Below are 111581 nucleotides of genomic sequence, written 5' to 3' on the forward strand. Positions count from 1 at the left end.
TTTGCTCATCCAGCGGCCTTGCTAACTCTGGAGCCATTGATGGAGGACACAACCAGGTTGCGATCCCAACACCATCACTGAGATTGCTGCCCATGGAGTTTCGAGACCATTGTTTTTTTCTCCTCCTGTGAATTCCACATTCTGTAAATTTCCAGCCAAATGCACAGCACTTTACCTGATTACAGACCTGTGCCAATGTCACACTGACTTTCCCTCTGATATTTTCCCTGTGAAGAAGTGACAGGCCTTCACTCAGCTTTCGTCTGTAACACAATCTTACATTCAGCTGACATTGAGGGGTTTTCATATCAAGGCAATGACATCTCATCAATACAAAGTGATATGTGTCCTGTCTTGTTTCCATTACACTTCCTGTTGTTACTATTTTATCTGCATCCACTGAAATTTGAGGCATTTGGTCATGTTGCATTGGAAATAGCAAAAGTGTCAGTGACATGCTGTTATCCTCAAAGTGTCTTGCCTCATTAGGCTAGTTTTCCCCTCTTATGCTGGTTTATGTAAAACCCAAAGGGCAATGATCTTGGCCACACTGTTATCTCTCCCAGGTACTTAGTGTGGCAACTGTCAGTGAGCAGGATCGCTTCCCTGGATGAGTGTTCAGTTCCTCCACCAACAGCAGCAGTGTGTACGAAATACAAAACGCACTACAGCAAATCATCAAGACTCCTTTGACATCACCTTCCAAACCTGTGAGCTCTACCACCTAGAAGGGCAAGGGCATCACATTGGCACACCATCACCTGCAAGTTCCTCTGCAAGACACACACCGTTCTAATTTGGAAATATATCGCCATTTCTTCAGTGTTGCTGAGTCGAAATCCTGGAACTCTCTTCCTAACAGCACAGTGGGTGTACCTACACCACATAGACTGCAGCGGTTGAAGAAGGCAGCTCACCACCACCTTCTCAAGGGCAACTGGGGATGGGCAACAAATTCCAGCAACTTTCACACCCCACGAACAAATAAAAAAATGTTAACACAAAAGATTCCTCCTGACTTCTGTTAAAGCAGTTACCCTCACAATCACAACAAATCACAGTTATACAATACCTTTAATGTAGAAAAATGTCCCAAGGTTCTGCAGCGGATGGTGGGGGGTGTGTTGGGGGGGGGTTGTGGGGTGAGGGGGGGGTTGTTTTCTGCAAAAAATGGCTGCCAACTCAAAGAAAGAGATTTTAGGAGGATTGACTGAAAGATTGGCCAAAGAAGTTGGCTTTTAGGTGGGCTTTAAAGTTGGTAAGAGAGGAGTGAGGTTTAGAGAGGGCCTAGCTAGCTGAAAGTACGGCCCCTACTGGTGGGCTGAAGGAAGTGGGTGATGCGAAGTGGCCAAAGTAAGAATGCAGATTTCTGGGAGGGTTGTGATGCTGGAGGGGTTCACTGAGAAAGAGAGGGGTGATGCCATTGAGAGATTTGAACAAGTACAAACATTTTAAACTGGTGGCATTGGGGGACCAGCAGCCAATGTAGTCAGTGAGCAGGGGTTGATGGATGATTGGGATTTGGTGTGGGGGAAGGAATAGGCCACGGAGTTCTGGATGAGCTTCAGATTGTGGAGTTTTGAGGCCGACAGGGAGATCATTGGAAAAGATGATCCAGAGCAGTGAATTTACACTAATTTTCTTACTGTACAATCTGATGCTTTGCTAGATGTCAGTCATGGCTCAGTGGGTAGAGCTTTTACCATTGATTCAGAAGGTTCTGTGTTCCGTTCCCATTGCAGAAACTGAACACGTCATTTATTTGACACTTCAGTGAAACACTGAGGGAGTGCTGCACTGTCAGATGAGATGTGTAATTGAGACACCATTTGCCCTCTCAGTTGGACATAAAAAATCCCAGGGTGTATTTAGATGAAGGGCAGGGTGTTCTCCCTAGCTGTCATTAATCCTCAAACCATCATCACTGTATAAAATATAGATTATCTGGTCATTGTCACATTGTGGCATCATGCTGTGTCTTTAATCTCTTACATTTAATCTTATATGTATGTCTCTTCATTCTAGACCCATCAATCACTGAAAGAGAAGTCTCCATCTGCATCTATTTACAATTTTAGTCTCTGCAATCAAATCATTCCTAATATCTGCTCTGTTTTAATGAAAACAGCCCCTGAATGAAAATAATCGAGTTAGCAATTTGGCTTTTGACCAATGCGCGAATTTAGTGCTTTCTGAATGACTAGTCCAACAAACTAACCCCTCCGCCACTGCACCCTAACAATCATTTAACTGTCCATTGTAAAAGCACTAGATTCATCTATTAAATGATGGACAATTGCGAAATAAGTCGTAATTGTTCCTGTCAGCAGCATTTGTGTTCTTGCTTATAGACTCCATAAAGTTCAAAAGCTCCAAGACTAGTTCAATGGATAAAGATAGTCTCCCCCTAGAATATTTCCTCTATAACAACTGCAGAAATGTGGATGAGCCAGTGGCCATATGTATATAAAGCCATCATTGGAATGGCACGACTAGTGTCTGCAGCATTTGAACCAGGACAACAGGTCCATACAAAGACAAGAAGATCTATACAGTTGCACCTCCGACATTTGGAATGGATTCAAAATATCTTTATGGAATGTTAGTGGAAAAGCTTTAGACACCACTTTTGCCTGTATCAATGTACCACCTGACTTCCTGTATGTTGCAATTCAGATGCACAGTTTAGGATTTTTAGAATATCCAAGAATCCATTGGAAGGATGTGTGCTTCTCCCTAAACTGGCTCAAAAATGGCCAGACATTTCAGTATTCCTGGAGTGACACCAAGGTTGGTTTTATGCTCAAACTGTTGTCATCCTGGTGTTAAGACAGTAGTTACAGTTACATCAGTATTAGTGCACTCAGCACCCAGAATGGGCCATCAATTAAAACATTATATCTCATGGTGTTGTATCTGGATGCTTTTTGCTGCATTACTGTCTATCAGCCTAACTTGTTGGCCTCAAATCAGTTTCTAAATTTTGCACAGGTGGAAGTTAGATTGAATTGGCCAGGGGTGATCAGTGATGGGGTTGTCTTGTAAGAGAAAAAAAAGGGATTTGAACCCTTTGGAGGATATTACAATGACAGTAATTGCAATGAGAGAAGCTTTGGGCTGTTCCATTGGTGGAATCTTGGTGAGGCATCGGGGGTCTTGCCTGCCGGCTATAGAGACCTGCGCTGCCTCTTCTTGGGAAGGCCCGCTGATCCACAAGCCAATCAGGCAGTTGGGAGGACACTGGCGGTCCTTCCCCAGGGATTAAGACCCTGGGGGCAGAAGCCTTGCCTACTGCCAGATGCCAGCCAATCAGAGGCCAGCAGCACTTGTGCTCAGCAGCGCCACAGAAGATGTGGTGGCTGCTGCAGGAAAAACACCTACTGGGGTCCCAGGATTGTGGAGCGACCCAGGTCACAAGTAAGTAATGTCGGGGGGGAGGTTTCGCAGGATGGGCGTTGAGGGCAGAGGAGTGTAGGGGGGTCGGCAGCAAGGGCCGGATGGTGACTCTCAGCGGGTCCCCTCCTTTCTGATGTCCAGTCCCTCAACCAGGCACTGAGTGCCTTTGATCGAAGGATATCTCTCCCCGCACTCCCGGAGTTGACAAGCTGACTGCACGGTTTTAGCTACCATGCATGCCACATGGTGACAGGTCTGCCAACTGAAGCTCAGTTAATACCAATGGCAGCAGGAAGAGGCCTCTAACTGGTCAGTGATTGGCCAATTAAAGGCCTCAATAGGCTGTGGGGTGGGAAGGTTGACCACAGGCCTCCCCCCACCCCCAGAACTTAATTCTGACAGAGGTGGTACGTCACCATCCCACCTAATTACATGCGTTACCCACCTCCAAGCTCACCACCAGCGAGAGCAGAAGATTCTGCTCATCGTGCCCACACCAGCTGAAAGCAATAACTCTGCAGCGAAAATGGCACTGGGAAATGAGGGAGAGATTGACAAGACTACTGTTGATTTAAAAAACATTTGGCATTTTAAAAATCATAATGGAAAAATTTGACATACCACAAATATAACGTTAGCTTCTCAGGGTCGATGAAAGGATTCAGTAGTAATTAAGAAGTTAGAACACAGTTAAAAACCCAGTTACACCTCATTCAAAGGGTGTACATTTTTCAAGGGTTTTTACAATGGGATTATCAGCGTGAGAATTGAGATTCTTGTCAGTTCAAAGATTTCCCTTGGGTAGCAATCTGGGGGATCTCAACAATACACGAACATACCAACATACGAACATTTGAAATAGGAGCAGAAATAGGCCATTTGGCCCCTTGAGCCTGCTCCGCCATTCAATAATGGCTGATCTGTTTGTGCTTCCAGTTTTACATTCTCATCTACCCCTTTTGTGTCAAGAATCTATCTACCTCTGCCTTAAAAATATTCAGTGACCCCGCTTCCATTGCGTTCTGATGCAGAGAGTTCCAAAGTCGCAAAACCCTCTGAGAGAAAGAATTTCTCCTCACCTCTGTCCTATAAGGGCGACCCCTAATTTTAAAACAGTTCTGGTCCTTCCCACATCCACCTTGCCAAAACCATTCAGGATCTTATATACTTTAATCAAGTCACTCCTCATTATTCTAAACTCCAGTGGAAACAAGCCCAGCCTGTCCAACCTCTCCTCAAAAGACAACCCGCTCATTCCAGGTATCAATCTAGTAAATCTCCCCTGAACTGCCTCCAACGCATTTACACCCTTCCTTAAACAAGGAGACCAAAACTGCACACAGTGTTCGAGATGTGGTCTCACTAATGCCTTGTATAGTGAAGCCTCTGGAGAAGTCTAGAATCACTCATATAAACTTTGGGGTTTCTGTGTTATTCTGTGTATGTGTGGACTCCCGAAATTGTTGTCAGTTTCAGTTGAGTAATGATGGCAGATGCTGACAGTTCCACTGTAATTACTGCTGCAAAATCCGGGTCATTATATGAAGGCATCCATGGCAAGCTTTTGATATAGGTACTCAAAACTAGAATGTTAATACATGAGTTGGATCATCTGATTTCCTTCTTTCCACACCTCAGTCCCAACGGGCTACCATTGTACAGGATTCAAGGCCAGAACTTTCTAGACCAACATCCTATCACTTTCTAAATAACTGAACTATTTCTCCTAATGTCGGGAAGAAACATAGGACCAGCAGGAGGCTCCTCAAGCCTGTTTCGGTATTCAATTACATTATGGTTGATCTGCTCCTTAACTCCAATTGATGGTCTTTGATCTACATTCCTTGATACCTTTAGCCCAACAAAAATCTATTGATGCCAGCCTTGAAAATTTCAATTGAGCCTCTCGGGGAGAGCGTTCCTGATTTCCATTAATTCAAAGAATAGTTTATCCTGCCAGGTTTGGAGACTGATGCATTAATGTCAAGTGAACACACAAAATGTGATGTCTGTGTCCAGTGTTGAACACAACATTCCTACTGTCCAGCAGACCTACAATTCATGGCTATTGCACAGAAGTCATTCTCGATCAAACAGACTCCTGACTTTACTTATTCATTTTAGCTGTGCTGCAACCTGGAAAATGGGGACAGAAGAGAAAACAAGCAGATTAATAGAGTGAGGGATAGAAAGAGAGAAAAAAAGAAGGATGGAGACTTTGTTAAGTGAGGAGAAAGAGAGATCCCTGAGGGACCCTGAAGAGTAGGGGTGGAGGGAGCTGTGGAGACTTAGGGACATTCCATTGGATATAGGGCGGGAGGAGGAGACAGAGGTAGAAAGAGACTTTACAGACCTAGATTATGATCTCATTGGATGGCAGAACAGGCTTGAGAGACTGAATGATGCATTTCTGTTCCTATGTGCCCCTCCTACTTAAATGAGACACACACCTCCCTGTATTGTTGGCTAGTATGTTCCACCATTTGATGGTCAATAAGTTACAATCTGCCCCTTTCTTTCAAATCAGAAGGGTGGCGGCTACTCATCCATTGCAAATATAAGTCGTGGCCCCCAGTGTCATTCGGGAAGAGGAAATTATAATCTGCAGCCACAGACAGCTGTAACTGATTACAAACAAATTGAATCCAGAAGCTGAAACTGTCCCAAATTCAGGGCTTCACAGAAATGCCGGTATGACGCAGGGCTCCCCAACAATGCCTTTCATCCTTATTGTACTCGACCTAAAAATGATACTTAGAAAGAGAGATCAGTGTAATTCAAACATTTGTCTGCATTAAAACACAGGCAGCCAGAGAGTGGCAGAAACAACCATGAATCAAATATGAACAGATCAAATTGCCCTTCTTTTTTTACCAGTGCCTCTTTGTTTGAAGACAAGTTGGTCACATCAGCACAGATCATTTTGGTAAAATACCCTCCTGCGTCACTAATGATTGCAACTGATCTTACAATGAAAATGGCAGCTGAAAGCAGCATCAAAATTCTAACAGGGAAACATCACACGTGTACAGTGAGATTTGAAACTCCATCGGTGGTTTCAGTTTAAACACTGTTCACATCGCTGTCTTAACCCAGCCGTTGATGCTTTCCTAATCAATTTTACAACACGGAAACCATTTGACTCAACTGTTCTGTGCTCCACACGAGCTTCCTGGCACTTTACTTCATCTCATTTTAGAGTAATATCGCTTGGAAATTACATAAATAAATGCTTTTCTTGCACTCTTCAGTAACTGTAATGCTGAGCAGACAACTTGGTGAACTTTTGACACATAAGACAAAATGCCTTCAAGCAAGGTTGTGATTGGCTAAAAGTGACGTCACCAATTAAAAATACTGGCGCTCACTTTTTTGGTTGTTTTGTTTGGCAGAAATGGAACATAAGGAGGTCCTGTCCCTTTCTGTTAATATTTTAAGTGGAATTTAGGAATTATGGCTTTCCAAACCAGATCCAACACAACAGTTTCAGGCCTGTTCTCACAGTAACTTTCACAAGTGTTTTAAAGAAGTAACTAGCCCTGTTTGAATACAAGTGATAATAATAGTTCAACATGGACAACTAGCACAGGATCATTATATGGCAACAGCAAAGGAGGTACTGTGGCATAATGGTCATGTTGCCAGGTCAGGTCTGGATTAATGATCTGGAATTGAAAAGCTAGTATCAGCAATGGTGCCCATAGAACAACTGGATCTGGTTCACTAATGTCCTTTAGGGAAGGAAACCTGCCATTCTTACGTGGTCTGGACTACATATGACACCAGTTCCATAGCGTCGTGTTTGGCTTTTAACTGTCCTCTGAAATGGCCTAGCGAGTCAATCCATTGCATTCTAGAAGATACTCAAGGGCAATTAGGGATGGGCAACAAATGCTGGCCCAGCCAATGATGCTCACATCCTGTGATTTAAGATAAGGGCCCAAGACTCTGGGGGTATAAAATGAGGAGGTTTTTTTTTTAACATATTGATTTGTTGTGATTCCTATCTGTCCGAAAAGGTGATTGAAGCAGATTCAACCGTAACTTTCAAAAAAGAATAGGATACACGCTTGAAAAGGAGAAATTTGCAAGAGTATTGGCTGTAAAGCACTTTGAGATGTCTGGTGGTCATGAAAGGCAATATATAAATGCAAATATTTCCTTCTTTGTTTATGGAAAAAGGTATGGGGGATGGGACCAATTGGATAGCTCGTTCAAAGAGCTGACATAGACATGATGGACCAAATGGCCTCCTTCTGTATTGTATGATTCTATGAGAAACTGGGGAGAACTCCCCTAACCTGTGATAAAATAGTGTCACCTGAGAGGGCAAATAGGGTTTGATGTCTCATGCAGAGGACAGCGCCTCTGACTGTGCAGCACTCTCTCAGTGCTGTAGTGGGTGTATCAGCCTAGATTTTGTGCCAAATCCCTGCATTGGGGCTTGAATTGGGGCTTGGTTCCAGGAATGAGAAACTTCAGCTAGGAGGATAGATTGGAGAGATTAGGACTGTTCTCCTAGGAGAGAAGAAGGCGAAGAGGAGATTTGATAGAGGTGTTCAAAATCATGAGGGGGCTGGACAGAGTAGATAGGGAGAAACTGTTCCCGCTCATAAAAGCATCAAGAATGAGAGGGCACAGATTTAAAGTGATTTGCAAAAGAGTGGTGGAGTGCACTACCTGGAAGTGTGGTGGAGGCAGGTTCAATCGAGTCATTCAAGAGGGCATTAGATGATTATTTGGTTAGAAACAATGTGCAGGGGTACGGGGAAAAGGCAGGGCAATGGCCCTGGTTCGTAATGCTCACTTGGAGTGCCGGTGCAGACACAATGGGCTGAATGGCCTCCTTCTGTGCCTTTAAAATTCCGTGATTCTGATTCTGTGAATCCATGACCTTCTGACTCAAGAGGTGAGAGTGCTACCCATTGAGTCACGACTGACTCCGGAATAGTGATTCTGTGTTGGCTGTTGTGGGTGTATAAAGCAAGACAGCTTTTGTTTATTTAAACTTGTAGCTATGTTCCAGTGTTACAGGCCAGTCACTGCAGGCACTCCTGAACAGACAATGCAGTTTATCTGAGAATACTTCATTCTTTTTTTTTTGTCAGCTTTGTAGAAAGGTAGGATTTCGGAATTACTGAACTCAAAATAAAATGTACTCAAAGGTCTTAGCAAAATACCTGAGGAAGAAACTTCAAAGGAAAGAATATAACATTTCTCTTTATGCACTTTTGTATAAATTAATCCAGTTGTCACAGTCAGGAACATTGTGGGCACCCAGAGGTAGCTTTGACTCTAATAATGGCCATAAAATAAACTGAAATAAAACAGAAGTGTATTATTGTAGCAGTGAATTCCCACTAATATCTAGTCTACATTGGCTTTAAGTGGTTCAATGGTGGATTAAAATAGGTAGGGATTACTTCCTCACTGACAGATTGAACAAAAACAAATTACTCATCATTGCTAATGAAAGAAAATGAGAAGAAAGTGTCCTTTTGAGGAGACTGATGGGCGTGGTCGATGAGGGCACAGTGCCAGGCATTCAGTCCCTCTTTCAAATGTTGGCCATTAGTACTCTCAATGCCACCCTTGTTCACTTTATTCCAACACTGAAATATACTGTAAACCTGCCTTAATTTAAGAAACATGGCAATTTGGGAATCCAGATGTGGCTAATTGAATTTCTGATGAGTATATAAAAAAATGAGTAATCGAGTCTGTCATTGGGCCTATCATCTCAATAATCATATTCGTACCGGGTATGTGTGTGAACTTTAACCTTTTCTTGGATTTGCTGATAAAATGGAAAGACGAAAACCAGAGAGTGCAAGAGTTTATGATTGAATTCTTTACTTCCTTGGTTACTGAATGACGACAGGTATTTGCTTAGTAAATATATACATGTGAAGTATATTTACCTGTATTGTGGGTAAGGCATTTCCAACTAATGAAAATGTTGGAAATGGTGTCATAGCTACACCTGGGGTTAGTCAGCAACTTTTATTGAACAACGCTGATTTAAAAGAAATTTTTATTTATTTATTTGTTCACAGAATGTGTGAGTGTCACAGGCTAGGCCAGCATGTATTGCCCATCCCTAATTGCCCTTGAGAAGGTGGTGGTGAGCTGCCTTCTTGAACCGCTGCAGTCCATGTGGTGTAGGCACACCCACAGCGCTGTTAGGGAGGGAGTCCCAGGATTTTGACCCAGTGACAGTGAAGGAACGGCGATATATTTCCAAGTCAGGATGGTGAGTGGCTTGGAGGGGAACTTCCAGGTGGTGGTGCCTCGAAAACTAACTCAAAAAGCTGCTCCATTTCCCTCTGCCTTGAATCTAAAAGTTCACAATTGCTGAAGAAACTAAGTCAGCCTTTTTCCGTCCTCACAGACTCACCTGGACTGAACAAGTTGTAAGTTGCTTGTCTGTGGTTTCTTCAGAGGTGAAATGCTGAGCTTTGTCAAGCAGGAATTGCACACTCTCGCCCCATGCACACAAACATCGTAGATCCCAGCCCGCACCCTAAATAAACCCTGAGGTATTCAGACCATTGAAGGGGCTTCACAGAGCAGAGGCTGAGATGCTGTTTCCCCTGGGTTGAGAATTTAGAACTAGGAGGTCATAGTCTCAGCCATTTAGGACTGAGATGAGGAGATAATTGTTCATTCAACAGGTTGTGAATCTTTGTAATTCTCTCCCCCAGAGGGCTGGTGGAGGCTCAGTCATTGAGTATGCTCAGGACAGAGCTCAATAGACACTAAGGGAATTAAGGGATATGGGCAGAAAGTGGAGTTGAGGTAGAAGATCAGCATGATTTTATTGAATGGTGGAATGGGTTTGATGGCCTGAATGGTGTAGGCCTGCTCCTAATTCTTTGATTCTTCTTAACCGTGGTACTTGTGTCACGTGGGACCCACTGGTCCTGGCAGGCCAATCACGGACAGCTGACAACCAAATTCTACATGTGCATAAACTCCTTATTTGCTGGCTTGTCCTGTTCAAATTCCAGGACTTGGAGAAAGGCTGGTTCCAGTTCTGTTGCCTCATTGATGGATAAATTCAACAGTGGAACAGCAAGGTCTGTTTACATCCGCAGCTTGTTACACCTGGCAAGAAAGATTTATACAGCACTTTTCACAGCCTCAGGACATCCCAAGGCATATCACAGCCAAAGAAGTACTTTAGAAATGTAGACACTGTTACAATGTAGGGATATACAGCAGGCGATGAACACACAGCAAGTCTCCACGAACAGCAATAAGATAATCTGTTGGTAAATGCTGTTGGCTGAGTGATCAATGTTGGCTAGGAGAAGTCCTCTCTTCTTTGAAATATCACCTTCTACTACATCTATGTCAGAGGGTAGAAAGGATGTTTGTTTAATATTTCCACAGTCAGTACTCCCTCAACACTGTATTGGGAACGTTAGTCTGGGTTGGGCACTTGAGTTTCTGGAGCAGGAGCTCAGCCATAAACCCTCTGACTCAGGGGCAAGAGTGCTGCCCACAGAATTATTACCAGTACCTTGAAAGTGTCAGTTTAAACTTGGTACATAACTTGGTGAGGCTTCATGGCAAGCACCTGGACTGAACCACAAGTCAAAACACTTTTCCCTGGTTAAAGTCTTGAATTCCCAACCTGCCCAGTACACTGGAAAATAGGAATTTCCATTCAAACATTAACATTCAGGAGCAGAACTGAAGCCTAAGGAACCTATATCAGGGCAGTTGGTAACCCTGATGAGCACTTACTGTATTGAAGAGAATAGCTTCCTAGATAAAAGTACCATGGATAAAAGCCAACATTGACACAGGGCTATCCAACTCCAAGAAACTAATTCCAAATCACTTTCAACATTTTCATTTATTCTGTAAAATATACCGTAACATGGAATATTTATAATTTCTTCAGATATTCACCAACGACTTGTTTCTCCCAATCAAAATTTTCTAAAACCATGTAAAACCACTTCTTAACATTACCCGAAATATATTGAGTAGAGGGTAATGCAGAAAATAATTTATCTCATTCACAAGGCCTTCAGGAAATCTTCTGATCTCCCTTGTATCCACTCCAGGTCAGAGTGCATCTGTGGAGACGGCGCATATTGAGTCCAGTGGCTGGGGCGCCTATCTGGCTTAAGAACATAAGAAACAGGAACAGGAGTCGACCATTCAGCCCCTCGAGCCTGCTCCGTCATTCAATAAGATCATGGCTGATCTTCTTGTGTTTTGATTTCCACATTCCCATCTAACCCCAAAATTTTTTAATTATATATATATATATATAAATAATCTTTAATCAACAAGAATCTATTTACCTCTTACCTTAAAGGTATTCAATAACCTTACCTCCACCACCTTCTGAGGCAGAGAATTCCAAAGTCACACAACCCTCTGAGAGGAAAAAATTCTCCTCATCTCTGTCCTAAAACGGCAACCCCTAATTTTAAAATAGTGGCCCCTGGTTCTGGACTCACCACGAGAGGAAACATCCTTTTGACGTCCACCTTGTCAAAGCTGTTCAGGATCTTGTATACTTCAGTCAAATCACCCCTCACTCTTCTAAACTCCAGTGAAAACAAGCCCAGTCTGTCCAATCTTTCCTCATAAGACAATCCAATCATTCCAGGTATCAATCTAGTAAACCTCCTTTGAACCGCCTCCAATGCATTTACATTCTTCCTTAAATAAGGAGACCAAAACTGCATACAGTATTCGAGGTGCGGTCTCACCAATGCCCTGTATAACTGAAGCAAAATATTCTTACTTTTATATTCAAACCCTCTTGTAATGAAGGATAGCATACCATTAGATTTTTTAATTACTTGCTGTACCTGTATACTAACGTTTTGTGACTCATGTACTAGAACACCTAGATCCCTTTGCACCTCAGAATTATGCAGCCGTTCGCCATTTAAGTAATACTCTGCTTTTTTGTTCTTGTTGCCAAAGTGAACAACTTCACATTTTCCCACATTAAACTCCATTTGCCAGATCTTTGCCCACTCACTCAACCTACCTACATCCATCTGCAACCTCCTCATGTCCTCTTCACAACATACTTTCCTACCTATCTTTGTGTCATCTGCAAATTTAGCTACCGTGTCTTCACTCCCCTCATATAAGTCATTGATGTAAACCGTAAAAAGTTGAGGCCCCAGTACAGACCCCTGTGGGACGCCACTAGTCACATCCTGCCAGTCAGAAAAAGACCCATTTATGCATACTCTCTGCTTTCTGCCAGCCAGCCAATCTTCTATCCATGCTAATATGTTACCCACTGCACCCTGCGCTTTTATTTTCTGTAATAATGTTTGATGTGGCACCTTATCAAATGCCTTCTGGAAACCCAAGTACAGTACATCTACAAGCTCCCCTTTATCCACTGCGCATATTACTCCTTCAAAGAACTCCAATAAATTGGTTAAACATGATTTTCCTTTCACAAAACCATGCTGACTCTTCCCAATCGCCTTGAGCTCTTCTAAGTGCCCAGCTATAACCTTCTTAATAATCAAATCTAATAACTTCCCCATGACAGACGTCAAGCTAACTGGCCTATAGTTTCCTGTTTTCTGCCTCCCTCCCTTCTTGAATAGAGGGGTTATATTTGCTACTTTCCAATCTGATGAACAAAGGGATTCCACATGAACATTATTGGTATATATGAAAGAACAGAAGGAAGCCATTCAGCCCACTGTGCCTGTACTTGTAATAATAAAGGTGACACTCAGAATTTATTCTCTCCTGTAATTTATAATGCAAACTTTTTAAGATAGGTACCCCTTTTTTAATGTACATGGGATGAATTTGAAGTAAGCTGGGCACTTAGAAGTGCACTCAATAAGATAAAAGCAAAAAACTGCGGATGCAGGAAATCCAAAACAAAAACAAAAATAAAAATACCTGGAAAAACTCAGCAGGTCTGACAGAATCTGCTGGAGGAACAACACCTCATCTTCCGACTAGGCACTTTACAGCCTTCCGGACTGAATGTTGAGTTCAACAACTTTAGATCATGAACTCGCTCCTCCATCCCCACCCCCTTTCCGATCCCCCTTTTTTCCAATAATTTATGTAGATTTTTCTTTTCCCACCTATTTCCATTATTTTTAAATGTATTTCCATCCATTGTTTTATCTCTACCTTTTAGCCTATTTTGATCCCTTTCCCCCACCCTACCCCCACTAGGGCTATCTGTACCTTGCTCGTCCTGCTTTCTACCCTTAATGTCACCTATTAGCACGTTTCTTAGCTAATATCACCACCGTCAACACCTCTTTGGCCTTTTGTCTATGACATCTTTTGGCAATCTCCACCTATCACTGGCCCTCTATCCAGCTCTACTTGTCCCACCCCCCCTTAAACCAGCTTATATTTCACCTCTCTTCTATTTTTCCTTAGTTCTGTTGAAGAGTCATACGGACTCGAAACGTCAACTGTGTTCCTCTCCGCAGATGCTGTCAGACCTGCTGAGTTTTTTCCAGGTATTTTTATTTTTGTTTTTGTTACCAATACTCAATGTTCATGTGAAGTCCCTTTGTTCATTATTTGAAACAATTTGAAACAAACATCCAGTCCTCATGATCTTGTTGCCATTCCAGATAAACAAAGTGCCTGAGCTATTTTCTTTCAGAAGGAGGGGAGAGCCTTTCTGATGGGGTTTATAAGCTGCCAGTGGTTCACTGGCTCCACAGACAGTGGATGGAGAACACCCCAGAGTGGAAATATAAATGGTGGACCGTGATCACACAGGAAGGTGAATCTGGGCGTATCTGAAATATGAAAACACCATGCCCAGGAATTTACATAACACTTTTTCCTGAAACGAACTTCTGGTTTTCAAAGTAATGTCAGTCTGCCACCTGCTGGACTAATCTCACAGTTTTTTTTCCATCAGAATGACACAGAGGCCCAGATCTGCCAGTCTTTGGATCGTCGGAGACTGGATGTACCTCCCAAGATGCATCTTGGCACCCCGTGAAAGTCCCAAGTCACTGACTCTGTGGGAATTTCTTGGGAAGTTTGAATATCCAATGGGCAATTCCCCTGCCCCCCCCCAGACCCTCTGAAGTAGAGTCATAGTTTTACAGCAAGGAAAAAGGCCCTTCGGCCCATCATGTCCACACCGGTCATCAAGCCCCTATCTACTCTAATTCCATTTTCCGGTGCTTGGCCTGTAGCCTTGTTTGCTATGGCGTTTCAAGTGTTCAGTTAAATACTTCTTAAATGTTGTGAGGGTTCCTGCCTCTACCACCCTTTCAGGCAGTTGTTCCAGATAATCCCCACCCTCTGGGTGAAAAAACTTTTCCTCAAATCCCCTCTAAACCTCCTGTCCCTTACCTTAAATCTATGCCCCTTGGTTATTGGGCCCTCCACTAAGGGGAAAGGTTTCTTCCTATCCACCTTATCTATGCCCCTCATAATTTTGTACGCCTCAATTAGCTCCCCCCTCAGCCTTCTCTGCTCCAAGGAAAACAACCATAGCCTATCCAGTCTCTCTTCATAGCTGAAACTCTCAAGCCCAGGCAACATCCTGGTGAATCTCCTCTGCACCCTCTCCAGTGCAATCACACCCTTCCTATAGTGTGGCAACCAGAACTGCACACAGTACTCCAGATGTGGCCTAACTAATGCTTTACACAGCTCCATCATAACCTCCCTGCTTTTGTATTCAACGCCTCAGCTAATAAAGGCAAGCATCCCATATGCCTTCTTCACCACCTTATCTACCTGTCCTGCTGCCTTCAAGGATCTATGGACATGCACACCAAGGTCCCTCTGATCCTCTGTACTTCCTAGGGTCCTACCATTCATCGTGTACTCCCTTGCCTTATTAGTCATCTCAAGATGCATCACCTCACACTTTTCAGGATTAAGTTCTATTTGCCACTGCTCTGCCCATCTGACCAGCTGATCTATATCGTCCTGCAGTCTAAGGCTTTCCTCCTTGCTATTTACCACACCACCAATTCTTGTGTCATCTGCGAACTTACCGATCATACCTCCTATATTCATGTCTAGATCATTAATGTACATTACAAACAGCAAGGGACCCAGCACCGAACCCTGTGGTACATCACTGGACACAGGCTTCCATTCACAAAAACAACCTTCAACCATCACCCTTCTGCCTCCTGCCACTAAGCCAGTTTTGGATCCAATTTGCCAAATTGCCCTGGATCCCATGGGCTCTTACCTTCTTGATCAGTTTCCCATGCAGGACCCTGTCAAAAGCCTTACTGAAGCCCATGTAGACTACATCAACTGCACCACCCTCAACTACACACCTAGTCACTTCCTTGAAAAATTCAATCAAATTTGTTAGACTCCAAATTAAGTTAGAGTCGGAGACTTTGGATGGTTCCAACTTACTAACCTGGATAGTTACTGAGGAAATGTTAGACAGAAAAGAACCTAGCCTAACTTACATTGAATACCCCACAACAAACCTTCAACTCTCCCGACCCCTCAACTGGCCCCTCACCCACTGTCTACCCCGGCCCCTCCCTCAAACCTGACTTCCTGATTCCCCTTTCAACCCTTGACTCCCCAATGAACCCCTGACTATGCCTGACTCTCCTCTCAACCCTCCAACTCCATCCTGATCCCTCAAACCCACACCCCCACCGGACCTAACCTGACTAGCTCCCACCACCTGAATCCCTGTCCAACCCGACCTGGTCCGATCTCACCAGCCTACCCGGCTACCACGCTACCCCCTTACCTCACCCACCCTGCAACACCCAATTCACTAACATATTGAAAAGCTGTTTAAATGTCACAAAGCTTTCAGTTTGTTAGTGAATACCTACCAGAATACAGCAGCTGGTGCTGTCAAGAGGAAACATCGGTTCCGAGTGGATTCCCGTTGCTGATGTCCCTGAGGTTTCCTGCACTGACTCAATTCTGCAGAATCCTCCATTGGACGATTGGCCAGAAAAATCGGAGGGAGGTGATTGGATACTTTTTTGTCTGATCAGGGTTGGAAATAGGAGTTTCCTCCCTGATTGGAAGTTATGAGACAGTATTTACATTACATGGTACAGGCCAATCAGCCCAACTGTGCCAGTGTTTATTTTTTTGCTATTTCAATTTCAACAGTTTCATTTTGGTTAAGCAAGTACATAAAATGGAAAAGCATTTTTGCATCAGTGTTCTTAGTTATGTTATGCGCTTACATTAAAAACTTAAGTTCAATCCAGTCTTCATATTCAAAGATGCAAATCAAATCAACATATGCAGCTACAGATGCAAAATACTGCAGAAGCTGAAAATACTCAGGTCAAGCCGCATCCGTGAAGAGCAAAACAGAGTTAATGTTTCAGGTTGCCAACTGAAACATTAACACCACTTCTCTCTCTTCACAGGTGCTGCCTGACCTGAATATTTCCAGCACCCTCAGTTTTTACAACATATACAAGTCTAATTTCATCTCAAAGACACCTTCAGCGCATTGGTCTAAAGAATATATATCACCCACAGCATCCAAACAATACTGATTCATTTAATTTTTTTTATTATTAGGAATTGTATTGTGAAAATGGCATACAATAAAATTTGTTCTGTTGTGTCTACTCTATAACACAATCCAACTCTGTTTATTGTGTATCAAAACTACCTTCAGCAAAAAAAAACCTTTTATAAGGACGTGGAACCATTTATATTTTTGGGGATTGGTGGGCAGTTTACAAATAAAGGGCATGTGGGAGCTAAAATATACCCATCTGATAGCCAAGCATATCCGATTTGAAAAAATTAGGCCATAGATGAGACCTTATGGTTCTCCCTACAAAAGCAGCAGCAGTGATATTCTGCCAGATTCTCTGAGACACTTTCACTCCTATTTTGAACATCAGCATTATTTTCGAGAGCAGTTTAAAATTCTGGTTCGACATTCAACTTTCAACTATATTTGTAGTCAAAACAGCCTCTAGAACAGGAATTCTGTAATGTAATGGATAGAATACAGCTGAATACATTTGGGGAAAATACAAAACATTTAATATTGGATCTCCATGGTTGCATGTAGTGTGCAACTCAACGAAAGGTAAATTACATTATTCCCATAATTAAGCTAACAAATAACTAACTTGTGTATATCAACAGATCCATACCTTTGCCCTTGATGTCTTATTCGTTATATACCTTCCTCATGTTCGCTCATGGATGTTTTTAAGCTAAGCACATCAGCAAGGAATTTCAGAGCCTCTCACAGTCAATGTGTAACAGGCATCTTCCACCTTTCCTAGACTTTGTTTCAATGTGTAAAGCTTCTTAGAAACTTCATAAGGTCCAGTGTTACCAATGTAAGTAAACCCATCGTGGATAGCATGTAGAAACCGGCTCACCTCAAAGGGTGTTTCAATATCCCCATTGCCTACGCTGGTGATACACATGCACATCAATTCACCAGTCAAATCTGCAACCCCCAACAGGTAGTCTGTGGGAGTCACCTGCAGACAGAGAAGTTGTTTCTGTTTCCCATTCTGTGAATTGGATAAGGCCAAGTCCTCAGAATTCTCTGCTTCACCTTTCTTTGCAGCAAAGACTAAACGCCTATTAATCTCGTCAAGGCCAATCAGGCTTCTGGTCCGAAAGAAATGTTGGAATGAAATAGCTTCCACATATTCCTGTAATCCTGGAGAAAATGCACGGTGAAATTGGCACATGTCTTCACCAATCAGTTCCTGGGAAATTTGCTGGATCTTTAGTCTAACATCACCAAATTTGCCCTCAGATTCATTTAGTAATTCCTCAATGTCACTAATCCTGGTTACTCTGTGCAGAAGAAAAATAATCCGTTTGCTTTCAATAGTAATATCACGACTGAGTTTTACTAGCCTCTCATATTTATCATGCTTTGCTTCTAGCTCCTTTTGAAAGACAAAGCTTCTTCCCTGTAAACCACAGATTATCATTACGATACACCTGTGAAGGGGATTGGTTAATTAAGTACTTTAAGCGCAAATAAATAGGTGACAGATGGGAGAGGAGAAAAGGGCTGTATAACTGAACAACGCCAATAAACTCTCTTGATAAAGAAAAGCTCTGTATCTTGGTTTCTACCTCACCAATTGGCTTGAATCCTGTCAGCACTCCCAGCCTACTTCAATCACTATCGCCATATTCTTCCGCACTCAGTACTTATCAAGCTTCCCCTTAAATGCATCCATACTATTGACCTCAACTACTATCTGTGTTAACGAGTTACACATTCTAACCACATACTAAGTAAAGAAGCATCTCTTCAGTTCTTATTGGATTTATTAGCATCTATTTTATATTTAAGGTCTTGAGTTTAATCCCCACCCTAACCTTCTCTACATCTATCCTATCAATCCCCTTCATAATCTCATAGACATTTATTAGGTCTGTTAACTTTTATTATGGTAATTAAAGGAAGAGATTCTACACCAAAAATAATAAATATTTCAACTGTCAAGTCTTTCACTTTCACATTCTGGAAGGTGTAAAAGCGCTCTCAATTGAGAGAATAATATATTGCAGTTAGAAAATCTAATTAGCAGTTAACACTCAGCTGTAATAGTTTGGTGTCCAGGAACCCCTTCTATTTATCATTCTGAAAGTGAGTACAAGCACTGGGTAATTACTGTCATGTCCAGGTATAGAGGATGTTAAATTATTGACACTGTACTCTAAAAGCGATTTGCACTCTCTAATGAAAAGTTTTTGAAATGTGGCAATGTAGGAAATGTAGCAAGCAATTGGTGCACAGCAAGATCCCACAAACAGCAACCTGGCGAACGACCGGATAATCTGTTCTTATGATGTTACTTGAGGGATAAATATTGCCCAGGTCACCAGGGAGAACTCTTTGTTCTTCTCCGAACGGGGCCGTGCACTTGCACCTTAGAGATAGGAGATTGTAGGGTAAAACCCTACTCCAGAAACTTGAACACAAAAAAATCTAGGCTGACATTCCAGTACAGTACTGAGGAAGTGCCACATTGACAGAGGTGCCACCTTTTGGATGAAATATTAAACCAAGGTCCCTCTGAGATGGACATAAAGATAGAGGAAGAACAGGAGTTCGATATGTGTCCTATATTTGTCCCTGAATCAACATCACTAAAAGAGATTGACTGGTCATTATCTCATTGCTGTATGTAGGAGCTTGCTATGTGCAAATTGGTTGCTGCATTTCCTATATTACAACAGTGACCACACTTCAAAAATACTTCATTGGCTGCAAAGCACTTTGGGATATACTGAGATCATGAAACTTGTTATATAAATGCCAGTCTTTCTGTTTCTTTGTGTCATTGTACTTTGAGTCATAAATCAGTGGCTAACACTGGATTTGCTGACTTTTTTGCCTGACCCTTTTCCACATCAGGATTTGGTCCAGTCAAATGTTTTTGTTACAGTTCCCTGTTAATAAGTTGTTGGACAGGGACTGGATGGGGATGGGCACTGGGTGAGGAATGGGCACTAGATGGAGATAGGCACTGGGTGGGGGATGGGCACTGGATGGGGATGGGGCTGGGCACTGGGTGGGAGATGGGCACTAGATGGAGATAGGCACTGGGTGGGGGATGGGCACTGGATGGGGAAGGGGATGGGCACTGGGTGAGGAATGGGCACTAGATGGGGATGTCATATGCCTTTAAGAGATAGCAGTATGACACCAATAGAAGAGGTGTGTCATGTGATCCAGTCTTAGTTTCACTTTTGCTTTGAGCAGAGCATACACACAGTTTCGATACCTTCAAGCTTACCTATGCATAGCTGTTCTCATGTGCCCAGTCTTAATAAATGAATTAACAATGTATTTATTAAATCCCTTATGAGCGATTGGTGCCTTGTGCCTTTTACAGTAAAGAAGCCCAAGGTATTATATCATTATTATAACATGACAGGTGGGGGATTGGCACTGGGTGAGGGCCATGGGCACTGGATTGGGACAGGCATTGGATGTGTATCATGGGCATTGGATGGGGTTGGGCACTAGGTGCGGATGGCCACTGGATGTGGACAGGCATTGGATGGGATGGGAGAAGACTGAAGAGACAAAACCAATTCAAGCCATAACCAGAGAGACTGCAAAATGCTGCACTTCAGAGGGATCTGGATGTCCCTTGTACATGAATCACAAAAAAGTCAACATGCAGATATACAGCAGGAAGACAAAAGGAATGTTTTCCTTTAATACAAGGAGTATGGAGTACAAAAGTAGGGAAGTCTTGCTGCAGCTGTGCAGAACATTGGTGAGACCACATCTGGAGCACTGTGCAAAGTTTTGGTCTTCGGACTTAGGGAGGGATGTACTTGCATTGGGAGCAGTTCAGAGAAGGTTCACTGGGTAGATTCCTTGAATGAAAGGGTTGTGTTATGTGGAAAGGTTGAGCAGGTTGGGCCTGTACTCATTGACCTTTAGAAGAATGAGAGGTGATTCTAAGATTCTGAGGGGGCTTGACAGGGTGGGCACTGAGAATGTTTCCCCTCTAGAACTAGGGGGCACAGTTTCAGAATGAGGAATCTCTCATTTAAGATGGAGGTGAGGAGGAATTTCTTCTCTGAGCGTCTTGAATCTTTGGAATTCTCTCCACCAGGGAGCAGTGGAGGCAGCAGATCATTGAATATATTTGAGGCTGAGTTAGACAGATTTTTGATTGACAAGGGAGTTGAGGGTTATGGGGGACAGGTAGGAAAGTGGAGTTAAGACCACAATCAGATCAGCCATGATCTTATTGACTGGCAGAGAAGGTTGAGGGGCTGAATGGCCTATGCCTGCCCCCGGTTCTTATAAGGCTGAGGCTATCAGTTGGCTTCTGCTTCTGAATCCATAGACCTCACTGGACATCCATTTTGGCCAAACCACAGCATGGGCAATTCTGTTTGACATGCAACGGGACATCAATTCCTTCATCTGGAACATTGCCAATTCTGCGTCTACCTCACCACACAGCTGCTGAAATATTTATCCAGAAAGTCAAGCATTTTGACGCTCCATTTGCTGAACGATCCTATCATTGCTATTCCCCAAGCAGTGTGCTGTTAACATGATTGCAAATTGAAGGTCATCTGTTGGACAGAACTAGAGAGCCTTTAATGTGTCACATGACGTTGAATTGGAACAGTCAAGAGCTGTTAGGAAGGTAAATTATGATGCAGTGCACAGCAAGACTGGGAGAGACAATAAGTGTCATATTTGAAGATTTTGTGACAATTTCTAATGAGAAGTAGAGTTAAACATTTAAACTGAATCTGATTGAATGTCAATTTTTTTGATGTCGAATTTACAGCACAGGAACAGGCCATTCAGCCCAGGCAGAGGGCCCCCCCATTTAATATCTCACTTAAAGAATGCCCATCTTGAATGATCTCACAGCCCCAATGTTGGATGATGTGCTCAAGCCATGGTAGATGAAGTTCAACACAGAACATTGTGCGGTGATAGGGTGAATGAGGAGAGAGATGACAAGTTAAATGGTTCAATTTGAAGGGGTTGCATGAACAGACAGACCTGTGGGTGTAAGCTCACAAATATTTGAAGGGTGCAGCACATGTTAACAAAGGAGTTAAATATCTATTTGGAGCCCTGGGCTTTATAAATAATGGCATGGAATATAAAAAGCAGGAAGTTATGCTTAACTGATATAAAGCACTAGTTCAACTCTACCTTCCATTCAGCTCAATAAAGACATTGGAAAAACTCAGTAGGTCTGGCAGCATCGGCGGAGAAGAAAAGAGTTGACGTTTCGAGTCCTCATGACCCTTCAGCAGAACTGAGTAAAGTTAGGAGAGGGGTGAAATATAAGCTGGTTTAAGGTGGGGGTGGGGTTTGTGGGGAGAGAAGTGGGGGGGGTGGGATGTGGTTGTAGGGACAAGCAAGCAGTGATAGGAGCAGATAATCAAAAAATGTCACAGACAAAAGAACAAAGAGGTGTTAAAGGTGGTGATATTATCTAAGAGAATGTGCTAATTAAGAATGGATGGCAGGACACTCAAGGTACAGCTCTAGTGGGGGTGGGGTGGAAAGACTAACAGGGCATAAAAGGTATAGATTTAAAAATAATGGAAATAGGTGGGAAAAGAAAAATCTATATAAATTATAGGAAAAAACAAAAGGAAGGGGGAAGAGATGGAAAGGGGGTGGGAATGGAGGAGGGAGTTCAAGATCTAAAGTTGTTGAATTCAATATTCAGTCCGGAAGGCTGTCAAGTGCCTAGTCGGAAGATGAGGTGCTGTTCCTCCAGTTTGTGTTGGGCTTCACTGGAACAATGCAGCAAGCCAAGGACAGACATGCGGGCAAGAGAGCAGGGTGGAGTGTTAAAATGGCAAGTGACAGGGAGGTTTGGGTCTTTCTTGCGGAAAGACCGCAGATGTTCTGCAAAGCGGTCGCCCAGTTTACGTTTGGTCTCTCCAATGTAGAGGAGATCGCATTGGGAGCAACGAATGCAGTAGACTAAGTTAGGACTGAGGACTCGAAACGTCAACTCTTTTCTTCTCCGCCGATGCTGCCAGACCTGCTGAGTTTTTCCAGGTAATTCTGTTTTTGTTTTGGATTTCCAGCATCCGTAGTTTTTTTTTCAATAAAGACATTATTGTGTCTAAATCTGTGTACCACACATTAGGAAGGATGTGAAGACTGTAGAGAGAGTGCAGAAAAGACTGAGGGATGATGGATTACAGTTATGTGGATAAGCTGGAGAAGCTTCAGGGCGGAGGAGGTTAAGAGGAATATGAAACCAAAATACTGTGGATGCTGGAAATCTGAAATAGAAACAAAAGTGCTGGTAATGCTCAGCAGGGCAGGAGGCATTGATGGAGGGAAACAGAATTAACATTTCCGGTCGATTGGCTATCATCAGAACAGAGGTTAAAAGGAGATTTGATAAAAGGCATTCAAAATCATGAAGCATTTATACAGAGTAAATAAAGAGAAACTTTTTCCCAATGGCTGAAGAGTTGATAACCAGAGGACACAGACTTAAGGCAAAAGGACCATGGGTGACTGGAGCCAAAACTCTTTTTTTTACATATCACAGATTCACAGAATTTTTACATCGCAGAAGGAGACCATTCAGCCCATTGTGTTTGTACCGGCTCTCCAAATGAGCCTAGTGCTATTCCCCCACCCGTAACCCTGCACATTCTTCCTTTTCAGATAACAGTCTAATTCCCTCTTGAATGCTTCAGTTGAACCTGCCTCCATCACACCCTAAGGCAGAGCACTCCAGACCTTAGCCACTCGCTGAGTGAAAAAGTTTTTCCTCGTGTCGCTTTTGCTTCTTTTGCCAATTACTTTAAACCTGTGCCCTCTCATTCTTGATCCTTTCATGAATGGGAACAGTTTCTCCCTATCTACTCTGTCCAGACCCACCATGATTTTGAATATCTCTATCAAATCTCCTCCCAGCCTTTGTTACAAGCTCAAAGACTACATTCTTTCTAGTGTAATGTCTTTATTGAACCGAATGTAAATGGCTGCCTGCAGGGAGTCCCTCATAGCAGAGGTCACATAACTACAGCATGCCAGATAGGACATGTAATAAGGATTGCATTACATAACCCAAACCTTTTTATAACAAACAAAAGACATGCTTGAACGCATTCTCATATGTAACTGTGAGTTACCCAAGTTACCCACTATACCACAACTGTTCTCATGCATTAACAAACTGTTCATTATTCTAGTCAGTCTCTGCACATGCATTGCATACATAGTTGTTAAATCGCACAGGTCTCTTAATGGTATGCGTGCATGTTGTCATTGGTGTTCATCTGGGCGATATTCCCTTCCCGGGGAGTGACGTTCCCATGGCATTTGTTTTTACCATGGTTACTGTTGTTGTTCTATTTCCATTGTTGGGGACCGGTTGGCCTCTGGAAGTGATGGTTGTTCTGTACTCTGTGCAGCTGGTGAGATCCCATCTTCTTGATTCGCTTCCTGCAGTAAAGGAACAGCTTCTCTAGTTGTTTGTATATGCCTGCGGCTGCACTGGTATCTTTGGTCACTCACTCCCATCGTATATGACCGAGGTGACAACTGCTCTACACATGTTGGAAATTGCCATATGGACTCACTCCTGTTGAGAGCCTTGAAGGTTTCTACCGTGACTGGCTCTCCAATGCTCGACTCTGGTATTGGTCTGGCAATCTTGTCAAAATGGAGTTTGGCTTTCTGCCATTTCACCTTGATTTTTTTCACACACGCCTGTTACTACTTCTGGTTTCAGTAGCTTTTTTGCTATTGGAAGAGTAGTTTGGATGCAGCGGGATATTAGTCTTCATACTGGACTACTTTCCATGTCTTCAGTCGGTTGTTTCTCCACTCAAGGATTGTTCTGTATACATCTGTGCTAGATTTGCTCCATTTCTTGATGATTTCTTTAGTGATTTTCACTGCTGCCTCAACCTTTCTATTCAACTTGGGATAGTGCGACAATGATGTGTACTGTTCAATTTTCCAATCCTTTGTGAAGTGGCTGAATTCTTCACTCATGAGCTGGAGGCCATTATTACTCATCACAATGTCTGGAATGCTGTAATGACTGAAGTGTGCTATCTCTCTTGTTGTCATTGAAGTCAGCTGGTCTACCTCCCAGAAGCCAGAATAGTAGTCTACAGTGACAAGATGATCAGTTCCTGCGATAGTGGAGAGGTTTACTCCCAGCTTCATCCATAGTCTGTTTGGGATGTCATGCGTCATTACCAGCTCTCTAGCTTGTTTAGCTTGGTGCTCATTACAAGCACCGCACTGACCAATGTGGCCTTTAATTTCATTGCTCATGTTTGACCAGTAGAGCATTTCTCTTGTCTTCCTCAGACTTGATTCAATTCCTTGATGTCTTGCATGGATGTGTTTCAGCATCTCTCCTCTCATCTTCTGAGGGATGATGATTCTATTTCCTTTGTACAAGATTCCATCTTGGGCTGTCAATGCATCTCGGTATGCCCCATATGCTTTTATGACCACAGGTGTATCCTTGACGTTCTTAGGCCATCCTTTCATCACTACTTCTTACAGCACTTGGACAGTTGCATCGTGTTGTGTAGTTCACTTGATTTAAGTAAGACACTTGTCTGTCAGATTAAATGTCTCTGCTGGGTTGATGACTTCCAGAGCATGTCGAGCTGCTGCTTCATGTTAAATCTGGAAGGTTTCATATTCTGTTGTATTATCTTCAATTTTCTTCATGGGAAGTGCTGCTGTCAACAGGCTGTCAATCATGTACATCTGTTTCCCTTGCTTGTATGCCACATCCAGATGATATCTCTGTAAACAAGGTAACATTATTTGCAGACACTTTGGAGCAGATAGTAGCTGTCTGAGAAGCTGCTTTGAAGTGTCTTGTGGTCGGACACCACTGTTACTTTGTCTCTCCCAAGCAGCTATTGATCAAAATGTGCACAAGCAAAGGCAATAGCCAGGCATTCTTTCCCGATCCGAGTGTTGCATCATTCAGTTTGTGTTAGTGCCCTGGATACAAATGCGACTGGTTATCATTGCTGCATTAGGGTTGCTCCAAGACCTGCCTTACTGGCGTCGCACTGCAAGGTGACTTCATCATTGACATCACAGTACTTCAGCACTGCCATTGTCATCATTCGCTGTTTGATTTTAATGAACGCTGCTTATTGTTCTGTGCTCCAATACCATTGCGCATCCTTGGCAGTGAGCTACTGTAATGGTTCACACTCCAATGGCAAATTGGGCAAAGATTTTGCTAAATAGTTCACAAATCCAACAAATCATTTCACTGCTTTCACATCTGTTGGTCACTGCATCGCTGCTACAGCTCTGACCTTGTCAGGATCTGGGCAAAGATATTTTGCTGTCAGTACGTGACCTATATACTTGACATCAGGCATCTTCAATTGCAATTTTTTCTTGTACAGCTTCAGGTTCATCTCTCTAGCAGTCGTACTAAATTCTGATCATGGTTCGCTCTGGCTTCTTCCATTGTGTCTCCACGTCCATAGACTATTAGATCATCCTCAATGGCTTGCACTCCGGGAACATCACTGACTATCTCAAGCTGCCAGTGTTGATACTCTTCTGGAAGCTGTGGAAGTGCCAAACGGTATTTGCAACTACCTGTATCTCCCGAACGGCGTCTAGAATGTAGTTAGAAAGCTGCTGATTTTATCCAGCTTCACTTGCCAGTAACCATTCTACGCATCTAGGGTAGTAAAGATCTTTGCCATGGCAAGTTGTGGCAAAATTTCTTCAATGGTTGGCATGGGGTAGTGTGATCTCTTCAGCGCTTTATTTAGATCCTTTGGATCTAAGCATACTTAAGCTTTCCAGGTTGTTTCACTGCTTCCATGCTGCTAATCCAGTCTGTGGGAGTTGTCACTTTCTTGATTAATCCCTTCTTTTCCAGCTCTTCTATCTTGTTTTTAGGTTTGACTAGAGGGCAGCTGGAACTCTTCTCAGCAGATGCTGAATAGGTCTTACACTCTCATCTACTTCGAGATGATATTCTCCAGGAAGACATCCCATCCCTGTAAACACATCTTTGTACTCCTCTAGGATCTGTTTGGCAGTCAATGGTTTTATGTGCTGTAAATCTCTCAGGGTTACCAGTCCAAGCTTTAGACTTGCTCCAGCTGAGATGAATGGCTGTTGTGTACTGTCTATGATCTAGAACTCCAGATCTTCATTCTTGCCATTGCATTGAGCTGTCAGATTTATTTATCCTCTTGGTATGAGTATTGTGCCATCATCTAGCCTCAACCTTACTTTTGAGGGCTGCATTTTTGGATCACTATGTTGAGCCACTTTGCACAGGTCTGTGAAGGTCATAATATTGCATGACCCACCAGTGTCCATCTGACACTTTATGTTCACTTGATGCTCTCCTTCTGCGGTCATCATTCTAACAGTCACAAACCATTTATCACCTATAGACTTGCCAGAGCCAACCTGTTGTATCGTGTTTAGTGCTTCATCAGACTCTTTTGCTGATATCTCTCCAGTGGCCATCTGTATAGACTTGTTTGCTTCTTTCTAGCCAAACACTTGTGTGCAAAATGATTTGGCTTCTTGTAGTTAAAACACTGCTTTCCACACGCTGGACAATCTTTCTTTTCCTTTGTATGATGTCCTCCAGTATTTGGATCCTGCCCTTGGTTGACGATTATTCTGCTGTTTTGGCCTGGAATGTCTCTCAGCATAATGTATCTCCTGGTCTGCTCTGCCATACATGTGCACTAGCTGACGTTTTACCACCTCCATATTTCTGCACATGTCTGTCGCTTTCTTGAGAGTGAGTTTCTCCTCTCTCAGTAAACTTGATCTCTTCTGCCGAAGGCAATTCTGCCTTTAATAAGATCCTCTTTTAGTTGCCTGAATTCACATGATTCTGCAAGCTGTGTTACAGCAGTCACATCCTGATCAATGGACTTTTTTTCACCTTGACCCCTAATGTTGAACACATACCGTTCATAAATTACGTTCACTTGAGGTTCAAAGCTTGCTTTCAAGGCTTTCAAAATTTCTGCACTCTGTTCCTTCTGTTCTTCGGATAGATTTAGGGCGGAATACAATTTGTAGTAGTCCCTACCCAGCAACTTAAAAGTGTTGCTAATCGTATCGGCTCTGGCTTGTTAATTAAACTGGTGCAATCTTGTAGTTTTGCCACTGCAAGTGGAAACATTGCCAGGTCTGCCACAGATCCCCTTTCATTTTGACCGAAGTTGGGAATGGAAAATTTATAGCCATTTTTGTTTCACCTAGTATTTTACTTGCAGCCTTTAGTTTGTGTTAGCCTGGATTGACTAATTTCCTCTTTTCTTCCCCCCACCCCACCCCACCCTACCCTTCTTCCCCACCCAAAACCTACCCTTCTCCCCCACCCAACCCTACCCTTCTCCCCCACTACCCCCCCATCACCAACTTGTACTTTCTATTTCATATGGCCATTTTTGGTTCCCACTCCCCTACCGCCCCAAACCTGGCACTGTGGCAGCCTCCATTTATGAGCGCTTGGAACAGTTCAGTGTTCCTCTTTCAGTAGCTGTGGTTTCTTTTTTAGCTTTTCAAAACTCAATCTCAGCTCCACTTCTGACAAAATGTTACAAGCTCAAAGACTACAGTCTTTCTAGTGTGATGTCTTTATTGAACTGAATGTATGATGGCTGCTTGCAGAGAGGTCATGGCAAAGGTCACATGACCATGGTAAGCCAGATAGGACATATATCATTGATTGCATTTCAAAACCCAAACAGCCTTTTCTCCAAGGAAAACAGTCCCAACTTCTCCAATCTATCTTCATCTCTGGAACCATTCTCGTGAGTGGTTAGAATCCATCTGAAAGCTGGTGGAAGCAAATTTAATGGTAGCTTTTCAAATACAATTGGATAAATACTTGGAATAGAGAACAACTGTAGAGATATGGGGAAAGAGGGTAAAGGGGGAGTAGGACTAACAAGATTGCTTTTTGAAAAAGCCGCAACAGACTGGAAGGACTGAATGTGCTGAACTGTTTTATGATGCCAAACGCTGCATTGGTTCAATGGGGAGAGGTACCTCCTCCCAACTGAGCCAAGCTGACAGTGGGCAGTAGTGAAGCTCCCCGGCCTCCAGGTGGCGCTGAAGCTCCCCTGCTGCCGAGGAGAGGGTGTCGTTGCTCCGCCGCTGCGGCAGGTGTCGCTGTGCTGGAAGTGCAGTCGCCGGGGAGGGGAGAAGAGGGCCGCTCTTGGCCGGGGGAAAGATCAGGATCGGGATCGACTGGTGCCTTGGTTGTGAATCAGAGTCAGTCAGTCAGTGTGAGCGAATCGGAACGGAGAGGGGAGAGAGTCGGACAGGAGACGGAGAAAGCGGATTCCGTCGGCGGCGGGACATGGAGATGCGGGTAATGAGGGAGAGTAGCGGAGACCGGGTGAAGTTTGGGCGCTGCGGCCGCTGGACGGACAACAATAGCTGGAGGTGGGCCGGGTTGTCCCGGCAACGGCCAACGTTCTGTTCGGTGACGTAACAATGGACAAAAAAATGTTCCGTTCCCGCTTGTGACGTAACAATGGCCAACGTTCCATTCCCATCGGCTAACGTAACAATGGGTGACGTCCCCCCCCCCCCCCCCCCCCGGGGCTGTGTGGATCAGCTGGTATCTCAGCCTCTGGGACCTGGGTGGGGACCTCAGTTGAGATCCACACCCCCCCCCTCTTTGTGTTTTGCCACCTTGCTGTGCACAGCCTGATCCCAACGAGCAGCCCCCTAGATTGACTCATTTCCTCTTGTCTTCCCCCCCACCCCATCCCACCCCCCCTATCCCACCCCAACCTTCCCTTCTCCCCACCTACCCCCCGCCCCCCCATCACCAACTTGTACTTTCTCGTTCACATGGCCATTTTTGCTTCCCACTCCCCCACCGCCCCAAACCTGGCACTGTGGCAGCCTCCATTTATGAGCGCTCGCTCGAGGAAATTTGCCAACCCAAGGAGTGCAGCCAGTGGAGAGAGCTTTCCTTGGTTTTTAGCCCTCTCGCCTTTTTTTTGTTTGTGTTTTTTCACGGGATATGGGCATCGCTGGCTGGGCCAGCCTTTGTTGTCCATCCCTAATTGCCCTTGAGAAGGTGGCGGTGAGCTGCCTACTTGAACCACTGCAGCCCATGTGGTGTAGGAACACCCACAATGCTGTTAGGGAGGGAGTTCCAGGATTCTGACCCAGCGACAGTGAAGGAATGGCGATATATTTCCAAGTCAGGATAGTGAGTGGCTTGGAGGGGAACTTCCAGGTGGTGGGGTTCCCATATGCCTGCTGCCCTTGTCCTTCTAGATGGTAGTGGTCACGGGTTTGGAAGCCCCATTCCAGTATGTAATCTAGTGTGACATTTCAATGCAGTACAGAAGGAGTGCTGCACATTTGGAGGAATGTTCTTTCAGATGAGATGTGAGACTGTTGGTGTTATTTGAAGAGGAGAAAACCAGCCAACATTGTCTAATAACGAAATCATGGATTGTTCATCTTGTTTCCGGTTTATAGTGCCTGTCTCTATGTATATTGGTTTGTTATTGTATTCCAAAAGTGGTTTATTAGTTGTGAAATACTTTGGGAAGTTTTTTTGCCCTTGTGAGATGCACTTTGCCTTGGTGCATCATGTGATTGAGTCACTCCTCTGGTGGGATGTGTCATATGATCACAGCACAATACACAGTGAAACGGGGCAACAGAAAGCAGTGTTTTGAACAGAAGCTGGCTGCTGCAGACAATGAGTCAGGTATTAAATTACTTTCCTGCCCTCTCTCTGCTGTGCATGCCTTCCTGGGATATTTAAAACTGTTGAACAGCTGAGCTGCTCGTTTGATGCTGCACCAGGTCTTATCAAATGAATAACAACAGTCAACATATGACTCTCATTGTTTCATTAGTTATCTTCTGGAGGTGTTCTGGACTTTGGAACATCAGGACAGGAGGAGATGTTTCAGCTCCTGGAGCCTGTTCCGTCATTCAGTTAGGCCATGGCTGTTTTGTATCTTGACTCCATAATAATGTGTATTTGTATAATGTAGTCAAGTATCCTAGGATGCTTTACAGGAATGCTATCAAAAAAGCATTTGACACCGAGCCACAAGCGATACCAGGACACATGACCAAATGTATTGTCATAAAGCTGAGTTTTAAGGAACTTGTTAAAGGAGGGGAGAGTGTTAGGAACCTGCCTTGCTTTCTGTAACCCTCAATCCCCTTACGGACCCTAAATCTCCGTTTTGGCATTTTTAATTAACAACACCCAGCTCTGCCGCCTTTTAGGGGAAGAGAGTTCCAGATTTCTAACTCCAACCCTTTGTGTGAAGAAGTGTTTCCTGACATCTCCCCTGGAAAGCTGAACTATTAATTTATGCTTATGCCCCTTTGCTTTGGACTCTGTGATTCCCCCCACCCCCCGGCCTTCCCCACCTCCCCCTCAAGGAAATAGGATCGACAGAGAGAAACTGTCAAACTCCTTTCATTATCTTAATCTTTAATCTTCTGTAGCTAAGGGAATACAAGCCCAGTCTGTGCAGCGTAGATAGAATAGGGAACATTATGTTGGGGATCTGAGATCCTCTCTCTCTCTTTTACAGCGCGTTGTCATATTGCCTTGGGTGAATATCCCAAGGGGAAAACCAAGGCGAGCCCTGGATTGTTTGGTGAAGATGCTTTTGTTCTGGACTGTGTTTGGAATTTAATAAGGGGGCACCACACTGGAGGTGTGGATGGGAAATACTGTTGGAGCGTAACCAGGAAGCAATTGTGGAAACCATGACCAGATTGTGTCTGTTTTCAATTACTTCCCAGGAAGATGCCAGTCTTCTGTGATCCACTAATTACAATTAGTATGCCCCAGTCCAGAAGCTCTTGGTTTTAACCCCTAAATGACATTTCCTGCTTTGCATGTCATTCGGTACTCTGGGCAAACCCTGATTGACACTGTGGGACTGAAAAGCAATTTTCATCTCTTGAAATTGCATTTTGTGTGTGTGTGGTAACAAACCTTTTCAAAGTATTTCTAGGATTTCCGCTTTGTTACTTTCAAACTAGACTCTTAACGAGAAGTGCTTTTGAAAAGAAATAATTCTAGCTATTTGATATGTTTTGCTTCTTGCCAAAAAAAAAATCTCAAGGGTTTAGCACTTGTCAATCTTATTCCTCCTTCTCCCCACCCCTTGCTCATGGTTACTGTGTCTCAGCCATTCTGAGCTTCTCTGGTCGCTCATCTCTCCCTGTGTCTCTGCTTTTGGCCTATGAGAAAGAGGTATGATTCACCCCCCTGGGATTCTCTGCTCTGCTCTCAGTAAACATAACTTGCACATCACCAACTGTTTCCAGAGGTGCTGACCTAAGTCTCCGCTTCTGAACCTCGAGAATAAATATCGTCTTTGTGTTTGCCTGCAATGCTGAAAATCCAGGTATGAGAGAGACACCACTGCACACTGATCTTTGTTTCTGCTTCTTACCCTCCCTGATGTAGTCCTGACTGAATGGAGAAATACACAGTTCAAAGTGGTAATGCCTTTCTTACTTTCAGTGCTTCCCTGCTGGAACCCCCCCCACTCTCTGTAAACTTCAACTCGTGTAAAACTCTGTTGCCGCTATCCTACCTTGCACCAAATTCCCATTCACCCATCACCCCTGCTCTCATTGACTTACATTGGCCCCCACCAGTCGGGCAGCGCCTCCAGTTTAAAACTCTCATTGTTGCTTTCAAATCTGCCCATAGCCCTCACCCCTCCCTGTCTCCCTAATCTCCTGCAGTGCCACGTCCCGTGGAGATCTTTAAGCACCTTTTCTGGCCTCTTGAGCATCCTTGATTTTCACCGTTTCACTATTTCCTGCATTGAAAATGCTGTATAAATCCACATTGTTGCACTTGCTTCATTTTAAGTATCTGAAATGGTGTTGTTGAAAGTTGATTTGCCAGTTTGCGAGAGTAGGGTTCATGTTTCATCACCTGCTCGAAATAAAAGTCAGATCTGGTTATGTACTAAGTAGCTAGACCTGGTTCAGTCAATTGCACAAAAATGTTTATTTTCTTATTTCCTCAGTTTTCTCCTCTTATCTCTTGACCATTGCTAGCAAATAAGGAATTGGAGACTTTTTTAATTCTTTCATGGGACGTGGGTGCCGCTGGCTAGGCCAGCATTTATTGCCCATTCCTAATTGCCCTTGAGAAGGTTATGATGAGATATAGTTGAAAAAGAAAGGTTCTGAGGGGGCTTGATAGGGTAAATGCTGAGAGAATGTTTCTCTAAAACTAAGGGGCACAGTTTTGGATTAAGGGGTCTCCCACTTAAGATGGAGATGAGGAAGAATTCTTCCTCTCAACTCTCTTATCCCAGTGAGCAGTAAAGATTGGGACATTGAATATATTCAAGGCTGAGTTAGACAGATTTCTGATTGACAAGGGAGTCAAGGGTTATGGGGGACAGGCAGGCAAGTGGAGTTGAGGCTAGAATCGGATCAGCCATGACTTTCTCGAGTAGTGGAGCAGGCTCAAGGGGCTGAATAACCTACTTCTCTTATTTCTTATGTTCTTATGAAACATTTGCAGGACCTGAGGAACAGGGGATTGGTCCAATTGGATAGTCCTTTCAAATAGCTGACACAGACATGATGGGCTGAATGACCTCCTGTGTTGTAGGATTCAATGGAATAGTTCCACTCTATTTTCCAGAAATGGCAATTCTTTACTGAATGTTGAATTTGGGAGGCTACTGGGACATATTGTCAAAAGTAAGGAATTGAATCAGGTTTAATTTCAATTTTGAATAATACAAAGATATAGTGGCCAGTAATAAAACATTCACTCCCTCCACCACGGATGCACAGTAGCAGCAGTGTGTTCCATCTACAAGATGCACTGCAGCAACTCACCAAGGCTCCTTAGGCAGCACCTTTCAAACCTGCAACCTCTACCATCTAGAAGGACAAGAGCAGCAGCTACATGGGAACACCACCACCTGGAAGTTCCCTTACAAGTCACTCACCATCCTGACTTGGCAACACATCGCAGTTCCTTCACTCTCGCTGGATCAGAATCCTGGAACTTCTTTCCTAACAGCACTGTGGGTGTACCTACACCACATGGACTGCAGCGGTTCAAGAAAGCAGCTCACCACCAACTTCTCAACGACAATATAAATTTAAAAAAAAATTTATTAACAGGATGTTGGCTTCGCTGGCTGGGCCAGCATTTATTGCCCATCCCTAGTTGCTCTTGAGAAGGAGGTGGTGAGCTGCCTTCTTGAACTGCTGCAGTCCATGTGTTGTAAGTACTGTTAGGGAGTTCCAGGATTTTGAGCCAGTGATAGTGAAAGAATGGCGATACGTTTTCAAGTCAAGATGGTGAGTAACTTGGAGGTGGTGGTGTTCCCACCTGTCTGCTGCCCTTGTCCTGTTGTCCTTTAAACTGGAGGCGCTGCCCGACTGGTGGGGGCCAATGTAAGTCAATGAGAGCAGGGGTGATGGGTGAATGGGAATTTGGTGCAAGGTAGGATAGCGGCAGGAATGGGCATTAATTGCTGTTCAAGAGTTAAATAGGAACAGTGCTTTGTGCTTGGCTGGTAGAATGCAGTCACTATGTCACTGATAAGCATGTTGCCAAAGTGACAGTATAATTCCCAGACTTGGGTCTCAGTGTAACATGCAAACTTGGCCGTGTGACCTCCTTGCCTCTCTGTGCATGTGTGTAGATACAGATCTGCTTATATATATCTCTGTCTATATATCTGTATGTCAATTTATCCAATTCTCTTTTGAAAGTTATCTTTTGAGTCTGTTTCCACTGCCCTTTCAGACAGTGCATTCCGGATCAGAACAATTGGCTGCATAAAAAAATTCTCTTCATCTCCCTCCTGGTTCTTTTGCCAACTAAGTTAAATCTGTGTCCTCTGGTTATTGACCCTCCTGCCAGTGGAAACAGAATGAATAAGAAGAAACTATCAAAACCCCTAGTGATGTTCTTATTCTTTCCTTTAGTTCAGGTGTCAGCTGTGCTTTAGTTGGTAATATTCGCACTCCTGATTCAGAAGGTTGTGGGTTCAAATCCCACCCTAGAAACTTGAGGGCAAAATGCAGGCTGACACAATAGTGCAGTCCTGACGGAGTGCTGCACTGTCAAAGGTGCATTTTTTGGATGAGATGTTAAATGGAGGCCCTGTCTGCCTTCTCAGATGGCTGTTAAAAGAACACAGGCACTATTTTAAAGAGGAACAGGGGAATTCTCGCTGGTGTCCTGACGAATATTTGTTCCCCAGTCAACATCACAGAAAAACAGATTATCCGATCGTCATCACATTGTTGTTTGTGGGAGCTTGCTGTGCACTAATTGGCTGCCCATTTTCTACATTACAACAATGAAGACACTTCATTTCAATAACTGTAGAGCGCTTTGGGAGGTCCTGAACTTGTGAATAGCGCTGTATACATACAAGTCTTTTATTTTTTCCCTTTTGAGCAGTAATGCTTTATCAGCCTCTTGTGGGAACAACGCTGGCCTGAGATACATGGGAAATATCCCTTCAGATCAGGGACGTACAGCATTGTTACTGTCATTATTGCTGGCAAATGATTATCTGGTTTCTCTGTTCGAGTTGTTGACACCAGTGAGAGATAGCTATCTCCCACCTGGAGTGGAAAGTATGCAGAGAATTGACGTGATCTGAAGTTGATTCCAGCAGCGGCAGAGTTTGCTGTTTGTGCACGATTTAATTTTTAATGCAGTGAAAACAGGTCTGGGCTTGTGAAGACTGACCGCAGCATCTCCTCATCGATTTGAGAGCATTTGATTCCAAGTCTGGGCTGTTTGAAAACATGCCCTTTGCATTGGGGCTGCAGTTATACTGCAGCTGTTGTGAGTCTGGGCTGTAGCGCATCTTACCATGAGTGATTCCCTTGGGGTTGGGGGTGGTGGGGGGAATAGGGTTCTTAGTTAGTCATCTTCCTCCCATGTTCTCCCCTTCCCCTTCCTCCCTTGGATATCGAGTGGGGAATTGGCACTAGTATTGTACCAGTGTTCACATGGAGGCATTTTGTACTAATTCAAGGCTGGCAGCATAAACACTCCCCAGTTAGGGGGGAACAGGAAAACTGCCAGAGTTTCTGTCAAGAAGTTGAGTGGACGAAGCAAGTAGAAACTTATTTTCTAAAACCCTGTTTGAGGCTCTCCTTCTGTGGAAAGCTGATGAACAATCCTGAAACGAGTAACCCAGAGTGCAGTGCTATTCTCTGATTCTGTGAACTGTTCATTTGCAGGAGTTAATCTGCGAACGCACAAGTGCGATAAGGAAGAAACTTTGAATTGTAAGTAAGAGCATTAAAAAAAAGATAAATGGAGGATGACATGTAATGGAGTATTCTGCTGCTAAGATGACCAGATGGCCAGCAGGCCCAAGTGTTAGGTTAGAAATAGTGTCTGGTCAGTCAGAGTGTAATTGTTTGATGAAGGAGTTGTGAAAATTTGACAGCTTGTAAGCTTCAGACTTCAAGATAGGAACAAGCATTATGACTGGGATAAAAGCAAAATACTGCGGATGCTGGAAATCTGAAACAAAAACAGAAAATGCTGGAAAAACTCGGCAGGTCTGACAGCATCTGTGGAGAGAGAAATGGAGTTAACGTTTCAAGTCTGTATGCTCTGAAGAAGGGTCATACAGACTCGAAACGTTAACTCTGTTTCTCTCTCCACAGATGCTGTTGGACCTGCTGAGTTTTTCCAGCATTTTCTGTTTTTAGTTCATTAAGTGACTGGCTTGCTTTGCTGTTTGGGACCTGTAAGGTGCGAGCTATGGCATGTGAGAGGCTGAAACATTGCTGGACATGTTTTATACATGAATCTTGGTTCACTAAACTTGTAATTTTCCATTTTGACTTTGCTGAAATGAATTACTTGACCTTGATGTTCTGAATTTTCACTTCACGTATACTTTTACACTTAACTGGACTTTTGACCTTGTTTTGGGTAACTTAGAGATAAGTTATGAGGACAGATTCCATAAGTCTTTTTTTATTCAATCAAGGGATATGGGTTTTGCTGACAAGTCTCTTGCGTATCCCTAATTGCTCTCGGGAAGCTGGGAGGATGGTGTTTTCTTGAACCGCTGCAGCCCATATGGTGTCGGTAAACCCACAGTGCTGTTAGGGAGCAAGTTCCAGGATTTTGACCCAGTGGCACTGAGGGGACAGCGATACAGTTCCAAGTCAGGATGGTATGTAACGTGGGAATGTGCAGGTGGTGGTGATTTCGTGCATGTTGCTCTTGTCCTTCTAGGTGGTAGAGTTTGCGGGTTTGGGAGATTCTGTGAAAAGAGGTTTGGTGGTTTTTTTTTGTTCATTCATGGGATGTGTGCTTCACTGGCTGGACCAGCATTTATTGCCCATCCCTAATTGCCCTTGAGAAAATGGTGGTGAGCTGCCTTCTTGAACCGCTGTAGTCCATGTGGTGTAGGTACATCCACAGTGCTGTTAGGAAGGGAGTTCCAGGATTTTGACCCAGAGACAGTGAAGGAATGACGGTATATTTCCAAGTCAGGATGGTGAGTGACTTGCAGGGGAACTTCCAGGTGGTGGTCCTTCTGTGGCCTTCGTCCTTCCAGGTGGCAGTGGTTGTGGGTTTGGAAGCTGCTGTCTAAGGGTCCTTGGTGAATTCCTGCAGCGCATCTTATAGATGGTACACACTGCTGCTACTGTGCGTCAGTGGTGCAGGGAGTGAATGTTTGTGGATGTGGTGCCAATCAAGCGGACTGCTTTGTCCTGGATGGTGTCGAGCTTCTTGAGTGTTGTGGGAGCTGCACTCATACGGGTAAGTGGGAAGTATTCCATCACACTCCTGACTTGTGCCTTGTAGATGTTGGACAGGCTTTGGGGAGTTAGGAGATGAGTTACTTGTCGCACAATTCCTAGCGTCTGACCTACTCTTGTAGCCACAGTATTTATATGGCTAGTCCAGTTCAGTTTCTGGTCAATGGTAACCCCCAGGATGTTAATAGTGGGGGATTCAGTGATTGTTATGCCATTGAACATCAAGGGGAAATGGTTAGATTCTCTCTTATTGGAGATGGTCATTGCCTGGAACTTGTGTGGCATGCATGTTACACTTGCCACTTGTCAGCCCAAGCCTGGATATTGTCCAGGTCTTGCTGCATTTGGACATGGACTGCTTCAGTATCTGAGGAGTCGCGAATGGTGCTGAACATTGTGCAATCATCAGCAAACATCCCCACTTCTGACCTTATGATGGAAGGAACGTCACTGATGAAACAGCTGAAGATGATTAGGCCTAGGACACTACCCTGAAGAATTCCCTGGAGCTGAATGACTGACCTCCAACAACCACAATCACCTTCTTTTGTGCTAGGTATGACTGCAACCAACAGAGAGTTTTCCCCCTGATTCCTATTGACTCCAGTTTTGCTAGGGCTCCTTGATGCCACACTGGGTCAAATGCTGCCTTGATGTCAAAGTCGATCACTCTCACCTCACCTCGGGAGTTCAGCTCTTGTATTCATGTTTGAACCAAGGCTGTAATGAGGTCAGGAGCTGAGTGGCCTTTGCGGAATCCAAACTGGGCATCAGTGAGCAGATTATTGCTAAACAAGTGCCTCATGATAGCACTGTTGATGACGCCTTCCGTTACTTTACTGATGATCGAGAGTAGACTGATGGCGTGGTATTTGGCCGGGCTGGATTTGTCCTGCATTTTGTGTACAGAATGTACCTGGGCAATTTTCCACATAGCCAGGTGGTTGCCAGTATTGTAGCTGTACTGGAACAGCTTGGCTGCAAGTTCTGGAGCACAAGTCTGCAGTACTATTGCCGGAATATTGTCAGGGCCCATAGCCTTTGCAGTATCCAGTGCCTTCAGCAGTTTCTTGACATCATGTGGAGTGAATCCATTTGGCTGAAGACTGGTACCTCTGATGCTGGGGACCTCCAGAGGAGGCAGAGTTGGATCATCCATTCGGCACTTCTGGCTGAAGATTGTTGCTAATGCTTCAGCCTTATCTTTTGCACTGATGTGCTGGGCTCCTCTATCATTGAGGATGGGGATATTTGTGGAGCCTCCTCCTCCAGTGAGTTCTTCAATTGTCCACCATCATTCATGACTGGATGTGGCTGGACTGCAGTGCTTAGATCTGACCCGTTGGTTGTGGGATCACTTAGCTCTATCACTTGCTGCTTATGCTGTTTGGCACACAAGTAGTCCTGTGTATAGCTTCACCAGGTTGACACCTTGTTTTTAGGTATGCCTGGTGCTGCTCCTGGCGTGCCCTCCTGCACTCTTCATTGAACCAGGGTTGATCCCCTGGCTTGATGGTAATGGTAGAGTGGGGGATATGCCGGGCCATAAGGTTACAGATTGTGTTCGAGTACAATTCTGCTGCTACAGATGGCCCACAGCACCTCATAGATGCCCAGTCTTGAGTTGCTAGATCTGCTTGAAATCTATCCCATTTAGCACGGTGGTAGTGCCACACATCACGATGGAATCCTCAATGTGAAGGTGGGACTTCATCTCCACAACGACTGTGCAGTTACTCCTACCGTCACTGTCATGGACCGATGCATCTGTGGCAGGCAGGTTGTTGAGGATGAGGCCAAGTATATTTCCCCCTCTTGTTGGTTCCCTCACCGCCTGCCACAGACCCAGTCTAGCAGCTATGTCCTTTAGTACTTGGCTAGCTCGGTCAGTCGTGGTGCTACTGAGCCACTCTTGGTGATGGACATTGAAGCCCCCCCACCCAGAGTACATTCTGTGCCCCTGCCACCCTCAGTACTTCCTCCATGGAAAGCTGAGGGAGGGTGGTGTGTGGTTATCAGCAGTCGATGTTGAGGACTCCCAGGGCAACTCCCTCCCGACTGTATACCACTGTGGGGATGGTGATGGGACATTATCTGTGAGGATGACTGTGTCAGGCTGTTGACTGGTCTGTGAGTCAGCTCTCCCAATTAAGGAGGACTTTGCAGGGTGGACAGGGCTGAGTTTGCTGTTGTTTCCGCTGCCTAGGTTGATGCCGGGTGGTCCGTCTGGTTTTATTCCTTTTTTGTGACTTTTGTAGTGGTTTATTGCAACTGAGGGTCAACCACATTGTGAGTCATATGTAGAGACATAATGTCCCTTCTCTAAGGGACATTAGTGAATCAGTTGGGTTTTTAACAACAATTAACAATGGTTTCATGGTCATCTTCCAGATCTTTTTATTATTAAATTTAAATTCCACCATCTGCCATGGGTCCCCAGAGCATTACCCTGGGTCTCTGGATTACTAGTCCATCGACAATACCACTACGCCATCGCCTCCCCATGTTGCAGTGCATCTTGTAGATATATGCATTACAGCAACTGTGCACTGGTGTTGGAGGGATTAAATATTTTGAGGTGGTGGTTGGGGTGCAGATTAAGTGGGCTGCTTTGTCTTCAATGGTGTCGTGTTTTTTGAATTTTGTTGGACCAACACTCATCCAGGCAAGTGGAGAGTATTCCATCACATTCCTGACTTGAGCCTTATAGATGATGGACAGGCAATGGGAGTCAGAAGGTGGTTTACTTGCTGCAGATTTTCCAGCCCGTGACCTGTGTTGTATTCAGTTTCGTTTAGAAAATTGAAGGGTGATCTAATCCAGACCAATGCCTGTATAATTTCAAAATACATCATCACAAAAAGCCTGCAGATTTATTAAAGTGTAGATGTGATATGTAGTTATGGCAACACCCGAGATTGCCTACAATGCTGGCATAGAAGGTCTGTTACAGCCAGCTAAACTCAACTACTTCCAGATGCCTCCCTACTCCGTCTCACAACCTATGACTATGTTTGACCTCATTTGCAGCTGTTTCTCGCTGCACTACTCCATGGGCAGCTGCATACCATTACCATTTAGCCACTTCCCATACCAGTCCCTCTCAGGATGCCTCTAGTCCTGTGAAATGTGTTCCAGCTAGAAAAGAGGAACTAAGCCTCCAGTCCAAACGAATCTGAATGTAAGCATTGCGTGACCAGGCCAAGAAGCAGACTGCACATGACCTCTTAACTCCATCCCTTTCACTGCCTTACAATGTTAGCTGTTTTTTAAACTGCAGAAATAGCCTAAAAGATAGAATCTGTGGTGTTCAAAAGTTTTGATAGAGTAAATAAAGAGAAACTGTTTCCAGTGGCAGAAGGATCGTTAACCAGAGGAAACAGATTTGAGGTAATAGGTGTTACCGTGAGCGCCAATTGTGATCTGGAATGTGCTGCCTGAAAGGGCGGTGGAAGCAGATTCAACAGTAACTTCTGGAAGAGAACTGGTGATATACTTGAAAAGGAAAAAAATTGCAGAGCTGTGAGGAAAGAGTGGGGTAGTGGGGCTAATTGTATAGCTCTTTCAAAGCTGCCATAAGCATGATGGGCTGAATGGCCTGTGCTGTACGATTCCATGATATGTAATTACTTTGCATAAAATGGATTTCCCTTCTATTTCTCAATGTTAATCTCTAACAAAATACCTTTACACAGCCTTGCAGGGATCTTTCTTACTGATTTTACAAGCCAGCATCCTCATGGAAAGACGCCAGTAATTGTTTCTCAGAGAGAATTGTGAAGGTTAACCCTGGCGTAGGGAAATTCTGAAGCTTTTTGTTTTGTGTTATCAGGTTACTGTCTTCAGTGGATAGTTCTGACGAAAAAAAGCCCCTTCCTGTCCTTGCGCATGATGTAATGTGTTACTGTCTTCCTACCACATGTGATGTGTTGGACTCGGGCCCAACTTGTGTAACACACTGTTGTGCTGGCTTTGGCTTTTTTAACTGCTGGAAACGTGTGTGTGTCACTGGAGCAGTGGAAAGAAAAGGGTACTGAGGAAATCGCAAGCTTCTGCACCCATTTCAAAATGTTCAAAAAATGTTCATTTTTCTTTGAAAATGTAGTTTGCTTCCCCAGCTAAAATTGTAAAACAGCACATCTCCCTGGCGTTGTCCAAGATAATTCAGGTTATGGGTATTATTTGTTCCACACAAGTACTAGGCAGTGCTTGCATCCAAAAAAATAAAGCCCAACCACATCCCCCCTGACTGTCAACTGTAACATCAACATCAAATTGCCCATCATCAACATTTTGGGGATTGCCACTGATTGGGGCTTAACCATTCATATCAACACCCAGACTACAAGAGCAAAGTGATGGGTGGCTTCCTCCATTCTGCTGGAAGGCTGCCATGATCAAGTTTGGAGTGTAGTTGAATAATGCTGCTTCCTCACTTGAATGGGTGTAGCTGCAACAATGCTGGAGAAGCTCAACATCACCCAAGACTGGGCAATTCACTCACGAAAGTGACTCCCATTCCCTCCATGGCCTCGCTCCTCCCCATCTCCGTACCCTCCTCCAAGATCTCTGCCCACCTCCAGTTCTGGCCTCTTGCACATCCCTGATTTTAATCGCTCTACCATTGGTGGCCTTGCCTTTGCTGCCTGCATTAAGTTCTGAAATTCCTTCCCCAAACCTCTCCACCTCTTTCTCAAGAGGCTGCTTAAAACCCACCTCTTCAACCAAACATTTGGTCACCTGCCCTAATATCTCTTTTTTCGGCTTGGTGTCGAATGATGTTTGATAACCCTGTGGCGAAACATCTAGATATGTTTTGCTATGTTAAAGGCTCTATATAAATGTAAGCTGGTAATGTGGCCTTGATGGTGACACAACCTACAAATTGTGAACTAACCATGGCCTCTGGTCAGCCAGAGTCTGAACATTCTTTGCTGAGGAACCTGTAGTAGATTGGAAAATATTTGCAAGTTTCAAGGCAGAAGTGACCAGCATAGTAGGTGGTTTAATTTCTCTGTAGGGGCTGGTTTGTGTTGGTAACCCTGCTCCCACACAAATAAAATATGTAAAGAGTTCCTGATAGTCATGCTGGACTCCTGATGTGGCAATTTAGTAACGTTCTAGTCAAATCAGGAATGTCAAGAGATAACGTCTAAATTATAATGGTCACTGAGCTCATCAGATGTTTACTTTGATTCCTGGTTAGGTGTTGTAACCTTAGAAAGACATCTACGTTTTGGCAGAGGGTTAATATGTTGAGGGCCATTTTAACCCCTGGTGGGTTATGATGGTGGGTTGGGGCCAGCTGGGATGTTAATTTTTAAAATCTCAAACTTGCCTCCAAATTGCCCATTTCACGTTTTAACAGAGGCGACCAGAGCAAGCAACCCACTGCCAGGAGCTAGGTTGGCCCATTAAACTTTAGGATGAGGCTGTGTGCCTCCGAATTTAACCTACTTGGAAATAAAGGACACAAATTGAGGTGTCTGAACCCTTCTTCCCTGCGAGACCCACTCCAGTCACGATCGGACCTTTGTGTTTCATCTGGTAGAGTTCTGAACCTCTAAAACGTAACCTGTCTGCCATACTTTGCATATTAACTGGCATTTGTTAGTAAAATCAATTGATGCTACATTGAGCTTGTATTTGCCATCCTGACACTTCCCTGTCCCTGCTTACTGCTATTTTCCATCACATTTTAAATGTATATGTCACAATTCCAGACGGGGAAATGTTTTTTCTTCAAAAAAAGCAAATGCAGTCATCTGAGGCAGAATGTTGCGATCATTTCCTGCCTCCGCCCCTCCCCCTGTGCTCTCTCAACGTTTACTCTTGTTTATCCTTTAGAAAAGCGAAGACGCTCTCGATAGGTAGGGTGCTGTCGAAACATAGAGTGTTATTGCAAATCTGCAGTTGAATCAGTTCTGAATGGATGGGTCCAGGGTCCATGGAGGATAAATGGTGTTTGCTGGGTCCACCAGAAGTTTTGTACCATTGTGAAGGTCCTTTTCATGGTAGATTTCAGACTCTAACAGTATGAAGGCTGATAAATACCAGAGGGTGGAATGGAAGCATGTTCACTTTCCAAATTTGTAAGAGGTGGCAGTAGCTGCCTTTCAGAATTTCAGATCTTCCGAAAGCAGTATACAACCAATGAAATACTTTTGAAGTGTAGTCAATGTTGGATTGTAGGAAACTTAGCAGCCAATTTGGATACTGCAAGCTCCCACAAACAGACATGTGATAATAATCAGATAATCTGTTTTAGTGATGTTGGTTGAGGAATAAATATTGGCCAGACTACTGGAGATAACTTCTCTACTCTTCTTAAAATAGTGTCGTGGGATCTTTAATGTCCATCTAAGAGAGCAGACAGGGTCTCATCTCATCCCAAAGGCAGCACCTCTGACAGTGCAGCACTTCCTCAGTACTGGCACTGGAAGTGTCAGCCTTGATTATGCACGCAAGTCTCTGGAGTGAGGACTTGAACTCACAACTTTCTGATTCAGAGGCATGAGAGCTACTTGCTGAGCCATACCTGGTAACTCTGTGGATCTGAAGTTACCAGTGACCAGTCCAAGGGGGAACTTGGTAACTCACATATGAGAGAAGCTATGCTCCCCTTTACTGTGTTTTACAGTCGCTTCCTTAACTAAAGCAGATTGAGATTTGGCTTGTGAAAAGCGTGAAGCAACTGTGAACAGGGTGTGCAGAGTGAAGATGTACTTTTTATATCAGATAATCAGATATTCCATTCCTTATAGCCTTTGCAGCAGTAATGCTTGCTTAGCCATAAAAATATATTGCAGAGACACACAGATGTAATCATCAGGATCATTGTGCGATGGACTCTTACATAATTAAGGGCAGCAGCTGGTGCAAAGAAATACACAGAATGTTGGTGGGTTATTGCGAGTGGAGCTGTGACTAAGAACGTTATGTGGGTATATTGGTCATCAAAATAGTGGTTAAACAGAGGCCTCTGCTATAATGGAGAAATGTTCATGTTTTGCAGTGACTGCAATTATTGTTTGTAAACGTTGCTTTCAATCTTTCTTCTGTCCTGACCAACTTCCAGCTCTCACAAGCTCTCCCTGTTTGTTGTCTCGTGACAGGAATGTGCTGAGATGGGTTTTTATTGGTCTTGCGTTGGTATTTAATAAAAATTTTAAAGGAGCTTTTTATTTATTTGTTGGTGGGATGTGGGCATTGCAGGCTAAGCAAGCATTTATTCCCTTTCCTTAATTGCCCCTGAGAAGCTGGTGGTGAGCTGCTGTTTTGAACTGTTGCAGTGCATGTGGTGTAGGTACACCCATAGTGTTGTTTGCATATTCTTAACCTCATTTTGACATTTTTTTTGGCTGTGCTGCCCTACAGTTCCTGCATGTGGGTTTCTATTCCTTGGCCTCATTCCTTCAGATGCAGTCAGAATGTCCAGTGGCCAACTAAAGCATTCTTGTTTTTTTGTATAAATTTTCTTCTGTGCGGCCCAGAACTGCAGGTTACCGGGCTTGACTCCAGGCCTGTGCGGAGTTATGTGCCAACGTTTGGGGTGCTCCAGTGGGATCCAATGTCTCGTAGCTACACATGCAGCCTGAATTTCTCACTCAGCATGGATAGATAGTAGCTACTGTTGAATACTGAGCATTGGGTGAGAGCAGAGCAGAGCAGACCACAACTGGAATTTTCCCCATAAAACCTGCTTGTTGGCTGGTCTTACTACAACAGCTTATACTTATAGAGCAGTTTTCACAGAGCAAAACACCCTGGGGTGCTTCACAGGAACAATTATCAAATACAATTTGACACCGAGTCACATCCAGAGATATTAGGGCATGTGACCAAAAGCTTGGTCAAAGAGGGAGGTTTTAAGGGGCATCTTGAAGGAGGAGAGAGACCTAAAGAGGTTTATGGAGGGAATTCTGCTTAGAGCTTAGAGCCTAGACAGGTGAAGGCACAGCTGCTAACGGTTGAGCGATTAAACTCGGGGTACATAAGAGGCCAGAGTTAGAGGACTGCAGATACCCCTGAGGGTTGCCGGGCTGGAGGAGATTAGGGAGATGGGGAGGGGCGAGGCCATGGACGGATTTGAAAACTAGGATGAAAATTTAAGTAAAGGCGTTGTCAGACCGAGAGCCAGTGTAGGTCAGCAAGCACTATGATGATGGATGAATGAGACTTGGTTCCAGTTGGGATGCGAGCAGCAGAGTTTTGCCTGAGCTGAGGTTCAACCAGAAGAGCATTGGAATAGTCGAGTGCAGAAGTAGCAAAGGGACGGTTGGAGAAAATACACGAAGTATGACTACTTTTTGTATAAATATGGCTTGTTCCTAGAGCATAGAAGATGGTGGGGTGATCTGATCAAGCTGTTTAACATGTTAAAAAGGTTCAGCAGGGTAGAGGCAGAGAATCTGAAGTAATCAAGGCATGAAACGATCATAAAATGAGCACTGTGCCTTCAGGAACACAATCAGGAAGCACTTTCTCCACATGAAGGGGAGTGGGAATCTGGAATTCTCGCTCCAAAAGGCTTTGGATCGGGGTGGGTTTGGCAGGGTTGGGGGGTGGGGGGGCGGAATTGTCACACTCAAGACAGAGAGGGGGATTTTTATTAGGTGAGAGCAGCCAGGTATATGGAGCAAACGTGGGTAAGTGGAGTTGAGATACAAATCTGCCTTGTTCTTGAATGGTGCCTGTCTGTCAAAGCTCGATCACTGTGTGGAGTTTAGGATAACTTAATTGAGAATGTACAGTCATTAACATTGCTGCTTGTTGTTTTCTTTTGCAGGAGACGCTGGATCTGTATAGAGAGACAGTATGGCTGTATCTTGGAAAGGGGAAGAGTTATGTGAATGCACGGTGCCAAGGCCTGGAGCCCTGGCAAATTATCGCCATTACTGCTCTGACCACACTGCTGGTCGTGTGGCTGCATGGGTTCATATTCCAACAGCAAAGTAAGTTTATAAGGACATGTTTTCTTTTAAATTTGCATTTATTTGGCATCTTTCACAACTTTAGGACGTCCCAATACATTTTACAACCAATGAAGTACTTTTGAAGTGTTGTCACTGTTGTAATGTAGGAAACTCTGCAGCCAGTTTTCACACAGCAAGCTCGCATAAACAGCAATGTGATCATGACCTGATAACCCATTTTTTGGTGATGTTGATTGAGGGATCAATGTTGGCCTGGACAATAGGGAGAACTCCCCTGCTCTTCAAAGCAGTGCCATGGGATCTATTGCTTCCACCTGCGAGGGCAGACAGGGGCTTAGTTTAATGTCTCATCCAAAAGAAGGCACCTCCAACAGTGCAGCACGTCCTCAGTGCTGGCACTGGAGTGTCAGCCTAGATTTTGTGCTCAAACTTCTGGAGTGGGACTTGAACCCCCAACATTCATACTCTGAGGAGGATGTTCCACTGAGCCACAGCTGAAAGCTCATTACAAAATTTTTCTGCATTTGGGTTACGTGAGGTTTACAAGAGGAATACACCAGTGAATGAAGCTTTTTTTTTGGCTTGGAAGCAGTGTGGGATTACAGGTTGATCTGTTTGTATTTGAGGTTAGAGTGAAACATCACAGGGGTGTGTTGGACTCCAGAACGCATTATAGAAGATCCACAGGTTCACCTTAAAGTATTTCAGCCATCCCTGAGTAAGTCATTTTGTGATTCGTGTTTATTTTCTAACTTCTGACATTTAAACATTTTACAAATCTCTCCACAGGTATTTCCTCAAGACTTCAAAAGTTCTTTTTCAGAATTTTAAGGAAATTGCCATTTCTGGCTGTCACAGTGAGTATGCTTTTCTGTTTAACAAGCTATATTTATTTTCAATAAGCCAGGGATAGGGAGTAGATTTTCACATTTGAACATAGGAGGATGAATTTCCTCTGTACATCTTGTGGCTGCCCCCCTGTCATACCCTCCTTCCCTGCTGAGGGGACCACCTCCCTCAGTTCCAGTTGGATTTTTTGAAACCTTTTACAAGTTGACTTAATCCGGGATTATTATGAAAGAAAGACAGACTTGCTTTAATATAGTGCCTTTTGCAACCTCAGGACATCCCAAAGTGCTTTACAGCCAATGTAGTACTTTTAATGTCGTGAAACACAGTTGCTGTTTTGTGCACAGCAAGGTCACACAAACCTTGTTTGGAGGCAATGCTCATTAAAGCTGTTTTAGTGATGTTCATTGAGGGATAAATATTGGCCAAGTCACTGGGGAGAACCCTTCTTTGAAATAGTGTCGTGGGATCTTGTACACCCACTGGGAAGGCAGACGAGGCTTTGGGGGTTAATGTCTTGTACAAAAGACAGGCCCCTCTGACAATGCAGCTCTCCCTCAGTACTGAACTGGGGGCGTCAGTCTTGATTTTGTGCCCCAGTCAACGGAATGGGGCTTGAATCCGTGGCTTTCTGACTTGGAAGCAAGAGTACTACCAACCAAGCCACGGTTGACACATTTTTAAAAACTCAACCCTCCTTCCTATGGCCAGAATGTCTTACTAATCCTGGTTGAGCTCGAGATGTGCCACTTGCCTCGTATCTGATATGCTCCTGAGTCACGTCGTAATGCATTGTTGGGCTTTTATTTGGGATGGTAAAAGCCTAGAGGGAGCTGACAGTCTTTGTGGAAAGATAAACTCTCCTCAGAGCCTTTGTGCTCGATGCCTTTGAGGGATCCAAACTCTAACAAAGCCTCAATTGAGCTACAGATGTTTTGTTTGTCAGTGAACAAGAGGGTTTCAAAAATATTTTATTCATCTTTGAATACATCAATCTCCTGTACCATGTATCTTTCTCTTGTGGATTGTTTGAACATTAAGAGGATATAACATTAAACTGTAATGTTAAAGTGCATTTCTGAATAATAGTTGGATGTCTGCAGCGGGGTCTTTGTTGTGGGCATGAGCACATGAACAACAGGATTATTGGCAACTACAGGAGGCAGGAAGATTGCTCATTCTCAAGCTTTCTGGACATCCTGGCTTTCAGCATGATAACTTGAATTGTGAAGTTTGTCGCTGCAGATTGTACATTTGATCAATGATCATATGGCACAGAGGGTACCATTCAGCCCACTGTTCCTGTGATGGCTCTTTTTAAAGAGCTGTCCAATTTAGTTTTCGCCCCATCCCCGAGCCCCAGCTCTTTCCCCATAATCCTGCAAATTAGTTCTCTTCAGCTACACATTCAATTGCTTTTTAAAATTTCCAATGGTATCTTCAGTAGAGTGTGTTTCAGATCTTAACAGCCTTCTGTGTGAAGAAATACCTCATCATTTCCCCTCCAGTTCTTTAATTAATTATTTTAATTCAGTGGCCTCTGGATACTGACCCACTTGCCACGGGAAACAGTTTGAATCCCTGTATTAGGTCTCCCTTAACTTTCTCTGCTCTAAGGAGAACAATCCCAGCTTCCCCAATCTCCACATAAGTGAAGTGGCACATCCTTGGATAAAAGCAAAATACTGCGGATGTTGGAAATCTGAAACAAAAACAGAAAATGCTGTAAAAACTCAGGCCTAGCAGCATCCATGGAGAGAGAAACAGAGTTAACGTTTCGAGTCCGTATGACCCTTCTTCAGAGCTCTGAAGATGAACTGAAAAAGATGCACAGGTCACCTGGCCTATCGCATACTGTACAATAGTGACATCTTGTACATCATTATACAGAGACTCCTCAACCACCTGGAGCCAAGTGATCTCTTGGGAGAGGTGAGAAAACAGATTTTAAAAAGTCAATTTGGGGTGGAAGACAATTTGGTAAATTCCTCTCTCAGCCCCTTAAAGCAATTGAAACTAGTTCAGAAAATCACCTTGATGCTGATTAATGTTACACAGCACCTTGTACCAGGCTGATCTCCGCCCAGCCAGAAACCAGCCTAGCTCTCACTGAGAGGGAAGGAAGTCAGTGTTTACTGCATGAGCAATGTGGGTTCAACGCAGAGTGAAGTTTCCATTTTCCTGAACCCTGATCTTCTAACCTGTTGCCATTTTGACTTTTCTGCTTTGCACACTAGCAATGGCTTGAATCACCACAGTTTCCAACACAACAAGAGGCCTGTTGGTACATCTGAGCCTGTAGGGACTTTTTACGAGAGCAGTCTTGAACTAGCTCCACTGTTGTAATCTCTGCCTCAGCCCTGTATCTTCAAACCCTTCAAATGCCTATCCACTTCCTTTCCTTAAAAGATGCAATGTTCTCTACTCTAAACACTTGCTGTGGTGAAAATTTCCAGTGCTCTATGTAAAGTAACTGGCCAGGAACATCACGGTTGTGTGTTTGCCCTATTTTTTTTCAAGCTGTGACTGTGCCCTCTATTTTGAGGGGGGAATAAATCTTTTCTTTTGGAATTTTAGCTGATGGATCATACAAAGGAGTTTTCGTTTAACCGTCTCTGATCAACATGATGACAGTGTCATGACTGTATTTTTAAAAAAGGAAACAAAAGATCATTATCTCAACTGCTGGTGTGGTTGCTCCTGGAACGTTTGCTGAAGTGGGGTAGAGGACATTGTGGCTTTGGCTGGCTTACAAATCCGCATTTCTGTGTCTGTGGATTTCACTCTGAGCTGCAACGCTCTGGCTTTACTCTTGGAGCCTGTCCAAGTCTGGATCAGGGGCAGAGTTTGGAGCCGAATCCTGAATTAGGCCAGGAAATACTTAATACTGATTAGTGTTTTTTTTAAATTCACAAATGCTTCATCGCTGCAGAGTGATTTTTTAAAAAAAGGAGCACAGTTCAACTATGAGCTCCCAAAACTTTGCTACAGGAACACGATACTGAGAATCATTTTTGCTTCTGCTTATTTTGATTTTAAATCTACAAACATCCTTAACCCTTTGTGCTGGCAAAGTCAGTGGTGAAAGGGAACGGTTTTGACTCATGTTTTTTTTAAAAAAACTCAGATCAAAAACTAAGCTAACACTTGTACCCAAAGAGCTTCATTCTCGTAAGCTGGTCAACTCCTGCTGGTTAAGTATCAGCTGAGCACAGGGATCAAGGTTAGCAGCAACTCTGGCGAAGTGTGTTGTGTTTGTGGTGCATGTGCCTGAATTTTGCAGCACGTTTAATGCTTTTGACGCATTCCCATCAACAGATTCAGAAACAACTTAATAAGGCCCTGGATGACCTCTCCACAAGCGTCTTAACCCTTAAGGATGGAATGACGTACATCACGTCTCTGCCTGCACATGGGTTAGCAGAGTCTGAGCTGCTATTAAAGCTTAAAGACTACAGCACAATGGGTAAATTAACATTATTGTATTTTTAAAATCTTTACTTATTATTCTTCCTTACATATGAAATAGAAGCAGAAGTAGGCCATTCGGCCCCTTGAGCCTGCTTTGCCATTCAATAAGATCATGGCCAATCTGTTTGTGTTTCAAGTTCCACATTCCCATCTACCCCCATAACCTTAGATTCTCATTCGGCAAGGGATCCAATCTACCTCAGCCTTAAAAAATATTCAGTGAACCCGCTTCCACTGCCTTCTGAGGCTGAGAGTTCCAAAGTTGCACAACCCTCAGAGAAAAAATTCTCCTCATCTCTGCCCTAAAAGGGTGACCCCTAATTTTAAAACAGGGCCCCTGAGTTCTGGACTCACCCACAAAAGGAAACATCCTTCTCACGTCCACCTTGTCAAGACCGTTCAGGATCTTATATACTTCAACCAAGTCACCCCTCACTCTTCTAAACTCCAGTGGAAACAAGCCCAGCCTGTCCTACATTTCCTCATAAGACAACCTGCCCATTCCACATATCAAGCTAATAAACTTCCTCTGAACTGCTTACAATGTGTTTACAATTCTTCCTTAAATAAGGAGACCAAAACTGCACACAGTATTCAAGATGCGGTCTCGCCAATGCCCTATATAACTGAAGCATAACATCCTTACTTTTATGAAAGCAAAATACTGCGGATGCTGGAAATCTGAAACAAAAACAGAAAATGCTAGAAAAACTCAGGTCTAAGCATCTGTGGAGAGAAAAACAGAATTAACGTTTTGAGTCTGTATAACTCCTTCTGAGCTAAGCATTTAGCTCTGAAGAAGAGTTATTCAGACTCGAGACGTTAACTCTGTTTTTCTCTCCACAGATGCTGTTAGACCTACTGAATTTTTCCATCCTTTTATGTTCAATTCCTCTCGTAATAAATCTAGCATTCCATTAGCCTTCTTGACTACATGCTGTACCTGCATACTAACTTTTTGTGACTTGTGCACAAGAACACCCAGATCCCTCTGCACCTTGGAATTCTGCAGTCATTCTCCATTTAAATAATACTCTGCTTTTTTTATTCTTCCTGCCAAAGTGAACATTATTCTCCCCATAATACTCCATCTGCCAGATTTTTGCCCACTCACTCAACACATCTATATCTGTCCACAAATTTCTTATGTCTTCTCCACAACATACTCTCCTACCTATCTTTGTGTCGTCTGCAAATTTAGCTACCATACCTTCGCTTCCCTCATCTAAGTCATTGATATAAATTGTAAAAAGTTGAGGCACCAGCACAGACCCCTGCCAGAATCCTGCCAATCCGAGAAAGACTCATTTATGCATACTCTGTTTTCTGGTAGCCAGCCAATCTTCTTTCCATGTTAGTATGCTACTCCATACACCATGAGCTTTTATTGTCTAAAATAACCTTTGATGCAGCACCTTACATAATGCTTTCTGGAAATCCAAGTAGAGTAAGTCCAAAAGGCTCCCCTTTATCCACAGTGCACGTTGCTCCTTCAAAGAACTCTAATAAATTGGTTAAACATGAATTCCCTTTCACAAAACCATGTTGACTCTTCCCGATTACCTTGAGTTTTTCGTAGTGCCCAACCTCTTTAATGATCGACTCTAACGACTTCCCAACAACACACATCAAGCCAACTGGCCTATAGTTTCCTGTTTTTTGCTCCCTTCCATGAATGGAGGGGCTATATTTGTTACTTTACAGTCTGATGGAACCTTTCCAGAATCTAGGGAATTTTGGAAAATTAACACCAATGCATCTACTACCTTACTAGTCAGCTCTTTTAAGATCCTAGGATGAAGTCCATCTGGACCTGGAGACTTGTCTGCCCGCAGCTCCATCAGCTTGCTCAGTACCGCTTCCTTCACAATTGTAATTTCACCAAGTTCCTCTCTCCCCTCCAACTTCCAATTTACAGCTATTCCCTACCATTGCGATCCGTTGGTATACGTGAAAATTACACTTGGAGAGTTCTGCTGACATGTCTACAATGGATTAATTAAATCCTGGTCTCTTTGACATTCAGTGCTGCACTATTGGTGGCCATGCCTTCACTTAGCTTGGCACTAAGCTCTGGAATCCCCTCCCTTAACCTCTCCACCTCACTCTCTCTTCCTCTAAGACATTCCAAGCTTTGGACTAGCTGCCCTGATATCTCTTTACTTGGCTTGCTGTCCAATTTTGTCTAATAAAAGCTCTTGTGAAGCACCTTCGAATGTTTTTGCTGTGTTAAAGGCACTATATAAATGCATGTTATTGTACAGTGCTGGTTCTCGTTCCTGCATTGCTTTGGAACAACCTGTTTATTGCACTGAAACTCCTAATCACAGCCCAAGCAGATTCTAACATTTAGTTAGTGATGGCAGAGTTGAGTGTTTCCAAGCTACAGCACTTGGGAATGGTAGCATAGTGGTTATTTCACTGGTCAAGTAATCAGTAGACTTGGACTAATGACCTGGAGACATGAGTTCAAATTTCACCGTGGATGCTGAGGAATTTATAGTTCAGTTACTTAAATAAATCTGGGATAAGAAGCTCGTCTCTGTAATGGTGACCATAAAACATGTGGATTGTTGTAAAAACCCATCTAGTTCACTAATGCCCTTTGGGGAAGGAAATCTGTCAACCTTACCTGGCCTGGCCAACTTGTGATTCCAGACCCACAGCAATGTGGTTGACTCTTAACTGCCCTCTGAAATGGCCGAGCAAGCCCCTCAGTTGTATTCAAGAAGGCCGCTCACCACCGCTTTCTCGGTAATTAGGGATGGGCAGTAAATACTGGCTTTACCCTCAATGGCCACATCCTGTAAATGAATTTTAAAAAAAAGCCTATTTTGTATTCAGACTTGGCCTTGGTGCAAATTCCCTGTTCTTCAAGTCGTACATTTAGTATGTTCTTTGATTAAACGTGCTGTTCTCCAGTGCACAGGTGCTATTCTACCACTTTCCATTGCGAAAAGGACTCTGTGCCAGTGGAAAGATCTGTGATCGCTCAGAATTACCACAGGCTCTTTGCTGCCTCAGCTCAGCTGATTCATGCAGTGAGTAGCTTGTTCCACAATGGAATCCTAGATATGTCCTTGCTCAGCATTATCCAATCATGGACTAAAAAGCTGCAGTGAACAATGAAACCTTGGTGGTGAGAGGCATGTGTCTGATTTGCTGAATCTGCATCTTGTATTTTGTAGGAGAAGTACAATGGGAGAAAGGGCATGTCTCTGGGACAGTGTACAGTGGTGATGAACAACTCACAAAACTGATGGTGCAGGTAAGAAGTGGCTTTATGTGAATTTATTACAACAAAATGATCAATTTTGATTTACAAAAATTCTTGTCTCAACCTGTAATTTTATTTTTAAGCCCATTCCCTGCCTTTTCCTTTTCATTGGCTAGCGTACATCAGCTGTCTAGGATGGATGGGAGTCCCTGTACTGTGGAGGAACCTCCAACCATTGTGAGATCTTGCGATTGGCAACGGAGCATTGGCAAGATACTAGAATGACAGAGCAGTTCAAAGGAAGCTGATTCCCGGGGTGAAGGGGTTGTCTTACGAGGAAAGATTGAGCAGGTCGGGCCTATACACATTGGAGTTTAGAAGAATGAGATGTGATCTGATTGAAACATAAAGATTCTGAGGGGGCTTGACAGGGTAAATGCTGAGAGGATGTTTCCCTCGTGGGGACATCTAGAACTAGGGGCCACAGTTTAAAAATTTAAGACTGAGATGAGGAGGAACTTCTTCTGTCAGATGATCGTTAGTGTTTGGAATTCTCTTCCCCAGTGGAGACTGCGTCATTGAACGTATTCACGCTCAGTGAGACAGATTTTTGATTGACAATTAAGGGAGGGCAGGCAGGAAAATGGAGTTAAGGCCACAGTCAGATCAGCCATGATTTTATTGACTGGTGGAGCATGTTCGAGGGGCCCAATGGCTTTCTCCTGTTTCTTATCTGCCTTATCTTATCTTATAACCATTTTGCCTCTTAATCCTGGTATCTGTTCTGGACCATTAGCACATAATAAGGAGGAACTTGGAATCATTTTAATAGTAACTTCGGTATTTTTAGTTTCCATAACGCGTATCCTGGATTGAGTTGAGAGTAACCTTGTGATTCTACACCACTTCCCACATTCTCAACATTCCAAAGCACCTTTGAATCACTTTTGCAGTATAGCCACTGCCGATTTGTGCACAGCAAGCTCTCGCAAGCGGCAATGAGATCAAGGACCTGAAACTGTCTCTGAAACACCTTGTGTTATCCCAGGTTAAAACTCAGTGTCCTGAAGTGTGACACAAGCCTCTGAGAAAGGTAGAGCATTCTGACATTGCGTTGGGGATTCGGCATGTGGCGGAACACCGAATCCCACAGTTTTACTATGTTTATTTTTATTTGCTAGGTTCAAGGATGCGAAGGGCCCAATTCTTTCACTCCATTGTGCTGAGTTTGTCTTGTGACTCACTTTGGTGCCATGTTTACCGTCTATTCCTGTTGCGTGGGGGAAACCTTTGCCTTAAATTACCCATTGGATACAAATTAAATGGAGAAGCTGTTCCACCACCAAAAGAAGAGGAAAATAATGTACATCACTAATTAGAGGGCACGTCAGAGAAAAGCACAGAGAAAAGTCTCTCTTTTGAAGGATTATTTATCAGTGAATGTACTAGAGGGGAACAAAAAACAATTTTAACAAAATAGTCCAGGAGAATTTTTTGATTGCAAAGTTTCAGTTTGGGTCCAGAGAGTTCTAATTAAGAGTAGGCTTTTTACTCATTATAAATGAGCACTGAGGCGTAGTGGTTATATTAGTGGGCTTGTAATCTGGAGGACATAATCCAAATCCCACTATGTCATTTAAATTCAATTTTTTAAGGAAAATAAATTTTGAAGTTGAGAAGCTGGTATCAGTTAAACCATGAAATTGTTGGATTATTGTTAAAAACCCAACGGTTCACTCTAATGCCCTTTAGGGAAGGCAACCCATTGTCCTGACCTCTTCTGGACCCAAATGTGGTACTCCAGTCAAATTGGCCCAGTAAGTCGCACGGTAATATCAGACGTCGCAAATGGAATGCTGCAGAATGTTAATGGATTCCTGACTTCAGTCAAGACCCTTGCTATAAATTTTAAACTCTGAATAATGTAAAGGATAGAGATAGGGAGAGGAGATGGAAAACCAGCTGCAGGAGTCCTAATGAAATTAGGAAGGAGAGCCACCACATAAGTATTGCGCCGGTGAAACAACAGAGCATCAAGAGTTGGGAAGGATGTCCCAAAGTGCTTTACAGCCAGTGAAATACTTTTGATGGGCCTTCACTGCAGTAATGTAGGGAAATGTGGAAACCACTTTATGTGCAGCAAGTTCCCACAAACAGTAATGTGATAAATAACCAGATAACCTCTAGTTGTGTGTCAGAAAGCTGTGGGTTCAAGTCGTGCCGCAGACTTGAGGATATAATCCAGGCTGACACTCCAGTGCAGTACAGAGGGAGTGATGCACTGTCAGAGTTGTCATCTTTCAGATGAGACATTAACCCCAAGCCCCGTTTCTCCTCCCAGGTGGACGTAAAAGCTCCCATGGCTCTATTTGAAGGAAAGCAGGGAGTTCTCCTAGGGTGTCCTAGCTAATATTTTATGGATTCAAAGGGAAAGTAGATAAGCACATGAGGGAGAAAGGATTAGAAGGATGTGTTAATGGGGTGAGATGAAGTCAGGTTGGAGGAGGCTCGCATGGAGCATAAAACATGGACGTGTTGGGCCTAATGGCCTGTTTCTGTGCTGTAAATATTTTGGCAACTCAGTAATAAATTATTGCTGAAAAGAGTCATGCCTAAGCTTTTTGTCTTGCAAGGACACTTGCAAGAATACCGATATAAGGGAGGAAAACAACAATTTATACTGTTTGTGAAGAGAGTGCTGATTACTATGGAGAATGCACCACTGATGGTGACTGTCAGTTAACTGCCAAGCATTGTCTGAAATTTAAACCAGGCCGCTTGACCCTGATTGGAATTGTTGTTTTCCCCCTTTGTCCTGATGAGTGCAAGATGAAAAACTTAGGCACATCTCTCTTTTCCAGCAATACCCAAGTTCTGTACTACCAAACGACCATTAGTAATAAATTATGAGGTCTGCTAACCTGCTTGCATTTTGTTTTAAGGTTTATGGAGACTTTGCTTGGAGTAACCCACTCCACCCAGACATCTTCCCTGGTGTGAGGAAGATGGAAGCAGAGGTCGTTCGGATGTCTTGTACTCTCTTTCACGGGGGGCCAGACTCCTGTGGGACGGTAGGTAGATCCCGTGCGTGTCGAAGATGTCGCCTCCCGGACTTGGGAATGTAGGTGGCCATTCAGCCCATCAGAAATGCTCTGCCATTCAAAAAGCCAGTTTTCACAGTGCAGGCAATCAGTGCCAACAGAGCAGAGAACAAAGCAAATCGAGTGTGGTTCAGAATAAGGGAAGGCAGGTAACATTGACATTATACAGGTGGTGAAAGTGTGACGAACTGAGATATCCCATACATTAAGACGCCACCAATATTCCACCAGATAAATTTGTATTTTCAAATGGAAATTATAAATGGCAGAGTAAATAGACCACATTTATTCTTGGAGTTAGAAAAAGTGACTTTTTAGAAAATGCTAACTGTTCAGGAAGAAATCTCTGGAGTTTAGGGATAGGATTTGGCCTTTCGAGACTGCTCTGCTTTCAGTTGAATCAGGGTCGATCATGCCCATTTACCTGCTGCTACTGCATTTCCCTTGATACCTTCACCCAACAAAAATCTGTCGATCTCAGCCTTGCAGGTTCTAGTTGTGCCCCAGCACTTTGGGGCATGGTGTTCTAGATTTCCAGTACCCATATCCTTCTTGTTCCTGAATTCCCTGAACAGAGAAAATAGTTTATTCTATCAACCTGATCGGATCATTTTAAGCACTTTGATCAAGTCACTCCTCCATCTCCCGACTCTAGGGAATATACACCCCATGTGCACTGGACCTCCATCCCTGTCATGATAATAGCTGCTTGTGGTAGTGAACTCCAGTATTAGATACTATACGGTACCCTGTACTAAATAGGGGCTCACCTGACCTGGAGATTGAGGGTCAGATAGCACATGTTGGAATCTGTTTTGAAAGAATTCAGTTACTGCCGATATGTGTTCATAAGAACATAAGAACTAGGAGCAGGAGTAGGCAATTCAGCCCCTCGAGCCTGCCCCTCCATTCAATACGATCATGGCTGATCACATTTTGGCCTCAACTCCAATTTCCCGTCCTCTCCCCATAACCTTTCAAACCGTTACTAATTAAAAATCTGTCTATCTCCTCAAATTTATTCAGCGTCCCGGCATCCACTACACTCTGAGGTAATGAATTCCACAGATTCATGACCCTTTGAAAAAAGTAATTCCTCCTTATCTCTGATTTAAATCTACTACCCCTTAGCCTAAAACTAGAGCCTCTCGTTCTAGAATGCCCCACAAGGGGAAACACCTGCTCCACGTCTACTTTGTCTATCCCCTTTAGCATCTTATATACATTAATTAGATCTCCTCTCATCCTTCTAAACTCTAGCGAGTATAGGCCTAAACTGCTCAATCTCTCCTTATATGACAAGCCCCGCATCTCTGGAATCAATCTAGCGAACCTCCTCTGAACCGCCTCCAATGCAACTACATCCTTCCTCAAGTAAGGGGACCAAAACTGTACACAGTACTCCAGGTGCGGTCTCACCAATGCCTTGTACAGTTGTAACAAAACTTCCCTATTTTTATACTCTATTCCTTTAGCAATAAATGCCAAAATTCCATTTGCCTTCCTTATATCTGCTGTACCTGTATACTAGCTTTCAGCGATTTATGCACGAGGACACCCAGATCCCTCTGCACTGAAGCATTCTGAAGTTTCTCTCCATCTAAATAATAAGTCGTCTTTTTATTCTTCCAACCAAAATGGATAACCTCACACTTATCCACATTAAACTCCATCTGCCAAATTTTGGCCCATTCACCCTAACCTGTCCATATCTATTTGTAAATTTCTTATTTCTTCATTGCAACTTACTTTCCCACCTATTTTGGTGTCATCTGCAAATTTAGCTATAGCACCTTCTATCCCTGAATCCAAGTCGTTAATATAGATTGTAAATAGTTCAAGTTAGGAAAATGTGTTATCAATAAAGTTAACTCAGCTACAATGTTGATGGCCTGTGTGCATCACCGAAATAAAAAACAAGACAATCCCAATGATCATTGTGATTTCTTGGCTCCAATGCCCCCCTTTCCATTTTTGCACAATGGTATAGAGGCCAGAATTAATTATTTTAAAATTCATTCATGGAATGTGAGCGTTGTTGGCTAGGCTCACATTTATTGCCCATCCCTAATTTCCTTCCCAAGGGGCAATTGGTGATGGGCAATAAATGCTGGCCTAGCCAGCGATGCCCACACCCCATGAATGAATAAAAATTAAATTAATTCTGACCTCTATACCATTTGTGCAAAAATGGAAAGGGAGGCCATACCAATGAAGAGCTTGGATCTCACCGTGTGTCAGTGAGAGATTGAGCCACAAATTGGACAAGAAGAGATAATAAAACTTTGTGCTTCTAAAACAAGAGAATTGAATTTGAATTGTGGAAGCTACTGGAAGTCAAGAATTGAATGAGTGTAAACAGTTGCTGGGCCTCACTGCGATTGACTGTGTATGAAACAGTGATAAGAGACTCTTATTGAGGCAAATCTGGTTCTGCCGCTTAGGGCAGAATTTTTCCCTCATCGGGCGGGCGCGCACCCGACCACAGAATCACAGAATCAGAATCACAGAATTGTTACGGTGCAGAAGGAGGCCATTCAGCCCATTGTATCTCTGAGCATTTTAACTTAATGCCAATCTCCTGGCTTTTCCCTGTAACCCTGCACACTGGATGATTATTTAAATAGAAACAATGTCCTCTTGAATGCCTCAATTGAACCTGCCTCCACCACACTTCCAGACAGTGCATTCCAAACCTTAACTACTCGCTGTGTGAAAAAGAATTTTTTGGCATTTTTCGGCATTTGCTCCTTTTGCAAAACATTTTAAAACTCTGCCGTCTGGTTCTCGATCCGTTTACGAGCGGGAACGGTTTCTCCCTATTTACTCTGTCCAGACCCCTCATGATTTTAAAAACTTCTATCAAGTCTCCTCTTAGCCTTCCCCTCTCCAAGGAAAACAGTCCCAACTTCTCCAAACTTTGCTCATAACTAAAGTATCTCATCCCTGGAACCATTCTCGTAAACCTCTTCTGCACTATCTTCAATGCGACCTGAATGAGAGTAAAACAGTGCACAATGACGTTGGGCAAGCGCCCTGACATCATCATCATCATCATCATCATCATCACTCTCGCGATATTTCGCTCGGCAGACATGCACGAGAGGCGGCAGTGCGCCCACCGACAATTAAGAGACTTAATAAGGCCCTTAGTCAATGAATTAAATCAGATTTTTTGCTGCCCATCCAACCGTTCGATTGGCGGGCGGGTGAAAAGGCCAAGTGACCTTTTTGATTTTTGAGGAAACCTCATCCACGGGCGGGATGAGGTTTCCAATGTTATTTAAACATTTTTATTTTACTTTTAATTCTCATTTATAACCTGTCCCTACCCACGTGACAGAGTCACATGAGGGAACATGTTTACCTTATTTTTTTAAATCTTTATTTGTAATGTTATAAATCTTCAGCTCCCTGAGGCAGCTCTGTGCCTTCAGGGAGCTTACAGTGCGCACACCCGCATGCATGCGTAAACCTCTGTGCTCACTCTCCTCCCGCCTCCCACCCCGGAGCACTGAGCATTGCAGCCGTTATGAAATCACGGTTGGGGCCCGATCGTCGGGAGCTCCTGGCCTGCCCCCCGCACCCGCCTGACGAGGTAAAAACCCTGACCTTAACGCATCTCAAACTGAAATTCTGCTAAATTTCAGAAGTTGGAGATGAGAATTTATAAAGAAACATATTTAACGTTAATTTCAATTTGGACGCTGGTAAGTTTAGAATGGGTGTCGGCAGTTTTGAGGCAGAATAACACTCTCTTAATTTGTCTTTATTTCGCTAAGATTTACCAATTTCCGTCCTTTCCCTCCATCCACCCTACCACTCGATGCATTCAGGCTCAGTTATCTTCTTAGTTAATCATGACATTGATCACTGGTCAAAGGTAATGTGCCACGTTGCAATTTTATATTTTATCAGCATTATTTGCTTGATAATTTTTATCTTTCAAGAACCAGTACTTCATAATTGATAGGATAGTCCAAAGGCTGCATATCTCTTCATATCCTCTTTGTCAAGCCAACAACATCTTGGCTATAGCACTGAAAGCTTATGCTCCAAAATTAGCCACGCGCTTAGTAAAGCTGTTCCAATACAGCTACAGCACTGGCATCTACCTGATAATGTGGAAAATTGCCCAGATATGTCCTGTCCACAAAAAGCAGGACAAATCCAACCTGGCCAATTACTGCCTGGTTAACTCTCAATTATCAGCAAAGTATTGCAAGGGGTCATTGACATTGCGATAGTGTTACTAAGCAATAACCTGCACACCGATGCTCAGTTTGGGTTCCACGAGTGCCGTTTGGCTCCCGACCTCCTTTCAGTCTTGGTTCAAGCATGAATTCCAAAGGTGAGGTTACTTAAGTTGCTTAAAATCAAGGCAGCATTTCACCAAGTGGGGCATCAAGGAGCCCTAGCAAAATTGAAGTCAGTGCGAATTGGAGAAAACTGACCACTGGTTGGAGTCCTACCTAGCACAAAGGAAGATGGTTGTGGTTGTCAGAAGCCAATCACCTAAGCCCCAGGCCATCGCTGCAGGAGTTCCTCAGGATAGTGCCCTAGGCCCAACCATGGTCAGCTGCTTCATCAGTAACCTCCTCGCCATCATTAGGTCAGAAGTGGAGACGTTTGCTGATGATTGCACAGTGTTCAGTACCATTTGCGACTCATCAGACATTGAAGCAGTCCATGTTCTTATGCAGACCTGGACAACATTTAGGCTTGGGCTGATAAGTGGCAAGTAATATTTGTGCCAACAAGTGCCAGGCAGTGACCATCTCCTGTAAGAGAGAATCTAACCATTTCCCCTTGACGGTCAACAGCATTACCATTGCTGAATCTCCCACAATCAACATCCTGGGGACTACCATTGACCAGAAATTTAACTGGAACACCATGCAAATACTCTGGCTATAAGTGCGGGTCAGAGGCAGGTATCTACAGGGAGTAACTCACCACCTGACTTCCCAAAGCCTGTCCACCATCTAGAAGGCACAAGCCAGGAGTGTGATGGAACACTCTCCATTTGCCTGGATGAGTGCATCTCCAACAACACTTGAGAAGCTCGACATCATCCAGGACAAAGCAGCTTGCTTGATCAGCACCCCATCCACCATTTTAAACATTCACTCCCTTCACCCAGAGCACATTGGCAGCAGTGTGTACCGTATGCAAGATTCATTGCAGCAACACGCCAAGGCTCCTTTGACAGCACCTTCCAAACCCCTGATCTCTACCACCTAGAAGGACAATGGCAGCAGATGCATAGGAACATCATCACTTGCAAGTCCCTTTCCAAGTCGCACACCATCCTGATTTGGAACAATATTGCTGTTCCTTCATCGTCACTGATTCCAAATCCTGGAACTCCTTCCCTTACAGCACTGTGGGTGTACGTACACCACATAGGCTGCAGTGGTTTGAGAAGGTGGCTCACTACCAACTTTTCAAGGGCAATTAGGGATGAGCAATAAATGCTGGCCTTGCTAGTGAAGCTCACATCCCATGAACGAATAAAGAAAAAGCCACAATTACCCTTGTCATATTCATTCTGCAGAACGATGTGATAAATTAAAGGCATTTTCTACAAAACAACTTGCATTTGTGTAGTGCCTTTAACATAGTGAAACCGCCTGAGGTGCTTCACAGGAGCATAGCCAGATAAAATTTGAGAAGCCTGAGATACTGGGTCGGATGACCTAAGGGTTGCCGAAAGAGGTAAAGTTTTAAGGAGTGTCTGAAAGAAAGGGAGAATGATTTAGTGAGGGAATTCCAGAGCTTAGGACCGTTTCAGCTGCTAGGCATGGCTGCCAAAGGTGGAGCGAAGGAAGTTGGGAATCACGAGGCCAGAACTGGAGGAGCGCAGAGATCTTGGAGGACTGGAGGAGGTGGCAGACAGGCAGAGAAGAGGGGCTGCCATCAGTCATTATAATTCCAAGATTCCATGGCAGAACCTTGGGGGTCTCAGTTAATCCCATCTGGCATAGAAAGGCTGACATAATCCAAACAGCATTGAAATAAGAGCAGCACAATTGTCTTGATACAAGAGGAAATGTGCTATTCAAGGGCGTCCCCATGTCTAAAGCCAAAGTATAGTTGAGGTGTTTATTTGCCAGAGATGCAGAATAGAATTGTAGAAACCGAAAGGAGGCCACTCAGTCCATTGTGCCTGTGGCCGGCTCTTTGAAAGAACTGTTTAATTAGTTCCCCTCCTCCAGATCTTTCCAATTAGCTCTACACATTTTTCCTTTTACCATAATATCACCTGTTGTTTCAGCGTACACATAGAGAATCCATGCTGTGATTATTGAAGTCCCTGAACCACCTTGGTGCTGACTTGAGATTCCAACACCACATTGTGTATTAAGCATGGAAGTTTTACTGTAAACAGCTACTGTCTGAAGGCTGTTCAAGCTGCCTTGGTACATTTGGCCACTGTGGAATCACAGTGTGATGCCTGGCTGTAAAAGCATTATCAAACTTTGTTTCCATTGAAAGTATTGATTTTTCATGCATGCTGTCCTTCGCATTTCAAACTAGGGATCTTAAACACAGCTGCTGTGGTCAATTGCTGCTGTTCAGCTAGTTATAATGAAAGACGTCTACCTGGGAGCGATGGTCGGTGCAATGTTATATAAGTCCAATCATTGCAGACCAGCAGCCAATAATAACAGTGTAATTAAATCAGTAGAATACAAGTCTAAGGCCATCATTGCTGAGAATAGGTTTTGCTTCTAGTCAGGTCGTACAGTTCTTGTCACTGGGAATGTTCCAGATGTTTGCAGATTCCGCTGACTGCACAGAGACGCTTCAACCTTTTCAAGAACCTTTGAGAGCAGAAGGTGCTCACCATTACAGGACCGTTATTTAAAGTTCATAAAAGATACAGGACATGGGTACAAAGGTTTTTACCGGAACTGAGAGAGGCAATGATGATCAGGAAAGACTATAAAGCCTGGGTGTCTCTTCTCTGGAAAAAAGAAGGCTTAAGGTGTGAACTGTTGGAGGTCTTCAAAGGGTTTGATTTGACAGGGGTGCCATCAAAAAGTTGTTCCTATTTTCTGGGGGAGAAACTTCTTTAGCCAGAGGGTGGTGAGAATGTGGAACTCACTACGACAGGGAGTGTTTGAGGTGAATAGTGTAAAGATAAAAGTTAGATATAGATAAAGTTAAAGAGAAGCTGGGTAAAAGCATGAGGGAGAATAGAATAGAAGGATATGCTGATAGGCTGAAATGAAATAAGATGGGAGGAGGCTTGGGTGGAGCATTAACACTGATATGGATCTGTTAAGCCATGCTTCTGTGCTGTAAATGTGATTAAAAGTGGTTGAAAATGTTTTCATGGCTGATGCCTGGAATCAGTTTTCCACCTAAAGTGATTAACATTTAGAATCTGGTTAGGATACTGGAGGCAAAGAATTCAGAATCATAACACAACACACGAAATAGAAGCAGGAGTAGACCAGTAGCCTGATGGCTGATGTTGACCTTCAACTCCATTTTTCTGCCCGCTCCCCGTATCCCTTTATTTCCTGAGACACCAAAAATTTGTCTATCCCAGCCTTAAATGTATTCAACAATGGAGCATCCACAACCCTCCAAGGTAGAGAATTCCAAAGAGTCACAACCCAAGCAGATCAGCCATGACCATGTTGAATGGCGGAGCAGGCTCGAGGGGTCGAATGGTCTACTCCTGTTCGTAGTTCTTATGTTTTTATGAAGTAATTTCTCCTCATCTCCCTTATCCTGAGGCTGTTCCCCTGTGTTTTAGACTGCTCAACTAGTAGAAACAATCTCTCAACGTTTACCCTATCAAGCCCCTTCAGAATTTTGTAGGTTTCAATGAGATTGCTTCACGTTCTTTTAAACTCCAGACAATATAAGCCCAATTTACGCAGCCTCTCAACAGAGGGAGACGTGATGATGTAGTTATATTGTTGCTGGACTAGTAATCCAGAGACCCAGGGTAGTGCTCTGGGGACCCGGGTTTGATGGTGGAATTTCAATTCAATAAAAATCTGGAATTAAAAGTCTAGTGATGACCATGAAACTATTTTCGATTGTCATAAAATCCCATCTGGTTCATTAAAGTCCTTTGGAGAAGGAAATCTGCCGTCCTTACCTGGTCTGGCCTACATGTGACTCCAGACCCATAGAGATGTGGTTTACTCAGTTGTATCAAACCGCTACAAAGTCTCAAAAAAGGAATGAAACTGGATGGACCACCCGGCATCGACTGAGGCACCGGAAACTACAATGGCAAACTCAGCTCTATTGACCCTGCAAAGTCCTCCTTACTAACATCTGGGGGCTAATGTCAAAATTTGGAGAGTGGTCTCACAGACGAGTCAAGCAAAAGCCTGACATAGTAAAATTAAAGCGCATGGGACTGGGGGTATTTTATTGAGATAGATAGAAAACTGGTTGGCAGCCAGGAAACGGAGAGGAGGAATAAACGGGTCTTTTTCCGAATGGCAGGCAGTGACTAGTGGGGTACCGCAGGGATCAGTGCTGGGACCCCAGTTATTCACAATATACATTAATGATTTAGATGAGGGAATTAAATGTAATATCTCCAAATCTGCAGATGACACAAAGCTGGGTGGGAGGGTGAGCTGTGAGGAGGATGCAGAAATGCTTCAGTGTGATTTGGACAAGCTGAGTGAGTGGGGAAAATGCATGGCAGATGCAGTATAATGTGGATAAATGTGAGGTTATCCATTTTGGTAGCAAAAACAGGAAGGCAGATTATTATCTGGATGGCTATAAATTGAGAGAGGGGAATGTGCAATGAGTGTCCTCGTACACCAGTCGCTGAAGGTAAGCATGCAGGTGCAACAGGCGGTAAAGAAGGCAAATGGTTTGTTGGCCTTCATAGCGAGAGGATTTGAGTACAGGAACAGGGATGTCTTGTTGCAATTATACGGGGCCTTGGTGAGATCACACCTGGAATATTGTGTGCAGTTTTGGTCTCCTTATCTGAGGAAGGATGTACTTGCTATAGAGGGAGTGCAGCGAAGGTTTACCCGATTGATTCCTGGGATGGCGGGACTAACATATGAGGAGAGATTGAGTCGGTTAGGATTATATTCGCTGGAGCTCAGAAGAATGAGGGGGGATCTCATAGAAACCTATAAAATTCTAACAGGACTAGACAGGGTAGTTGCAGGAAGGATGTTCCTGATGGTGGGGGAGTCCAGAACCAGGGGTCACAGTCTGAGGATATAGGGTAGACCATTTAGGACTGAGATGAGGAGAAATTTCTTCACCCAGAGAGTGGTGAGCCTGTGGAATTTGTTACCACAGAAAGTAGTTGAGACCAAAACATTGTATGTTTTCAAGAAGGAGTTAGATATAGCTCTTGGGGCGAAAGGGATCAAAGGGTATGGGGAGAAAGTGGGAGCAGTCTATTGAGTTGGATGATCAGCCATGATCATAATGAATGGCGGAGCAGGCTCGAAGGGCTGAATGGCCTACTCCTACTCCTGCTCCTAGTTTCTATGTCATCCTCATGGAATCATATCTCATAGATAATGTCACAGACACCACCATCACCATCCCTGGGTGTGTCCTGCTCCACCGGCAGCAGAGATCATAAGATGTGGGAGCAGAAGTAGGCCATTCGGCCCATTGAGTCTGCTCCGCCATTAAATGAGATCATGGCTGGTCTGATAATCCTCAATTCCACTTTCCTGCCTTTTCTCCTTTACTGATTAAAAATCTGTCTATATCAGCCTTGAATATATTTAACGACCCAGCCTCTACAGCCCTCTGTGGTAAAGAATTGCACAGATTAATTACCCTCAGAGAAGAAATTCCTCCTCATCTCTGTCTGAAATGGGCGACCCCTTACTATGAGAATAGGCCCTCTGGCCCTAGACTCCCCCACAAGGGGAAACAACCTCTCAGCATCTACCCTGTCAAACTTCCTAAGAATCTTTTATGTTTCAATAAGGTCACACAGAATCACAGAGTGCAGAAGAGGTCCTTCAGCCCATCGAGTCTGCACCGACACGTGAGAAACACCTGACCTACCTACCTAATCCCATTTACCAGCACTTGGCCCATAGCCTTGAATGTTATGACGTGCCAAGTGCTCATCCAGGTACTTTTTAAAGGATGTGAGGCAACCCGCCTCCACAACCCTCCCAGGCAGCGCATTCCAGACTGTCACCACCCTCTGGGTAAAAAAGTTTTTCCTCACATCCCCCCTAAATCTCCTGCCCCTCACCTTGAACTTGTGTCCCCTCGTGACTGACCCTTCAACTAAGGGGAACAGCTGCTCCCCATCCACCCTGTGCCCCTCATAATCTTGTACACCTCGATCAGATCGCCCCTCAGTCTTCTCTGCTCCAACGAAAACAACTCAAGTCTATCCAACCTCTCTTCATAACTTAAATGTTTCATCCCAGACAACATCCTAGTGAATCTCCTCTGCACACCCTCCAGTGCAATCACCTCTCATTCTTTTATACTCCAATGAGTACAGGCCCACCTACTAAACCTCTCCTCGTATGAAAATCCCTCCATACCTGGGATTAACCTAGTGAACCTTCTCCAGACTGCCTCCAATGCCAGTACATCTTTCCTTAGATAAGGGGACCAAAACTGTTCACAGTATTCTAGGTGTGGTCTAACTAGTGCCTTGTATAGTTTTAGCAAGACTTCCCTATTTTTATACTCCATTCTCTTTAAAATAAAGGCCAACACTCCATTTGCCTTCCCTGTTACCTGTTGAACTTGTATGCTAGCTTTTTGGGATTCATGCACGAGGATCCCCAAATTTCTCTCTGCTGCAGATTTCTGCAGTCTTTTTCCTTTTAAATAATATTCAGCTCCTCCATTCTTCTTGCCAAAGTGCATAACCTCACATTTTCCTACATTATATTCCACCTGCCAAGTTTTTTGTCCACTCACTTAACCTGCCTATATCCCTCTGTAGACTCTTTGTGTCATCCTCACCACTTGCCTTCCCACCTATTTTTGTGTCATCCGCAAACATGGTGCTAATACATTTATTTCCCTCATCCAAGTCATTAATATAAATTGTAAATATTTGTGGCCCCAGCACTGATCCCTGTGGCATTCCACTAGTTACAGGTTTCCATCCTGAAAATGCCCCCCTTATCCCAACTCTGTCTTCTATTAGTTAGCCAATCCTCTAACCATGCTAATATACTACCCCCAACACCATGGGCTCTTATCTTATTAAGTAGCCTTATGTGTGGTACCTTATTGAACGCCTTTTGGAAATCTAAATATGTTACAGCTTCTTTATCTATCCTGCTTGTGACCTCCTCAAAGAATTCTAATAAATTTGTCAGGCATGATTTCTCCTTATGAAGCCATGCTGATTCTGCTTGATTATATTATTCATTTCTAAATGCTCTGCTATTACATCCTTTATAATAGACTCTACCATTTTCCCAATGAAGGATGCTAAGCTAATTGGCCTATAGTTAACTGTTTTTTTGTCTCCCTCCCTTTTTGAATAAGGGTGTTACATTGGCAGTTTTCCAATCCTCTGGGACTTTTCCAGAATCTAAAGATTCTTGGAAGATTATTACCAGTGCATCCACTATCTCTGTAGCTACTTCCTTTAATATCTTAGGATGCAACCCATCAGGTCCAGGGGACTTATTGGCCTTTAGCCCCATTAGTTTCCATAATATTTTTTCTCTAGTGATTGTTATTGTATTTATTTCCTCCCCCCCTTCCACCCTTTTGCCCCTTGATTATTTAGTATTTTTGGAATGCTATTAGTGAAGACTGTAAAGTATTTATTCAACTCCTCTGCCATTTCCTAGTTCCCCATTATTTCCCCAGCCTTATTCTCTAAGGGGCCTATGTTCACTTTGGCCTCTCTCTTCTTTTTGTACATTTAAAGGAGTTCTTACTGTCCATTTGTAGGCTTACAAAGCAAAAGGATATGGCAGCATTGCAGGGCAGCTATTTAGGCAATGATACCCAGAATGTGACAGGAAGGGACAGAGTGTCCAAACATCATAAATCAGCAGCAAATATGGTCAAAGGGGGGAAAAATGATTAAAAAGGCAAAATTAATGGCTCTTTACTTAAATGCACGTAGTATTCGGAACAAAATAAATGAATTAACGGCACAAATAGAGGTTTTCTAATTCCTTTCTATTATTGCACAGTAATTTAATGTCAATTCAGACCTCTGAGATGGTGGTGTAGTGGTCATGTCATTGGAATAATAATCCAGAGGTCCAGGCTAAAGCTCTGAGGACCCAGGTTTAAATCCCACATGGCAGCTGGTGGGATTTAAATTCAAGTAATCAATTAGAAAAAAAATTTGAAACTGAAAGCTAATCTCAGCAGTGGTGACCATGAAACTACCATCAATTGTCATAAAAACACATCTGGTTCAGAGATGTCCTTTGGGAAAGGAAATCTGCTGTCCTTACCTGGTCTGGCTTACAGACCTGGTCTCCGGACCCACAGCAATGTGGTTGACTCTTCACTGCTCCTCTGAAATGGCCTAGCAAGCCACTCAGTTCAAGGGCAGTTAGGGATGGGCAACAAATGCCCACATCCCATGAAACACTTTTAAAAAGAGCACAAGATCTTGAACCGATAAGGGGAGAAGAGATGTGCTGATGTTTGGTTGGAGTGGGGGTGTTCACTATGATGTTGGTTGTTTTAGCAATCAATCCCTGGTGTGGTTATAAAAAAAACCCCCTCCAATTTGTACAGTTCCATTCCCCTTCATTATCAGCTAATTGACCTTTCACAAAAGACAGACATTTTCAAGCAGTTCCTGGCAAGATGTCAGACCTGCTTGGCTTGAAATGACACTTCATGACTGATGCATAAACACATCAAGTAAATAACCTAATCCTCTAATATAGTGCTGCCAGGCAACATCCACTCAGTATGTTCTTTTTTTCTCCCAAGAATAATTTCTAATGGGTTTCATGGCATCCAACTTTGTTTATGCCACAGTCTAGACTTTGTGTCTTGTGGGATTACACAAGGTTTTCCAAATTCGGACTCAAAGCCCGTAATGGAAAAGAAGTGTAGTTCCAGGAAGTCTGACATGAAAGGGGACTGGATGCATACTTGGAAAGGAAAACATTTACAGGGCTGGGGAGGAACACCAAGATGGGGAGTGGGACTGATTTGGATATGTCTTTTTCAAAGAGGCGGTATGGTACGATGGGCCGAATGACTTCCTTCTGTGCTTTGCGATTTTGTGAACATGCATCCAGTTCCGCTTCTCATTATCACTGGGTTAAATCATTTCGAGAAGCCGACAGCAAATGCGGAGTACGCTGGCTATTCATTAATCTTTTCTGTTAGGCGTTGAGGATGGTGCAAAAATGAAGGAGCACGTTCGGAGAAATTTCTTTATGAAGATGGTTAATTCGACCGTGGATCAATGGAACAACGGTAGCTCTTTAAGAGCAAAAAATAACACAAGCATGATGGGCCAAATGGGCACCTGCTGTGCTGTAAAAATTCTACCGCTATGATGCATTATCCCATTAAAATTGATGACCATATTACTTCTGTCCTTTAAATTATCAGTCTCACCATATTTTCCCCAACAGAGAATTTCTTCTCTAGTGCTGTTTTCAGAAGGTTATGTTGAAAAAAAAAAGTGTCTGATTTGGGAACTAAGAGTCTCCCACCCTGTATAGTGAGCATGTTAGTGTGAGCGTGATTTTGTTGCTTTACGAGGCACAGAGTGAAACCAAATAGCAAAGTAGCAAATATATTTTAAACAAAACAGGACATCTCACCGAGCAGCTCCCCCTCCTAATTGTTAATAGTTACATCCAGAAACTCATCACTAAATTACTCACACCGTAACCAGGTGTGAACAGCTGGTTGAAACTGCTCAAAGACCCAAGTTTGTCTGAAATCAGCAAAACCTTTGAAATAGATAAGTACGGGGTAAAACTGAACTCATTCAGAATTCTGCTGTTCATATTCTAACTCGTGCTGAGTCCTGTTTACCTTCATTGGCTCCCACTTCAGCAATGCCTCAGTTTTGAAAATCTCATCCTTGTTTTCAAATTCCTCCATGGCCTCACCCATTCTTATCTCTGCTCTAGTCCTACAACCCTCACAGATTTTTGCGCTTCTCCAATCCTGGTTTCTTGAGCAGCCTTGAGTTTAATCGCTCCACCATTGGTGGTGATGTCTTCAGCGTCAGCTGCATTGGGCCTAAGATGTGTAATTCGCTCCCTGAACCCCTGTCTTTCCTGCTTTAAAGCTTCCTCGAAACCTACCTCTTTGACCAAACTTTTCCCTCCTGTCGTAATATCATCCAATGTGGTTCAGGGTCAGGTTTTGTTTAACATTCTTGTGAAGCTGGTTAGGACCCTTTACAAGGTGCTATATCAACGCAAGTTGTTGTTTTAAGTACTTATTAAAATATCAGAAACAGTTGCTGCACTTTCTGAGTTCTACATTTGGGATTGACCCCTGGAGCGATCACAAATGGTTAGTGCCATTTTCCCAATATAGGAGGCTGTGTAAGTGCTGGGGATTGTACAAAACCGTCTCCAGGGAGCAGCCAATTTAACTTGGGCAGCACATGTGTTGCTGCTGCAGCATGTGGGAGCTGCTGGACACCAAGATGATCCAGATTGAACACATCTGTAGTAAGTGTTTGCAGCTTGAGGAACATCGGATCCGAGTTGAGCTGGGGTCCGATCTGCAGACACTGTGCTACATTAGGGAGGGGGAAGTTACCTGGACACTTGTTCCAGGAGGCGGTCACACTCCTCAGATTAGGTAATTCAAATTTGGTCTGTGATCAGGGATAGGAGGGTGTGACTGCAGGTGAGGCAGGTATGGAGACCCAGGAGGTAGCGTTTGAGGAGCCTCGGCCCCTGCAATTGTCCAGCAGTTACGGGGTTCTTGCACGTTGTGTGGACAAGACCGCTGGCTGTGGGAAGAATGAGCGAACTGACCGTGGCATGGTGTGGGGAGCCATTCAAGTGGAGGAAGGAAATAGGAACATAGTAGTGGGAGGGGAAAGTATAATTAAGGGCATAGATACTGTTCTCTGCAGCTGAGCATGAGTCTCGAAGGCTGCGTTGCCTGCCCGGTGCCAGGGTTAAGGATATCTCCTCAGGGTTGGAGAGGAACTTGGAATGGGAGGGGAGTGATCCAGTTGTCGCCATCCACGTTGATACCAACAACATTGATAGGACTAGAAAGGAGGTTCTGCTGAAAGAATTTGAACAGTTAGGAGCTAAACTAGAAAGCAGAACCTCCAAGGTTCTGGGATTACTACCTGAGCCATGGGCAAACTGGCATAGGGTAAATAAAGTCAAGGAGTTAAATCATGGCTCAAAGATTGGTGTGGGAGGAATGGGTTTCAGTTCATGGGGCACTGGCACCAGTACTGGGGTAGAAGGGAACTGTTCCTGTGTGACAGGCTTCACTTGAACCGTGCTGGGACCAGTGTCCTGGCAAATCGAATAACTAGGGCTATAGAGAGGGCTTTAAACTAAATAGAGGGGGGAGGGTTCTGGAGAGGGGATACGTGGGGTTACAAAGCAAAATGATATGGCAGCATTTCAGGGCAGCTATTTAGGTGATGATATCCGGAGTGTGACAGGAAGGGACAGAGTGTACAAACATTAAAAAACCCAGCAATAAATAGGATCAAAGGGGAAAAAATGATAAAAAGGCAAAATTACTTTGCCTTTACTTTACTTAAATGCATGTAGTATTCGGGAACAAAATAAATGAATTAATGGCACAAATAGAGGTTAATGGGTATGATCTTATAGCCATTACGGAGACATGGTTACAGGGAGATCAAAGCTGGGAATGAAATATTCATCGATATGTGATTTTTCGAAAGGACAGGCAGGAAGGAAAGGGTGGTGGGGTAGCTTTGTTAGTACGAGATGGAATAAGTACAATAGCGAGAAATTATCTTTGATCGGAAAGATGTAGAATCCATATAGGTGGAGGTAAGAAATAACAAAGGGAAGAAGACACTAGTGGGAGTCAGTTTATAGGCCCCCTAACAGTAGCTATACTGTAGGACAGAGAATAAATCGGGGCATGTAAAAAAGGCAGTGCATTAATAATTGACTTTAATCTTCATGTAGATTGGGAAAATCACAGAAAGCTAACATGCAAGTTCAGGTAATAGGGAAAGCAAATGGTACGTTAGCCTTTATTTCAAAGTGAATGAAGTATAAAAATAGGGAAGTCTTGCTAAAACGATTCAAGGCACTAGTTAGACCACACCTAGAATACTGTGAATAGTTTTGTTCCCTTATCAAAGGAAAGATATACTGGCATTGGAGGCAGTCCAGAAAAGGTTCACTAGGTTGATTCTGAGTATGGAGGGATTTTCTTATGAGGAGAGGTTGGGCCTGTACTCATTGGAGTTTAGAAGAATGAGAGGTGTCCTTATTGAAACATATAAGATTCGTAGGGAGCTTGACAGGGTAGATGCTGAGAGGTTGTTTCCCCTTGTGGGAGAGTCTAGGACCAGAGGGCATAATCTCAGAGTAAGGGGTTGCTCGTTTAAGACAGAGATGAGGAGGAATGTCTTCTCTGAGGGCAGTGAATCTGTGAATTCTTTACTGCGAGGGCTGTAGAGGCTGGGTCGTTAAATATATTCAAGGCTGAGATAGACAGATCCCTAAGGGATCAAAGGTTATGGGGAAAAGGCAGGAAAGGAATTGAGGATTATCAGATCTCATTTAATGGCAGAGCAGACTTGATGGGCTGAAAGGCCCACTTCTGCTCCTATGTCTTATGGTCTTGTGGGTGTGTTATGGACATAATTCGAATGGTTTAAACAGTCATGTTCTCTTATTTGCTGTGTTGACTGTCAGTAGCGTCATAGTTCAAAGGGCGACTGTGAAGCTGCTTGTGACATTCCTCCTTACACCAGGATGACTGTACAGACCAGTCTTTCAGTAGGTGAATTGTCACACATATACTTTGGGCTGCAGCCTGAGTTCAGGCTCATCTACACTTTCCCCTAGAGTGGGCACATAATTATTGCACACATTGCCTTGCCCTTTACCTTGGAGTTGACCATCATCGCTGTTCAAATGGGAGGAGCTTGTGTTTAAGTCACCATAGTGACTAAGTGCTGGGCTGTGATGCAGTGAATCTAGATTTGGCCATTGTGCATCTGTTACAATTTCAAATTAGTGGTTCCCTGCGGCTGCCTTGATGGCAATTTAACTCCCGTCTTGTTTTGAAATCGATGCTTTGAACTGTTCATTGCTGCTTTTAATGCCTCCGTCCGGCTAAGTGGGAAGGCAGGTGACTGACGAAGCTGAAAGGTTATTATCTGTTATGGGGACTGTGTCTGTGCTGTAGCATTTTATTCAATAACAAATCAACAAATAATGCAGAGAAACAGGAACTGCAAATCCTGGCTTTGAGATATCAAGTTCCCTTGCTAGCAATGCCCACATTCCACGAATGAATAAAAAGAAGAGTTTTGTACGTGTACAGCAGTCCAGTGAATTTTTGAAGGAATTTTCCACATCAAATCCTATAGCATAGAAGGCTGCCATTCAACCCATCGTGCCTGCTCCATTCTTTGAAAGAGCGACCCAATTATTCCCACACCACGTTGCTCTTTCCCCATAGCCCTGCAGGTCCTTTTCCCTTTTCAAGTACACAATTCCCCGACAAGACTCAAAGTTGGGTCTTCAAACATTTTCAATCAGCTCTTTGCACCTTGTTTAAGCACAAGGAGATCCTGGATTCAGCTGCTGACAAATAGGAGAGACTGATGCTTACTGAGAGTTCCTGTATCTTAAAAAAGTTTTACTTCACTATTTGGTTTCACTGTCCACTTTATTTAGCAGGCAAATCACGCTCACACCAATGGTGGTGACTGTCATTTGCAAAAAAAAAAAAATTGCTTTCTGTCCTTCACAATCTCCTCTGAAAAATGTCGTCCTCTCCTCCTTGACTCATCCATCACTGGAGTCTCACGCCCGCTGCTCTTCAGACTCAGCTGTAATGGACTAGGGACAGTGACTTTATGAATCGGAACTCCTGCCCAGAGCTCACTGCAACATTTAGGTTCCTACATAGAAGCGGATCAGAGCCGTGGGGAGGTGGTGAAGGATAAATCAGGAAAGACTAATTTGGGAAGAGGAGTGGAGGGGAGGACAGAGCAGGAAAGTCCCTGAAGAAACAGAGAGGAAAAGTGAATTGGTAGGAACTGGAGGAAGTTTGAACAAGAGTGACTCCATAAACTGGACAGGGAAGGGCAATAAATTGTTTCATCGAATGTTAAAATGTTTAAAGTTTCACACCAGTAAACTACTGCATCTCTTTTTAAAAAATATATAGCCTGGGATTTTTTAAGTCCATCTAAGAGGACAGGTGGAACCTCAGTTTAATGTATCATCCCAAACATCATTGGATAGTGCAGCATTCACTCTACTCTGTATTGCACTTCAAAGTGTCAGCTTAGATTATGGGCCCAAGATTCTGGAGTGGGACTTGAACCCACAACATCTAGACTGAGTGCTGTGCTACCTACTGAGCCATGGCTGGCACTTGAAAATCAGTAATTGTGAATGCATTTTTAAGATCAGCAGAGTGGGATTATTTGAATAGCTCTTTGGAAGAGCCAGAACAAGAATGCTGGGCTGAATGGCCTCCTTTTGTGCTGTGTAATTCCAAGATCTTGTTATTCATCAAGTATAAACGTTGCTCAGTCTGCCAAAGCGCTTACGTTGTAAGTGCTGACTTATGTAGCGTACTGAAAGGTTCCTTGGTGATGAGAGATGTCCAAGGATAGGAGAATGTAAAGGTCGTAAATCCTGAACTGGCCTTGCTTTTGCAGGTGACGTCTGGTGGGACTGAAAGCATCCTCATGGCTTGCAAAGCTTACAGAGACCTTGGGGCTGAACGAGGAGTGAAATATCCCGAAATGTAAGTTACAAGTGTCTTCCATGAAGAGGATGTGGGGTTATTTCCCTTTTATTACTAATGGATTTTTGAATATTCGATACTGTGAACTGTTACTTCGATTTTAAATTGTGAACTATTTCGATGCCTCTTTGGATTGATAAGTACGTTTGATTCATTGGACGTTTAATGACTAATTTTTCAATCCAGTTGCGCTCTCCAAGCTGTGATGCCACTAAGTTCATCGTGATTTCCTTCGCTGCATCATCGGTGGCTGTGCCTTCAGCTGCCTGGGCCCTAAATTCTGGAATTCCCTCCTGACCCTCTACCTCTCTCACTCCTCCTTTAAGATGCTCCTTAGAACTCACCTCTTTGACCAAGTTTTTTTGGTCACCTGGCCTAATATCACCTTTTGTGGCTCTGTGTCAGATTGTGTTTGATAACGGTCCTGTGAAGCGCCTTTGGGCGTTTGACTCTGCTGAAGGTGCTTTATAAATGCAAGTTGTTGTTGTTGTAAGTTGGAAAACAGACATCAGAGTTACTTCTTACTTTGCGCAAGCAAAAACTGGTATATCCCTGTCATTAAAGACCGAAGTATCAGCAATCTGATGAGCATGAGCATGGCACTGGTGCAAAATAAGGAGTAAATTGGAATAACAAAATGAAATAAAGAAAAGGCAAAAAGCTTGGGGATGAGACACTAAATAAATAGTGTCTTATTGTATAAGAAAGAAAGTTGCGATCTGGAATGCACTGGAATGAAAGGCTGGTGGACACATGCAGTATTAACTTTCAAAAGGAAATTGGATAAATACTTCAAAAGGAAATATTTGCAGGGCTATGGGGAAAGAACAGGGGGTTGGATAATTGGATAGCTCTTTCGAAGAGTTAGCACATGATGGGCTGAATGGTCTCCTCCTGCTTTATTTGATTCTATGAAGTACCATGGAGGTGCTGAGTGGATAAGTTACCTGTTTTTAAAAAAATTACAAGTTGATAGTCCCTGGAGAGCCTCGGTATAACTCAGGTTCAGAGAATCTCCTTTCAATAAGCATCCATCACCTTTTGAGTCTCTGTAAATGGCTCCAATTTAGTCGACACCTGTGGGATCTAAATAAATGATCACTTTAGTGCTTACCGTAGATTGAGTGACAATACAAAAGGTTTCTGTGTGAGGCTTATTAACATGATCTGTATGGCCTGGAAAAGCTAGTTATGCTAACCATATGGAGTGGGTTTATTGAGCAGAGGAAGGGTAATTTCAGTTACTCACTGATGTGTGTAATGTGTTGCTGAAAGCTGGTGTCTGTATAATAATCCAGAATGTGTTGTCACAATATGTTGGATGTGTCAGTTATAGAATGGTGAAAACTGTGAAAACGTGTGCAACATGCACAGCCTTGCCATGTGTCGCATTTAGGATAATAATTTCTCATGAGACCTACTTTGCTTAAAGATAAATATTTCCAAAAGATTTAAGTGTGTGTGTCATCTGCATCACACTCATCAACCATGAATGAAGGCAGGGACAATGACCTTGTGGGGCGGGGACAAATTGGGTTTATAATCAGGTGGGGCTGGGTTTGAACACATAACTCTCATGAAACTGTATCCATCGTCCGAGGGACATTTGCAGGCCTCGGTGTGTGTGGGTCGCTGTGCTGGCTGTTCTTGGGGTGTTAACAGCCTAGCCCGCAGCTGACCGAGGGAGATACTCCGTGTTTCATGTTGCCTACTGATCTAGCCTGAGGAGACAAGTTGCGACTATTAAAGGAAGCACTATCTTAATGTGAAAGTGTTTATCAAACCTTTCCGTTAGGCTGCTGGTCTCTCTATTGTTAAGAGGTTCTTTCATCGACCAGTATCCCTGTAAAAATGTAAAGTGAACAAAACTTTTTGAAGTGTGTTTATGTTTTAAAAGTCACTGCCTTTTTTAAAATTGAGATTTGGCTTTTGGTGAGAAGATTAAAGTTCCTTCTCCCTCATAAGGCCTTGCTGGACATGACTGTAATACTGTGACTTCCTGCAGCACTTTTCCTGACACACGTTGTTACAATGTTGGTAACTAAGGGAGGGTAAGTGGGTTGCTTTTAAGGCCTTGTTTACATCAGAGCTTGAAAGAAAACTTCTTTTCATCATCCGCGAAAATTTGGAAATGTGGGAAGGGAGAGTTTTAAACAAACTCGCATGGATACATCGCCTTGATCACGTCTCAGAAATTCACTAAAGTGCTTCTCATCCAACTAATTACTTTGAAACAAAAACTGAAAATGCTGGAAAAACTCAGCAGGTCTGACAGCATCTGTGGAGAGAGAAACAAGAGCTGATGTTTCGAGTCTGTATGATCCTGCTTCAGAGCTACAGAGAAGTGGAAATGTGATGTGATGAAATTTATACTGTTTAAGTGGGGTGGAGCGGGTGAAGCTGGATAGAAGGCCAGTGATAGGTGGAGGCAAAGGAGAGATTGCCAGAGATGTCATGGACAAAAGGACAAAGGGAGTGTTAATGGTGGTGGTAAGGGCTAAAAAAGGTGCTGATAGCGGCAAAGGAAAGGAAGCAGAATGTGATCTACTCAGAACATGGGTAAGCGCTCTGAAAAGAACAACATGAACAAGTCACAGATGGCTCTTGTGGGGGTGGGATGGGGGGAGGGGGAGGGGGCGGTGGTGGGGAAAAAGGATCGAAAATGGGATTAAAAAAGGGGGGGGGATAAAACAATGAATAAATGAAAAATAAGTGGATAAAAATTAAAAATGAATTTTGAAAAAAAGGGGTGAATAACTTTGAAATGCTGTTCTAACGCGGGAAACCTGGTAGCCAGTTAAGCACGGCAGAGAACTAGGCCACAGGGAAGGTACTTGTAACTATTAAATAAGATCATTAAAAAATATAGGAGCAGGAGTAGGCCATTCGGCCCTTGAGCCTGCTCCACCATTTAATAAGATCATGGCTGATCTCATCGTAACTTTGGGCCTAAACTTCAGAGGGAGCGCTGAGCTGTTTGCTTTGCTGTCTTCCAGATGAGACTAAGGTCCCATCCGTCTATTGAGGTGGATGCAGAAGACTCCATGTCAGAGAACAGCAGTGTCTCGGCCAGCATTTATTTTGTGGGATCTTGCTGTGCGCAAATCAGCTGCCATGTTTGCCTACAAAAGAAGCATTTCTTGATTCTTGACCACGTTTCCCATTATAAATTGCGATGGCAACATTTGCCACTCATTATTTTTATGTCGACTGTAACAACGTAGTTACAACCTGTGGTCACTAAGTGGCCCCAGGTTTCTGAAGTTTTCCCCACGCCATCACCCTCTTCCATTTAAGAAAAAACCGTATTATGCAATTGATCTTGAACTCGGCCACAGGGAAGGTACTTGTAACTATTAAATAAGATCATTAAAAAATATAGGAGCAGGAGTAGGCCATTCAGCCCCTTGAGCCTGCTGCACCATTTAATAAGATCGTGGCTGATCTCATCGTAGCTGAAACTCCACTTTCTTGCCTGCCTGCCCACCACAACCCTTAACTCCCTTGTAGTTCAAAAAATCTGTCTAACTTAGCTTTGAATATATTCAATGACTCAGCCTCCACTGCTGTCTGGGGTAGAGAATTCCAAACACTAACATAGAGTCATAGAGTTTTACAGCACAGAAAGAGGCCCTTTGGCCCATCATGTCTGCGCCTGTCATCAAGCCCCCATCTACTCTAATCCCATTTTCCAGCACTTGGCCCATAGCATTCTATGCTATGGGGTTTCAAGTGTTCATCTAAATACTACTTAAATGCTGTAAGGTGGTTCCCGCCTCTACCACCCTTTCAGGCAGTGAGTTCCAGATACCCCCCACCGTAACAACTCTGAGAGAAGGAATTCCTCCTCGTCTCCATCTTAAATAGGAGAACCCTTATTTTTAAATTGTGACCCCTAGTTCTAGATTCCCCCACAAGAGGTAACATCCTCTCAGCATCTACTCTGTCAAACCTGCTCAGAATCTTATATTAAGATTAATCAATAAAAATGTTTCTGTTTGTACAGTAAAATATTGTTTTTTATGTCCTTTGGTTACCTTGTTGGAGGTGATGTGCAGAGGGCATTTATATAAAATGTCAGGTGGTTAGATCCAGTGTGATTGAGGTCGTTGAGTCCTGTGCTTGACTGACATATTTGTAGTGAAGGTGCATTAGTTGGGTTGGTACAGTTGCAGATGAGCAATGTACCTCCTGGCCTGTAGGAATTGCAGAGACGAAACGACTGCACTGGCTAGTTGTCCTATTGTATGGACTGCACGGCTCAGCTTGTTGTCCAAAACAGTCAATACCAGTGTTAAATCCCGTGTGTCTCTTTTCCAGCGTCGCTCCCATAAGTGCCCATGCTGCTTTCGACAAGGCTGCTCAATACTTTGGGATGAAAGTAGTACACGTACCATTGGACAAAAGAACAATGCAAGTGGACGTGAAGGTAGGTGCCCGATAAGATTCCTGCTCCTGAAATTGCACTTATAAATGCTGCTTTTTACTGAGATGTTGTTGGAGTTCAGCACTGAACTTGATCCTTTCAGCAGCCATTAACTTTGGATTCATGACTGTTTTGCTTATGCAAATGATGAGTCTGGGTAGAATAACGTGGAAAATCTGTATTGAATGTAATGTCCATCAGCAGGAGTTCTTGGCTTCCCCTTCCCTGCCCGTCACCCAGCCTGTACAGTAAGGTCAAGTGTAAATATTCACTCTCTTTCTCCTCCTTTCATGGGCATGCTTTTTTAAAACTCTAGGACAACCAAGGTAGATACTTCCTGGCTTCACTTATGGCTCCCTGTGGATCTTGCCAACACTGAAACTGCTCTGCTGCCCTCTGTGCCTTGAGGCTCCATGTCTTTCATGAATGCCAATTTTTCATCGTTGCAGCTCAGTGGTATTGGTGAGACAGTTTAAACCTTGTGGCTGCTACATGTGGGTTCAGGGGGTGCTGTGTTGGGGAACGTGATGCTGTTCAGGATTTGCACTTCCCATAGGCAACCAGTAAACCCTGACGGAAGTGGGTATACATTGAGTAAGGAAAAGGATTGAACGCTGCATTTTGCAGTCAAATAGCCAAATACTTTGCTCTGTGGAGACTCAAGTAGCAATGATTGCCATTCGAGCCTGGTGTCTTAGGGTGGCCAGGACACGTGGGGTTGTATCCCAGTGAGGAGTCGACAACTCAGGGGAATAGAGGGGAGAGAAAACAGCCGCTGCTAAAACTCAAACTGGAAAAACCAGAGAGTCAGAAATACAAGTGTGAATAAAGCTGAGTTGCCTGGGCACCGTGGAGTGGTTTGTCAGAGTCTGAGTTGGGGGGCGGAGAGGGGTAGGAGTATACCTTGGCCATTCCTCATAGTGATGGAGAAAAGGTGTAATCTGTAGTGATGGGTGTAATATCAGCTGTTTGCTAACTGTAAGCAGCCTGACCTCTCAGAAATGAGGACGGGAAGCCCAGGGGAGGCGTCAGTTGCTTTTTACGGGCGTTTAATCACAGAAAAAACCTGGAAAAATCTGTTAGCTGCTATATCATAGAACCATTGAATGATACAGCACAAACAGAGGTCATTCGGCCCAACCTGCCTGTCATATGTGGCTAGGTAACAGCTTCTATTATTTGGAAAATAAAACTCCTCATTTTCTCTTTTGAAAATATCTCCCCAAACTGCGCTACGATTATAAACGCTTCATTTAAATATTTGCATGTCCTGTCCCCGACAGGTCACCCAGCGAAGGATAAATTACCTCGATTTTTCAATATGCATTGTTTACATCTGTCCTCTTCTAACTGTCTGATTAAAGCCTAAAAATATACTTTAAAAATACACACATGGAACATCACAGGCACATGGGGCTGTATTTTACGTGCCCCTGCCAAGTGTGTTTTACTTGGGGCGGGGGCGGACACACAGCCCGCTACCTTCATGCCCACCCTCATAATATGGGGTTTGGGGACGGGCACTGATATTGGCAATCCGGAGAAGGCGGGAGAATGGGGTTGAGAAACTTATCAGCCATGATTGAATGGCGGAGCAGACTCGATGGGCCAAATGGCCTAATTTCTTCTCCTATGTCTTATGGTCTATTCAAATAGCGGGCGGCCTGATTTTTAAATAAATAAGTTCTTCAAAGAGCAGGAAAGAAATGGGTGGGGGGTGGGGGGAAGGTTTGCTCTTTTGGGGCTGCCCTTGGCCGATCGTGGGGTGGCCAATCAAACACCCACCCCTTCCTTCCTACCCGCCCACAGCCAGTTGGATTGGCCAGCAGCTCCAGAGCGTGGGATTTCCTCCTCCGCAGTGAGAGGCTGAAGTCCCTCTGGGCCCTCCTTTAGCCGCCTTGCAGCGCTTTATGGCTGGGGCACATTGGCATGGAGCGAGTCGACTCCACAGTAACTTTACTTTCGGGGTGGGGCGATGGGCAGGGAGAGGTGGCGAGTTGTCTTCCCTCCACCCCACCCCCAAACAGTGGTATTATTCAGCCTGTAGTTAACGTTAATGGGATAGAACTTGAAATGACATTTTCTTAAATATTTGCCTACGCAATGTTAGATCCCAGATGTCCACCTTTTAATCCAATGCATTCTAATACTGTGGTTAACCTGCCAATTTAGGTGCATACTAGTCATGCAATCATTAATATTGTTTACAAAAATAAATGGTAGCTCACCATCACCTTTTCAAGGGATTAGGGATGTGCAATAAATGCTGATCTTGCCAGTGATGCTCACATCCCATGAAAGAATTAAAAACAAAGTATTTTCTCAAATATAAACAAGGACAAGCATACCACACCCTATAGTGCAGTCTGGCTAAGAGCTTCACTTGAATGCAAATAGCCCGGCTGATTAAACATTTGTCTGTGTTTGCACACTGAATTGTAATTTAATCTATTAATGTGCCATTCACAAATGGGACGCACCATGTTTATAAACCAAGGCTGCGGTGAGCAGGAGTTCTGTGTGGTCAGTTTTTTGTCAGTCTGGTTCTGCTATTGCTCTTCATGTCTGGCTGAACCATAACAAGTGCCCTCGGTCTTCATTGCTCTCTGCCAGAATAACCCAGGTCTTCATCCAAAAGAGCAACGATAACTCCCAATGCTAAACATTTCCTTAAAAGCTTCTCGTTCCCAGCATCTCCATTAACAAGTGCAAGAAGCTCAGGGAGTTTTTATTCATTTCAAGTGAGACCATCTGTTGGCCCTATTCTCCCTTGTGTACTAAGCTAGACTGTGGTCCCCCCCATCACCCCCAGGAACCCCCTGCCTTACTCACACCTTTCTCTAGTTTCTCTCTTTATGCCCTCTCTGAATTTCAATTTTTTGTGAAGCGCACACACACCTTCTGCCTCCTTGATCACCCCCCCATTCCTCCTAAACTACTGACCCCCAGATTCCCTTCCTGATTCCCATGCTAGTTAATGTTGTAAATGGGTTCCTTTCCTCATGAAATGACCCTGCCCCTTTCAAAACCATCATTATTGACCCCCCCTCCTCAAAATAAATCACCCTTCCATTCTTGCAAACTTCAAATCCATCGTCAAACACCCCTTCCCTCTGCAAGGTTCTTGAACGTGTTTCACCTCCTAAATCCATGCCCATCTGAACTTGGGTTTGAATCTGATGTTAAGATTCCTGGAATTCCTTCCCAAAACCTCTCTTCCTTTTTAAGAAACTTCCTAAAACCTTCCTCTTTGACCAAGCATTTTTGGTCATCTGCCCTAATATCTCCTTAATGTGGCTTGGTGTTACATTTTATTTGATAATCGAGCCTGTCAAGAGTCTTGGGATGTTTTTCATCACGTCAAAGCTGCTATGTAAATGCAAGTTGTTGTTGTTGGTTCAACGAGTGGAGCCTGTGATTGCTAATGCAGGCGTTCCAGTTTGCTTTCGGAAGTGGTTGGACAAATGAATCTTTGAGCTTCCTGAAGCTAACTTGACTTTGCCTCTGTCTCCAGGCCATGAAAAAAGCCATCTCCAGGAACACAGTGATGCTGGTTTGTTCTGTGCCACAGTTTCCCCATGGTATTATGGACCCAGTCGAGAAGGTTGCCAAGGTACTTTCCTGGTCCATTTATTAACTTGGTTGCTGTGGAGTGACTACATTGGGAACTACAGGATTTATTTGACAAAGTTAAGAACCTTTTGGTGGAGGTAGAAGATGGGAAACTCTCTCGATGCTTTGTTTTTCCATGTCTTTTGTACAGTTTAAATAAAAATAGTAGTTGAAGGAAAAATACTTGAGGTAGGGTGCTCCAATTTTGTAATTGCTTAAAAGATATGTCCGTCCAGAAGCCTTTCAATGATTTATTATAGATTGTTGAAGCTTTTGTTTTTATGTAATCTTCTTCCCCAAAGAATGATTATGAGGAGGAATTGGATTTGAGGAGTTATTAATTTCCACAGTGTGTGGGGATTATATATCTATCTATATATATATATATATATATATATATAAAATCCTCCTGGGCACCTTCTTGGCACTTTCACCTTGTTATTGCACAAGATCTGCACCCTGGACATTGGTAACTGGGTCAAATGACCATTCATGGTGTGGGAGCCTCTATGTGCATTAGGGTGAAGGGGTTGTGTGAGAGCTTGGGGCAGAAGGGGAGATAGGGGGTGGGAAGGGGTTGTGTGGGGGAAGGGTCGTTAGTCCTAAGTCACATCCATAGCCCAAAATTGCTCATTTCCGGTGGGAAGCATTTTTCTAGCTGTCACACACAGAAACCAGAGGGTATAGAGATTTACTAGAATGGTACCAGGGACTTCAGTTATGTGGAGACACTGGAAAAGCTGGGACTGTTCTCCTTAGAGCAGAGAAAGTTAAGGGTAGATTTGATAGAGGTGTTCAAAATCATAAATGGTTTTGATATAATTAATAAAAAGAAACTTTCTACAAGCACCAGTGTTGGTAAGCAGAGGACACAGATTTAAGATAATTAGCAAACAAACTAGTAGGGTTGAGAACTTTTTTTGCTCGGTGAATTGTTCCGATCTGGAATGTGCTGCCTGAAATAGGGGTAGAAGCAGATTCAATAGTTACTTTCAAAAGGTAACTGGAGATGTACCTCAACAGGTGAAATTGCGGGTCTATTGGGAATGGAACTAGAACTGGAAAGCTTTTTCAAAGAACCAACACAGGCACAATGGGCCAAATGGCCTCTTCCTCCTTTGCTGTGTAATCCTGCCTCTGCATTCATGTAATGTGGTGATTATCTTGTTTTAAAATGTGTTTTGGAATTCACCTAATCACTTAAGAGTTAACAAAAATCATTTCTCCTCCTCCTCCTCAGCTGGCCCTGGAGTATGATATCCCCTTGCACGTAGATGCTTGTCTGGGGGGATTTCTCATTGTCTTCATGGAGAAAGCTGGTTACTCGCTGCTACCCTTTGACTTTCGTGTTAAGGGAGTAACAAGCATCTCTGCCGACACACACAAGGTAAGGTAGGCAATGAAGGTGAAACGCTGAATTGCAGCTGGCCCAAGGTGTGTGAGTGAGGCTGGTGTGGGATGGCATATAGGCAGTGGAGATTTTGGGTGAGCTGAGGTTTACGAAGGGGTTTAATAGGAAATTGGCCAGTGGTCACAGGAGACAGCCTTTGTGATGAAATGGATATCGACTTGGATGCAGCAGCTTGGGGTTGAATAGATTATGAACAGTCTGCTTTGGCCTAAAACAAAAGCAAGGGAAGCCAGTGAAATTGGTTATGAGGGAAGGGAGTTTGTGACAGGATAGGGAGAGGTGGGGTTTTGAAGATGAAACCTTTGATCTTCCCAATGTTTAACTGGAGGACACTGAGACTATTGCGACTGCAGGGGATGAAACATTATAGCTCTCAGAGTAATTCACTGTATGTCACATATATGAGAGATGTGGCAGGATACTAACTAAATGCCAATCTTTGGGTGATGAATCTTTGCAATTCTCTATCCCAGAGGGTGGTTGAGGCTTACCGAGTGAGTAAGTTCAAAGCAGAGGTTGATAAATTTCTATATACCAGTGACATCAAGCGATACGGGGATGGTGCAGGAAGATGGCATTGAGGTAAAAATCAGCCATGATCGAGTTAAATGGCGGAGCAGGCTCAAGGGGCTGAATGGATTACTCCTCCTATGTTCTGATGTTCCTTTGCTTATCTATACACAAAAGTTCCGTATTAAGTGGCCAGTTTTAAATTAAGCTGAACTTGCTGAAATGTTAAATTGAGCAAGCGATAAATCTCATTCTACCAGTTGCTTCCTTACTGTAATGTTTTTAACGACTAATTCCCACCCCTGCCCCCACCCCCACCCCACCACTTGTTTTCCTCCTCCCAGTATGGCTATGCTCCCAAGGGTTCGTCGGTTGTCCTGTACAGCATCAAGAAATACCGTCACTACCAGTTCTTTGTGGCCCCAGACTGGCAGGGAGGGATCTATGCATCGCCCACAATTGCTGGATCAAGACCAGGAGGGATCATTGCCGCTTGCTGGGCAACCATGGTGTACATGGGTGAGGATGGTTACGTTAAGGCCACCAAGAAGATCATTGAAACTGCGCGACATATTGAAGCACAGTAGGTATACTCTGCATAGAGTCTTTCAAGATTTAAATTATAACAAGAGATTAACAGAAAGAAAGAATTGCATATATGCAGGTCAGGTATCCTTTATCTGTAATCTGAAAACGGAACACATCCAAAAACCACACTTTTTTTTGAACTTCATTGACCTTTAGCTTGGGAAGTCCAGTTGTTTGTCTGCACGGTTTACCTTGCGATTTTTGTGATGAACATGTCAAAAAGAAACTTATTACAGGTGCCCTGTATTTATTATTCAGTGATATATCTTACTTTTCTAGTCATTCTATTTACTTTAGACTATAGCTAGCCTAGGCTTAGGCTATTGTAATACGAGTTTATATGTGGTATCCGAAAACCCAAATTATCCAAAATGCAATTTGCAATTGGCCCCGAGGGTTTGGAATGCTTTCCAGCTGAATGAAGTATTTGCAATACGTAGCCTCTGTTGAAATGTAGGAAACATCATAGCCAATTTGCACACAGCAAGATCCTACATAGGGCAATGTGATAATGATCAGATAATGTGTTTTAGTGATGTTGGTTGAGAGATAAATATTGACTAGGACATGGGATAGATAACTCCTTTAATCTTTGATAAAATACTGTCATGGGATCTTGGGAGGGCAGACAGGACCATGCTATAAACGCCTGAAATAATTTACTTTTGAATGAAATTTAAATTAAATGTAAGGGGGCTGAGGAATTTCTTCCCTTAGAGGCTCATTAGACTTTGGAATACTCCATCCAGTGGAGGCTGGGTCACTGAATATATTTAAGACTGAGTGAAACAGACTTTTGATTGACAACGGAGTCGAGGATAATGGAGGACAGGCATGAAAGTGGCGTTAAGGCCACAATCAGGTCAGCCATGACCTTATTGAATCGTGGAGCAGGCTCAAGGGGCTGAATGACCTACTCATGCTCCTATTTCTTATGATCTTATTTTTCCTTGCACCAACAGTGCAGTCGTGGAGAAAATACTTCCCCATCATGCTGCCTCACAGCTCTCTGATTAGCAATCACCAGTAGAGATTACTGGACAAATTGGATAATTCTCGGCGGTTGAACTCCTTTGGGTAATTTTAGGCTGGTGAACTCTTCAGGTTTAAAATGGGTTATTTATGGATTAATGGGCGGGTACGCTCTGAGATTGGAAGAATGTTTGTCCAGACCTGCCTGTGCCATGGTTGGGACTGTGGTTTCAGTGAGACTTGCATGGACAAATGAGGAAAGTAGGCATAAAACTATGCAACCACATTTCATCACTCAGGCTTGTTACTAAATGGCAAACTCATGAGCAAAATGCTAATTAAGCAAGTTTGATTCTCATCATCTCCTGTTGGGCAGACCACACTTACTCACTGGCCCCCTACAGTGAGGTTTCTCTGTCTGTGTCATCGTACGCATTCTTCTGAACTTTTGTCTCCCTGTATTTTTTTTGGTCTATCAGTTCTGGGCACTGCTCCTCAGGAGGGATGTATTGGCCATGGAGAGGGCACAGTACCAATTCACCAAAATGATACCAGGGTTTAGAGCATTCAATTAGAGGGTTTAAATTACTGACACCGTTTGCTTAAACTTAGGCTTTTATTTCTTGAGTTTAGCAGATCAAAATGTTAGATTTGTTGAGGGTAAACTCAGTAATTATTTCTTCTGGTTGGGAATTGAGAACAAGGGGACATAATCTTAAAATTAGAGCTTGACCATTTATGGACGATGTCAGGAAACACTTTTCCACACAGAAATCGGATAATTTGTCCCCAGAAACTGTGGGCGTTGGAGGATAACTGGAGCTTTCAAAGTTCAATCGATCGATTTTCAAAGGATTGTGGAGCTAATGTGGTGAAATGTTGAGGTACAGATCAGCCATCATCTAAATGAAGGATGGATGGAACAGACCCAGTTGGCTGAATGGCACCGTCCTGTTCTTACGTAACTGTGCCTGATGCTGTGCTTGGCAAATGCTTTGCTGACAGCTGAGAAATAATCTGGAGAGGGAATCCTAGCTGGTTACATTTTGTCCCTCCCTATGACTGTAATCTTCTCTGGCCCTTCAACCCTCCAGAATCTCTGCGTTTTGCCAATTCTGACCTCTTGTGTATCCCCCACTTATATCTTTCCACCATTGGCAGTGGCCCTGAGCTCTGGAGTAGAGTCCCTAAAACCCCTCTGCGCCTCTCTGCTTATTTAAGACCCAGCACTCAGTCCTGCCATGGGAGTGAGAGTCTACCTTAGATTATGCGCTCAAGTCTTTGGCACAGGACTTGAATCCATGACTCCCTGACTCCGGTTACAGAATAATCATGGTACCCACTGTGTGAGCCTCTCACTCTACCAAATCCAGGAACTCAAGGTGGTTAAAGAGTGGCTTAACAAAAAACTGAGCTGCTTCTTGCCTTCAAAGTTCACTGTGCACCCCTCACAGTCTGCACTTCTCACCAGGGCTTTTCTCCACAGACAGCAACGCACTCATTATGTATCATGGTTACTGCCCAGAGCTGCAAAACAACCTGAACAATCCCAAGTAAACACCGGACTTTACCGGACTTGGGATGGTATATTCTCAACACGAGTGCACTAGGCCTGTGTTGTTACTCTGTATAACGGGCAGTGCATCAGCCTGTGCACTTTGACAGGCAAGGCGAAGAATGATGTACAGCTATGATCTTCTTAAGTAAGAAAAACACTGTAGGAGGATGATTGAAAGAAAGGCATTTAGAGAATTGTTTGCAAATGGAATAAAGTGCAAACAGGGCTTAGGTTAATGGGACTTCGGAAGAAAGTGCTTCCATAATTTCACCCTTGACTGTCAAAACAAAGAACGTGCGCCCAGTTGTCCAAATGTGTTAACTCCCAAAAATTCAGCAGTGATTTGATGCAAACTCATGTCTATAAATGAGAGGGCGGAAAAATTTTGGTTTAGCACCACAAAAATAGGTGATGTGCTAGCGAGCCCCATTATGGGTGTGGACATGATCTGTTGTGGTGTTGATTGGATTAGGCAGGATGTTGCTTTGCTTCAACTAGTTTTCTACAGTTGCTTTGAGTTTCCCAACAACAGATGTTGATTGTTCTTCCTTCAGATGGCTGCTTTTTAGCCAGGATCCTCTAGGGAACCCCATGCATCCATTGTATTTACTTGTGTTGGTTTGAATAGTTTAAATCACAGTTCCGCTTAAAATGGACCAAAGAAAGCAAGGCTTACATTCATTTTAGCAACTTTCACAACCTCAGAACATCCCAAATTGCTTTACTGACGATTAAAGTGTGTAATGTAGGAAAATGCAGCAACTAATTTTGCAAGGCAAGCTCCAACAGCAACAATGTGACCAGATAATTGGTTTCACATAGATTGTTGTTGATGGATTAATATTGGCCAGGAAACCAGGGAGATCTCCCCAGCTCTGCATCAGCACAGTTCCTTGGGATCTTTTATGTCCACCTGAGAGAGCAGTTTAACATCTCATCTGAGGGATTTAAAAAAAATTAATTGACAGGTTGTGGGCTTTGCTGGCTGGGCCAGCATTCATTGCCCATCCCTAGTTGCCCTTGAGAAGGTGGTGGTGAGCTGCCTTCTTGAACCGCTGCAGTCCATGTGGTGTAGGTACACCCACAGTGCTGTTAGGGAGTACCAGGTTTTTGACCCAGCGACAGTAAGGAACGGCGATATATTTCCAAGTCAGGATGGTGGGAAACTCGGAAGGCAACTTCTGGGTGGTGGTGTTCCCATGCATCTGCTGCCTTTGTCCTTCTAGATGGTAGTGGCTGTGGGCTTAGAAGGTGTTGTCTAAGGAGCTTTGGTGAATTCCTGCAGTGCATCTTGTAGATGGTACACACTGCTGCTACTGTGTGTCGGTGGTGGAGGGAGTGAATGTTTGTGGATGTGGTGCCAATCAAGTGGGCAGCTTTGTTCTAGATGGTGTCAAGCTTCTTGAGTATTTTTGAAGCTGCACTCATCCAGGCAAGTGGAGAGCATTCCATCACACTCCTGACTTGTGCCTTGATGGTGAACAGACTTTGGCAAGTCAGGAGGTGAGTTACTTGTCGCAGGATTCCTAGCCTCTGACCTGCTCTTGTAGCACAGTATTTATATGGCTAGTCCAGTTCAGTTTCTGGTCAATGGTAATCCCCAGGATGTTGATAGCAGGGGATTCATTGATGGTAATGCCATTGAACATCAAGGGGCAATGGTTAGAATTCTCTCTTGTTGGAGATGGTCATTGCCTGGCACTTGTGTGGTGCGAATGTTACTTGCCACTTGTCAGCCTAAGCCTGGATATTGTCCAGGTCTTGCTGTATTTGGACATGGACTGCTTCAGTATCTAAGGAATGACAAATGGTGCTGAACATTGTGCAATCATCAGCGAACATCCCCACTTCTGACCTTATGGTGGAAGGAAGGACATTGATAAAGCAGCTGAAGATGTTTCGGTCTAGGACACTACCCTGAGGAACTCCTGCAGTGATATCCTGGAGCGGAGATGACTGACCTCCAACAACCACAACCATCATCCTTTGTGCTAGATATAACTCCGACCAGTGGAGAGTTTTCCCCCTGATTCCCATTGATGCCAGTTTGCTAGGGCTCCTTGATGCCACACTCGGTCAAATGCGGCCTTGAGGTCAAGGGCAGTCACTCTCACCTCACCTCGGGAGTTCAACTCTTTTATCCATGTTTGAACCAAGATGGCACCCTCAACAGTGCAGCACACCCTCAGTACTCCACTAGTGTGTCATCCTGGGTTTGTTCTCTGGGGTGGGACTTGAACTCTCAACCTTCTGACTCAGAGGTGAGAATTCTACTCACTGAGTCAAAAGTGACACACATGTATGAACATAGCAATGTACATAATGTTCATTGGAGGAACAGTGACATCGTTCACCGGTCTGAAATTTGAAAGATAAATACTGCACTGTAGTTAATCCTTTGTATCCCTCAATCCCTTCTCAAACAGAAAGATGGCCAGCAACCTCTTGAGCTTGTTGACATGATTATTCTCCACTGTCTCCCTGTTCCACACATTCTCCAGTCCCTGTAAATAGAAATCTTGGGGCTAAGTAACCCGAAAGGAACTGTACAAAACGCACACAGTTTAAATACAAATCTCAAGTGAGATGGATCAATCTGACTGTTCCGAGATCAGTAATTCCAGAGTGCAGGCATCAACCCATATTTTGAGATTTAGTAACAGCTTTCGGTGACCTAGTGCAGCAAAGAATGAAACTTGAGGCATTCCCACTGAGAGTTGACGATGTACAGAGACCTTTTAATTTTGCTGTATTCATTTTACTCATGAAGTCTCACTTCTAATGCTCGGTGCAACAAAGTGTCCCGGCACTCGCTAATTCAGCCAGTTACTTGGATGTTTCCAAGATTTCACATTGTGAACAGTGTCGTTTAGGTAAAATGCTGTGTTGGTTAAAGGCGCTTATTGCAAGGGTAATGGAATATTAAAGTAGGAAAGTGTTGCTGCAGCTGCACAGAGCCTTGGTCTGATTGCATCTGGAGTACTGTGTACAGTTTTGGTCTCCTTACTTAAGAAATGATATAATTGTATTAGAAGTGGTTCAGTGAAGGTTCATTCGACTAATACCTGGGGTGGAGGGATCATCTTGTGAGGAAAGGTTGAGCAGGTTGGGCTTATATCCATTGGAAGAATTTAAAAAAATGAGAGGAGATCTTATTGAAACACATAAGGGGACTTGACAGGGTGAATGCCGGGAGGATGTTTCCTCTTGTGGGGGAGTTAGAACTAGGGGAACACAGTTTAAACATAAAGGGTCTCTCATTTAAGACTTGAGATAAGGAGAATTTTTTTTTCTGAGGGTCATTAGTCTGTGGATTTCTTTTCACCCAAGAGCAGTGGAGGCTGGGTCATTTAATCTATTCAAGGCTGAGTTAGATAGATTTTTGATTAATAAGGGAGTCAAGGGTTACAGGGGGGGGAGACAGGCAGGAAACTAGAGTTGGGGCCACAATCAGATCAGCCAAGATCTTATGAAAAGATGGAGCAGGCTTGAGGGGCCGAATGGCCTATTCCTGCTCCTAATTCTTGTGTTCTGATGTTTCTGCGTTTTGCTGGAGCTGGCCTTTGGTGCCTGGATGCTTTGGCTTTGAAAATTTCAACAGAGTGGAATAGAGTTCAAATCATCTGGCATTTTATTTTGAACCCGGGGAAAGGAAGGGAATAATTTTTCCTGGCGATACAAAATGTGGGGCCTTTAGTCATTTACAAAAGCAGCCAGGTGCATGGGAACATCACTACCTGGAAGTTCCGTCCAAACCGCACAACATTCTCAGTTGGAAATATATCACCGCTCCTTCACTGTTGCTGGGTCAAAATCCTGGAACTCCCTTCCTAACAGCACTGTGGGTGTACCTACATCGCATGGACTGCAGTGGTTCAAGGTAGTGGCTTACCACCACCATTTTGAAGGCAATTAGGCATGGGCAACAAATGCCCATCCTGGTTCCAGGATTTTGACCCAGTGACAGTGAAGGAATGATGATATAGCTCCAAGTCAGGATGGTGAGTGACTTGCAGGGGAATTTGCAGCTGGGATCTTCCCATCTGTCTGCTGCTTTTGTCCTTCTAGGTGATAGTGGTCACGGGTTTGGAAAGCACTATCGAGTTGTTACAGTGCATCTTGTAGATGGTACACACTGTAACAACTGCACTGGTGGTGGAGGGAGTGAATGTTTAAGATTGTGGAAGGGGTGTGGGTCTGATCAATGGGCTCTTTTGTCCTTGAATGACGTTTATTGAAGGATAAATATTACCAGGGAGAACTCGCCACTCTTCTTCAAAATAGTGGTGCTGTGGGATCTAATACTTCCACCTGAGAAGGCAGATGGGGCCTCCGTTTAACATCTCATCCAAAAGATGGCAGCTCCCTCAGTGCTGCACTCCCTCAGTATTGCATTGGGAGTTTCAGTTCGGATTATGGGATCGTGTTACTGGGGCAACCTTTGACCCCATGACCTGACTCAGGCAAGGAGACGACCTAACACCTAAATTAAAATAATGTATTCCGTAACACTTTGAGCAAGGATATGGTGGATAACGTCAGGTCTTCGCAGTCAAAAGATTCTGCGTAAAATTGTGGCTGGCCCTTGCTGCTAAACTAATGTTTCTAGAAGTTTACAAAGTTGCTAACAGTGATGATCTCTGTCCTCCAGCTCCATCTCATGGCGGAGTTCTGCCATTGACACACGAGAGACTTGACAAAACAAATTGACTCATGGCCTAAAAATAAACCCTCGCAAATACAGTGGATCCAAAATAGAATTTGGGCAAGTTGAAAGAACAGAGTGAGGTATTGAAAGGTGCTGATGGTGTTCGACCCGAGCGGGGAATCCTTGCTTTCAAGAGAGGAGAGGTAGAAATCAAAGAGAAATCTTCTCTCCTAGTTTCCTAAAACATCCAATTCGAAATCTTTGTTCTGACCGACATATTTCTGCATTCTCCCTCTGCCAAGCATTCCGCCATCTAATTCTGCACACTGTGCTGAGAGATGCTTGAGGATATTTGAGGGTGTTTAAAGTTGTTTTCTATCAATGCAAGTTGTTGACACAGGTTTTTTTTTCCCCATGTGCTAAACCATTTCTTGTAATTGTTTTGCATTTTAAAGGTTGAGGAAAATAAAAGAAATTTTCATCTTTGGAAAACCTGAGGTGTCTGTGGTGGCTGTTGGCTCAGAAACATTCGATATTTTCCGTCTATCGAACGCAATGACATCCAAAGGATGGAACCTCAACACCTTGCAATTCCCTTCCAGGTGGGTCACTCTCCCCGTGTAAACTCCATTCACACTGTAAACTCTCCCCGTGTAAACTCCATTCACACTGTAAACTCTCCCCGTGTAAACTCCATTCACACTGTAAACTCTCCCCATGTAAACTCCAGTCACATTGTAAACTTTCCCCGTGTAAACTCCATTCACACTGTAAACTCTCCCCGTGTAAACTCCAGTCACATTGTAAACTTTCCCCGTGTAAACTCCATTCACACTGTAAACTCTCCCCGTGTAAACTCCATTCACACTGTAAACTCTCCCCGTGTAAACTCCATTCACACTGTAAACTCTCCCCGTGTAAACTCCATTCACACTGTAAACTCTCCCCGTGTAAACTCCATTCACACTGTAAACTCTCCCCGTGTAAACTCCATTCACACTAAACTCTCCCCGTGTAAACTCTCCCTGTGTAAACTTCATTCACACTGTAAACTCTCCCTGTGTAAACTCCATTCACACTGTTTCTCAACCCATGGAAATACCATCCTCACTGTCACTCTCCCTGTGTATTCTCCATCCTGTCACTCTCCCCCTGTACACTCCATCTTCATTGTCACTCACCCATGTGTACACTCCATCCTCACTGTCACTCTCTGTATACTCCATTTGTGCTGTGACTTCTCTTAGTTTTTGTTGCCAATGGTGAGGTACAAAAGAGGATGAAATCCTGCTGTCTCCCTCTAAGCCTTAATCATACTTGCTGATCTTCTAAACACAGGATCAGGGTGTCCAAGCAAGGCGTTAGGGATTTGTAGGGATCATTTGAGGAAAAAAATTTGAAAACCACTGCTTTTCAGAGACTGCAGCCCATAAGGTGGTGTGAGTGACTGCCCTTGATATCAATGCAGCCTTTGACCGAGTGTGGCATCAAGGAGCCCTAACAAATTTGAAGTCAATTGGAATCGGGGTGGGGGGAGAAAGCTCTTCACTGGTTGAAATACAGATGACATTCTACCTCAGTGTAGCCAGATCTTTGTTGACTGGCGCAGACATGATGGGCCAAATGGCCTCCTTCTGTGCTGTAAACGTCTATGAGTCTAGCACAAAGGAAGATTGTTGTGGTTGTTGGAGGTCAATCATGTCAGTTCCAGGACATTGCTGTGCTGCAGGAGTTTCTCAGGGTAGTGTCCTCGGCCCAACCATCTACAGCTGCTTCATCAATGACTTTTCCTCCATCATAAGGTCAGAAGTGGGGATGTTCACTGATGACTGGACAGTGTTCATTACCATTTGCGACGACTCAGATATGCAGCAAGTCCATATGCAGCTAGACCTGGACAACATTCAGGCTTGGGCTGATAAGTGGCAAGTGACATTCATGTTGCACAAGTGCCAGGCAATGGCCATCTCCAACAAGAGAGAATCTAACCATCTCTCCTTGACATTCAATGGCTTTACCATTACTGAATCCTCCACTATCAATATCCTGGGGGGGGGGTTACCATTGACCAGAAACTGAACTGGACTAGCCATATAAATACTGTGGCTAAATGACAGGTCAGAGGCGAATCCTGAGATGAGTAACTCACCTCCTGACTCCCCATCATCTGCAAGGCAGAAGTCAGGAGTGTGATGGAATTCCCTGCACTTGCCTGGATGAGTGCAGCTCCAACAACATTCAAGGAGCTCGACACCATCCAGGACAAAGCAGCCTGCTTGATCGGCAATGCGTCCACCAACTGAAGCACTCCCTCCACCACCGATGCCCAGTGGCAGCAGTGTATACTATGTACGAGATGCACTGCAGCAATTCACCAAGGCTCCTTTGACAGTGACTTCCAAATTCTACCACCTAGGAGGACAAGGGCAGCAGATGCATGGGAAAACCACTACCTGCTGCAAATTCCTCTCCAAGCCACTCACCACCCTGACTTGGAATTATATCTCCATTCCTTCACTGTCATTGGATCAAAATCCTGAAACTCCCTTCCTAACAGCAACTTGGGTGTACCTTCATCAGATGGACTGTAGCGGTTCAAGAAGGTGGCCCACTACGCCTTCTCAAGGGCAATTAGCGATGGGCAATAAATGCTGGTCATGCCAGCAGCACCCACATCCCATGAAAGAATAAAAGAAAATCCAGACTGACACTTCAGTGCAGTACTGAGGGAGCACTGCACTGTTGGAGATGCCGTCTTTTGCATGAGACATTAAACCTGTTCCCCCTCAAGTGGATGTAAAATATGTCATGGCTCTGTTCAAGGAAGAGGTGTTCCCCATGGTGTCCTGGAAAATCCTTATTTCTCAACCTACCTTTGTTAAACAGATTAACTGAACATCTGCCTCATTGCTGTTGGTGGGAACTTGCTGTGTGCAAATTGGCTACAACAGTGACTACACTTCAAAAAAGTATTTCATTGACTGTAATGTGCATTAGGGCCTCCTGAGATCCAGAAGGTGCTCTATGAATGCAAATTCTTTTTTTATGAGAGAGCTGTGTTCATTCCTCCCAACAGTTTCAGTTGCAGTCATTTCCTGCAGTTAGGATGTTACTTGAAAGCACTCTGCCTTACTGACACAAATAAAAATATCTTTACTTAGTGACTACTTGTTTGCTAGATAGTAGAAATAGAAACAGGAGGGGAGACGTAATCAATGTCTCACGCCCCCCCCACTCTTAGCCGAGTTACTGCAACATGGAAAATTGATGAACAAAAACCAATTAGGTGTGTCCTTGCTGCTGTTAACCAAGATTACCTCTTCCCTTTCAGCATTCACATATGTGTGACACTTCTGCATACCAGGAATGGAGTGGCTGACAAGTTTGTTGAGGATCTGCGTCAAAGTGTGGCTGAAATAATGAAGAATCCTGATGAGAAAACCACTGGCAGGGTAAGTGTACAGTTACGACTTAGGAGGGAGGGGGTGCAGTCTTTTGCAGAAAAGTCTTGGACAATGACTTGCATTTATATAGCGCTTTTAACATAAGTATTGCTGAAGGAAGAGACATGCTGTTGAAACTTTTCATTTCTTTTTTTGCTTATTTATAATGTTTATTGTCCCATTTTGTCAAAAAAGCAGAAATCGTCCATAACCAATCACTTCGAAAGCGGCTTCTGCTGGCATCAGTTTTGACTATTCGTTATTATAACCTTCTTGCTTTACGTTCAGATTCCAAAAGTGTGAGCACATCTCCCTCACGGACCGGTCCTTTCACATTTCGAATGATGGATCGGTTGCTGTCATCCATAAATTCCACACGGACCTGAGTACACTGTCCCTGGGATCCTGTCCTTCCAAGAACTTTAGTAACCCGGGGCCAGTTTGATGGTCTGAGTCCGTGGACCCTCCATGATGGTGGTGGCGGTGGAAAAGCTTGAAACTTTTCATCTTGCTCTCATCAGGACAGATGCAAGAATGTCAAATTTCAAAGCGAGCAACAAGTATAAATTGCTGCTTCTTTTGAAATTGGGCATTCTTGCATCTGTCCTGAGTATAAGAGTGAAAAGCTTTGACAGCATGTCTCCTTTTTCAGCAATACTCAAGTTTTGTTCTGTTTGTTTTTAACATAGTAAAATTCTCCAAAGTGGTTCACAGGCGTGTTAGACCATAACAGTGACACACAAGGAGATACTGGGATTGGGTGATGTAAAGCGTAGTCCAACAGATAGGTTTTAAGGAATGTCTTAAAGGAGGAAGGGTTTAGGGCAGGAATTCTGGAGCTTAAACGAATTTCATTTCTCCATTGTGAAGGAATCTAGGACATCAATACCTTTCACTATCCATTGCCTTCAGCTGTCAACCTCTGGAGCCTGAAACCCTCATCCTTTCCAATCTTCATATCCCACTGGTTTGACCAGACTTCCATTTGCCTGTTCCAATATTGCCGCTTTTGATTCAGCATCCATAGTTTTTATTCAACATCTGTAAAGCATCTTGGGACGTTTCACTACATCTTAAAATTTAAGTTTCAACTTATTTCACCCTCGTTCATACTTATTAGACACACCTGGGTTTAAATAACCTGCAAATTTTAGTTACTTTCACTTTTTTTTCTCCAAAAAGTGCATTAAAAGATAGAGATAATGCAAAAGAGTCTCAGTGTAAATAAATTAAAAACCTCAAAATTGCAATTTAAAGACCGGAAAAATGAAATTGCGTTCTGCTGACCATGAAAAATCCAGTTGCAATGTTGAGGGGACTAAGAACAAGTGTTATCGGTGGACAGGTGCATTTGCAAGTTGGGACAGAGATTCATTCGGGTGCAGGGTGATGATTGGATGCAAGGGATCAAGGAGGCTCGGGTGTTATTGTAATGAGGTGCGTAACCTCACTCGTGCCCAAACTCCTACGATTCTTTAAATATATGCAGTATTTTGGTACCTGATTTACAGGTGTGTCTGGTAGCAACTGCAAGGGGACTGACATCAGAATAAATTAGCTGTAAGGAAGCAACACTGCATTTTCTGCAGTTGTCAAACTGCCTCTATCCTAATGCGCAGCAGTCTCGTTCACCCATTTCTGTGCTCACTGACCCACATCAGCTCCTGATCTGGCAAGACTTCAGTTTTAAAGTTTCCATTCTCATTTCCAAATCCCTCCATGGCCTTACCCCTCCCCATCTCTGTAATTTTCTTCAGCCCTATGACCCTCCAGTTTTAACCCCTTGCTCATCATCAGTTTTCATCACTTCTCCAGTGGTGGGCCATGGCTTCGGTTGTCTGAGCTCTGGAATTCCCACCCTAAACCTCTCTTCATCTCTTTCTTTCTTTTTGACCTACCTTTTTGACCAAGCTCTGGTCATCTGTCCTAATGTGGCTCGGTGTCACATTTTGTTTGATAATCGCTCCTGTGAAGCATCCTGGGACATTTTACTTCATAAAAAGTGCTATATAAATGCAAGTTGTTGTTTGCCATGGACACTAGGTTGTTGTTTGCCATGGACACTAGGTTGTTGTTTGCCATGGACACAGGTTGTTGTTTGCCATGGACACTAGGTTGTTGTTTGCCATGGACACTAGGTTGTTGTTTGCCATGGACACAGGTTGTTGTTTGCCATGGACACAGGTTGTTGTTTGCCATGGACACAGGTTGTTGTTTGTCATGGACACAAGGTTGGAGTCGATCAACCAAATCCACTTGAGTGGATTATTTGGCTTGACAGGGTCACGTGTAAGACATGTCCTGATTTTATCTCTCCTCCCTCTCCAGGGTGCTATATATGGCATGGCGCAGTCAATTCCTGATCGTTCTATGGTGACGGAGATATCGCATGGATTCCTAGACTGTCTCTACAGTACCGAGCTCCCCAACATTGAGAAAAATCACATGAATGGAGCCTCAGCACAGCACTGAAACACGTAGAAATAAGTTTTTAAAAAGGAAATAAAAATCATGTATTGGGTGGCAGGAAGAAACTTTGGAACGCAATCTAGCAGGTCTGAGGTGTTGAGAATCCAATTCTCTTCTGTGATTTTTTGCAGACAATGGAAATGTGGGAAAATGCAATCTGATGTACTGGGGAATGTTGTCAGTGATTTTTATACCACTTTCAAATCCCCAAAGTTTTTTCTTTGTACTTTTTAAAAAGTTTTATCCCCAATATCACATCTTTCGCAAATGTTGTGAAGTCAAAACTTTTTTAAAAAATTCACAGAATTTTGAGCAGTTTTCCAGTAAAATGATTGAGTTTTTCCCTGAAATTGATTGATTGGAGATTCAGCAGCAAGTGCTAATTCACCTCGATGCCTTCCTGCTTTAATTCTTTTATTTCAAAGAAATGTTTTATTTTGGCAGAATCTTTCTCAAAGGAGTGAAACAGTTCATGGATTAGAAGCTGCTGCTGCTACTGATCTCTCTGAATGGAGAATTGTGATAACTGCGCCGGGAGCAGGTTAGTGCTTGGAGCAGCTGGGATATCAAGTTATTTGACGCTGCCGCCAGGGGGATGGGAGGGAGTGGTGAACACTTGCAGACCACATAGATCACGCAGGTGACCCCCCCCCTCCCCTCCCCCCCTCCCCCTTCAATGCCGTCCTGGGTGCTGGTCAGCTTCTGGCTCCATTCCATGCACACCCGAGTTGTGGGTGGTAAGGCAGCAGAAAATTGAGACTGTTAGAAGGACCGTTATCTTGTGAATCAGCGAGGAAGGTAGGAGAAGGGGGTTTTGATTTCTGAATTCACATATGCGATCAAGCATAACCATCAGGCTTTAAGCCTTGGCCTGATGAATGAAAGTTGAGGGTTTCACTGCCTCAAGTCATTTGGGCGCTTTTCAAAAGACCTTTAGTTGCTCCCAGCTAACATAAGACGGTTTTAAACCCAAACTAATTGTGGTTATAATCATTTACAGACAGGAGACCTTTCCTATGTGCTGCCATAGGAATTACTTGCAGGATTTTAAAAAAAAATTGCTGTGCAACTTTTTTTTTTGATTTGTTTGAAATAATCAAATATTATGACACAGATGATTTAAAAAAACACCTGGATTGCTCCTCTGAGACTCTGCAAATTAAACTCAATTGCACATTTTTGTGCTGAAGTGCTCATTCCATTGTTGAAATTGACGGTTGAATTACTTCAAATTGTGTGTTTCTGTCTTTGTGTTTCAGTTATATTAGTGTCAGTGTTTTGGATTCTTTGTTGCTCCACCACTAACAAAATCTAAGGCCTTGTGTGGCGATTGGTGATGCTCTGAAATTATATGTACTGTAACAAGTGTTCATACAGCGACCTCTCTATGCAGGAGTTGCACACCAGTGCACACTTTACAAGGGAGCGCTTGTGAATAATTACGTTGTGATTTTAATGGTACTTCAATGCTATCTTTAAACCCATTACTGATTCTTACTAATCCTGAGATCCTTGAATACAATCCTTTGTTATCCGGGCTCTTTGTACACACAACAGTAAATGCTGTTGTGCGTCAGTTACCTTTCAAGCCTCAAAATTAATTGACTTGCCAATGAACCACTCTTACTTACCAATTTCGCCTTTATTTTTTGGGTCCTCCAAATTGGTGCTCACAGGGTTAGTCTCTTTATTTGGGGAACTTGAATATGTAAACTTGTACAAGCCTGAATCTCGGAAATGCCCTCTCGATTTGAGCTGTGACATGCTGGCAATGTCCTAAACTGTAAATGGGCACCCACTTGGCAAAACGGATGAACTGTGCAACATTGCTGGCAACTTCCAATTATTGCACATTACCCTAAAGAAGCTTTGTAACAGAGGGGAAGTAAAGTGAAGAAAAATTGAGAGAGAGAGAGACTGTTCTCTGCTCCTTCTTGCTCAGAGTACCTGGAGTAACACTGAGAATGAATGTGTTCCCCAGCAGTTGATGGAAAGTGGTATCATACTGAGGCTGGTACATTGAAATAATGTGTTCAGCACTGCGCTCCCACTGGCTCAACATGGTTTTAAACCAGTCTGACCAGGTTTCCATAATGACGTGAAGGGCTGCATTTCATACTGTCTTAATAACTTTAGCATTTGCAAAAAGATTTGTGCACAATTTTCTGACTTTTGATAGGAAGTCCCCTACCTTTCTTAAAAAAAAACTTTCTAAAATCAATACAAAAACAGAATTACCTGGAAAAACTCAGCAGGTCTGGCAGCATCGGTGGAGAAGAAATCAGTTAACGTTTCGACTCGAAACGTCAACTGATTTCTTCTCCACCGATGCTGCCAGACCTGCTGAGTTTTTCCAGGTAATTCTGTTTTTGTTTTGGATTTCCAGCATCCGCAGTAGCTTTTAGCTTTTTGTAAAATCAATGTTTGCCAAGGTTCTCCCCCCCTCCATCTTTTGCTCTTAAGAGAATATAAACCCATTCCATTTGCTACATTTCTGTTTGTACAAAGCAGACGGAAATTGTTCTGTGACCACCCTTTAGTTGGTTCTGGAACCTCTTACACAGTCTGAAGAAATAACTGGGCCCCGCTTCTGGTGTACATTCTCATTATGAAGAGGAAATGGCACAAAGATTTGTTGGAGTTTACAAGCTGGGCGTAAACTTCTGTTAGTTTCCCCGTACCCTTTCTGGTTTTGATGAAGGCTATTTTTCTCCCTGCTGCACCACACATTTCAAAAGGGGGAAGAGATACAGTCCCAGGAGTGATCTTTGATTTACTTTAAATAAGCAACTAGGCTACAATAAGGCAAGACCTTTTGTCCCCTTTGCAATGCTTCAAACCCACTCCCGTTCCCACATTCCTTCCGTAGCAGAGTTGTGTGTTGGGTGGTCCTAGTGTCTGTGGTACAGGTATTTTTTTTGAGAAGTATCTTGAAAGTTACAGAGCTCTACCAGGCCAGACAGTTAGCCAATGTGAGGGCAGTATTTTAATTGTCAGTTTACTAGCTGGAACTGTTCCGGACCAAGCTTGTATGTATTGTGAAGTTTATAGTTAGCCCTCTGGGAGGGGATTTCCCAAGCTGGGTTATTTGTACCTGAACAAACCCTGCACCTTTGCATTACTAGTGTGCAAAATGATCTGAATTAATTCACTGTATTATGTATTAACACATTTGTAATTGAGATTTGGTAATAAACTTAATTTGTTAAAACTGTCAGTGTAGTTTGTCTCTTTTATAAATACCTTCATGTTGTCCGTTTCCCTTCCCTGTAAGTGCATTCACTCTGGATTGTTCATTTGTCACCCCTCTTCTTGAACTCTGCTCTTGTTTAAAAGTTGTTCATCCCTAACATCATCCAGTTGTGATGAAAGGTCACAGACCTGAAACACTGAACTCTGTTTCTCTCTTCACAGGTGCTGCCAGATCTTTTCTGTTTTTGTTTCACAGCCTGGTCAGCTCAGTTGGTAGGTAATGGAGCTCTTAATCCCAGGGTCATTGTTTAGAGAGTGCAGAAAAGATTCAGGAGAAGGTGCCAGGGATAAGGAACTTCAGATACGTAGCTAGATTGGAGAAGTTGTGACTGTTCTCCTTGAAGAGAAGGCTGAGAGAGGGGTTTGGACAGAGTTGATAGAGAAAAACTGTTCAAAATTAATGGAAGGATCGAGAACAAGGCGGCCCAGATTTCTGATAATTGGCAAAAGAGGCAATGGCGACAGGAAAAACTTGTTCAGGCAGTACATAGTTAGGATCTGGAATGCAGTGCCTGAGAGTGGTAGAGACAGATTCAATCAAGGCATTCAAGAGGGAATTGGATTGGTTTCTGAAAAGGAAGAAGGTGGCAGGACTACAGGGAGAAGGCAGGGGAATGGCACTAGGTGAATTGCTCTGATGGAGAGCTGGCGCAGACATGACAGGCCAAATGGTGCCTCCTGGGCTGTAACAATTGTGATTCTGCTTCAGATTTCCAGCATCTGTAGTATTTCACTTTGGTATGCTTGTGTGTGATGGACTCTACCTTGTGACTTCAAGCCGCGACACAGATCTGATCATAATTCATTCCACCAATGGTGTCCATGTCTTCAGCTGCCAAGGCCTAAGCGCTGAAACTCAGCCCCTAAACACGCTCTTTCCTCCTTTTATGATGTTCCTTAAAACCTCTTTAACCAAGCTTTTGCTCATCTATCCCAACAACTCCTTAGGTGACTTGATGTAAAACTCTATCTGATGGTGGCTCCTGTGAGGCACCTTAGGATGTTTGACTATGTTATAGGTGCTATACAAGTTGTTGTTGATAAAGCTGCCAGAGCAGTGTCATTTAAACATACTCATACAACAATGGGGTGGGGGGTGGGGGGTGGCTACAGTGCTGGGATTAACAGTGCCACAGTGATGGGATGTGTCCCAGAAGATTTTAGAAGGGGCACCCAAGGTAATAAACCAGAGTTTGCCTGATCTTCCATTTGTGTTGGTGAGGCTTCTGAATTCTCAGCAGCAAATCTGCTGTCCAGTTGTAAGATCGTTTACAATTTGGGAGTTAGTTACTCTTGGATTATATCGATTTGCATTTTATTTGCAAGGCACATTTTTGCACACAGTATGTACATTCATATGGCAACATGTAAACCAGCTCTGTTCAACTCAATTTAAATATAATCATTCTAGTTTAATATGCAGTAAGTTTCAAACGTACTGCCGGCCTTTGAAATGTTTGAAGAGCGCACAAGCTCTGTTTTGGAATAAATCTCTGATTACACACCAGTTAATTTGGTACCAGTAACCATGGACATGTCTTTGGATTTCAATGAGAAACCACAGCTTCTTCAGTAAAGGTAGCCAGCTTAATATCACGCTCAGACAGCCCTCCACAGTCATGTGTACTCAGCGTAATATGGACCTGTGAAGATAAAATGATGCCGGTGAGATGGTTACCCTCTCTAACTTCTCCAATTGGGGGATTCCGTGTTTGGAGGCTCCTTGCCTAGTCCATGCAATAAATGAAGACTCAGTGGATTGCCTTGGAGTTTTGAAGTCAATGACAAGGATGATAAAGGTTGTCATGGTGTGAATTGGGCAACTATCTTTTAATGTGATAACTATCAGGACACTCTGTTTTAGTGATTTTGGAGGGGTAAATATTGACCAGATTCCCCCTGGACAGAATTCCTCCCATTCTTCTTCGAAATAGTGCCACAGGAACTTTTACATCCACCTTAGAGCGCAGACAGGTCCTCTGTTTAACACCTGGTTTGAAAGATAGCACCTCTGACTGTGCAGCACTCCCTCAGCGTTGCACTGGGAATATGAGCCAAGATTTTGCACTCAGGTTTTTAGGATGGGGCTTGAATCTACAACTTTTGGAGTCAAAGGCAAGAGCGCTACCCACCAAGCCACGGCTAGCACCGCACATTCTCTGTATTCATAAAAATGTACATGTAATTGCCAATTAAATTATTTGTGTACATTTTATCCACATTGATGAGGGAGTGCATACATCATTTTTTTTACACCAGGGCAGGTAGTGTCCCGATTCCAACCTAACCCATTGAGTAGGAATGGGCAGGTTCAGGTCCGTTACTGTAGGAGCTTTCTGTATTTCCTAGATGACAGTGAGTACATTCGTTAAAGATTTTGACTCCGAAGCACTTTGGGGTGTCCGAAGGCTGTGAAAGGTGCTATATAAATGCAAGTTCTTACTTTACCTTATTATAAACGTTAAACCACTCTGGGTGATGATCCATTTTCTCTGCTTGTAACGCCACTCTCGTCATGAAACCAAAAGCCTTTTGGGGGAAAAAAAAAAATTAGGAAACTAGATTTACTGCAAAAAACAGTTCCCTCGCATTTTGTCTCTGATTTTTTTTTATTGTGCAATGGAGGTTTTAGAAATCCTGACCTGGTTAAAGTTTTTAAAGACAAACTCTTTATAAATTGCATCTCTTCCTTCGACTTCACTCCAGCCGACTGCTCGGAGGTTGGGAAGCAGTTGCTCACGTTGTTCAGCACTCAGTCTGTGTGCCTTTCCTGCCTAAGAAAGCAAAAAAAAGTCTTTAGGCTCCAGTAATATCAGTATCAAACCAACTCCTGCCTGCCATGTTTACCAACAAAACAGTGACTGCAAAATCTAATCCACCGACAGTAGAGTTTGCCCCAGTGTCCTGCGGCCAATATTTAGGAACATAGGGAATGGGAGCAGGAGTAGCCCAAGTGGCCCCTCAAGCCTGCTCTGCCATTCAATTAGATCAGGGCTGATCTTCTACCTCTGCCATTTTCCCACACAATCCCCATATTCCTTGATGTCTTTAATATCTAGAAATCTATCAATCTCCGCCTAGAACATATTCAATGACTCAGCCTCCACAGCCTTCTGGGGTAGAGAATTCCACTACTCTCAGTGAAAAAATGGCTTGCCCCTTAGAGGGAGACGGAGTCCCCCGGTTCTAGATGCCCCAGCCAGGGCAAACGTCCTGCATCTACTTTGTCGAGCACTGCAAGAATTTTTATGTTTCAAAGAGATCGCCTCTCATTCTTCTAAACTCTAGAGAATACAGGCCCAGTCTCCTCATGAGACAATCCCACCATCCCAGGGATCAGTCTGGTGAACCTTTGTTGCACTCCCTCTATGGCCAGTATATCCTTCCTTAGGCAAGGAGACCAAAACTGTACATGGCACTCCAGGTGTGTTCTCACCAAGGCAGTGCACAGTTGCAGCAAAACATCTTTACTCCTGTACTCAAATCCTCTTGCAATAATGGCCAACATACTATTTGCCTTTCTAATTGCTTGCTGCTCCTGCATATTAGCTTTCAGTGACTCATGAACAAGGACACCCAGGTCCCTTTGGACACCAACACTTCCCAACCTCTCACCATTTATAAAATACTCTGCATTTCTGTTTTCCCTACCTAAATGGATGACTTCGCATTTTTCCACATTATATTCCATCTGCCATGTTCTTAAATCCCCCTGTGAAGCCTCTTTGCATTTTCTTCAAAATTCATTCTTATCCAGTGACGTGTCATCAGCAAACTTGGAAATATTACATTTAGTCCCCACATCCAAATCATTGACATAGGTTGTGAAAAGCTGGGATCCACGCAGGACTGTCCCTAGGGGTGGGGGCACAGGTCCTGGGGAAAATCATATTGTGTGGTCCCCCCTGTAATATTTTTGGACAAGTTTCCTCTGATGGCTGAGCCCCTGAGCGCGTGTGTGTGTGAAAAGGAGCAGCAGCATCCCAGCTACCGAGCACTCAGGTACAAGCACTTACTGCACTACTGACTGTGATAACTGTGTCGCCTGTAAAACTACACCTTGCTTCCAAGGCTGAGCATAATTGTTGTCTCTGCTTTTGTTAAGGTGAAATCCATGATCTCGATGGGATTCCGTTAGAACATTTTTACTAACACACCCCACACCCCAACTGGAGAAAACTTTAAGGCCGGAATTTTCCAACCCCTCACGCCAGTGGGATCTTCCGGTCCCGCCGATGTGAACGGAGAATTCAATGGCTCGCCGGCCCCACCTGGGGGAGGTTGCTGGAATATTCCGGCCGAAATGCCGGAGTGAGGACATTCACTGCGTTCAACTTCTTAAAAAAATTACAAAAACGATGCTAGAAAATTATTCGACTTTTAAAAATAAATGACTGCCCATCTTCCAACGCTTTGCAAATGTTAGTTGCAAATGCGTACTGAAAGAAAAATAAAACAAGAAGCAGAGGGTTTAAATTGCCCTGGACTGAAAATAAACACAGCCAGTGAGTGACTGACCCTGCAGGTCGGACGCTATGTGGTATGTGCCTGCTTTAAAGACGTTAACTAATTCGGACTAGTTCATCTTGCCCCTCTGCGGTGAACGACAGTTGGAATTAAATCAGCTTCGCTGAGGTCAACGCTGTGAATCCAAAGGTGAAGGATGGTGCTGAGCCCGCCCCATGCTTTACATCTGGCCACTGATGTCCGAGCGCGGGGCCCAGGGTGGTTGCCCCGATTCGCTGTGCCCTCGGGATGGCTCTGGCCCCGGGATAGGGAGAGCTGGGGTATTGAAGATGAAAAGCTTCTATCTTCCCAATGTTTAATTGGAGGACACTGGGACTTGTATTGTGAGACTGCAGGGGATGGAACATCACATCTCTTCAGAGTAATTCATTGTATGTTGCATAAACGAAAGATGTGGCAGGATACTAACTAAATGCCAATCTTTGGGTGGTCAATCTTTGGAATTCTCTACCCCCAGACAGCTATGGAGGGTCAGTCAGTGAGTATGTTCAAAGTAGACGTCAATAGATTTCTAGATACCGATGATATTAAGAGATACGAGGATAGTGCGGGAAGATGGCGTTGAGGTAGAAAATCAGCCATGATCTAGTTAAATGGCGGAGCAGGCTCCAGGGTCTGAATGGCCTACTCCTGCTCATATGTTCCAAACACTGATCTCTGCAGTACCCCACTTGTCACAGCCTGCCAACCTGAGAATGACCCGTTATCCCTACTGTTTTCTGTCTGTCAACCAATTCTCAATCCATGCCAATATATTACCCCAAATCCCATGCATTCTAATTTTGCTTACTAACCAAGGTGTGGGGCCTTATTGAAAGCCTTCTGAAAATCCGAATACATCACATCCACCGGTTCCCCCCTTATCTATTCAAATACAAATCAAAAAACTTCAACAGGTGTGTCAAACATGATTTCCCTTTCATAAATCCATATTGACTCTGACCAATCCTTGCATTGTTTTCTCAGTGTTCAGTTATCACATCCTTTATAATATATTCTAGCATTTTCCCTACTACTGTCAGGCTACAGGTCTGTAGTTTCCCGTTTCCTCTCTCCCTCCTTTCTGATACAGAGGGGCTACATTTGCTATCTTCCAATCTGCAGGAACTGTTCCAAAATCTATAGAATTTTGAAAGATCACCACCAATGCATCCACTATCTCTACAGTCACCTCTTTCAACACTCTGGGATGTAGAATAAGCGCTCCAGGGGATTTATCAACTTTCCGTCCCATTAATTTCCCCAGTACTACTTTTTATCCTATTACTAATTTATTTCAGTTCCTCATTTCTGCTACTCCCTTGGTTCATTTCTGGGAGGTTTTTTTGTATCTTCCTCCTTGAAGGCAGACACAAAGTATTTGTTTAATTTCTCTTGTCATTTCCTTATTCCCCATTATAAATTCTCCTGTAATGGGCCCACATTTGTCTTGGCTACGAATCTACAGGCTTACAATTTTTTTGGCAACTTTATATGCCTCTTCCTTTGATTTAATATAATCTTTAACTTCTCCTGTTAGCCACAGTTGGATCGCTTTTCTTGTTGGGTTTTTGTGCCTCAGAGGAATGTATGCTTGTTGCAAACCATGTATTAATTCTTTAAATGCTAGCCATTGTCTATCTACCATCATACCAATTATTGTAGTTTCCCAATCCACCACAGCCAACTGGCACCTCATACCTTCATAGTTTCCTTTGTTTAGATTTAAGACCCTAATTTTGTATTGAACTACATCACTTTCAAACATAATGTAAAATTCTATCCTATTATGGTCACTCTTCCCTAACGGCTCCTTTATGACGAGATTATTAGTGAGCCCTTGTTAATAGGATCCAAGCCGGTTGGTGACGCCAAGAACAAGACACAGAACTTTTCTTTATTGAGAGAGTTTATTGACTTGTTTGGTCGTGCAGTTCTCCTCCTGCACAACCCAGTGTCCCAGCAATCCCCTATTTTCGTGCTCAAAGGCAATTAATACCCATCACCTGTTTTTCTTAACTGCAACAATGTAATTGACATTAACAAACCTTGATGTAATTTATAAGACATGGTCAGTCCTTCCTCATTGCACAATAATAGATCTAAAATAGCCCATTCTCCAGTTGGTTCCTCAACAAACCGTTACAGAAAACCATCTTGTATGCATTCCAGGAATTCGTCCTCCACAGCATTAGTTTGGTTTACCAAATCTATATGTAGATTGAAATTGTCCATAATTACTGTATTACCCTTGTTACCTGCATGCCTAATCTCCTGATTTATACCGTGCCCTACATTACCACCACTGGTGCCTATTGCCACTATTGGTGGCCTAGATACAAGTCCCACAAATGTTTGCTGCCCCTTGCTGTATTTTAGTTCCACCCAAACTGATTCTATATCTTAATCTTCTGATCTAAGATCCTCTCTCCCTAATGTACTGATCTCATCCTTTATTAATAGTGCCTAATTTTCCTATTTGTCTACCCTTCCCAAATGTCCAATACTCTTAAACATTCAGTTCCCAACCTTGGTCACCCTGCAGCCATGTCTCCGTAATGGCAATTAGATCATATGGATTTAATTCTATTTGTGCCGTCAATTCATCTACCTAGTTGCGATGCTCGTGCATTTTGCTTTTTTAACATTTTAATGTAATTTGATCTGTTCCTGGCCTTTGCTTCTGCTACTTTCCAATTTTGCTCACTACTTTTCTTCCTACCATTACCAGCTTTCTCTCCCAACTGAATTCCCTCTCTGGTGCCCATCCTTCTGCTAAGCTAGTTTAAACCCTCCCCAACAACCCTAGCACATCTCCCAGTGAGGATTTTTGAGAGAGGGAGAGTGAGTGCGCATGAGAGAGTGTGCGTGTATGTGAGCGAGAGAGAGAAAGACACAAATAACTTCCCAGAAATCCTAGGGAACCAAGGGTCTAGTAAGGAGGAGGAGCTGAAGGAAATTAGTAATACTAAAACAACAGTGCCGGAGAAATTAATGGGACTGAAAGCAGTTAAATCCCCAGGGCCTGATAATCTACATCCCAGGGTACTAAAGGAGGTGGCCTTCGAAAGTGAATGCATTAATTGTCATCTTGCAAAATTCTGTAGATTCTGGAACAGTCCCGACAGATTGGAGAGTGGCAAATGTAACCCACTATTTAAAAGAGAGAGAAAGCAGCGAATTACAAACCACTTAGCCTACCATCAGTGGTAGGGAAATTGCTAGAGTCTATTATAAAGGCTGTGATAACATGACACTTAGAAAATATCAACGGGATTAGACAAAGTCAACATGGATTTATGAAAGGGAAATCACGTTTGACAAACCTACTGGAGTCTTTTGAGAACGTAACAAGCAGAATAGGTAAGGGAGAACCAGTGGATGTGGTGTATTTGGATTTTCAGAAAGCTTTTGATAAATTCCCACATAAGAGCTTAGTGTGCAAAATTAAAGCACATGGGATTGGAGATGATATATTAGCACGGATTGAGAATTGGTTAGCAGACAGAAAACAGGTCTTTTTTCTGAGTGGCAAGCAATGACTAGTGATGTATTGCAGGGATCAGTGCTTTAGGCCCCAGCTATTCACAATATAAATCAATGATTTGGATGAGAGAACCGAATGTAATATTTCCAAGTTTGCTGATGACAAAACTTGGTCAGAATGTGAGCGATGAGGGGGGTGTTAAGAGGCTTCATGGTGATTTAGACAGGTTGAGAGAGTGGGCAAGTACATGGCAGATGCAGTATAACATGGATAAGTGTGAAGTTATCCACTTTGGTAGGAAAAACAGAATGGCAAAGTATTATTTAAATGGTGATAGATTGGGACCTGGGTGCCTTTGTACACCAATGACTGAAAGCAAGCATGCAGGTACAGCAAGCAGTTAAGAAGGTAAATGGTATGTTGGCCTTCATTGAGAGGACTTGAGTATAGGAGCAAAGATGTGTGCAGTTTTGGTCTCCTAATGTAAGAAAGGATATACTGGCCATGGGGAGTGCAGCAGAGGCTTACCAGACTGATTCCTGGGATGGCTGGATTGTCG

The 111581-nt window shown here is 43.5% G+C and overlaps 2 protein-coding genes and 2 pseudogenes across 3 annotated transcripts; 1 reads left to right on the top strand and 3 right to left on the bottom strand.

Annotated features, from left to right (window-relative positions):
- Positions 1–16473: 16473 nt before the first annotated feature.
- LOC144668495 (translin-associated protein X pseudogene) lies at positions 16474–18320 on the bottom strand (annotated as a pseudogene).
- A 10757-nt stretch (positions 18321–29077) lies between these two features.
- On the top strand, positions 29078–99917 carry sgpl1 (sphingosine-1-phosphate lyase 1). 2 transcript variants are annotated; one of them, XM_078530933.1, is made up of 14 exons: positions 29078–29228; positions 46443–46608; positions 47380–47447; positions 50758–50905; positions 54099–54178; positions 57070–57198; positions 76052–76140; positions 80461–80569; positions 84081–84179; positions 85419–85565; positions 86444–86682; positions 94321–94467; positions 97197–97317; positions 99637–99917. In XM_078530933.1, exons 1-14 carry the CDS (start codon positions 29217–29219, stop codon positions 99778–99780), a joined length of 1698 nt encoding a protein of 565 aa, XP_078387059.1. In that variant the 5' UTR covers positions 29078–29216; the 3' UTR covers positions 99781–99917. The 2 variants fall into 2 exon arrangements, with proteins under 2 accessions (XP_078387059.1, XP_078387058.1); XM_078530932.1 differs by lacking the exon at positions 29078–29228 and adding an exon at positions 30485–30593.
- Positions 97515–97793, bottom strand: LOC144668718 (small ribosomal subunit protein eS28 pseudogene; annotated as a pseudogene).
- A 4408-nt stretch (positions 99918–104325) lies between the features above and the next one.
- On the bottom strand, positions 104326–109799 carry pcbd1 (pterin-4 alpha-carbinolamine dehydratase/dimerization cofactor of hepatocyte nuclear factor 1 alpha). The gene is made up of 4 exons (XM_078530524.1): positions 109794–109799; positions 105672–105803; positions 105478–105558; positions 104326–104672 (listed from the first exon to the last, which is right to left on the bottom strand). Exons 1-4 carry the CDS (start codon positions 109797–109799, stop codon positions 104577–104579), a joined length of 315 nt encoding a protein of 104 aa, XP_078386650.1. The 3' UTR covers positions 104326–104576.
- Between the last annotated feature and the right edge of the window lie 1782 nt (positions 109800–111581).

This window comes from Cetorhinus maximus, chromosome 27 (genome assembly GCF_964194155.1).
Source record: "Cetorhinus maximus chromosome 27, sCetMax3.hap1.1, whole genome shotgun sequence".
In the NCBI taxonomy this organism is placed as follows: domain Eukaryota; kingdom Metazoa; phylum Chordata; class Chondrichthyes; order Lamniformes; family Cetorhinidae; genus Cetorhinus; species Cetorhinus maximus.

Bases quoted from the DNA above. Each gene is read 5' to 3' on its own strand.
- pcbd1 (XM_078530524.1), bottom strand. The intron at 105,559-105,671 runs GTCAGGATTTCT...TTCCCCCAAAAG, and splicing joins TCTTTAAAAACTTTAACCAG to GCTTTTGGTTTCATGACGAG. The intron at 104,673-105,477 runs GTAAAGTAAGAA...TTATCTTCACAG, and splicing joins GGTTTAACGTTTATAATAAG to GTCCATATTACGCTGAGTAC.
- sgpl1 (XM_078530933.1), top strand. The intron at 57,199-76,051 runs GTAGGTAGATCC...TTGCTTTTGCAG, and splicing joins GGCCAGACTCCTGTGGGACG to GTGACGTCTGGTGGGACTGA. The intron at 85,566-86,443 runs GTAAGGTAGGCA...TCCTCCTCCCAG, and splicing joins TCTCTGCCGACACACACAAG to TATGGCTATGCTCCCAAGGG.